General features: G+C 40.9%; 5 protein-coding genes across 19 annotated transcripts; 4 read left to right on the top strand and 1 right to left on the bottom strand.

Moving 5' to 3' along the window:
- Positions 1–8,776: 8,776 nt before the first annotated feature.
- SETD4 (SET domain containing 4) lies at positions 8,777–19,181 on the bottom strand. Of its 6 annotated transcripts, XR_012661670.1 has the most exons (12): positions 19,069–19,181; positions 18,420–18,522; positions 17,354–17,449; positions 16,377–16,414; positions 15,358–15,446; positions 14,289–14,718; positions 13,322–13,496; positions 12,558–12,639; positions 12,113–12,193; positions 10,997–11,120; positions 10,352–10,486; positions 10,000–10,087 (listed from the first exon to the last, which is right to left on the bottom strand). XR_012661670.1 is itself a non-coding variant. In XM_075100114.1 (11 exons), the coding sequence occupies exons 2-11, from the start codon at positions 18,487–18,489 to the stop codon at positions 9,953–9,955; spliced, it is 1,320 nt and encodes a 439-aa protein (XP_074956215.1). In that variant the 5' UTR covers positions 18,490–18,522; positions 18,832–19,181; the 3' UTR covers positions 8,777–9,952. The 6 variants fall into 6 exon arrangements, 5 of the variants coding, with proteins under 5 accessions (XP_074956215.1, XP_074956224.1, XP_074956205.1 ...); XM_075100114.1 differs by lacking the exon at positions 10,352–10,486 and having other exon boundaries at positions 8,777–10,087; positions 18,832–19,181; XM_075100123.1 differs by lacking the exon at positions 10,352–10,486 and having other exon boundaries at positions 8,777–10,087; positions 18,859–19,181.
- Positions 19,114–27,412, top strand: LOC142060248 (carbonyl reductase [NADPH] 1-like). 5 transcript variants are annotated; one of them, XM_075100159.1, is made up of 4 exons: positions 19,114–19,282; positions 20,361–20,680; positions 24,245–24,352; positions 26,140–27,412. In XM_075100159.1, the coding sequence occupies exons 2-4, from the start codon at positions 20,395–20,397 to the stop codon at positions 26,574–26,576; spliced, it is 831 nt and encodes a 276-aa protein (XP_074956260.1). In that variant the 5' UTR covers positions 19,114–19,282; positions 20,361–20,394; the 3' UTR covers positions 26,577–27,412. The 5 variants fall into 5 exon arrangements, with proteins under 5 accessions (XP_074956260.1, XP_074956301.1, XP_074956281.1 ...); XM_075100200.1 differs by having other exon boundaries at positions 19,211–19,557; XM_075100180.1 differs by having other exon boundaries at positions 19,271–19,477.
- A 6,493-nt stretch (positions 27,413–33,905) lies between these two features.
- Positions 33,906–87,164, top strand: DOP1B (DOP1 leucine zipper like protein B). 3 transcript variants are annotated; one of them, XM_075100070.1, is made up of 37 exons: positions 33,906–33,995; positions 36,654–36,828; positions 46,030–46,211; positions 46,307–46,477; positions 48,958–49,147; positions 49,989–50,087; positions 50,796–50,919; positions 51,626–51,723; positions 51,960–52,074; positions 54,601–54,721; positions 55,227–55,346; positions 55,939–56,044; positions 56,532–56,723; positions 57,574–58,267; positions 59,797–60,065; positions 60,816–60,968; positions 62,002–62,102; positions 62,785–62,975; positions 64,687–66,298; positions 67,201–67,312; positions 67,935–68,123; positions 68,806–68,931; positions 69,537–69,671; positions 70,342–70,397; positions 71,227–71,331; positions 71,418–71,484; positions 72,823–72,964; positions 73,369–73,451; positions 73,681–73,790; positions 78,087–78,233; positions 78,651–78,712; positions 79,644–79,772; positions 80,311–80,447; positions 80,786–80,841; positions 82,415–82,564; positions 83,049–83,178; positions 83,855–87,164. In XM_075100070.1, exons 2-37 carry the CDS (start codon positions 36,691–36,693, stop codon positions 84,110–84,112), a joined length of 6,870 nt encoding a protein of 2,289 aa, XP_074956171.1. In that variant the 5' UTR covers positions 33,906–33,995; positions 36,654–36,690; the 3' UTR covers positions 84,113–87,164. The 3 variants fall into 3 exon arrangements, with proteins under 3 accessions (XP_074956171.1, XP_074956182.1, XP_074956193.1); XM_075100081.1 differs by lacking the exon at positions 55,227–55,346; XM_075100092.1 differs by lacking the exons at positions 33,906–33,995; positions 36,654–36,828; positions 46,030–46,211 and having other exon boundaries at positions 46,338–46,477; positions 48,963–49,147.
- Positions 87,165–89,579: 2,415 nt separating this feature from the next.
- On the top strand, positions 89,580–121,056 carry MORC3 (MORC family CW-type zinc finger 3). Of its 2 annotated transcripts, XM_075100048.1 has the most exons (17): positions 89,650–89,802; positions 94,981–95,053; positions 98,752–98,884; positions 99,984–100,198; positions 101,213–101,360; positions 103,249–103,396; positions 104,626–104,757; positions 105,016–105,135; positions 105,556–105,653; positions 110,450–110,554; positions 110,665–110,787; positions 110,913–110,987; positions 111,820–111,862; positions 113,144–113,331; positions 113,923–114,754; positions 115,221–115,384; positions 118,562–121,056. In XM_075100048.1, the coding sequence occupies exons 1-17, from the start codon at positions 89,764–89,766 to the stop codon at positions 118,713–118,715; spliced, it is 2,790 nt and encodes a 929-aa protein (XP_074956149.1). In that variant the 5' UTR covers positions 89,650–89,763; the 3' UTR covers positions 118,716–121,056. The 2 variants fall into 2 exon arrangements, with proteins under 2 accessions (XP_074956155.1, XP_074956149.1); XM_075100054.1 differs by lacking the exon at positions 94,981–95,053 and having other exon boundaries at positions 89,580–89,802.
- A 1,534-nt stretch (positions 121,057–122,590) lies between these two features.
- Positions 122,591–140,652, top strand: CHAF1B (chromatin assembly factor 1 subunit B). Of its 3 annotated transcripts, none has more exons than XM_075100033.1 (14): positions 122,591–122,693; positions 123,512–123,642; positions 125,809–125,941; positions 126,688–126,805; positions 127,715–127,818; positions 130,048–130,144; positions 131,858–131,942; positions 132,944–133,037; positions 133,660–133,729; positions 133,829–133,920; positions 135,398–135,560; positions 136,709–137,131; positions 138,475–138,566; positions 139,686–140,652. In XM_075100033.1, exons 2-14 carry the CDS (start codon positions 123,517–123,519, stop codon positions 139,805–139,807), a joined length of 1,719 nt encoding a protein of 572 aa, XP_074956134.1. In that variant the 5' UTR covers positions 122,591–122,693; positions 123,512–123,516; the 3' UTR covers positions 139,808–140,652. The 3 variants fall into 3 exon arrangements, with proteins under 3 accessions (XP_074956134.1, XP_074956123.1, XP_074956114.1); XM_075100022.1 differs by lacking the exon at positions 122,591–122,693 and adding an exon at positions 122,700–122,837 and having other exon boundaries at positions 126,742–126,805; XM_075100013.1 differs by lacking the exon at positions 122,591–122,693 and adding an exon at positions 122,700–122,837.
- Positions 140,653–141,554: the final 902 nt, after the last annotated feature.

The following is a 141,554-nucleotide window of genomic DNA, read 5'->3' as shown; positions in this document are numbered from 1 at the left end:
TGCAGACATACATCATGTCTGCAAGAATCATAAAAAGATCAAATGTAATATTTTCTTTCAGTGCAGACAACTGCTTTGAGATTTTCCATTCAGACAGCCTTGAAAACCGCCTCCAGCATTTGCCAATTACTACTGACAAATACCATTTGGTAGTGAGTGATGTTTTAAGTGAAATAAAACAGTGAAGAAAACTGAACATGATGAAAGGATTTTTTTTCTCCCTCTGAAGTGACTGTAAGTTATATATTCACAAGGTAGGGTTTACGCTTCCTGCCAGTGACAAATTCCATGTGATGTTGAGCGCAGAGGTGAAGTTTGTTTGAAAGTAATAGGAAAGGAAGACAAAACTCATTTTCATGTTCTTTTAAGCAGTCAGATATTTTCTAGCTATCAACAAAGGAGGAGTTGCTAGTGCCTCTGTTCCACATTATTCTTCATAATATAAGTGCACTAATAGAGAGAATGATTCTTGAACACTGAAGTGGTCAGAGTGCAAAGAGGGCAAACAGTGGAGCTTTCTGCCAGTGGCACTGGATTTACATATAAGCCGCAACCTGCAACGAGTAACAACCAGCGTATACCATATTTTTTTCAGATATTTATCAGTCATGCAGAGCTTCAAGACAGATAAAAATAGCTCGCACTATATGACTAGAAGAGGTGTTTTAAGAATTATTTAAATAACCAACTATTAGTCCTGTCTTGACCTTTTCTCTTTTTAAACACAGGATTGTCGTCCATTTAGCTCTGCATTTATTACCTAAGACTGTCAGGAGTATTTGTCTCAGGTCCTTGTATCATGGTATCTGCTCAGCTTACTGTCTCTAACCGTACAGCCCACAAGAGGCAGGCAGGTGTCTAGGAGGAAGAAAGTGTGGCGCAGAGACCCCAAAGCCCAAACCCTCAGAGGTACCCCCACTTTGATGTCTGCCTGGCCTGGGCTCACACAGCATCGCCACCGTGTTGCCTGTTTCCCCTAGGACACCAAGTTACCAGAAATTTGTCTCTTCCTCCCAAGGGGAGTAGCATCTTTTTCTAACTAGTACAACGCTGAGTAGCTGCAGCAGCTGTTTTCTGAATTATCCAAGTAATGCTCACATTTTTCCCCCCTACTTGACATTCAACAGTTGCATCTTGTTATTGACTTAGATTCAAATCTTACTTTCATCTTGAACCAGTGGGGAAGGCGGGGGGAAACTCCAGAGAATGTGGGTACATTAAGAACATTTTTCATGCTGTTTCATTTTGCAGTGGTCTGGGTTTTCTTTGTTTAACAATTCTCTGCACGTTTTCTTTAACAAAAACATCTTATTTTGAAATTAGGAATGCTTAACCCATTGTTTTTCCAATGCAGCTTTTCCTTTTTTTTTTTTTTTTTTTTTTTTTAAGGTGTTTATCCTCAAAAAGTGTGTCTCCCAAGAATTTTGAAAAGTATGCTGTCATATGAGTTTCCACCTACTTTTGATTATACAGCTCAAAACTTCAGCAGGAATATTCCTTCAGACTTCAGGAAAGGACTCCTGCCTCAGGCTCCCTGATTATTCTCAGGGAGGCAAAAACCAAGACTCACTTGACAGCAAGTCCCTCAGGCATGAATGTGGTGGCTTTACTGCGCACATGTGGCTTTATTTATAAGGCCCAGGTGGCCAGAGTGTGTTCAGGTAACACGTATCGGATTGTGCACAGGAGCAGATCAATTGCTTGGCACACACCTATTAAGACCAGCATGTGCGGGCCTCATTGGACGTGAAAGGCCCTTGCTACACTGCTCGACTGCATAGATGTGGCTGGTCAGTCACACTGCAGACACTGCCGCACCAAAGGAACCCTCTGCCTTCTGTTCTGGTAGTCCCAGAGTAAGAAACCAATTCTGCTTTTTCCACCTGAGCAACACTCCTTTCACTAAGATGTCAGGCATATGGCAGCCTAACCATGGCACTTCAGCTGTGCCAGGTGCTGTTCCTCTGTGGCTTTGCCTCTGTGCTCACACTGGAGGAGATTAAGAGCTACTTCAAGAGTGAGTAGATTGAAGTGGTGCAAACCCTGCGACCATGAGATTCCATCCACTCTGCAGGATGTTATTCCAGTCACGACTCAAGTGTAACGCACTTCAAGAGAGCCAAGGCTGGGGTATATGTCTGCTGACAGACCAAGCGGTACCACACCTGGCCACCTCTTACCCTGTCCAGACACACTGCACAGAGGGGGATTTCAGTGAGCACATGCACGCGCGCACACGCTCTCTCAGCTTTCCCCAGGTGCAAGAGTTCAGCCTACACCCCGGTGCTTCCAGTTGGAAGAGGAGCCATGATCTCTGATCCTCCCACCAGGCTGTAGTAACTCCCCTGTAATTGCAATGCATTTTGTTCTTTTCTTGGAAAAAAAATAATAAAATAAAGCTTGAACCCACACAAACCGATTTCTGTCAGCAAGCTTTGGACTACAACTATGCCTAATGAAGCCCTGAGGCCAGATATCAAAGGCAAGGTGTAACTCTGTTCGAGCCAAGTGGAATTACATCAGCATAAAACAGACATGGGATGAACAGATCTTTCACAGCTTTTGCTGGAAGCAGCCAGGGACAGGGAAAATGTTAAGTCTCCTGAGGTTCAGACCACACTGATCTGCTGTGCTTATCAGGGCCTGTGCCAAGCATATATGGCTCTCTACCTGCACCTAAAAAGGGAATGTCCATTCCCATAGGCAGGGACTTCTTTGGAGGACTAAAAGCACCCATCATTGCCATTGTCTCCAACATAGTTAATATCAAAGTTGGGTTCAAAATTTCTGACATCTATTGTGATTTTAGTCTGGATGCATGAGAAAACAAATCCCTGTATATCTCACTATGCTACTCTCCCCTTCCACTCTCACGTCTTTTCTGAACACAATAGCCAATTTCTATCGTATGTGACGTAAAAAAGCAGTCTCAAATGCCACACCTACACTGTCTTTGTGAATGCCGTTGGCTGTATGCTCAAAGCTCTCTGATCATCCACACCATCTTAGCCTTGGAGCATATTCAAAGGGGTGATCACGAGATCATCCCATTTGAAATGCCAAAGGAAATCTGGGCGCTGCTCATTGCTTTCTGTTTCCTCCAATACACACTCCCTACCTCACCAGACAGCTCCACACCCAAGAGCATCCCAGCCAGAGCAGTTCACATCCTCCAACTCCAATTCAATACAGCAGGGCAACCCCACCAGTGAGTGACACTGGGAGGTATTACATGTCTCTCCAGGACAGAGGCTGACTACGCTGCTGTACCAGAAGCCTGACATGAGAGATTTCCCCACCTGGCAACACTGAGGGATTTACACCCATTTCCATCAGTGCATGACAGCAGGGAGCAGCGAGACACCTATATGGACAAGCACAACCAAAAGGCTCCCTCTACCACTGCAGCTCTGGCACAAACAGCATTATTTCTCTCCTGTCCTTCAGCCTAAGGCCCCTGCTCTAATACCGCTGAAAAAATGCCAGAATAGGGCTACGCATCCAAGTAAACCAAACAGCCCTGCTCCCATGAAGCTAGGATAGCACTGGCTAGCCATGGCATACCGCACACAGACACACATGTACGTACTTGCCTGACACTACATGATTTTCTAAGGGTTACTGTCCAGATTGTATGTTCACCCCTCTCACCTTTCCACCTCTTCCCAAAAAGGCACAGAAATGGCCACCCTTGCCACCACACCATTTCTGATGGAGCAGCAGGACTGTCCAGTTATCTACATGAACTTATAGGCAGCGAAAAGCCAAACAGGAGTGTGTGCTCTTATTAGTGTACAAAACGTCGCCTCTCCAGTAGACCACCCTTCCCCTGCCACCACAACAACCCAGTCCACACTGCACTCCTAGCAGGCCTTTACGAGTCTTCCATGTCCTACAGTGCTTTCCCACTCCTGAGCCAGGGACTGGCTAGCCCAGCATCTAAGTACTCATCAGAAACAGTTCAGAGCAGCATGAGTCATCTTGGGATGGCATGGTCCCTTCTGGTCTCTCGCCAACATGCTCTGCAGGCCAGTCCACCCCACACCAAAGCATCTCTGCTGATGCAAAGTTCATCTCATGGGAAGGACACACAAATTCACTGGCACTTACTTGCTGCAAAGAGGGCTGGCTCCTTATGGACAGAGATACAGGCTCTGGATGCTGGCCCAGGCAGGGTGGTACAGACAGGCATGGCACCAGCCTCATGCTGAGAATGTCCCTCTGTCCTCTCCATAGTCATTATTTCCTGCCAAGGGTCAAAAGAGCCAAACTGCCACTGTCAGCTCTTCCCAGAGCAGCCCCAGCAGGAGGGAGCTTCTAAAATAGCACATCCAGTGCCCATTGGATGTATCTGCCAGGGATACAGTGCTCATCTAACAATTTCTCCAGCCCAACTCTGGCACCCTGGTGGAAAGGTAAAGCACTGGACACAGCTGGCCCTGCCAGACTTGGAACAAGCACAGGTGTATATAAAGAGAAAAAACATTCTTACATTACAAGTGCACTGCAAATACCTGCCTCCTGCCATGCACAGAGTGGTACTAGAGCCCAAACCACTTCAGTGCTCTCAAGACTGGCATGTCGCAGTATGGTCCAGCACTGGAGGCAGGGGGAAAGAGCTAAGGAACAGAAGACAGGGCTTCAGGAGAAAACAGTAGATCCCTCCTCTCCTCTTTTTAGCTGTGGGGCAACTGGGACAATCTGAAAACAGTAGATCCCTCCACTCCTCCTCTTTTTAGCTGTGGGGCAACTGGGACAAGCTGAAGGGGCTCTAAGGATATGCAGAGTAGACACACACTGGCTGTTTCAGAAGCCCCTAGGAAACAGCAAGACAACAAGCGTGCATCAAAAGTAATAAGCTGACACAAGTGACGAAAACAGGCAGTGAAGAAATCCGCAGCAAACGAAAAGGTCAAACATCAGCTTATTACTATTAGACACTGGAGAACTCACATAAGGGAGAGTCCACAAAATTGCCCTAAACAGAGGAAATGTTTCAAACAGAGCTCAGTCAGCCACATCAAAGGATATTATTGAAAGAGATCTGTGCAAAAGATGAATCTGGCCCCTAATCTCTGAAGAAAAAACACATGAGCAGACGGTTCTTCATTGCAACCCCACTACCTGAACCATTAAGGTCAAGTTAATGTAACAAGGGTGATTGGAACAATTAGTTATGTCTCGGGTGATAGTTTCAGGGGAGAATGACATGATTCAACTTGAGAGAGGAGCAACTCCAACAAAGTTAAAATACAGTAAAACTGAGAAAAGATAAAAGATTGCAAAGCAACAAGTTTCACTTGAAACCAGCAGAAAGAAAACTACATTTTCAACTACTTCTTTAATACCAACCACGGTGTATCACTGAAGACAACACTTTTTACAACTGAATACTGTAATCTCTAATTTCTCTGTAGTACAGCTGCATCATCTAGTGGACAACACAGAGATTGCATTAGTTTTACACGATTTACTTTGGGCTTCATTGAGGATCTTTGCTCTTCCACTGAATATAGCTCATTGCCGTGCTTTCTGAAACTCAGTTCTGGAATTACAGGTATCCACTACAACATTCAGTGGAATGAACTGGAAATGTATGGTTTTTTCTTTCCACTCCAACCTGCAGCAGACTGATGCCACCTAAGCTTTGTTAGCTAGGGATAAAATCAAGTTCTAGCTGAATTCAGCCACTGAGCTGTGATTTCCCTGCTTTTCTACTGAAATGATAAAAATCACGTATTTCACATGGTTCAGATCCAACTGCTGGTCCAAACCGAGGAAAAATTTGTAAATCTTTTAACAACTTCAGTTCACATTTATTGTGTAAAGAAACCCATAAAGTTCTGTTGGGACAATTTCTGTCTGTCCTAGAGTTCATTATCTTTATCACTGTAGTCATAGATGCACTGAGTGCAAACAAACACTTCAAATTATGCCAAAGCGTGGCACTTCTAAATGGGTATTCTTCACCTTCTAGGTAGGGGGGGGCTACATACCCTGGGAGACATCGTTTTAGAAAGCCCTTTCTTTGGGAATGTCATCTTTGAAATGTTTTCATAGTGTACCTAAAAGCTTTAATTATCAGGGTATGAGAGTTGATACTCCTTTATCTTGTCCTGAAACAGACAGGTCTAAAAGCACTTAGCAATGATGGACGATCTCCCCACATTACAGCTGGAGAAAACTGTAAACTAGAAGCCACTCTCTGCAGAAGATCAAAGAAAATCCATGCCATATTTACATAAATTGACACAGGAAAGATACTGTCATGAGGTTTCATGTTTATCATTTTTCAGTGACTTCAGACTGCACTAAATTAACTCCCTCCTCAAAAAAAAAAAAAAAACCATCAAAAAAAACTACCACCAAAATAAAACAAGAAAAACAAACCAAAATCATGTGTGCTATTTCTGTCTCTTATCACAAAAAATAAAGCTTCCCTCATTACACCTACACAAACCCGGTGTTTTCACTGCAGTCACAGAACGCATTCCTACTTTTACTAACACCGCACAAGCTGGAAGAGAATCTAGCCCACTGCCATGGTCTATACCAGGTTTGTATTGCTAATGGTAGAAAGTTGGGGTTTATTCCTACTATTGCTGAGATTTGCAGACACAATCTGAAAGGAAATTTATACAAAGAGGGAAATAAAGTATCTCTTTCCACATTAAGATCACAGCTAAATCTCTTCTTAGACTAACAGAGAGCCGGAGCCAAATGTTAACAACACATCACTAAAGCTAAATGATTAAGATGTTTGCAGCTCAAAGGGGCTCTAGTTAAAGTAAAGGCTGACAGCAAGCATCTTCACTTTTTAAAAACTTGATTTAGTGTTCTGTAAGACAGCTGGAGAGCACTTCCAGCGCAGTTACTTCCTCAGTAGCTCTTAGCCCAGCTTAGGGTGCGCCATCTTGCACATAGTTTAGGTTTGATTCAAAAGAGAATTTAAGCTTTTGCTGACTAGGCATATATATACACATAAATGCCAAATCATGACCTGGTTTATTCCTGTTAAAAATCCATTGCTGCCTATGTCTGTTACCAAAGCTCTAGTTCCAATTCCATAGTTTATTCAGGCAGGATTTTGCCTTTGACATTAAACACACGCGGCTCTATTCAGAACACTTGTTACAGTGCTTAAGGTAAAGCTGAGGGCTTACCGCTGTGCTTACATGCAAGAGACAGACAATCTGTTTATACTGCCTACCCTCCTGCACCGCCTGGAGGGTGTGTAGGAGTTACAGAAGTAGAGCCCATATTCAAACCACCTGGTATAAATGTGTAGTCTATAGTGCATGTGTAGTCTATAGTACAACACTGAAGCAAATAAACTTCTGTCAAACTAGTATCCATCTTGCAAGCCACATTGTACAGAAGTTGTTCTTAAAATAGCCATCTCCAGAAAAAAGAAGAAAAAAAAACCCCGAAACTAACCAAACATCTTTATCTTCTTTAACTTTGGTACCATCTCATTATAAAATTATAAAATGAGAAACACATCTGTTCTTAGAGAATGAAAAAGTTTTTATGAAAAGAAAGTAAAAGATGTCAGATAGTTCTACTGTAGGTCACGTTCAAAGCAAGGGCCCCTCCAGCCCAGCACCCTGCTTCCCACAGTATCCACCAACACACAAGCAGAGGTCGAGCACATGCAATACTTACCTCCCCACCTTCAAGCATTTTGAGATCAGGGAACTACATAACACCAAAGCTGTCTGGCTAGCTGGTGGCGACCAGCATCTCTGTCTTCCATGTTTATGCGCCCTGCACCCATGTCAACTTTTGTATCCACATTCCTTATTAACCTCAGCAGATTTGTTATCCCATTGTTAGTTTCAAACCTGACTTCTTCAAGCTTCCTTTGAAAGCCCTTACTTCTTGCACTGTGATTGCTCAGTCACCATCCACCCACTCCATGTCATCCATGATTTTCTAGACCTTTTTGCAGACCTAATCAAAATGAACGGGCAGCAATCGCAGGGTCAGGGTTTTAGCCCTGCTGCCTCTGCTGTAGCCAAGTTCAGTGGTATGGAAGGACCCTTATGCAAGCTGATGATAATTGCCCTCGGTGAGATTGGTAAAGATTGCATTCCCAAAGCCAGCCAGTCATCTCGTCCCAGGAGGTACTTCAGAATGGGACTGACTAGAGTTTAAAATATGGTGCCAAGTGACTTGCAGGGGTTAAAACCACAGTTTAGGCAAATATGAAAGTAAGTTGACCCAAGGAATGTAATAAATGTACTTCTGGCTCTAGAAAGCACTTCAGTTGCTCTCCCAACCCATTCATGCTGCCCTCTGCTCTGAAATGTAAAGTAACCACACACTGTCAGCATCTCCATATGAACAATACAGAAAGCCTGCATAAAAGTCTTAGTGCATTAGGATAAACAAGGCAGAAAATAGCTTATTTTCAGAATTTCCTAATCCTAGGAAGACGTTATGAAGATGGCACCTCAAAACCAAGAACTTTTGTTTTTGGAAACTGAGTAACAGCAAACAGTTACACTTCTCTGATCCCCGCATCTTTTAAACCTAAACCAACACGTTCTTCCAAGTAAGGAAAGGCCCTTCTTAGAGCTCTGGGTATTAAGTTGTTTCCTTTCCCAAACAGACCAACAAAGAAGAAAAAGCAGGGAAACACCCTGGAATCCTCAAATCCAAGCAAGCTTACACAGCAACGCTCTTGTTCACAAGGCACCAAAGACAGTCTGAAAGTGCATTTCAGCTTGAACACTTAACACTTTTCACTTGTTGCATTTTTTTCCTTAAATGATACCATTAGCTAGAATGCCTTTACTACTGTATACATTTTCATTTATTTCAAAAACAGAGACGTCTTGTAGAAAATGAAGCAATATATTTACAAAAAACCCCACTCTTTAAAAACACAGTTCTTAAAAAATGCTATAAATAGTAACAAAAAATTCTACGAAATGTGATTCCCCACAAAATGGAAAATAATCACAACACATTCATGATTATAAATGAAGTTTATACAGCTTAAATAAGGGTCCTGCCTTGAAATGGCCTTTGAAGAAGTCTCTCTCTTCTCTAAACAATGTAGGGAGCTCAAGCTCCCTACTTAAACAGAACTAATACTGAAAGGCAGCTCATGAGATTACCCCTTTGTAGACAGGATAGGAACATTTCTCAGTACGATCACCAGAACTGAACGGAAACAGAATAATTCACCTGGGTGGTCTTCCAAACAAGAGAGTTCAAAGTGATACATCCTTTCAGTTCTCATTCCCAGCAGGAGGAGTCATAACGCGAACTAGTGAGTCTGGAGGGAGCTTTGAGAGTACAGGGAAATTCACACTTCCTTACATTCAAGAAACATTTGGGCTGGAACTGTCAAGGGAATGGTTTGGAGCTGGTCACAACAGGGCTGATCTGTGCTCTCCTCCGCCTCTGTTACCCCAGTGATGAACAGGCACTACATGAACTGCCAAGTCTTGGGAACACATACAGACCTCAGGGAAAAAGCCAAGGATCAGTACGGGGCAAATATAAGTGGGTTTGTCCTCTTCCTGCCTGTCAAGTGCCAGAGCTCAAATAGACGCTGAGGAGTATCTGCTTGACTGTGTGTGTGATCCATGCTTTAGACACAGAGGCAGCTGTAAAGACTCGGACTGCTGGAGCCTGCAATCCCAGGGCTGCTCAAATTACCCCAGAAGCTGTTTTGCTCGCAGCAGCATGATTTGGATCAGATCTGATGAAAGCCACCTGCGCTCCCCGCTAGCGTTTGGACTAACCTTTTGTATTTCTGAAGAAGGTCAGCAAAGAACAAAATAAGACTCTGGGTCCTGTGTGACCCTGTGAACAAAACTAGTCATATTCTGATGACTTTTTATATTATTTGCTGCTCAGGTCCATTAAAACAGTCGAGCAAGGCACGTCCTCAGCAAATGGGATCCAACCAGCCACAGCTATCACAGCTCCAGATGGGTCAAGCGGTTGCCACATTCAAGTTGCAAAGAATCTCAGCTGATTTTTGTAGTATGTTCAGATCTTCCAGGTGTAGTGCTTCTACCAAAGCCAGGTGGTTTTTGAGGTTCTCTTTCTTCCTTTTCAACTGGGAAATCTGAAGTTTATACAAATGGGACAAAATTACATGATCTGTATTTTTAGTAATAGAGGGCATGAACATAAAATTTGTGGAAAGCTCATCTGTGGGAGGGATTCCATGAACTATGTCAAAATACAGTAATTTTTTTAATCTTCCACAAGAGAAACTGTAATAGTAAAAAAAAAAAAAAAAAAAGAAAAATAAAAAAGGGGAAAAAAATCATCACATGGATAGGAAGCAGATCAAAAACAAGGAGAGAAAGGGAAGGGAAATATTCACCTGATATGAGGCTCCTAAGTCCATACTATCCTCACAATGTTGCTCAAGACCAGATTCACCTCATACTTTGTGCATATATGTGTTTCCTTTGCAGAACTGTGGTTTTAAAAACCCTCTTCCATGATAGCTATCCAACTTGACATTAGGTACACATGTTTGCAAAATTCAGAAAGCAAAGAGAGATTGTTTTTCTAAGAGTACAAACCTCCCTCACAGGAGACTGGCTGACACAGGTAGCTCATTTGGCTTGACTGCCTTTAACGAATGCAGCCTTCACCTTCTGCAACAAGGCACTTGTAGCAGGTCTGCAACATTTATGTGCCCACCTCACACAATCCTGCATTTTCTTTGAAGAGGTAACCTCAACAAATACATTGACACCGTAGGCAGAGCAAGGATAAACACTTTTCACTTGTTTATAGGGCTTCATGTATAAGCTTTGTAACATGGTTCCTCTCTTTGCAGCAGCCACAAATTCTGCTGAGCAACTTAGTGCTGTCAGTCACCCTGGAAACAAATCCTACACCACCCCAGTGTAGTCAATTCCCTCTATCACTATGTTCTCACCCCAGAAAATTACACTGCTGTACATTTACCTTAGGAGAGAAAGGAACCTGAGCTACCTTGTTCTTCCAGTCAAATTACCTGAAGAAGGACATGCTGTGTCTCCTCTATTAAAAAATGGCATATTTTTGCTGTTATATTCAAAGTCTGCAGTTCATTTCTGACTGAAATGACATCACCACGCAGTGTTCTTTTCCAGCAAGTACTAAAACAAAAATGTTTGAACAATACACAATCATTTACTGTATTCCCCAACTGAATGATAAACATATGGTCATGTTAAGGCAAGTAGGGTCAGCATACACGAGAAAGGTACACAGCAAAGGCAAGCAAAAGAGAAGAGAGATTTAATGGTTTAATGGTCTTGAGCAGCAGTTCCAGTCCTCCACCCCTACCCTTTCAGCCAACGCCACAGCCTGCACTTAGACCAATGGTTCTGGTCTTTACTGCTCTGCCGTGCTGCCACCAACTTCAGCAGCACCAGTGAGGAGTAAGAGCTGTTCACTCAGGACCTCTTAGCATGGCTTCTGCTAAACTTCACCTTATATACTGATGCATTTCATGGGCTTGAAACCAGTACCACAGGGATTTACTTCAGTTCATATAATCAACCTATTCCACTCAGCAATGAATCTTCAAAGCATAAACAGCTTTAAACAAGAGAAAATTTTTTTTTTTTATTTACCATTACAAGCAAAGCTCAGGTAACCATTTTCTATTAATGCTGTTTAAGGCAAATTGGCCATTTAGGACAAGTGATCAAAACTGCACTGACAGTCACTGGAGATGGATTTCAGCCATTTGTTTGGCACTAGAATTTCAGACGCAGCCTGTGGAACACATGCTTTAAAGAAATCAAGCAAGGTCAATAGCATTAAAGTCTCATCAAACCAACAGGAAAAAGGTCTGGAGTCTGAACTTTAAATACCTGGTTCTCAAAATAGAAAGGGAAAACAATGGGGTGTGTCTACTGTTTAATACAAGAAATCAAAAGACCAAAGCAGCAAATACACAATGACTTTACATTATGTAGTGTTCTCTGCCTTTCCTCTTTCAATTCACACCTGGAGTCAATGAGATAAAACACAGGAGATCTGAAACAACTGTCCCAGTATCTCACACACAGCCAGCAAAGAGCAAATAACGCAAAAAGGCGCATGCACATTGTCTAAATATTCAAAAAGCACTAAAACTTACAATTCATCTGCTCCAAGACTTAATAACTTGAGGGCTGTGAGGAGTCTCCAAGATGGTCCATCCCATCCAAAAGTCAGGTTTCTAAAAAGTCAGAAGTGATGAGATGCAGAAAGTGTAGGTGATCTTTTACAGCATGATAGCTTTCTTCCTGACAACTGTCAACAAGGGAAGATCTGCTCTTCGGAACTAGAGGACTCCTTGACTCCCCTTACTCTGATGCTATCCACAGCTAGAAGACAGCCTGGTCCTTGAAACCTAAGCCTGAGAAGCTTCAATATTGGTGGTTACCACTTCTACATTCTTTCACAAACAGCAAGCAAATCAATTTGTTAAAAAAAAACCAAATAATTATTTTATGCTGGACTTTGATACTAGAAGCAAAATTTGACTCCAAGAAAAACTGAGAAGAAAGCCCACAGGGAAACAAAAAATTCCTGATACCTACTCTAAGAAATCATGATCCTTTAGAATGGAAATTTTTGCATTTCTCTGCTTGTCCTGTGGTGGAAAATATCTGAGGAGAGTATCTGCATAAGAACACATTTTAGATATTTGATTAAATAGAAGAAACAACAAACCTCGATTCTGAAATGATATTTCAACCATATTTTTCAAGTAGCTACAGGACAAAGACGAAAACCTGTTACATTTTCGTGAATTTTAACATAATGAAAAATGTATCTACTTGTCAAAAGGTATCAGTAATCTCCAGGATTCTATCCTTATAATGGAAATCCTGACTCAAACTGATGTTATGAACCACTCTCAGCAACTTCACTTTGTGGGGATCAGGATTTAAATCCTGAAGTCAATGGTACAGTCTAAGACATCCCTTTGGAAGCTCTACATACATGCTGGTAAGAATTGCAATTTTACAAAAGAAAAAGTTACCAAAGAACACTTTTGATTTTAAAACTCCAATCCTTAAATTCTATGCAGTTCAAAGTGGTATCAAACTCTGCTCCACTTCCTGGAAATACACACAAATATTTTGATGGCACTAAAAAAAAAATCATAATGCCTTAATAAGCATTGTGCATATCATGCACCACACATATATATATATGCAAATGCCTGAACTTCTTCACTATTCTTTAATTACCCCTTTTCACCCATATCTCCTGTGGAAGGCAGATACCATTAATGTGCTCAGACACTCTGCTCTCTACTATTGTACTTTTCAATGTCAAGACACTCTATAAAACCAACCTGATGAAACATAAACACTGCTGTGAGGGTTATTAATGGCAACAAAACCATATTCTAGTAGTAGTCGCTGATTATCATGAGGCCCATAGCAGATAAATACTTCTTCATATTTTTTGCACTGTGAATTTGTCCAAATTTCATAGCTTCTTGTCTGCTCATTAAATGCAGCCTTTACCTTTGAGAAGTTAAAAATAAAAGGTTTTACTCTTGACAGGAAGACAGGGTGAAAAAGATATCAGACCTTGAATATTAAAACCCAAGATTATTGAACATTTCTCTAACACTGGAACAAAACAGATAGTGTTAGAGATGTCTGAAAAGGCAACCCATTTGGACAATTCTATACCAGGATTACTCTATAAATACTAGCAGGAAGAAGGAGACAGCAAAACCTTAGTCTGCAGGATGTGCCACCCACTGTGTAGACTTACTACAGAGGCTCCAAATCCGTAAATAAAGATGGTTTCATGCAGAGTTGGCTGCTTCTGTCCTATCCCAGCTCTTTGTTGGCACCTAGTCCCTGACATAAGGTGGAACTGCTCTATACGCTTTTCTAAGGCTGCCCAGAAGCTTCAGCTAGAGGTGAAGTAAGAAAAGGACCACGTAACTAGAGATTTGTCTCAGGAGCTGAGTCTTTTGGGAGAGCAGAGTAGGGTTACATTTGCAAGTGGCTCTTGCCAGTAGCTACCCCAGACACAAATTTCACCCACTGTGGGCTGTCACTTTGCTTTGCTACATAAAGTGAAACATTTGAATCACCTTTATTCAACTGCTTTGTGCTGAGTAACAAACTCCAGGGCAGATACGGACTGCAAGCACTCAGCCTGTGCATGTCCTCAACAGACAATTTTCCCACTATGAGATCGCTCACTGATCTCCAGACACTCCTAATCCATCACACAAATGCATACTGTTTTGAGATAGTGCATTTACAAAGAAATTAAGTGATCTATTTTTACTTTCTTACCTGAACATTTGGACTGTGGTTTAGCAAATCTAAATATGGTGCCAATGCATAAACATCTGGCTCAAGAGAAAAACATTCCCTCTGTGAATGTTTCATGTATATTGTCCTGGTATTAACAGTGCACCAAGCCCACTCTAGAGCACTGTAGTTAAAAATAGTTCCTATGTTCTCAGCAAACAATGGCTGCAGGGAAGAGAAAAAAGCCTTGGAAGACATATACAACTCATGGACCGTCGTTCTCTGCTCCTGAGCCTTCTTTCTTAAAGGTTCAGGAAGAAGGCTTACTACATCATGCTCCAAACAAACAGGGCAAGTGTATGTCTTGGGTAAAACATCAAGATACGGCTTCCACAGCGACTTCTCACCAGCATGCTTCTCTGCTATTAAAAATGTGCACAGTGCTATCAAAGGAGATACAGGAGGCTTCCATCTATTAGAAAATAAAATAAAAATACCAACACAGCAGATGCACAGAAGTGAAATACGAAATGGATGCAGCAGTATTTTATCTCTCTTCTAGTTCTTTTAAATGTTATAAATAGCTTCTATTTTAAACTTCTTTGTAGTTCACCTCCAAGTCCTTTTGATTATTTCAAAGGGGCTATAAAAGCTGGCTCACCTCTTGGGTTGTTTTTTTCTGGGGTGCTGGGGTTTTTTAGGATACATAACACATACTCAATGTCCAGCACAAGTCTTTGTTCTGAATTTTCTAAAAGGCCACGTTCATGCGACTGCTTTGCATCCCCATTTTATCCCCCTTCTCCTACTGAAGCATTCTTACAAATTCCCAAGAAAACATTAATAACTGGCATTTAGGTCCAGGCTGCCTCTAGAGGCAGGTCAAATTCAAGCCTGTACTATCCCTCTAGCTCTGCCTAGATAAAAGAGGATACTCTGTGCCCAAACCTTACTTATCAGAGCTTTCCACATGCATGAAAGTCCACAAGAAATACTCGTACAAGTTAAAGTATGCAGTTTAAAGCCCTACCACTACTTAATATGATTAATCTACTAACAAGCAACCCACAGGGAAGGCCAGCTTACCCATAAAGTGTCACTTTTCACTTACTTCATAATATATTCTCCCAAGCAGCTACTAAGGACAGTGCCCGTGGTGAGTAAGCATTTCTCAGGCAATGAAATAATCAGATCCCCTGCCTTTGAGGGAGAAAAAAAAAAACCACAACACACACAAAGAATATTAAAGGTCAAGAGCAAATGACTCATCTACTACATGAGAAACATCCCTCAGAGAACACTAACGTCAGGAAGCAGAGAGATCCAAACTTGGTGGAAACTGGCATGGTTTTAAGACAGCCACAGTCCAGGGAAGGAGGACAACTGCAGTCAGTAGGAACCGTCACCTGTAGAATGTTAGCTGTTCACAGCAAGTTTGGTGCCTGGCTACTCACTTTCTATGTACCAAGACATATTTTAGATTAGATCTCACAAATACCTGAACTTCTATCAATACAGCAGCATGTGGTAGGTTTATTTTAGGTCATGTTTATCCTGACCTTGCTTGCCAAACTGCTGTGTATGTAAATTAGCTTTCATGCCTGGCTTGAGCCAAATGTGTCCATGCCTGTAGCGAGAGGACACGAATCAGGTCAATACTCTCCCCTTCCCATTCCTCTCCTGAGTTTCCCTATTTTGGACAAGCCCGGTTGAGTCCAGCTCTCACTTTACTCACTGCAGACTCCCAGCATTGTGGATAACCTGAGCCTCTGGCCTCAGCTGCTGGCTCTAACCCTGAGCCAGCATGAGAACATACACTGTTCTCCACACACCATTTCTCCAATGAGAAAAGGAGAAGGGCTTGCTCCTTCTGGTTTCAGTTAGCCACTGATTGCCTTAAACTGAAACACAAGACTACATACTAAATCTCTGTAAATGAGTACAGGAATGCCTTCATCCTACAAGTCATCAGGGTACAAATGATACCATCTTACAGGTATTAGGCTAGAAATTACATTCACAACAGGGACCATGAAGACCTTGTCTGGAATTTGGAGCTTTGCTTGTTGCAAAAGTCATTGCATCTCAAAGAACCTGAGAAGCTCTTGCATTAGAATCAACCTTACTAACCTGAAGAGCTTTAGTTGTCATCAGTCCTCTTCCTGTATCTGAAGCAAGAACAAAGAGAATGCTTGTAGTAAAATGCAGGAGACTATGCTAAACTGCAATAAATTAACAGGCCAGCAAGGAAAAGCTCTAAAAGTACGTACATTATCTCTTACAAATCATAAAAGCCAATTATGGATTGTTCCAGATATATAAGTCATTTCTTTGTTCTCTGACTCTCTTTTTACTTTTCAGGACCCAGTGAAAGCCCTTCCCCTGCATTCTCTGCAACACTTGCCATCCAGCTCTAGCAATTACTCAATTTCTTTTCCCCAATTTTTTCTTTAAACACATCTTTCATCACTGGCTGCTGTTCTTGGTTTCAGAGTTTTAATTAAAACTTTACCATTTGTAGTCACAATATTTTTTATCTGATTCATACTCTCTCTTTAATATTACAAAAGTTTTTGAAACATAATCTGCTTAAAGATTAAAAGTAAAAGTAAATGCCTTTACTGTAAACAGTACTAAGTGAATCCCAGCTCTAAAATTATTTACTTTGCTGTGTCGCTAGATCTGCTGAGCTTGCATGGAAAAAAAGGTGAAGAAATTATTACAAGGTTAGGTTCTGATACTGGAAGCACTTAAAAGCTATTACTTTCTTCTTTAAAACTGTGCTACTAACACTTAAAATCTTGACTGCTGCAAGGAATTCGACATAGGTGTGCATGTTTTATAGCACACTACAGTATTCTTATCCTACAGTTTTATACAATACCATCTTTATATATGAAACAGTTTATGGTACTTCGGGCCACCACACCTACTTGTTTATGTTAAATGACATTCACATGCATATACTAGAAGTCCTTAACGGACTAACAGTAACTGTTTTTTTGTTTTCTTGATGCCAAGCATGTGTGTGATTCAAAATGAAAGCAGGAATCTAACATTCTTAGAAAAACCAAGTATGTACCACCAATAAATAATTAAAACATTACCACAGAATTCTGCTGGCCTTAAATTACTGCCTTCAAATCCTCTGTCTTTCAGCCACTTCTTAAGTTTAATGCATTCCAGCTTGTAACTGCAGTTGACTAAAAATAAAAAAGAGGGGGTTGATGCTATAAAATAGCACTATATTGGAAAATAAAGGAAATTGAAATATTTTATGGTATGGTCAGAAAAACTGTATTTTGGGCATTTTAGTATAGCATAACAGAATAGCAAGAAAGGCTCCCCTTGAACTAGCTTAATAAGTTCTGGGTCTCTGCGCACTGGGAGCTCTCAGAACTGTAGGAGTTATTCAGCACAGTCAAGGGTCAAAGAATTTAAGAATTATATAGAGAGCTCTATTTGGGACTGTAAACTAATGCTAGAATATTTGCATAGAAAAAGCTAACATTTACGAATGTTATTTTCAAAGCACAAAGGTGTTTGACAAATATGCACCACAATATGACACCGTGACAAAAAAAACTGGTTGTTCTACTCTTTAGCAGTAGAATCATAGAGTCATAGAACGTCCTGAATTGGAAGGGACCCACAAGGATCATTGAGTCCAACTCCTGTCCCTGCATAGGACAACGCCAAAATTCACACCATGTCTCCAAGGCTGTTGTCCAAATGCTTCTTGAATATTGTCAGGTTTGGTGCCGTGACTGCCTCCCTGGGGAGCCTGTTCCAGTGCTCCACCATCCTCTGGGGGAAGAACCTTTTCCTAATACCCAACCTAAACCTCCCCTGGCACATCTTCCTGCCATTTCCTCGGGTCCTGTCGTTGGTCACCAGAGAGAAGAGATCAGCGCCCGCCCCTCCTCCTCCCCTTGTGAGGAAGCTGCAGACCGTGATGAGGTCTGCCCTCAGCCTCCTCTTCTCCAGGCTGAATAAACCAAGAGACTTTAGCTGCTCCTCATATGGCTTCCCCTCTAAACCCTTCACCAACTTCGTGGCCCTCCTCTGGACACTCTCCAGTAGCCTTATATCCTTAATGTACTGTGGCACCCAAGCTTGCACCCAGTACTCAAGGTGAGGCCGCACCAGCACTAGTACTTCCAGGGACAGTACCTCCGTCCAGAGAACTCTGCAAGTGTTTTCTTCTTCTCTTTCGACCTGTCCGGCCTTTGCTTTTCTTCATATTAAGAAACAGATTTCACCTTATTTAGACAAGCTGAATAAAAACAATTAAAAAAAGATTATTTAAAAATATTGAAAGTCCCTTTCAAATACTGCATGTTTCTTTTGTCTCAATAAATCGGAGCAGTGCCTGTTTTATAAGCTGCCTCTTTTAAGGTTTAGAAAACATACGACTAGCAAACCCCTACACGAGGGTGGGTGATGGGGTTGAGGGAAGAGGGGAAGCCCTCATCTCCAAACATCTTCTTGGCCACGGCACAGGCCATACCCCTCCGAAGCCCCGGTGCTTCCCCGCCACCTGACTCGGCCTCTCCCCCCCCTCTCCTGGTCTGACAGACAAAACCTCGAATCGCCCAAGCGAAGCGAGCACCGCTTAGGGCCGTCCGTTCCCTCTCGCATTTTAAGGCCGTGGAGACTGAAGAGTGTGACGAGGAAACCCGTTTCCCCTCGGCAGCCCAAGAGCGGCTCCAGCTCCTGATTCCCTCCAGGGCTGAATGTGAGACGGGTCAGAGGGCAGAGATGGGGACGCTGCCCAGTGCCCCCGCGCCGCCTCACGGCCGCCCACCCGCCGTCGGCCCACCTCCCGGAGAGGACGCAAGGCTCGCCGCCACCGCCGCAGCCTGCCGCCACCGCCGCCAGCCACCCGCACCGCCCCTGCCCGCCGCCGGAGGCGGGGCTCCCCCGCCGCCATCTTAAGCGCGCTCCCCTCCCCTGCGCGGTGTGTAAGCGTGTGTGGCCAGCGGCTGGCTCGTCGTTCTCTCACCGCCGCGCAGAGCTGAGGAGCGAGGGGGAAGGTACGCGGTGCCGGCGCTAGGTGGGCGGGGGAGAGCGGGCCGGCTGACCCTCCGGCCCTGCCGCCCCTCCGGGCCCGCCTCGCAGCTCCTCGCCGCCTTCGGCTCCTTTGCAGGGCGCGTAACGGCAGCCCGTCAGCGGCCGGGATCGTCCCGCGGGGAGTCCTGTGAGGAGTCGGGCTTCATCGGAGCTCCCGGGTTTGCTTTGCCTTCCTGTTAGAGAGAAAAACCGGTCTTGAGGAGGTGGTAGTGAGTGAAACTGGCTGGTTTGCAGCGAGGTGCGACCTTGATGGTGAATCGGGAGGGTGGCTCCTGGCCCTGGTGAAGCCAGTCAGTAGCTGGGCAGGCTTTTTACGAGCTGGTTAAGATTTCATTCTCGCTAGATGTCTGCTCGTGGTTAATTAGAAGGTGATTTGGAAGGCAGCTGGCAATTAAGTCAGAAGTGAACAAAAACAGCAGTTTAAACTTGCTTTTATGGGGGAAATACATCTTTAAGTGTGCTATGCCTGTGAAAAAAGCAGGCTTTGTATCTAGAGCTAACTGGTGTGTTAAACAGAAGAAACTTTGTCTGTAGTGAATCTCTTCACTCTTAAAAATGCTAGAATTGGTTCTCCTGCCTGACACTTGAAGATCAAGCTGCTCCTCCCCTTTTTTTGAGCCTGAGTTTTTCAGCTTTGACTGCATCAGTGCTTGAACTGAACAAGTTGAATATCCTCAAAAGAAGGAAATGGTATTACTGTAAGGTGTATGTGCAGAAGAGCTTAATCCTTTCAGAAGTTAATTTAGTACTAAAGATTAGGCATTGACTTAGTTTTTTGGGTTGGTTTGTTTGCTTGGGGTTTTTTACCCAATCACTTGTTGGCCTTTCTGCAAAACATTAACACCAAATGTGTATTTCTCTGCACATACCTCTTGCTACTTTATTAAGTTACAGTTAGTGTGCACTCTAATGTAATTTTACATAATTCAAAGTGGAATTCTAAATAGGACTTTAAAGAAAAAAAAAAAGCCACTTTAATCCCCTTTCAAATAGCCAGCTTTGTCCATCTGAGTGTGCAGTTTTCTTCTTTGCTGTTTTCAGTTACTGTCACTTCGGCATACATTCAGAGAGGACAATGTCCAATGTGCCAGTGGCTGTGGTGACCGGGGCCAACAAGGGGATCGGATTCGCTATTGTGCGGGCTCTCTGCAAGCAGTTCCCAGGGGATGTGTACCTGACAGCCCGAGACCCCGGCCGTGGCCAGGAAGCAGTGGCAAAGCTCCAGGAGGAAGGGCTGCGTGCACACTTCCATCAGCTGGATATTGATGATCTCCAGAGCATCAGAGCTCTCCGTGACTTCCTAATGGGGAAATATGGAGGGCTGAATGTGCTGGTTAACAATGCAGGGATTGCTTTCAAAGGTAGGAAATCTGGGATAGTCCTATGTGCCATAAAGCTATGTGGAGAAGGATAGTAGATGCATCAAGGATTTTACAAAGCTACTTGGGTTTTATAAAGTTACTTATGTGGGACTTCTGTGCCAGTGGCATTCTGCTTTTTTGGCTGACCAAGCTGCCTACCTTCTTAAGCATGATGAGAGGGCAACGTGAAATGCTCTACCATTAGTTGGGCTAGCTGTGCATGTAAAGGTGCTTCCCTTGAGTATTGTATTTGCATCACATACAGAGCATGAAAATACGTTAGTCACATAGAGCACTTGAGTAGAGTTGGGTTTATTGCCCCTGTGCCCGTGAGTTTCACCAGGCCCATTGGAGCCCATCATCAGTGTGAATATTGGCCGTGTTCCTTGGGGATCTGTTTTTTTCTCTCTTCTGCAAGCCTTATACTTTGTTCTAGGCATTACCTGCTCAAGGATTCCAGTTGATTAAAAAGAACCTTTGGCCCTGGGTGATTTTGTCATCTTTACTGATGTTTAACTTTCTCAGGCCATTCAGTTACCTATAGAACAGTTAACCTAAGTCTTGCTGTGCTGAGCAAGAATTTAAGCCTTTCATCTTCTAGTGAAAAAGAATGCAGGGAAAGTGAGGAAGACACGGCTGTTGTAAAGTAGAAGAGTGCATTCTCTTTGTGGGCATTTATAAAAAGTTGAGAATCATGTTAGCTCCAGGTAGAGCAAGTCACAAGCATGGCTACTAGTTCACTTTCCTGCCAGTACAGACTTGTTCTTTCCATATGTTCTGGGTTTTTAGTTGGTTGGTTGTTTTTGGGGGGGTGTTTGGTGTTGGTTTTTTTTCTTTGTTTTTTAATCTCTGCCTGATCTCCAGTTAGGACATGTAATTGTTCAAGCACAGCATTGTGCTCACTCCTCTGCTCACAGCATGAGTTAAGGAGGCCTGTCAGGTAGTGTGGATCAAACCTCACCTACTGCTGAAGATGGAGCTTGTCGTGTAGTAGGAGCGCGGTAATAGAGTTCTGAAGTCCAGTTGCTGTATCTTTCGCATGGTACTTTGCAGGAAGATTGCTTGTGTTCAAGGTCAGCTTAATAGGAGGCAACTCTTAATATGACTGTCTGAGTTTCAGGATGTGCTCAAGATAGAGAGGTGTTAAAACCTTGCAGTACAGTTGAAAGATTGTGTCTCTGTCCATGCTTACCACTTATAAATCCTGCAGGTGCTCAGATCAGTATTTCTTCAATTCATAATCAGGGCCTTAGCACAACCTGTTAGTGACAGTGAGTTTGAGCAAGGCTGAGCTGCAACTACAGCAACTGAAGCATAGTGTTGCTGACTTTGCAGCAGCTGTAGCCTCCATCAGGGTGGGTATCTGGACAGGTGAAATGAAAGCTCCTCAGATTTCTGCAGCAAGATTTGCTAAAGCTCATCTGTGAGAGGCAGTTTGTTATTGTGGAGCCACTGAACAAATAAATAGGTAAAATAGCATGACCAGTGGAGTTCCTGTTACTTCCTTTACTTCCAGATGTTTAACCTAGACTTTCTTCAAGCTGACAACTTTCTATGAGTCAGCAGTAGGTCATAAAATTAAGAAATGTGATAGAGGAGCCAGTTGTAACTTTTTCTATAAGTATCTAGCATAGAGGCTAGAGGGTTTAACACCTCTAGTGTGTAAGAACTTGCTGTGATGCTTATCTCATATTTTGGCTCTAATTCTTGCTTCTGCGACTGCCATTTCTACCCCAGCTTGCTTCTTGCCTCGCCAGGTTTCTGCTACCATCCCAAAATTTATGCTTTCCTTTCTTTATTGTAGTACTAAGCATCATTGCTGCCTGCCAAAGATTAGACTTAACTTTAAATTTAATTTATTGTTCAGTTTTTGTGCTGTACTACAGGTAGTCAAGGAAAGTCCTCCATCCAGCAAAAACTGTTCATGTATGAAATGATTGTGTCTATGGGTTGCCTTCTGGGTGAGCTGTGAGAACAGTCGTTCTGGTAATGCTTGTTAAATCAAGGGAGAATGTATCTATCAGATGTTGCAAGTAATATATCTTGCTAGACAAATGAGTGGTTTTTGGAGTGTAGGGAAGCTTCTCTATTATGAGGTGGGTATGGAAGCAGGATTTTGGAGTTATGTAGGTTTTTACTTTTCTTTTCTTTTCCTGCTATCACAACTCTTGCAATAGGTCATGGTCTGGCTTTGTGTCTCTGATTTGAATGCAAGCGATTTCCAAAACTTGATGCAATTGGTGCCCATGGGTTGATAGTAAAAATAAGTCAGCCATTAAAGCTTGAAATAAAAACACAACTACAATAAGTATTAATGACCTGTTACTGCTTCTCTGTTGAGTGTACATAGGTCTGGGCTATGGAGACAAGTGAAGACCTGCCTAATCTATGTAGGTGGCTTTCATCACTGCAGAGATAGAGCCTGTAGCAGAAGAATGCTGTTACTTTAATTCTTACTTCCCTCTCAGACTGGAGGATGCATAGCATATGGTTTTATTGCTGAGCCAAATTGTCAGCTGATAGCACATCCTACCCCACTTCTGGTAGTGGCAAGCTGTTAGGGTATGATTTCAGACAGAATTCACAACACAGGTCTATGGTCTGCGTATGCTTACCTAAATCCGCTCCCTTTCCTAGTGGCCAATTCCCATTCTTTTGCTTGTGTAGCACAGATCTGTGAGTTCAGGGGGTGATTTACGATGCAAGTGTTTATCAGTTTTGGGGCTTGGGGGCTTTGGTTGTTTTTTTGTTTGTTTGGGGTTTTTGTTTTGTTTTTGTTTTAGACTGCACCAAATCTTAGCTCTGCATTCTTTATTGAGGCTTTTACAGTGTGTGTTGCAGTTTGGCAGTGCTCTGACTTCAAGTCCTAGCTAAGAACCCATGACATGACAGCATAAGAATCAGGATGTAGAAACGGTAGTCTGCCCTGGTGTTCCGTGTTAGTGCCGGGGTGGCAGTCTAACTTTTGCATCTTCAGTGGCAGCATCCTAGATTCAGGATCTTCCCTTTTGATTTCTCCTCTGCCCCATCCCCTCCCCTGGTACGTTAGGATGGCGGCGAAGCGCTGTGCTATGCGTTTAAAGGGAGAGGGCACCTCAGAGTTTACTTGCATGTGGTTGTGGCAGCCCAGACTGAGTGCTGGGTGTGAGTAAGTACAGGCAGGTCAGTGGGCAGGTTGGGCAGCACACCTTGCAAGAGAAGTCTTTCCTCGTCTCTTCCATATAAAAGGCAGAAAGACAGACGGTCTGCGGGTTGGCAAATGACTCTGCAGAGTGATAAAACTGACTCTCCTGGGGCAAAGCTAAAGCCTTCAGCTAAGAAGAGGTGAAAACATAATTAGTTCATTATTAATATAATATTGCAAAGCTGCATTTTTTTTGTTAGTAAGAATGTGTTAGTGATGTTGCTTTTTTTTCTTATGTATTTTAATTGATTTCTTAATTACCAAAAAAAAAGAACTAAGATAAACTTTGGGTTTTAGTAGTTTGATAACTTTCTTTCAAACAGTAGCACAATTCTAATTTTATTTATTTTTCCTCCCTTGCTACCACCTCTTATGAAAAGTTCATGACACAGCTCCATTTGCGGTCCAAGCAGAGGTTACACTGAAGACAAACTTTTTTGGAACCAGGAATGTTTGCACAGAATTGTTGCCTCTTGTGAAGCCTTACGGTAAGTGTAACATAACAAGTAGAGAAATAGTTTTATATGAGTTTTGGTCCTCATTAAATGGGAGTGTTTAATGTCCTGTCTCAAAAGCACACTGCCCCATAGCAAGAGGAGCGTACCTTGCTGTACTGTAGGTAAGAGAACAGATGGCCTTTATGACACCCAAAACAATTCTGCTGTGTGTATTTGCGTGCACTTTCAAGACGGTCACATTATTCTGTTGTGGATTGAAGTGGAATTCTCATCGTTCCCTCAAAACATGAAGAACTTACCCACGTTCTTTCCATGGTATCTGCCTACCTAAATTCTTATTGCTTCAGAAAGGACCTTCTGATGATCCAACTAGGATAAAGAAGTACCTAAAAAAGTGTTTCAGCTGAGTTTGTGACATGCCTGTTCTTACTACTGCTGAAGAAACCTTTTCATTAGGCTGTTGCTCTGTCTCTATCTAGATCCCAGCCTTTGCTATATTTACAAGTATCTAGTGATGTAGCTATAAATGGCACTTGAAGATGTACATTAAGTTACTGTGATTGTGTTGATGTTAGGAGGAATGGGACGAAAGCACTTTACCAAAAATGGTAAATACAATGGACCAGGGTTAAAGAAGATGGATGCGTCATTAAGAAAGAGGCGTTAGCAACATGCAAGTAATCTGTACCCGTTGGATGACTGTCCTGCACAGAACACTCCTGCTCTTGAAACCTAGGAGCACTGGAGGTGCCCTGGAATGCTGCTGACACAGCATGGCTGATTTGAAAGAAGGGTATTTGGATCCAATACCCACACCAAACCTAAGGGGTTTTTTTAGTACAATTCTTATCAAGACTTGTGATCACTAAATATTTTCATGGATATTTGAATAAGCTTGCTGCTGTGAATGAAATGTTGTCTATACCAACATTTAAATACATCTGGGTTTTTTAAGAGCAAAGAAGTCGAGTAGGAGAGGCAACTGTTATTCCCTGGGGAGGAAGGAAAAGATAGAGTAAATGAATTTTGGGGGCTGGTAGGGGAGAGAGTAAACAGTGCCAAAATTGCAATTTAGTCTTCTTGTACTAAGTGTGAAGGACAAATGCATTGTTAAAGTCATTAACAGAAATGATTAATTTCTGCAGCTTTTAAGATCTAAACTCTCATGTTCATTCCCTAGTTCATAGCCTGAATGGCTTTGAATTAGCAAGAAAGAGTGAAATGGTATAACATAATTTTGGGGCAGACAAGTGAATTATTGATTCAGCTGACTCATTCCTCTGTACCAGAGTGCTGGAAGATAAATAGCTTACTGCAGTTTTGCATGCTGGGATTTGTAAATCTTCAGGTATTCTGTAAACAAGCTGATGGTCTCACTGCATTAAGAGGCAGATTGCTTTTGTTGAATTCTGTATTATTCTAGCTCTTGAGGTATATTCTCACAGTACTTCACCTGAGCTGTTGTGGAAGTGAGAACTTTTGACCATAAATTCTGGCTGCCATTACTGAGAAAGCCACTTAATACTCTGAATATGCCTACAGATTGTGATAGGCTATTTCCTGGAAGAATATCTGAAGTTCAACAGAGAGCTTTTGAAGTTTCACACCTTAAATTACTCTCTGTAATGGAATCCACTAGAAACACTTGATATTGAGTGAACTGGGATTTTCCAGAAGCTCTGCAAAATAGCCCACCCAAAATACTTTACAGGTATTCACCAAAGTAGTGAATACGTAACTGTAGGGCAAGCACACTTCAGTGTCTAGGCTTGTTTAATGTGTATAAAAGTAATCAGTCTTTATTCTTTTTTTACCAGGTAGAGTGGTGAATGTCTCTAGTATGGTAAGTAGCTCAGCTCTGGGAGGCTGCAGCCAAGAACTACAGCAAAAGTTTCGCAGCGACACAATAACTGAGGATGAGTTAGTGGAACTCATGACCAAATTTGTGGAAGATACCAAGAAAAGTGTGCATGAGAAGGAGGGTTGGCCAAATACTGCCTATGGGGTATCCAAAATTGGTGTCACAGTCTTGTCCAGGATTCAAGCCCGGATGTTAAATGAGAAAAGAAAAGGTGACCACATCCTTCTCAACGCCTGCTGTCCTGGATGGGTGAGAACGGACATGGCAGGTCCTAAAGCCCCTAAAACACCAGATGAAGGGGCTGAGACCCCAGTTTATTTGGCTCTTTTGCCTTCTGATGCTGATGGTCCTCATGGCCAGTTTGTTAGTAACAAAACTGTTCGAACCTGGTGAGCTTACGTATGTGGACCCATACAAATGCTTAATGACTGTGGATTAGCCTGTGCCCCAATAGAGTGTTTACCCAGAGCAGTCTCATCCTGTCTGCAGCAGCAGCGGGGTCCTTTATCATTAGGATCAGGGTTACAGTTACAGTAGTCCTCTGGGATTAAGTCTACACTAGGATACGCTTCCCAACAGTCTCCATTAGCCTGCTCACAACATTGACTGTGTAGCCCAAAATCTGATTTGTGGGTGTCCAGCCCAGACGATACAGGCTAATTTGGTGTTGCACTAATGTAGACGTGCCTGACCTTGTTTACCTGAATTTACTCTTAATTAAATTATTGCTAGCTGTTCTCCCACTTCCCTGAGACAGATCTCTGACATGGAGTTGGGATGAAGAAGCAGATGCCTTATGCTTTCTCAACTTTCCTAGAAAGTAGATCTTTCTAGGAACCATAGTTGCTTCTTGAGGTTGTGCAGGGCTTCGTAAGGGGGGAGGGGATTGATCTGAATCCTACAGTCTGACCAGTTTAGGGGGAGGTTAATAAGACCAGAACAGAATCACTGCTGTATAGACATTCCTTATTAGTACAAAATAGAATTAGGTGAAAATAAAAATAGCAATAACATACCATTAATAGAACTTAATCAGTTGGCTTTATTAATATGTATGTCAAGAAATGATTACTTACTGATTTGTATTCATCCAACTGGCTAATTCTGATATTAAAAATTTATAGTGTTTGAAAATTCACTTTGATTTTTCTGCAGTTAAGTTTGTAGCTGGGATGTGTGATGTTTGGACTATATAAAGAGAAAATAAACTATAGAACTGATATAGCAAACTCTTCCTCAGGACTTCCAGTTCATTTATTGCACAGCCACAAGTTTCCGTACTAGAAACCTAGATTAAGTGCTCTCCATGTAGTAATTGAACTGTAAATGTTACAACACTATTTCAGTCCTACCCTGTAATACATAAACTTGTTTTGGTTACCATGATGATATCGGAGCAAAATCCCAAGTAGAGGAAGCAGTGACATGGAGAGGACCAAATTTGTTTTCTCATTTTAAATATTGGTTGTTGCATTTCAAATGCTAAATCTTGAAATGTTTCCATGGCACCTCGAGCTGTAGAGGTGGAGCCATGTGGCAGCAGAGGCATGGCACCTGGGACAGCCCCAGGTTGGGGGGGGCTGGAGTGAGGTGGGGTTTGGTCACACCCAGGCTGTAACCGTGCAGCGCTTTCTCCACCATGTCCTGCCAGCCAGCACAAAAGCCACGGCAGGGGCTCCAGGCCCTGGCCCATCTTCCCCGCAAGGCAAAGCGCACACTGTGCCGTGCTCTGCTGCTCCCCTCTTCCCCTTGCTGTGAGAAGCTGAAGGAGCTGGAAACAATTGCCTATAAATCTGTCATTAATAATGACAAATCAGTAATGGACATGTTAATTCTTAATCAGGAGTCAGCAGGGCAATGCCAAAGTGGCTTAGCTGGCTGGGTTTTACATTGGCTTCCCTGGTACAGTTTGTGTTTGGGAAAGCCTTGGATCAAAAGAAGTTAGACAGAAATATGTGTGGTTTTGGTAATCGCTTATCAGCACAGAACAAAGGTGTGATTATTAGTTGGTCTTTTAAGGATACAGTAGCTATTGTTTTTATAACGATGGAAGTCTTGCCAAATGAGTCATGCCCCAGAGCTCAGTGAAGAGCAGGATGAGGGCTGCCCCAAAAGTTCTCATATTAATCTATTGTCAGTGAAGGAAAAAAATCTTAGGCTTTAGTTTAAGGGCAACAGATCAGTTACAAAATCCCTGTATGAAGTTTTTTAATGCATTTTTTTTACTACTGCCAGACTGCCTACAGTATGATCGCTCCAAACCCATCTAGTTAATACAGCAACTTGACCATCGTTCGGATGCACAACAGGAAGAACCACAGTTTGTGTATGCTCTTCTAATTGTGTTAATGGTATCTCAGCAAAATAAAACATGGCTGTTCTGATTTAGTAATAGATTGTGCACAACTTCAGGAGATGTAGTCCAACAGCGGAGAATTGTACCTAGTTCTTCACACCTGAAATGCTGCTTGAGTCATTAAGTTTCAAAAGTTGCATGCCCGTCTGAGTGGCGTGTACAAACTTTCCAAACAAACCTTGACCCAGCTTTCATGTGGTTTGTGCAAAGACCGGCCTGTAAGAGTCCCAGGTTCGTTTACTGTAGCTGGATGGTATCCATTGTTAAATACAATTTAGTTTCTAAATATCCCCTGTGGTCTCTAAAGCTCTATAAAGTTGAACTTCCTAAATCTAATTCAGGAGCTGGGTTGGGTTTTTTTACGTTCACGCCAAATAAATTGTAAGCTTGAAAGTTTGACAAAATATGTATTTCAAAGTCTTATATTAAGCCTTTTCACAGTGCTTGTTCTTTGTTAAACCTACTTACCCTGTTTCAGGGTAAGGAAGCAAAGTGGGAGATGATGGTTAGGCAGTCATCTCCAGAAATGTCATTTCTCATGGTGAAATTGATAGTAATATAGACAGTTTCTTCTGGTATGAGCAGAAAGAAGAACAGAGGACAGATCTTTTCACAATCTTTGCCGCTGTGGTGTGGTACTTGAGGAAGGAGAATCAGCTGTGTGGATACAACTTCAGCTGCAGGAGGTAGAAACAAGAGGCAGAAAATATTGGCCGTTCACGGGACCATTCGGAGTCAGGAAGGAGCTTATGCAGGAGAAGCTCATCCAGTGGCAATGGCAGGGGGCCTGGGAGGAGAGCTGGGGCTGCGCGGGGCAGGCTGCCGGGGAGGGCTCTTTGCTGAGAGCAGGATCAGAGGACAGGCTGTACAGCGTGCGTGGCAGGCTGGGTCTTTGGACAGGGCTTGCATTGTTCAACAAAAACGTCTTTTTTTTTTTTTTTTCCTTCTTAAGCTGCCTCACTGCTTCTCTCCCATGTCTGTTGTGTCTTAAGTATTTTGTTGCTTTCAGATTCTGGCATGCTTGCTGAGTGGTTATTGTGTAAAGTTTAAGGGTTAGGAAGGGGATGAAATAATAATATGTTGTACTGTATAAAACTTGTATGCGTGATTTACTGTTTTTACGGCATGTCACTACCATTTTTACTTCAGAATTTATTAGCCAAAGAAAATGCCTGGCAATACAGTAGCTGTGGTGACACGAGACAATAAAGGAATTGGATTTACAATTGTGAGAGCTCAGTGGAGGCAGTTTCTTCGGGAGGCCGTAGCTTGTGCAGGATGCAGTCAGGCAGCAGCGGCAAAACTTTGGGAGCGGAAGCTGAACCTGCTGCCGCATCGGCTGGATATAAATAGTGTGTGAGGCCTCTGGGACATTCTGAAGGAGAAGCTACAGACATCCCAGTGGGCTGGTTAACAACGAAGCCATCATTTTCAAAGGCTGTAGTAGGACAGCTGTTCAGCAGAGCTTTGCTTTGGAAAGCCAGTGATCTGAAGGTGTGGGGGCAGTCAGTAAGGAGGCTGGTCTGCTCTAAACCTTTTTGAATGTAAAGGGGATTACAACCAGGTCATTTCTGCCTGGATCCTCTGCAACGCTGATGACTGTAGCGTGGCCCATGCTTTTATATCCATTACGGTCCCCGTGCTGTGCAGTGCGGTGCATTTGGTTTTCAAAACTGACCGTAGACATGCCTAGAGAGTTTGAGGTCAATTTACCTAAAAAGTTCATGAGAATATACCTAGCTTAACATGTTGTTTCCTTAAATTTTCCGTTTAAGTGTTTTCCTATATAAATAATGAAGATGACAAGAACTCTTGAGAATTCATTTATGTCCATAGGTAATTTTAATTGAACCCGTCTCTTACAGTAGTATAACCCAACACATCCTGACTTTGCTGTGGCGTTCCTCTCATCCTAAAAATCTGCCAAGAAAATTTAGATTATATATGCCACCCAGTATTACTTAAAACACTTAAATGTAGAATAGAATTCAAACTCCAGTCTCTATTAGTATAGGAAAGTTTTTTGCTTTTTAATCTCAGATAGTGAAAAAAGAAAAGGAACAATAACGATGTTTTACAGTGGAAATTCTTCAGTTTTTGTGTTTGTTCTGCAAATAATTCATTTTGGAGCTGACAATAAAGGAAACTGTCAGCTGGACAAAGTTCTGGTCTTGGAGGCCAGTTTTCATCGTCTGTAGATCTCTTCACAAGGTTAGCTGTTCATAGCACTTATATCTGAATGAACAACAACTTCACGCTTCCTAGTTTGGATTGTGGTCTTGTCTTTGCACCCTGCTCACTGATCTAAAGTTGTGGTTACTCGGCGCTCTTAAAATCCTACCCTGTCTCTCCTCAGGTACATCCCCACATACTTGAACACCCTGATCTGATGGGCATTCTCTGTTTTGTTTGATTGGAGTTATACAGTATTCAGAGGACATCTGACAGTAGTGGCTCCAGTGGTGGTTTATTTGTGAATGTATTGTTTTAGACTCTGCTAGGGAGATAAAATCCTGAAAGCAAGCAACTTGTTAAACTTCCCTCAGTAAATAATAGAAATACTGTATCATTTCCTAGCAGAAATTTCATATTTTAAATTGCGAGGGATATTTCTAAAAAAACTGAACAAAAAGAATCTGGCAAGTGATATACAACTGGAGTAGGTTGTACTTTTCCAGTACAAACTGAACAGATTTATGTCAACGTGAGGTGGAAGTTAATGTGAACGTTCATTAGATTGAAATGCAGCCTGGCTGTCTCCAGAATTGATTACATCAGTAAATCTACTACTTGATCCCATTCCAAGGGCCAGGATTTAGCATGGGCAGTGCTGCCATGGTGCATATAACAAACTGATTTATAGCCTTTCCTGAAGAGAAGTCTTGAATAGTTGGTATGATAGTCATGCTTTGAGTTAGCATAACCTCTGATACAAAAAACAGCATTCAGAGTTATTTTTCAGATGATTTACCAACCAGCAGATTTGTAAGCACAAGAGCAGAGGAAGTGGATTAGTCTGGAGGTTGGTTGTTTTTGGTGCATGTTCTGATCAAAGCTTCTCAGCAGGCTGAGTGCTTCCGTGGCCTCTCCGTCAGGCGTCCTGGTTTGGGCTGGGATAGAGTTAATTTTCTTCCCAGTAACTGGTAGCTAAACCAGGACATTAGGAGACACTTGGGTGCCTGACAGCAGCTGACCTGATACTGCGGCCGTTCCCTCAGCAGGACCCCAGGAGGATCTCTCTTCTCCACCTGACTGCCTGGTTCTTTGACATTCTAGACAACCTCTGTCTTGTGGTAGAAATGGCAAATGGATTCAAAAGTTAGGTGGAAATGGGAACAAAATGAGTATAGTTAGGCAGCCACATACAACTGGTGCAGTTAAAGAACACAAACTGGCGAGAAAAAGAACGTCTAAAGACATAGCAAACCCTCAGAAACTAATTTTAAAATATCCTAAGTAACATGTTATGTTTTAGGACATGAATGTCATGAGTTAAGGACATAATCAAAAATACAAGTTCTTTGCTCAGTCGGGCAGATATTCAGAAGCAGTGACCTTCATTTCCAAGAACTAAGCAACGCTGCCTTGAAAGTTACAAAACCCTAAAATTTAGAAATGAAAACATAAATGGATGGCATTGCAGTTTAGAAAGATAAGCAATGTTGATGCCCATGGTACTGAGTATATCTGCTGCGTGCACACCGAAGGAAAAATGTGATATTCAAATGATCAAATCAGTTTGTCGCATTAGGAGGGAACCCCATCTGAATTTAGAACCTGATTGACTGTGTGCTCTAATACCACCCCACTTCTGAAGATTTGTCTTTGAAAATGATGAGGGATCTATAATAAAGCTGTAAACCACTGGAAAACGTTTTAATATTTTGTCACACAGATTTCCCACATGTGTTACACGTTTCTTTGAGGTTACCCAGCCTTTGAGGCGCCCACGCCGACCTCCGCCGCGGCGGGCAGACGCTGGCTTCCCAAACGGATGGAGTGTGCAATAGCTGTTCCGCGTGGGCCATATGAAAGCTTGTGAACAACTGCTAAAATTTTATAGTGAGATAGCACATGCTGAAGCTGGGCCAGCAGTGCTTTTTGGTACCCGGTCTGGCTTTTGGAGGCGTGCACAACAGGGGAGGGAAAGCACAAGTGGAAGCGCTCCTGCCTTCCCAACTTGCATCCACCCTTTCAGCAGGGGAATAAAGCAGCCTCATTAGCTGCCAGTAACCGTAGCTTTTAGTTGCCTGAAGAACATGTGAAATTATATCACTAAAATCTAGCTAGGAAGGGGAAAGGCAGGTGGTTTCAAGAAAATAAGTGTAAAACTTACTGGAGATCACTGCTGAAACAATATCCATCATAACCTTAAAAGTCATGGTTTCTATTCTTTAATCTATAACAGAACAGGTCATTTTTCCTTGACTTTTTCAGCTACTTTGAACTACAAGGATTATGTTCTGTCTGCATGTAGAAAAAAAAATAAACCAACTGAGGTTAAATGTTTCTACAGTATATAAATCCTTGTCTGGCAAGATCATGTATTTTACTTTTTGTAAAGAACAGAGGGCTTCTCATATTGGACTTGAGCCTTTTATAAATATAACAACTGAATCCCCGTGGAAGCCGCACCTACAAAATTTGTCAAAATCGCTTCATGCCTGAAACCAGCCGGAACAGAAGCAAAGCTGTCAAACGTGCCTTTACTGGCTTCAGTGTAATGGAGATGCTGCAGCTAACTTTGCCTGGCTCCGCGCAGGGACGCGCATACTTGCGGCGGGCGGTGCGAAGCCCTAGCGTGGGGAGGGGACACGCGAGGTTGCGGCTCCGCCCAGCCGCCGCCTTGTTTCCAGACGGGCCGAGGCTGATGTACCAAGCAGAGGCGGCGGCCCGGGCGAGACCCGCCGGCGGGGCGCCGCCCCGACGCTTCTCCTGCAGCCTGGCGGCCGCGGGGACCCCCCGCGGGGTTCGCGGGGCGTATGTGTAGGGGGGCGGGGAAGCGCGGAACCGCCCGGCCCTGTTCCCGGCCCACGCCGCCAGGGGGCGCTCGGCGCCCGGGCCCGGCCGCGGGTGTGTACCATTTCTTCGCGGGCGGGGGGAGGGGGTGGTCGCGGATGACCCGTTCCGGGCTGTGGCGCCCACCGACACTGTCAGCCCCCCCTCGCGGCTTGGCGGCGGGTAAAGAGCAACGCCACCGCCGCTGGGCGGGGACACCCGGAGTCTTCCTGCACCGGTGTACCGGCTTGCCCCTCCCCCGCGCTGTATGCGGTGGTACCGCCCCGGCTGCGGCGCGGCCCGGGCGGAGCGGCTGGGGTTGGGTTGGGGTTTTTTTTTCCGCTCCCTCCTGTTGCCATAGAGACTGCGGGGCGCCGCCCCCCGCCCCGCGCCCGGCTGGGACACGTCGCGACGCCGACGCGGCCGGTGGCCCGGGACGTCTGCGGGGCCCTTCCCAGGTACGGGGGCGGCGGGGAGGGGGCGCCGCCGCCGCCGCCGCCGCCGCCGGGCTCGGTGCGTTCGGGGAGGGGCGGAGGGGATACGCGCCCGCACTGGGGGTGACCCGCGGGGAGAGGGTGTCCTTGGCGGGGGACACCCCCGTCCCGTCCCCGCAGGGCGGACCCCGAGGGGGGCCACGGTCCGAGCCGCGGCCCCCCCGGGGCGGGGCTGGGTGACCCCCGTGGGGTCGCCGAGCCGCGGCCGGGCTGTGGGGATCGGGGATCCCTCGGGATCGGGGGCTGAGCGCCCGCCTCGTTAACCTGTCTTGAGGCGATGCTGGGAGTGGATGGGTGACTGTTAACGTCTGCATTTACTGAGGAAGTTCGTGACCCGGGATTTGGAAGACGTGCCTGAAGGTCACTGGCGAGTGGCTTTTGGTTTGGTTTGGTGGGGTTTTTTTGAATCTTTCTGCCTTTGTATATAAGCACAAGTAGGATCTAGTGGCCATTTTTAGATTATTGGATTTGTTCAAACCTTGCCGACATGTAGCAACATAGGTACGTCAGCATCGATGCACAGTACATCATTAAGTCCATCACTGCTTCACTGGGTGGGAATACACTATTCACCTGTCTTTTCACAGCAAAGTCCAAAGACAGCGTCTTAAGAACTGAAAAAGACAATTTTATCCCTAGTGAATTTTTATTAGTTGTGGTTTGTTTTTTTTTTCTTGAGTAGGTACGTTCTGTTTTACCCTCAGAATCTAACTAGATTTTACTTAAATAGGCTAGGGTCTAATGCTATGAGGATGCTTTAAGGGCATGATTTTCATATAGTATTTAGAACCCCTTTAAGTGCTATTGATAATTTGATTGATTCCTGTGCTCTAAGTGGATTTATGCAGGTGTATTGCATTTACAAATTAAGACTTTTCATGTGTTCTGTCAGCAAAAATGGCTAGCTGATTCTAAATTATCTAGACAAATGTCTTATTTATGAAAGTGGCACCACTCTTGACTGGGCAGAGAGCTGCTAGAATACTTCCTAGCTCATGCTTTTTTCTAAGGAGCATGAATACAACCCAGCAGTCCAATGATTAAGGTACTTACATGAGATGACGGAAATAGGGTTCAATTTCTTGCCCTGCCAGCGGCTCAGATTACTCATAATTTTTGCTGACCGTATATTGCAAGTTTGCCACTTTGTTAGGTTTTAATGGAGGGTTGACTGTTTTTGGAGCAAGGATAGCTGTGTCCCAGATAAATGTTATACCCTGCAAGGCACTGGGGTTTTTTTACTCTCTCTGCTGTGAGAAGCACTGCATACATCCTGGTGAAAACAGAAAATTAAACCTTTACTGTAGCAAAACAAACAGACAAAACCAACCAAACCAACCAACCATGGCACTGATAACAGTTCATAATACTTTTAGTTTTTTTTTTATGGAGGTGGATGTAGGTTGGATGACATAGAGTGGTTGTATTGTCAATAGCTGAATCCTGCTATTGGAGGAGTGCAAAGATGGCTTGAACCTGCCTTTAAAATCCTTTCTCTTTTTGGGTGCATCCAGCATTTTTCTGTTTCTGAGAGTTTGCTACCAAAAATCTTATACTGATATAGTTATTTTTGTTTGTTAAAGTTAATGGACAATATACAATTGTTGATTTTAAATTTTTTTTATGGTGTGAGAGATTACCTGCCTTAAAAGAATATAGAGGGCTACTTTGATTTATTTTTGTGTCCTAACAGTAGGAAACTGAATCTGGATGCCTTTCAGAAACACTATAATATGTTTTGTTATAGGACTGTGCTTTCTGTTCTGTATCAGTGATGTAGCACAGACTGACCTAAACCTGGCATTCCTAGACTAAGCATCTCTCTAGAATAATATTTTTTTATATTAGCTAACAGGAGACCCAGTGTCATAGCTAGCGTAGGAACGAAGGTGTGATTTTTCAGTACATAGAATCCAACCATGCTTGTTACCCTTTGTTCTAAAACATGTGTGTTTTGGTTTTCTAAATCAAAAGCATTGCAGAGTATGAGAAAATCAGGTCTGGGTAACTTATTTCTCCTCCATAAAAATATAGGGATACTTTTTGGTGAAATAAAGGAAGGTTAGAATGCATGCTTGATGCTTTGGCACAACACCTTAATCCTGTACTTCAGCATCTGCTGCTGACAAGTTGAGATGCAGAGTTCTGAGAGCTACTTCTGCTGTGGGCTGAGAGGCCCTTTAACAGGATTCCTCTGGAAAGCTGTATTTTGATATGAAGTGTTTCACATTCCACTGTGACAGGTAACCTTTCAAAACACTGCAGACATGATGAGTTATTAAAACTATTCACTTCTTCCTGACTCCATGTCAGTGCTTTGCCTGTTTGTAGTGAGATTTTATATTCCTTTCCTTTGTTATTGTGTGAGAAATCCATGTGGATGGACGGAAAAAACATGTTTTATAAATAGGAAAATGTGACTGCAAAACTTCCAAAAACAGGCAGTGGGGAGCTGGAGTCATGCCTGTTAAATTATTTTTAACTTTGTGTTGAAACTTGATCAGATGACGTGTTTATTGTGATCCATCAGTGCTTCTACATATTTATTGTTAGCTTACATTACTTCATGTTTGCCAGGACTTAAATGCAGGTTACCTTTTTGTAACTGTGTACATGTCTTAGTTTACCAGGAAATTTCACCTTACTATGAGAACCAAAGATGGATCCAGAAGAGCAGGAGTTACTTGGTGACTACAGATACAGAAATTATTCTTCAGCGATTGAGAAAGCTTTGCGAAACTTTGAATCATCAAGTGAATGGGCGGATCTTATATCTTCCCTTGGCAAACTTAATAAGGTACAGTGTCACAGGAATATTTTTTCATTAGTTTATTATCTTTGTATTGTTATTAACTTTTCTGTAATTCATGGAACTTAGCAAAATTGAAAATTCACTCAAGAAAAATATTATTTCATAAAGGAAAGGTATTTAAAGCAGCTAAGTCAGTATATTTTATATAAATGTGAGAAATTCTGGTAAAACCAACAGAGGTTTCCTTCAAATGGTATTTGTTTTCTTTATACAGCTAAGTTAATTTAGTTTTTGCATCAAAGAAACCCTTGGGATGCTAGTTACTCGCTCAATACTGAGTAACTTAAGTCAGTAACTGTAGCTGTCTAAAGTTACTTAAGCTTTCTTTAAGTCTTTTTAGACTCTAGCTAAAAACTAAGCTAAAGAAGTCTTTATATGGAACAGGAGGTCACAAGTTTTAGTACATATTCTGAGTCAAAGTTTATATTTAAAGACCATGTTTACTTGACCATGCCCTTCCTTTGTATTTGGGGGAATAATCCATTTGCTGCTGGTGGTGTCTTTTGTATGACCGTGAAAAATATAACTGAATATAGGAAGAAAGAAAAAGACTTTTACAGGAAAAAAAACTAGGAATTGTCCTCTCCTCCTGCCCCAGAAACAAGTTGTACGTTGTTTGTGTCCCACTTGGTCGCTTTTAACATAAAGCTTTTCCTGAGTGTACACGGGGCAAGAGTAGTTACAGTCATTGAGGATAATAGGGGGTGTGAGGAGGCAACTCCTGCATCTATCGGGTAACAACAGATGTTTCCTTATGAATTCTGCATCACATGACTTTGCTGTCGTTGCTAAACCTTAATTCTGCGGAGTTTTCAAAGGGGAGGAGAATCCATAGAATTATAGAATCATAGAATATCTCAAGTTGGAAGGGACCCGTGACGATCACGGAGTCCAACTCCCTGCTGCTCGAGGGACTACCTAAAACTAAGACCTCTCACTGTAAGACCTCGCTACCTTAGCCCACAGCTCCTCCTCATTTAGTATCATTGGCAAGCTTACTTAATGTGCACTTGATTCCTTCATCCAGATTATTTATAAAAACATTAAAGAGCACCAGCCTGCAGTTGAGCCCTGGGGAACCCCACTAGTCACTGGCCGCCAGCCCAATGTAACCCCATTTACTATAACCCTTTGAGCCAGACCCATCAGCCAGTCACTCAGCCAACATAATATGGACTTGTCTAGCTGTGTGCTGGACAGTTTATCCAGAAGGATGCTAAAGCAAACAAGAGCTTTGCTAAATCTGAAAAACACACGTCTACTGGCTTCCCTTGGTCAACTAGATGGGTGTCATAAAAGGAAATTAAGTCAGTTAAGCGGGACTTTCCCCTTGTGAATCCGTGCTGGCTGTGACCAATGACTATGTTGTCTCTTAAGTGTTTTCTCAATAACTCCCAGAATATCCTCCATAATTTTACCAGTGCTGAAGTGAGACTGACAGGCCTGTAATGATCAGGGTCTTCCTTCTTACCCTTCTTCAAAACTGGGACAATACTTGCCAAATTGAGGTGGTTTTTTTTTTTAAGGACAGCCATGTTCTTTCCTCTTCAGAGGAGAGAAGCTGAATATTGCTCTGGCAAAAGGAGTTACACATTTCTGCCATCACTGTTTGACCATGATTCCTGTTGAGTCAATAAGGAGAGCTAGAGGCCTTCAGAATGCTTTTCTCAAAAGGGAAAATAAGAAATAATTAGAGTGGGAGATTTCTTACCTGTGGCAAGAGGTAGGCTTTGATCTTTTATCTTGACCTAGATGAACATCCTGAACTGATTAACACCTGTCTGAAATATTCAGGTACAGAATTGCCAAAACATATAGCAGCATAGTAGAAACAAAGCAAAAAAGCTTTTAGCTGTTCCATCGGTCTACCTGCTGTTGTATTCTGTGGACTTAATCTTTTTAGGAGCTTAAGAATTGGCAGAGCAAATCATCCCCAGTGTTCATCTGCTTGTGTCATCTGAAAATAAGGATATGTCAGGGGAATGTGCTGCCAAAAGAAAGATTGTGAAATAAAATGTCAATAGCTATTCTCTTAACCCCTATAATTACTTGGTCTCTTACATCCTAAAACATAAATATTGTTGTTGAGTTCTGTTAGTGCTGGGGGGAGGGGAAGGTGTTTCTAACGTAAGAGCCTATTTTCTTGTACAGTCAGTTCTGAGGGTGAATGAATGAGCAGGGAGAGGATGGGTAGGAGGGAGGAGATCAACAGTATGTCAATGATAAAATGGTCATAGTCAGGAACCTGCGGGCCAGTAACTGGTTTGCAGTGATGCCTGTTAAGCAAATATGAAAATGCTGAGAAAGGGGATGAGTAAGTCGAGGAGTTTCGGAAGTACTTTTCATGCTTCTGTAGTAGCATGGAAGATCTCTCTTATGCACGTTTCTTAATGATCTCTGTATTGTTGACTTTAATTGTGGGTGGTTTTGCTTATATAGATGTAATATTTTCTGAGGCTTTTTCTCCTGTAGGCAGGGTTCAACAATACTTTGCGCTATTGAGTCCCACAAGTTATACACATGCACATGCACACGCACTTCTATAGAAGCCCAGTGCCATTAGCCTTTCAGTACAAGGTCTGGAGGAAGCAGCACAGGCTTTTGCTACTTAAAGATGAGGGGAAAAAGGATGGAGGGAGCTGATCCAGATCCCTTTGGCCTTGGCTGAAACAAGTGGTCTTGGAGCTCTTGTTGCTGTTACTCCTGGTGGAGAGAGACATCTCTGCTACTGCTTTCTTTTACTACTTAGCTACCAAGGTTAAACTGAAGGTGGTTTTTCAATTTCTCTGTTGCTTCTGTGGTTCTAACTGATGTTTCACAGTGACATGCAGAACCAGGCAAGCAACAGAGCAACTGGTTGACTTTAATCTGAATGGTCAGCCAGTTGGGTTGGTTTGTAGATCTAGAAAGATTATTTTCTGTCACTTAGGGAAAATGAGCCTTCACATGACTTCAGTGGGGACAGCTTTGCCTTGAATCACTTTTAAACAGGGAGAGGAGTAAGGGTGGTTTTTTTGGTTGGTTGTTTTTGTGTTTTGTTTTGTTTGGGGTTGGTTGGTTTTTAATTATTGTGTTCTGACTCATCTCTTGCTGCTTAAAGTAGGCCAGATGAACCCTGCCCCAAAATTGCATTTGTTCCTCATTGGTTTTGTAGGGAGCCTGAGGTGAGTTACTGCAGTTTTGCCCATGTTTTCTAGCTGTCTTAGGCTCCTAAGATTAGGTAAGATGAATCTCCCCTACAGTCTTCTGAACAGAACTGCAGATACCAAGTGTGAGCATGGGTGAAGGATGGAGAGTTGGCAGAATTTGCTACACCTTTGCTACAACTTATGCTACACCCCAGGCTTGTAAGGGAAAGATTTTTGGGGTTTTAGTTTGTATAGTGTAGGTATTCTGCATCATCATGGTGCAGGAGAAACAGTAGAAATTGGTGTTTATAAATGCTTATAGAAGAATATAAATGGACAGGTGCAAACAGGTGGATTAAACAGGCAGTAAATATGTATGTTAATGTTTTAAAAAGGGTCTTCAGCTTTGCCCTGAAACTTTGTCATATTCCACTTGTAAATATCTCTTGCTCTGTGCTTTGCTTCTGTTCAAGCTCTAGTTACTATAAAGCAGTCATTTAGTAGTTGCAGCCTAGGATGCTCCATGCTTCAAGAAATAGGATTTTTCTCCTGTCAGTACTGTTCTTGGATCAGCTTTTAAACATGTTTTTATTGTTTTTTGCAAATCTGCGTATGTTCACTGTTTGGAAAGCACAATTTTGTGACTAGGGTTTTCAGATGCTCAGTACAGATTGTTGCATCCAGAATACAGTAATCCTTCTCAATTGTCTTAGTGCTAAATGTGATTGTGCTGTTGCAGATTTTGCCAGCTTGTTCCAATGTTGTAAAAGGGTACAACTCTGAGAAATCACTTTGACAGAAAAAAATCCTGGGGGGAGGGATGTTGTCTTTTTAAACGACAAATAGGTGGTGGTTCAGCATATGTGGGTTTATCCATGAAATAAGTATTTTAAACTTTGCTTTCATATCCAAAATGCATGTCCCTGTCTATTCAGACTGTAAGCAGATATGTATATAATATAAAATATGTATAAAAGTATTCATGTAGGGGGAACTTCAGGCAATTAAGAGGCTAAAAATGTTATGAGGTTAGGAAAATCCAAGTGCATAGTTTGCATTAGGGTTTTTAATCCAGATTATAGGCATATTTTTTCCAGAAATTTTAACTCTGGGTGCAGGCAAATAGTAGATAAGTGACACAGTTTGCAAAATGAAGAATGGAACAGTAGTAAATATTGGATTCCACAGCCTGCTTTTGTAAGGAAACTATGATAGGAGGTTTTCAGAAAAGGCCCTGAAATTTACTGATTCACAGAGAGCACAAAATCTCACTGGGTTTTTGGCAAGTGAATGTTTAAACTCCTCTGTTCATTTCATCTATATATATTAAAACCGGCAACAACAAAAAACCTAAACAAAAAAGCCAACCAACCTTCCAAAAAAACCAACCTGCATCTGTTTGACAAGGATAATGGATGGATTTTGCCATGCATATTGGCAGAAATACATAGTTCAACAATTTTTTAACAGTTTTTGGATATCAGTGGTATGGAACTTGTACGTAGGCTTCATTAGTGACTGTTGCCTCTGAGCCTGACTGGCAGGCCAGTGTCCCTTTTCTGAGCAAGATGTTCATTTATGGTTATTGTTCACCATGAAAACAAAATCTTATAATGTGAAAAATCAGTTGTTCTAGAGGGATTTATTTTATGTTTGCAGCATGGTTGACTTGCTCAGTAATGGTAATAATATTTGCCTTAAAGGAGCACTTTCAAACTGCTTTTTATCCTTGGACATAAGTGTGTAAATGCACAGATTATAAATTCTAACAATACTAAATTTTAGTCTTTAGTCTGCAATTTCAAAGTAATTTTTTTAGTTAGACTTTTGGTAGACAGTATGTTACTTTTTGTTTCTACAATACAAAAGCTTTCTTGGTTCAAAAACTTCAAGGTGAATATGTTTTCAGACTTGATCTATTTGGAGGGGAAGGGGAAAGCACAAAAATCATTGCAGCTGCACAACTATTGTTTGTTTCAGTAGTACACGTGATTTTATAATATGTCTGTTCTTGAGGGGAGAGAAGGATTCTTCTGAAATACAGCTTTAATGAGCATAGCTGTTAATTCCACCAGTTACTTCATATGAGAACTCTGACTGCCACGGCTTTGTAACAACTGTTGGCCAAATTACGAATACAAACACCACTTGCCTTCTGTTGAAGGCAAGCCTTGTATCTTTGAAAAAAAGGGAGGCTTTGCCTCCTAGTTGCTTTATGGAGCTTCACCACACCCATTGCACAAACGCAATGTGCAGGACTAGGTATATTTTATACACGCTTTTTTTTTTGCCCTTTTTTAATATAACTCTAGCTCCTAGTTTACAGTTTCCTCACAACCATCTTTGAACTTCCTGCTGCTATTTTTATGGAAGCTGGAGCTCTGTTTAGAATTTTTTTTGCTTAATTGGAAGATGAATCAGTGGAAAATATAATCACAGGCTCTCCTTCTCCCCCTCTCCTCCCAACCACTGTTGTCTAAAACAAGAACTATAGTATCTCCTAGTTGAAGATAATCTTACAAATTGATGTACATGCTGCCTTTTTCTGTAATTATATATAAATAAAAATATTTACTTGATTTCCTTGGGTTCTTTATGTCTAGGCAAGTTGATCTAACTGGTCTCTAGCAGCGCTATAAAGCAGTGCAGAATTACTTAAACCAGTAACTGTCGAAATGCGAATATTCCTCTGTGTACCTGTGTCTGTGTTTATTTTGCTTTAGGCACATGCATATCCTGCTGCAAAGAATAGATAGCCTTCCCTTTCTACCCTTTATAGCACACATTCAAAGAAATTCCAAGTATGCTTATGCATTAGAAAATGTTTAGTTTGTATAATATATTCTCTAATCAGTCATAAAGAAAAAGAACCTGTAGAAAGTTGAAAACTGGACATACACATGAACAACAGTCATTACTTTGCAAGTCTCATTTTTTTCCTGACTTACTGCTTAAAGTCTTTATTTTAAAAGCCAGTGGTAGGTCAAATACTTCCTGGTTTTCTGGGATTGTTGATTGCTTACTGATCTGTGAAAAACAAACCCTGGGATGATATATTAAGCGTGGAGCGCTTGCTGGCAGTTCAGGCTTCTCAAGCCAACCCTTATGTGCGGTTCTGGTGACATTTAACACTTCTGCCACCATAACTGGTCATGTGGAAAGCAGCTGGAGAAAAGGAGAAAAGTAGATCACAGGTGGGCTTTAGCCCATATGTAAATAAAGACAGTCAAATTAAGACAAGAAACAAAAGAATGGGTGAATAATAGATGTGGAAACCTGTGAGCAGAGTTGTCCATCTACAGTCATTAGTGTTGGATTCTGAATGTAGAAGCAATAGTTTGGGACAGAATATTCATCTGCATACAGTGCCAATGATACCAGGCTTGCTACCACAACATTTAAGTACCTGTAACTGCTGAAATTATAATGGCATTTCAGCAGTCCTAGGTCACACAGACAACTGATTCTTTTTTTCAGTTTTGGGAGCTCAGGATATTTCAAAATCAAGCTTCTGAGATTTGCCTGTTGGCTCACAGAGACTGATTAGCATTTGGAAATATGTATACTATCATGTCACTCTTATTTCAATTAACAGTTTTAGATCCGTCCGCTAATTAATGTCTTTCAACCTTTTTAAAATTGTTTGAGCCCTACAATTCTGGGGAAGCTGTTAAGAATCTGAACCTTTCAGCAAAATAGCAGCCAGCCCACCTCTCTGCTGGAATGGCTCTTGGTGCGACCACAGTCTTCTAATATATTGCGGTGTGCAGGTTTAAAATCCCTTGCATCTGCTGGAAGATCAGAGACAACTGTTAACCAGGAACACCCACTCTTGAGAAGAATTGTAGTTCATGTCCAGCTGTGTATTTCTTCAACCCAAGTCAGAAAAAAAAGATAATGTACTTTTGAGAAGGGATTTTCATCTCAGAATCATTCTAATGTGATGGGCAGAAGCTTTCCTCAGCTTATGTATGAGGATCACAATAAACGGCTTTAAATCTTGCTTCCTGTACAGAGATGTCTTCTGATTCTTCAGATGAAGCAGTACAGTTGGCACATGTACGTGAATGAGTCTTCTAAGTTAGTCTCACCTGCTGGAATTTGGACATAGGAAGGTTTCAGAGTTATCCAGGAGAAATACTTAAGACTGAGTTATCCCTGAATATCCACTCTTCAACTCTTAATATACCTGGAGTATTTTTTCCTCTTCTAAGTAAATGTTTGGGTGTTCAGGGAATGAGAGTTCTTATTTGCTGGTAGAGATTTACTTCACATCCTTAGGAAGTGAAATAAACCAAACAAGCAGTTTTTAATGAGGTAGTATTATTTCTGTAATGGGTGAGATTCTCCATGTAATAAATAGTGAATGTTTTAATTTCTACCTAGCTGATATCTAAATTTTAACTGATAGAATATTAAGATGGTATTTGTTCAGTCCTAGGATTGAGAAGGAGAATATCATTGGCACGTTTTTTTTGTAATTACCTTCTTTTATATATACACAGGGTGTGGGCAAATACATACCAACCAATATAAACAGAATGATTCAAAGTCCAGCTTTCAAGCAGTCTCCAAAGTTCTTTCAAGTATTAAAGTTTTCAATCTTTAATATTGAAATAATATCACTCATGGAATATATGAGTAAATCTCTCAGTTATAAAAGACAACTCCACAAATATAACCTGCTTTAGTTTCATATGTGAAATATTGCTGTATTCTTGGGTTCTGGTTTTGAGTACCTGCTAAAGTGCAGATCTCATGCTCATAGTGGGGCAGGGAAGGAAGGAAATTAATTGACTCTAAATGGCATCTGTACTGCATGTATTTCACAATGGTGTGACATTTCTATTTACTTTGGTTACAAACTCAGCCTTTTTCTTCTTGAGTAAATTTTATTTACTAGAATTTCTTTACTAACAACTGGTCTCTCAGTTTAGGCAGAGCAGCAAATGGGAGAAATAACACAATAGTAGTCTCACAGATTCTAGCTTCTCAAGCCCACCAACTGCAAAGTCTCAAAAGAGAAGTTGCACACACCTTTGAAAGATGATTGGATTTATCTCTTCTTCTTACTGCTGATGAGAGTATTCAGCGTTCAAGCGAATGCCGTGATCATTGCTGAACTGTTTTGGTTCTTGTCTTGGAAATGAGCAAGGAAGGGCTAGTTCAGTTGTCTGCTGCATTTTCAAAACCCTTTTTAAAAACAATTACGTAGAATAAGACCATGACTTAACCTTTGGGAGAGCCAAGAATTTGCCTAATCCTGAAAACAGCCCAAATGTCAATCTGCAGTGAAACATTTGTTTGCATTAGCAGACAGTGATCAAAGGCTAAAGTGCCATTTACTTACAACTTCTTTTTTTTTAAATTGTCTCTGAATTGAAGAGACATACTTCCATTCTGCTTTCATACATGCTGAAAGGCATGCATGGTTCAAGGAAAAGAGTAATCTTTCCAAAGAAAGGTGCTACAGTTCGGTTTTTTCCAGAGACCTGGCCTGTCTGCAATACTTAGTTAACTATTGCCTGTTCTGAAGACCTTTTATGTCAACACAGCAGGTATAGTTAATAAAGCTTGCTGAATGTAGCCACACAGAATTACAAATAACTCCTAAGACGTTATTGTCCCATTTAATCATGCCTGCTTTGGTTGGAGGGGTTTTTGTTTATATTTCAGCTATAAGTGAAATGAATATTTATGAGGAAAGATAGTTATTTAATTCTTTCTTTATTCCCTGTCCCTAAAAGCTCGGATGCTCTTCTTGCTACTTCCCTACATCCCCCAGGAGATAGGATAAGGGTGCTCTGTCCCTCTCCTGTGACTTCCTTTTCCAGCCAGTAAGCAAAGACCAGACTTTTCTAGATAGTTCATGACTGAATCCATATTAAAACTCACTTGCAGAATTCTACTGTTTCAGTGTGACAAAATGCATTTATGAGATAAACCTCTTGAAGGCATTTAGTTCTTCTCAATGTGTGAGTAGGAAACCTTTGGCATGCGGTCATCCCATACATAATCTTTTACATTATAGCACTTTATTCTCTTCTTTCTTCCACAGGCTCTGCAGAGTAACCTGAAGTATTCTCTATTACCAAGACGACTGATCATCAGTAAAAGATTATCTCAGTGTTTGCATCCAGCACTACCTAGTGGAGTACATTTAAAGGCACTAGAGACCTATGAAATAATCTTTAAAATTATTGGGACAAAATGGCTTGCCAAGGATTTATTCTTGTACAGGTAAACTTTTCTTTAAAAGCATATGCATTTCACAGTCTATTTTAATTTACTGTATTTTTTCTTACCTTTTTTTCCTATTTTTTCTTTTTAAAAAGCTCTGGTTTGTTTCCTCTGCTGGCAAATGCAGCAATGTCAGTGAGGCCTGTTCTTCTTGGTTTGTATGAGAAATATTTTCTTCCTCTCCAAAAGTCCCTCCTGCCTGGTCTTCAAGCCTTTCTAATTGGATTGCTGCCTGGATTGGAAGAAGGATCAGAAATTTATGACAGGTAAGAACTAATATTAATTTAAAAGCAATATACAGTATTTTGCTTTCCTAGGGAATTCTTAGGAAATTTTTATCAGCTCTCTAAATAGAAGGCTTGGTAAAAGACCTTCAAAGAGCGGAAGAATGGTGAGTCCCTGAAAGATGCAACAAATAGTGCTAAAGTAGAAAACCCCTTTCCCCTTCTATTTTCATCTCAGGAGAAGAGGAGAGAAGAGGAAAAGGAGGGTTAAAAAGAGGTGTGCTGAGAGAAAGTAATGAAAACTATATAGTAAAGCTCCTCTGAACTCTTAAATAATTAACCTGACTCCACAAATGACTGCTCTGACAGCAAATTCTGTTTAGATATTGTAACACGAGAGAGCAGCTGAATTCTTTCCAGTCTTTCTATACCAGATACTTTCCCTCAGATTCTGAAAACAAAAGCAAGAAGCAACTTACAAAATCTGTGGCGGAAAAAATTCTCTCTCTCACTCTTGGGTGCCCCTGGCAGTAATGACAATGGCATTCAGTATGATAAAGTCAGGATCAGGAAGTGTGATGAGAAAAGCAGCTCAGCACCCATTTGTGTAGTGGTTTTACTTCAGTTACCAGACTATTTTGTAACATCTTAAAAGAACTCAACCACTGTAGGTTTCACCCAAATGTTTCTTCGCTTAAAGAGTCAGTAAACGTTGCATTGGTAATGTACTTCCTTCTGTGTTACCAGTCTGGATGTGTTGGCTGTTCTCTCTGCCCTTTCTGAATCCTAAATAGCTGTGTGTACACTTACTTAAAAAAAGAAAAAAAAAAAAAAAAAGGCGACATGTGCTAGGCTCTGTAGATTGCAGTTGATAAGCAAAATACTGGTACATCTAATGCATTTTCTTTAAAAACAAGTATTAAATTGCAGGCACATTTCAGTTGCTGGGCTAGCTAAGGGTAGATTGCATGTGTTCCCAACTTGGTGAGTAGCATTCAGTTGCCAATTGCAGAACATTGGGTCTATGGACAACTATATACCTCTTATACATCTGCTGTAGAAACATGAATTTCAGTCTGTGCTTTTTGTCAGGCAGGCTTATAAGTGATGGTTTTCTCTTTCCTACAGCCCTAGTTGCTGGGGACTTGGGGGAGAAAGGCGATCCCTTGGAAATAAATCTCCTGTCTATCTGAAGCCTCTTTAGGGAGACTGACCTTATTTTGAAACTGACTAAATTTTAAATAGTGAGTTAATGGGAACCAGAGACTGGAGAGTAACTTCCAAGATCCGACTTCTGGTTTTATACCTTTTTTCCCCATTCTTGATGGCATTGTTTTCCTTTTTGCCTTGAACAAACAGGATCACAGATAGGAACTGACCGTATATTTCACTGTGAGAGATTTATGCTAAAATTAAATTAATGTTATTTTGTGAAATATAAAAATTACATGAGAAATTCTTTAGTTTACTCATAATGATTCTGGTGCAAGAAATTTAGATCAAAGTATCTTGTCAGAGGATGTGTTAGATTAATTTTAAATTCAGCTTCATGAGAGACTCTCCACTGAACATTTTCAGAATCTTCAATGTTGAGGACTAACACTAATACATCCCCTGCTGTTCCTGAAAGTGGCAGAAGTACTAGCTCAGGTTGTGCTTCACCCTAGAAATTACTTCCTTCTTAAGCACACATATATGCATGAGTCTGTGTGCACACACACAAAACAGAAAAGAAAAAATGGTTTGAGGGCTACTTTATAAAAAAATAGGAAAGAACATCAGATTATGGGGGGGGGGCTGTCCCTCTTCTATGCTGGACTTCTTCCTCTTTTCTCACTTCTACATTTCTCACATGAGGTTTTAATTCCTGTGTTATAGTAAAATACCAGAGTACTGACAGCATTGCCAAAGCAGAGGATGTGCCTTCAGTCACAAGGACCTCCAGTGTGATTGTCTTTAAATTAATTTCAGCGAACCCATCCATAACTGACGTTGTGGACGTGCATAACTGACGTCAGTGCAATAACTGACAGCGTGTCATTTTATCTCTTGGTTTTTTCATTCAGTGACTTACAAATTGAGCCCATTGATATATAAGTACAAATATGTAGGACATCTTCCAGTTTTCAGACTGATAACATTGGATATCAGAGTCCATCATCAGCTTAAATTATTTCCAATTCAGCATTGCACACCTCTGGCTGTAAATATTTTGCAGTCAGAGCTCGTGTAGTAATTTGGTCAGAGTTTAATGTTTGCGAATACTTCAGAAGCTTCTCCAGTAATTACACACAGAAACTTTGTTTCAATGAGCGCGCACAGTGACAAAAGATTGAGTGTTTTTTGATCGTTTTTGTACAATCAGATGCTGGCCATCATGTGAAAAAGGCAATACTGATAATAAAAAGATAAGGAAAATAAATAATGTCAACTACAATACTAATTCTGTGCATAATTGCCTATGGTATAAAACTGAACTAACAAAAATCTATTTTTCTCATGTCAAATATATTTCTGTACAGAACAGATGCTCTTCTTGTGAAGCTGTCCTTACTGATGGGCCAAGAAACGTTCTATGGAGCACTCTGGGGAAGTGTCCTGGTCAGCCCATCTGTCAGGCTGCCTGCTTCTCTTTTTGTTGTCAGTCACATTAACAGAGAGCTGTCTGGAAAACAGCAGAAGTACATGCTCGGCACCGATTATAAGCTCACAGTAAGTTCATTACACTCCTGGTAGAATGGTCTTATCTACCATAACACCTGCATACTAGCAGATTGTGCCTTTCCTGTGTTGTTAGAATGACATGCTCTTAAAAATATTTTGGAGAGAGAGAAAGAGAGGCTGATGGAATTGCTTAATACGGTTACTTCATGGGAGCATCTTACCTGAAATACAGCATACTGATTTCGGTTAGCCTGCAGAATGCAAGTCTTCTGAAGCTTCTGCAGTTTTTGGTAATCAGTACTGCATACAGCCTTAGAAGACTGACTCTGTTTCAAAGCAGAAGATAAACCTGACATCTTTTCTGTCCTTGTTCTGAATTTGCATTTAAGGTTGAAGACCAGCTTTTCTATAATACAGTATATACAATGTTTAATATGGATTTCTCAAAGTGCTTGCTGTCCTGGAAGACAATTCTGAAATTTAATATCTTTTTACAGTGAAAAGGAAATTTTCAGTAGGTAGTAATTTATGTTAAACTTGAATGAGGGAATAACTGTAACGCTAGTTAGAGTAATCTCATACCTGCATGTTGTGAGGCTTCACATTCTGTCTGATAGCTGGTGATGTCACACTGTGACATTCTGTGTTGTTACGTAACAGAGTATTTCACAAATATTAACGATTCTTTTAACAGTATTCCACAAAACATTTTTTTTAACTCATTTTGGGGGCAGGAGTTAAATGGCTGAGTAGTTATCCTCTTATTTAAAAAGATATTGTTCACATGCAACCAAATTTGCTTTCTTTCATTCTTGTGACTATTAACAGTGATTGTAGTTTAAATGTTATCATGATGTAAAACACCATTGTGCTTTTTTTCCTTTTACAGATAAAGTCTTTGGGTGTATCAGTATTAGATTCAAATGTCCTTGTGCAAAGAAACACTCTAGAAGTGATTCTTTTCTTCTTCCCATTTTATACAGCTTTGGTAAGAGGACTATTTTGGTATTGTCGCATGCGCGCTTTGTGCAGGAAGGTGTCTTCTGTGAAACCAGTCCAGCTCCCACCTCTGTTCTTGCCAAATGTCTGAATTTTGTACCTTCAAAATCAATGAACAGATTTTGCAGTTTCGTGTTCCCCCGTCAATTTTAACAGTAGAGGAGACTCTGCTGCTTCTCAGACTCCTTACAGCTTCAAATGAAGATGTGCTTTCAGAGTGAATGTTGCGTGATATTTGTAACGTGCTTGAAGTATTCAGGCCTGAGAAACTGCATACGGAAAAAATATTGAGCTCCTTTATCAAGTAGGATTTCAGTATTTGAAATTGTTTGCACTGAACTAAGATACTTCTCTTAAAGACTAGGAAAGAAAATATTGCTTGAAACATAATTTCCTAACTTACCTAGTAGCATAGTCAGTATTTTGAAAGTATCAAGTAATTTTAAGTCTTAAGGCATAACATAATGAAGTACTTAGTATTTTTAGCTTAACTGTAGCTCTATACCTTAAATACAAAAATGATCACAATTGTCAGATTCCCTTTCCTGAGATTTCTACTATACAAAATATTTTGTTAGTGATGGATTGCCCTGTTTTTTCAAAACATTCATATTATCAGTTAAAAAAAACCCTCATTATCAATTTGGTTTGTTTCAGTGTTCATAAACAGCTGAAGTATCTTTGTTTTTCATTCTAGGACTCCAGTGAAAGCACTATTCTATTGCGCAGGTCTGATTTAGTCTATATTCTGTCAGCAGCTACACAGACATTGTTGAGGAGAGACATGTCACTCAATAGAAGATTATACGCATGGTTGCTAGGTACTGTACAACATACAGTGATATTCATGTTCTGAATGTCTAAGAAGAAAAAAAAATCAGTGGTTAAAAATGTAATACACTTTTCAGCAGTAATGAATGATGATAAAGTGTTGTTTAGTTGCCGTTTATTAAGCACCTGTTTAATTAAGTATTCATTTGGCAAACAGGTCTTCTCTTCAGAGATTAATTCATTTCACTGTCCTGAATCACAGGGTATCTGATGAGTTATTTCTGGTCTGATCCACAGTTCATTCTGAAGTGGTTCAGTGTACTGAAAGGAGTGGGGCACTATTTTAACCTTGCTCTTCTGAGAGTAATAGTCTGTTAATTCCCATGTAGGTTTACTTGTCAAGGAGGGGCTATAAAAGAGCTATAGCTTCTCCCCATCTGCCTCCTTTTGACAGTGTAAGAGGAGACTAAAAGTGATAGGACAAGAGCTGCAGCCATGTAGTTGCATGAAGGCTGCCCTTGCTGACCCCATGTCCGGATCTGGCCTTGGTTTTGATTTATGTTCAGTACAGCACATCTGGATGCCTCAAACTGATATGCGGGCCGTCCTTGGGCAGTACATGAGCTAGTTTCAAATCACTGGAATGACAAAGGTTAAAAATGCAGTGTAATGTCAATATTTGTATAAATGATGTGTGTGTAGTGCTCCGTACTGTAGTGTTTCTCTGTACTCCTGATGCCTCTCTTTATCTTGTAGGCTCTGATATTAAAGGTGGTACTTTTGCTCCAGACTCAACTTCTGAAGACCATGCTATTTATTTCTTTGGAAAATATTCTAAAGATCTTTTGGTTGAGGTTGGTGTTCATTGTATACAGATGCATTTATGATCCTTTTAAATGGTAGCACAAACTGTGTCTGGAAGTGTTTACTGCACCACTTTATTTGTCCTTTGCTTTCTGTTTGCTTTCTGAAGTTCTGTTGTATTCGGTACTAAACAAAATTTAGAAACACTTCAGGTGCTAATAAAACAGCAATCTCTCTTCTACAGATAATATTTTGATGTTGGTTTTGGTTTTTTTTTTTTTACTAGAGTTTGATTGAAATTTTACATCAGAAATTCCCAGAGTCTGATACAGAGGAACAGCATCAAGCTTATTTGAAACCCTTCCGCATCCTAATCAGTCTCCTTGACAAACCTGAAATAGGTAATGTTGCTTGTCGCTTCTGTTATGACTGCTGACAACTGTAGCAACTTGATGTTCATCGCCTTTGACAGCAGGACTCAAGACAACACCCTGCACAATTCTTCCTAATTCTGAATATGTGTGCATTGTGTATTAGTGTGCAGGGTGCTGTTTTGCTTGCCTTGGACCTGGTTCAGAATGGTGCTGTGGAGCAAGTACCCATTCCAGGTTATCTCTGGCCCTCCTGCAGAGCTATCTACTCTGTAGCATCCTAGTGAGGATAAAGTTCTTCCACACCCAGAACTGCAGTCTGAGGGGCCAGTTAAAAAGAACCACTTCTGCCCTAGTCTCAGTATTCTGCTCAATTCATTGTCTAAAATACTGTCAGGCCTCTTTTTGATCTGTCTTGTAAAGCAGCTTCTTTGTGGAAAACCACTGTTACTACTCTTGTCTGGGTTTGTTTTCAGTGCTTGGATGTGCTTGAAGGCCTTCCTATACACTTGCACCAGACTCCTGTGACTGTGTTGCATTTCCAGACACTGTAGTCCCAGAGGCAGCTAGCCTATGGTGGTACTGCTGCCAAGATGGGCAGTACCACTTACCTGCAGGTGCTCCAGCTGGAAGTAACCTGTTCTGGGTGTGGGAGGTAGGGGTGCCTCTGTCAGTGGTGCTGCCAGCTTGTGCTGGCCTGACGCTGCTGTAGGAGCACTTCATGACTGAGCTGTGAAGAGTTTCTTCCTTTTCGCCATCACATGTCTATTCTGTAGTGGTCATAAAGTTCCCAGCACCAGAAGCTTGAGGCTCTGCCAGCCCTTATTTTAAAGGGCAAGCTCTCCTTTCTGCATCAAAAAATTAAGCCAAAGTAACTTGACAGATTTTTAGGATTTAGCAGTATTATGTAAGAACCACATTCAGATAAATCTTTGAAATTATATTCTGTTATCTGACAGGTATGAGAAGCCTACAGGCTGATTAACTGGAATTTGTTAGAAGCTAATAGAGTCTTAATGACTGACTGTATCCCAAAGTGGTGCTCTAGGTATTATCCTGGGGGTGGGGCGTGGTGTTAACATTGACCAAGCCTGTAGACTTAGAATAAAACTCATGTACTGAGACTAAACAGTCAAGTGGCAGTTGGTTTTGCAGGCTTCTGTATTCTGATAAGCTAATCATCTTTCATGGGTCAGGAAAGTCCTTTAAAGGACATTTCCTATTAAACAATTATCAAAGCACTGTCAGGAAAAATGAGGATTCAGTACTACTTGTCTAACAAATTAATGTTACCGTAGTAGAAGCAGTTGTTATTCTGTTTATAAGACAGTGGTGCTGATGTTTCCTTCCACTGGTTTTAGCTGGTTTTTCTGTTTTTTAAAAAATCTATCCCAATTAAAGCTTCTTTTATAAAGAATTTTTATTTCCTAGCAAAAATGCTGGAGAAGGGACAGTTGACTGAAGTTGTTACATTATAAGTTTCTTGATTAATCTAATTTAGAAAGTAGATGACAGATACTACCCTATTGCATGTTTTATTTGGCTGACAGTCAGTGTTAATCTGAACCACAGTAAGGATTATTTAGCTGAACTGCATTATTCAGTTTAATTGTTCTGTTTCAGTCAGCACACAAAATATAACTTCTTAAGCCTTAAGCCAGTATGACTTTCACTTCCTTTTGAAACGGATTTAGCAATGCAACTTTTTTTTTAAACATAGCAAACTAAAACATAACAAGAATCTTTAACCTTTTCTGCTGCTCTTAGTCACTTTAACTATTTTTTTTCCTTTTTAGACGTCTTTGGAATGCTTTATACACTACTTTTTTTAATGGTTCCACGTTTAGGGTATTGTACTTATTTGTTTACCTCCACTATAGACAGTTTCAGGTAAAACAGAGAAGTGCTGACCCTTGAAAACTGGATGTAATTGTCAGCACACACCTAACATACTTTCTTCTTAAAACTGTTTGTAAATCTGCTTTTATATATATATTTATTTATTTAGGCATTTGAACTTTTCAGTTTGCTGCCTTTTCCAGCTTCTCTCTCTCAAAATTTAATCAAGACTACTATGTTAAATGTGTATTGGGAAATCTGCTTGTTTTCCTTATAGGTACAGACATGGTGATTATTTCTGGCATGTGAACTGCAGGTTTATGGTTATGATTATGCCCACTTATAAATGCTTGCAGTGTAGGTGCCTTATGGAAGTGACTTAAGTGTAATGTAGAACCAGTACTATGACTTTCCAAGTGTTACTTTAAAAAGTTCCTAGAATGAACAGCAGGTGGTATTTAATTAGAATTTATTAAAAAAAAACAAAACACAACGAAACAAAAAAAACACAGCCAACAAACAAATATTTAACTACATATTTAGTTTTATTTTAACTGGAAATTCTGACATTTTAAAGAGCCATGTAAGCGTTTACTTCCTACTTGGGTGATCATGTGCTTTTTTTTAGTCTAGCTATCTCTAATTTAAGTCTATACAGGTTTGAGCTGCCTAGCAATCACTTTACAACTACTGGATTCTTTTCTTCTTCAATTGTAGGGCCGCAGGTTGTTGGGGATCTGTTCCTTGAAGTTATTAGAGCCTTTTATTCCTACTGCAAAGATGCACTTGGTTCTGATCTCAAACTTAGCTACAATCAAAGTGGCACCATACTTGCAAGGTATAACTACAAGTTTTCAACCATGAACTGAAACAGGATCATTTATATTGAGCTAACTTACTAAAATCTAACCAATTTAAGGAAGGTTAGGTTTTTAACAAAGCATCCTTCTGTATAGAAGACAAGATTTTTCTATGACTTTCCTTTTTCCCCACACACGCCTAATTTCTATTTGATTAGCAGAGAAGAAAATGAAGTACACTGCATATGATTGGTGTCGAATAAATCCAGTTGTATTGGCCAAGAATCAGTCTGGTGAGGGAACTCTTAGCCCGTTGATTTTCAAAGTTGGAGGCTCGGTTTCTTTCATCTGGGAGAAAGATGCTCAAACTCTAGCTATTCTAGAATGACCCAGTCCTTGATTTAAAGCAGTAAATGTCTTTAGGTTGTAGAGAAAGGGCAGGGAAAGATTTTAGAATGCATCAGCTAATACTGTGATATGCATGCTCTTATAATCTTCACTGACATCCATGTCTGTCTTTTCCTTTTTTTCCCTTTCACACAGTGCAATCAAAGAGAACAAAAATGCTTCGGAAATTGTCAAAACAGTCAATCTGTTGATCACATCCTTAAACACGGATTTTCTTTGGGATTACATGACCAAATGTTTTGAAGATTGTTTCAGGTGTTTGTTGTCAAACAATAGTGCTCCTCTTAAAAATACCACTTCAGAGCTATCTGTGTAAGATAATAAATTTTACTGAAGCATTTAAGTTCTGGAAGGGATGTAGTACATGTTAGAGTCAGACAGATGTGTAAGTTGCATCGTAAAATAATTCAAGAATGCAAACAGGTAAACAATTAGACAGAAACTAGCAATCAGAGAACAAAAGAAATTACTTTCAGAATGACAGCTGGAGGAGGAAAAGGTTTGGGAGGGGAAGTGGAGAGGTCTTCCTTGGAAGAACAAGTGGGTTTGGAATAAAAATAAAGATCTCTGTCTTTTTCTAAGTATAAGACAGAAGATTATACTTTAACTAGTAAGATTGTGTATAGAGATTCAATCTGAAAATTAGAAGCACTTTAGCATCCCACATGCTACAGTGTAGGTGGTTTCGACAGAATGTTTTATCCTGCTGTATTAGAAGTCCCATTTTACTTTGCTTCAGAAAGCCTAGCTGTTCAGTATTTCACACTGGTTTTGATGAAACTTTTTTATTGTAACAAGAATTTTGACAGGGAAAAAAGCTTACAAAATAATGTTTCTCTCAATCCAGAAACAAATCCACACAGATGAGATATCCTCTTGAAAATAGTAGCACTCCTCCTACCATTTCAGAGCTCTGCACACTTTTGGTGTTCCTTCTTGATGTGATTCCTTTGGTAAGGCAACCTGAAGTTAACTGCTTCAAAGTCTTTAGAAACTTAACATCAAATAATTCATATTGTGCTTACCTAAAATGCAAATAGGCAAATTGACATATATGTGCAGATGCATGCTATGTCCTTCAAAGTATAGTTTTCTGTGCTGACTTATATATGGCTACCTGTGCTATTGCCTAGCAAAATAAAAATTGTTGCATTTTAAAATATGGCGATTCTGCAAAAGGAATGAAAAGTGTACTTTTTGCTTCTTGGGTAAATAATTTCCGGGACTTTTTGGTCTCTTCGTAGCTGGCTGATTATCATAAGATTTTTAGGCTTTGATTCAGTGTTCATTATGTAGAATGAGGGAAGAAGGAATAGCACTGAAGCAAGTTTGTACAGCTTAACCATTCATGAACTGACTTTATCAATCATTAATCAGTGTTGCTAGACAGCTGAAAAATAATATGTGATAACTATTTTAAACAATGCTTATTTATTTTAGGAACTCTACTCTGAAGTGCAGACTCAGTACCTTCCACAGATGCTCAGTTATATGGTGCAGTCTCTCCTGGAAAATATGGAAGTATTATGTTTACCAGAACTCACTCATGCATTAAAGACATGTTTTAAGGTGCTTAGCAAAGTGCAAATGCCCCCTTCCTATTTGGACATTGAGACAGGAAGTGGAAAAGGGGTAGGTGGTGTTCAACTACTCATAGATGTTTAAAATTGTTAGTGACATAACTTATTTTAAAATGCTAATTCTCCTAATTTAAACCTAGATGATAACTGCAGTAATAAAGATTTTTGAAATTTATCTTCTTTGGCCCCTTCCAGAGCTACCTGATGCCTTGTTATTCTTACTGGGTATCCGGTTCTGGCTTGTTTGAATTATTTGTGACAGTGAAGGACTATAGTCTTGTCTGAAACTGGGGCTATAATCCTACCTCTTGAGAAGAATGTGATCTTAATGATTTTGAGAAGGCACTTGGGAGCATGCAGTTGCTAAAGATTTGAGTTGCCAAATCAAGCCCAGCTTTACAGCTGGTTAGGTCTGCAAGGCTTTCAATATTTTAATTTAACACAATGTGGTATTATTTGTGTGTAAGAGACCATGATAGGGAATGAGGAATAGATGGCATAAAGCAGTCACACAAGCACAGCCTGCCAAAGTTTTGCAGTAGAACAAATATATGCTTTTGACCAGAAATAATCCAGCATGAGTAATACCATTCTAGTGGTGAATTGATTTTAAGGAAACATTTACATTTGCTATAGACCCATATCTGTAGCTACAGATCTGTTGGTGTTAAGAGTCAAAGTGTGAGGATGATACAAACATTTATTAGGTTTTAAATGCAATTGAATGGAACTGCTTACAAATAACTATGTCTCATCATTTTGTAGAAGTAATCTGTATCTGAAAATTGCAACTACTAGGGTTTTTTTCTGCCATTACTGTTTCACAGACCCTGCCACAGTTCTACATAGTTTAAAATTATCTACGCAGTGCCACATTAGCCACATTAACATTTCTGTTTTAGAGCCCAGTGAAAAAGGAAAATGTGGACATAACCTTGGAGACTAAGTCTGTGCTGCAGGAGGAGGATGAGACTCCGTTCCCTCCCCTGAAGTCAGAAGACAGTGGCATTGGTCTGAGTGCTTCCTCCCCAGAGCTTTCTCACCACTTGGGGGTGCCAACTGTGACCCTTGAGAGAGATGGTGTCTGGAAGAAAGGGGGGAGTATTCAGAAGACTTTGTATTGCATCCAAGAACTGGTTGCCAAGTTTTCCAGTAAATACATTTTTGGGGTGCAATTTCAAGAAACAAGTAACGAAAGCATCTCAACAATGAATCTGAGTGGAAAAGAGAAAAAAGAGAATGGCTACAGATTACCTGAAAGTGCTAGCAAGAAGAAGAGCCCATGGGATGCAAAGCAAATCACTGTACCTCAGTTTAAACAAATGCTTTCAGACTTATTCTCAGTTCGAGGGTCACCATTCAAGAACAAGAGTTCTAATCCTCTTCCTTCTGACCACAACTCTGGTAATAAAAAGGAAAAGGAGGAAGAAGAGTGGGACTTAGAACAAGTGATGCTTGTCTTGGAACCCCTTAGAGGTGACTGCAAGGAAGCTTTTGCTGCAGCTTGTCACCTTTTGTTGGATTGTACCACATTCCCAGTCTATCTATCGGAGGAGGAGACGGAACAGTTGTATCTCTCTCTGTTTCAGGTTCCTGGTAAGAAAAGTTTCCTTTATTGGACAGCTTGAGCATTTGAGGATGCAAATAGCAGTGTGAGCTTGGCTATTTGCAAGATGTGACCAGGGCCAGTAGTAATGCCTTTTGACAGGGCTGAAGGCAAGTTGCATGTGAATTAAAGACATGCATGTCAGTATGTGTTTTGTGTTTTGAAGCTGAGGGTCAGTTTTTACCAAGCTTTTTAAATTCACATTCTTTTGAAAGCTTTCACTACAAAACTGTTAGCTGAAGGGATGAAAAGACTTTCTGGCCTGTAGAGCCTTGTGGTTCAGGATTCTCATGAAATCTGCCCCCCTCCCCATCTGTGTGTGTCTGTGTCCCCCCTGAAAAAAAAAAAAAAAAAAAAAAAGAGATAGAGGAAGATGGGTGTAGGTGGAAAACTGGAGCTCTAAACCATAACAGAAGCAAAACCAGCTCTTCCCCTAACCCTCAGAATTCAAAGGATTCTGATGTAAGCTAACATACAAGAATAGCCTTGTATAATTGGACAGCCTGTTTGTTCTTGGAATTCAAATACATTAGCTTTAGCAGGAGCAGTTATTGGCCTGAAGGCTAGTTGACAAGATGGGTTTGTAATGAGCGAAGAGGTGGGAAACTGGAAAATTGGGTACCCTTCCTCACCTCAGTACAAATTTCTGCTCTCTTCCTTGGCGAAGTGATGATATGCCCATCATCCTCATGGGTGAGCTGTCTGCCTGACATGGATACTTTTGCATATTTGCGGTGCCTTCCATGTGGTCAGCCATGTAGGTGAACTTAGAGGCTTGCTTTCATAATTGTGTTTGTTTGGAGTGTCATCCTAGGATTATAGAAGTTTATTTTCAAAATTCTTTTCAACCGCACAGCCTGGAAAATACAGTAAGGGTTAAAGCCAAAAGCAGAGAACCTCTAATAATGAAGGTCTGGGTTGAATGTGATACAGAAGTTGTCTGATGTGGAGAAGGAAGAATGGCCATTTTGTTATGGTAGTAAAGCAGTTACAACATTTGGTTTTGAAGCCAGACGTGTGAACTAATACTTCAGACAGTCTCTAGTCAAGCCTTAATAAGACTTTACCTGATTATTCACTCAGGAGAGGCAAAGATGGCTTGACTTGATGTTAGCTGTATCAGTTTTTTGTGTTCTTCATGATTTCTGAAATTATACACCTTAATGCTACCTGAAAGAGCACCCTTGGATCAGCAGACCTCTGTGGTTGTTTTTGACAATGACAGCTGGAAAACAGCAGCTGTAAAAACTAGTTGTGAATAAACATAAACTGGAAAGCAGAAATCCACTAGTTACTGGGGTCCTGCAAGAGCTTTTTGCTGGGAGAAAAAGAGAAAAGAATATAGCTTGCTTTGAAGCAAGTCCCTTCTGAAGTGAGGGACTTGAAGATAGCATGACAGTCGGATTTGGGCAGTCATTTTTGTCTCTTTGTCCTGTGAGCTTGATTGAAGAAATCTTGAAAATATGACCCTAACCTTGAGATTATTCAAAAACTTTTTTCTCCCTTATCTTCTGAAAAGGTTGTGATGCCAGCTTCCCTCTGTGGCTGAAGTCCTTAATGACGATATGCTGTTGTGTGAATGACTGCTATGTTCAGAATGTGTCCATCTTCACGCTGCTGGAGGTGATCAACCATTCCCAGTCGCTGGCACTTGTGATAGAAGACAGAATGAAGCGGTACAAAGTGTCTGGTCACAACCCCTTCTTTGGAAAGCTACAGATGGTCACCCTTCCTCCCATTGCTCCTGGAGTACTAAAGATCATCTCAGAGAAAACAGATTTCTACCAGGTGTCAATTTTCTTTTTCTCTTTTACTGCCCAACTACACTGAACCTCTAAGGATGGGATGGGAAAGCAACTGTTACTCGCATGGTTGTTTGGGGGCAGCATGTTTGTGTTGCAATGACACACTGCTGTTTTTTCCTTCCGTAAGCATTTGAAAGCAATTACATTCTTCTTTGTGTGCTTCCCAATGGGACATTCAAAAGTGGCAAGTTATTTTCATATTGCTAGTTGGGTTTGTGCCCAAATCCTTGGGGCGTAGGTATAGCTGATTTCTGACTTGAAGAGTTGGTTTATTAGCTTTGATACCACTCTTAAGTTTTCAGATAAGAGAAAATGTTAATGGGTGAATAATAATGAAAATGTTCCATCCTCTTTGTTTTGAGTATACATATTGCCAAGATGCTTTCCTTCTCCTGACTTTGTTGATATGAGGGTTGGTTCAGAGATCTTTTTCCTAATTATTCTTTCCAATTTCTGTGCCTGACACATGTAAAATCTGTTAAGTTTTGACTCAGAAAGTAGAAGCAGAAATGCTTTTCTTAACTTCTGGTGCCTGTACATTTTAATTACCTGTCCTACTAGGGTAGAAAGGTTGCATTCCTTTAGGTCGGAGTGTATGACCTGAATTCTTGCTCTTTGCTAAACTGAGACAATTTAGAAATCCCTTTTGGTAATAGAGGGCATTTGTGCAAAGGCTTTTAAGTCAGAGAAGAAATGGCACTTATTATTAGTTGTTGTTATTATTTTTCCCTAGAGAGTAGCCTGTGTGCTCTGGAATCAGCTGAACAAAGAGACTCGGGAGCATCATATTGCCTGTGTGGAACTGTTCTACAGGCTGCACTGCTTGGCACCATCAGCAAATATCTGCGAAGACATTATCTGCCACGCGCTTTTGGACCGTGATAAAGTAAGTCATGTATTCACTGAAGCCCCTTCACCACTGTAGAGTTGTTCCAGTGCTTCCCAGACTGCCTCCAGTTCCCTCCCACCCCACGTCTTCACTCCCATGGTCCGCCTGCCTTCCAAGAGTCCAACAGACTGTCCACACCTTTCCAGTTCCCTGGGATCTATTCATCATGCTAAACTTAATCCCTGGATACAAGCCCTATCAGTCAGTGCTGGAGTTATTTTAGTTTCAGCCCAAATCATGTAGTATCTAAAAACTTGCAGTTTTTGTCAGTATTTCCAAACTGACCCAGCTCCACCAGTAACTCTAAAATAATTTTATTTTATGTTGATTTTGTAAATTTCATATTCAACAAAAGACTTCATTACTTTGTAAGTGTATGTCATCATAATGTTGACCATGTGTCCGCCTTAATACTTAGTTCTCATAAGTAAGCTGTATTTCAAGTGAGCCAGTTATTAATTATTTTACTTGCCTAGTTTAATTACAGAACAGTTCTTTAATAACTTACAGTATATTTGTGAGAAGTGCCTTGCACAATAAAACTTAAAACAGCCACCTTCAGTCTTCGGTGTTGTTTTTGTATCTTTGCTCTTACAATTTTGAAACTTAAAAGTTTGGAAATCTTTTAAAAGCTTTCAAACAAAATTACAATAACAAACACTACATAATAAACCAATGTCTTACCATTTGTCATCCAACTTTTAAACTTCCCTAACACCAAACCGAGACTAAAATGTTTACACACAAGAGTCCTGAAATCCAGTTTTGGTTTATTGGCATGTCTTTTTCTTGTTTTTTTTCTTTTAACTCCAACAGACACTGTGGCTGTTAAGTTTTGATTGTGCGTTCATGGACACATGGCATTTTAGTTTAGTCTATTGCAAAATAGAGAAGTGCTCTCAGACCACGTAAGAAGGATTAGCAGCCATCTGCACAACTGTTGTTCTGCTAGAGGTTTAAAAAATCACTAAAACTTCACTGGGAGAGAAATACTGCAAAAATTATGTATCTGTCTTGTTTCCTTGCAAAGGGGACAAGGCTGGAAGCACTGTTCAGATTCTCTGTCATGTGGCATCTGACCAGAGAGATCCAAGGCAGCAGAGTGACTTCTCACAATCGGTCCTTTGATAGGTATTTTCCATTTCCACTGGATTAGACTTACATTTATATATTTAACTATATTATGCATTGTTCTGTTCTTTTTTCTGAAGTGGGGAAAATGTTCTCTGTAGAGAGAATAAAAAATGAGCAAAAGGAAGATCGTCAACTTTCTTGCACTATTACCTTTGCAAAGCACACTGTGTGCATGGTGCACTTTATTGTGTGAAGGAAGTTTCTGTAAAAATAGAAAGAGCTTCATATATGAAGAATAGCTTGCAGACAAGTTTCTGCACAGCAGACATTTTTTATCTTGAAGTGGGTTAAATTTTTTTCCAAAGAAAATAGAATGAGCTACTTGCGGGGGAAAAAAAAAAGGTTATTTTAGATTTACTTCCTGTTTATGAGACCATAACCTTTGTATAAAATGAGACAAAAGCATTAAGGGTCTTTCTAAATAAATATGTGAAAGAACTTTAAAATATGCTGCTTTTCTAGAGCGTGAGGATATGTATGGCCCTGCTTCTACAAACGCATGTTTGTACTTGAGCTCAGCTCAGGAAAATGTGCATGATCGAGCTGTCATTAGACATGAGCCATTGGCTGGTGCTTACTTGAACATGCACTGTGTCTGTTCCCTGCCACTATTTTGTTGTTTGCATTAACTTTTTTAGGGATTTCAATTGTACTTCTTTGTTCTGATTTCTTCACTCAGGTCTCTGTTTGTGGTACTGGACAGTCTCAATTGTTCAGATGGCGCAATTGGTGCTGCAGCACAGGGCTGGCTGATCCGTGCTCTTTCACTTAATGATGTTGCACGGATTCTTGAACCAGTCCTGCTGCTGCTGCTTCATCCAAAGACACAGCGCACGTCCATCCACTACATCAAACAGAAAAATTCAGCAGGTAAAACTGTTCTTGGACTGAAACTGTAAGTGCTAACATAGCATTGCATACTCCTGAACACCTACTGAAGGTAGTCTTTGAAGTGCAATGGCACCCTATTACCCTGAGTTGCCTTGTATCAGTTCTATAGATTCCTCCTCATCCAAGTACCTCTAGTGATGCCTAAAACGGAGTTCAGGAGTAAGTCATGCTAGTTGAAGGCATAATGAACTTTTCTGTTACAGTGGCTGCACCTACACTGTTGGTTTGGATTGCTCCCTGCTTTGCTCTGGGATCTTGTCCCACACTTCTCATTGCCATTCCCAGGTGATCCACACTGCATGTGTGTTCACTGTTCACAGGATCCCTTCTTGAGTGAAACTAGGCCTGCAACCAATGAAATCCAGGAGCAGTTTGGTGACTATGTCAGTCCAGGAACTGTTCCAGTAGGCAGGACGGACAGGCAAATCTCACTCTCTCCACCCATTCTTGCCCGAGCACACCATGCACCCTCATACCAGGCTTCTTTATTCAGAATATTTTTTGTTAATGGTTCCCTCAGCACCATGTTAAAATAATCAGACAGGCTGTAAGGAACATCTTGCTGTTCAGGGCAAACCATGCACACACAAAATTTTTGCTAACTTCTGAAAATTAAAATGTCTTTGTCCAAAGAAGTTCCATCTTGATTCAAGAGAAGAGCTGAGCCCTTGTGGCATGTCTTGAGGTGTTCCAGGACTAGGACATAGAAGCAAGAGATGTGTGGTGTCTGGATAACCTCCGGCCACCCAAATTTAGGAATGTGGCAGGGCGTCTTTACCTTGACAGGCTAAATCTGACAGCTGGAAGATGTCCATTTTAAGACCTGTAATGAGAACCATTGTGAACTACATGTGATCTATGTGTCAAATGAGGAATAGAGGAGTGTGACAGAGACCTGTGGGGAGCTGCTGAGGAAGACTGAGACAGGTACAGAGTCAGGGTTTGCTCCCAGTTTGGAGTCCTCCGAAGGCTGTCCGTCTGTTCAGGTTTGGAATTACTGGGAGTGGTATGGGTGCAAGACACTCTGCACCATTTGGCCCAAGTAGCCGCGGTTGTTTCCCAGAGCAGGGTAGGAAGACAATGGAGAAGTGTCTGGTAGTTTTGTGTAAAGAAACTTCCTTGTCACCTGTCTGTCTTGTTACTGTTAACATAGCTGTCAGCTTGTATAATTGTTTTTCTGTCCTGACTGGCAAACAGTTAGATGGCAGACATTTAAAGCATCCAAAGGGACATGTTTATTAGATGCTATACAAACACAGAGCTAATATATTCCTTCCTTGTTCCACAGCACGTAATCAAGCAAAATGTTAGCTCTTTTAAAAAAAAAAAAAAATTCTGTTGCTCTCCTCCTCATTTACCTCCTGATCTCAACAAACATTTTATGCTCAGGAAGCATAAAAAAACCCTGTCACATCTAGGGAGTCATAGCATAAGAGAAACAGCATGTGCTTTATGTTTTGGTCCTATTCTCTTGTGCTTACTGTAGGTTAAGACTGCTCTACAACTTAAAAAAAAAAAGATAATTCTTGCTTTAACCCGGTTTTTTCTTTTGCTCCACTTGTTACAATTAATAGTAGACTAGAACAGAGTAACTTTTTTACCCTTTTTTCTTAACAATGATATATTCAGTATAAAGCATGTTGTGTTTAATAGGCTATTATACACTCTTTTTGAACAATTTTTTTTTCAGATGTATGTGATTGGCTTTGCAAAAAAAAGGCCTCTTTGAAAGAGTCTGGCATCTCTGAGAGCAATTCGGAGGAAAACCTTCCATTGAGCCAGTTTACTGCCGTGGATAGAGAAGCAATTTGGGCAGAAGTGGAAAAAGATCCAGAGAAGCCAGAGCTAAAAACTGAACAGTCTGAAAACAATGGCTTTTGTAATCCAGTAACCTCACATGAAGCAGATGGTGACCAAGATAATAGTGAGCACACAGAATCAGCAGACACCAGCACAGGCCATGACAGTGAAAATACATCCTCTTTTTCTCCTTCTCTGGAGCTGCAAGAAGTGAGCAATGAGGACAATGACAGTGCTGCAACTGATGGCAGAGAGACCACAAACCATGTGAGTTCTCTCAATGCATTCCTTCCTGAAAGCTCCAAATCAAGTATAGCGTTAAACCTTGTGCGTGCTGACTCTGAGAGGACTCAAGCGTCAGAGTCTCTGTCAAGTGATGAAGAGGTGGACTTGGAGCTCCAAGAAATTACCCATTCTAGGTTGCTCAAGCAACAGAAGGAAAAACAGGAGATGATTGAGTCTCTGTTCAAACATATGTTGCTCTATTTGCAGCCTTACGATTCTAAGCGGGTATTGTATGCTTTTTCTGTTCTGGAGGCAGTGCTTAAAACAAACCCTAAAGAATTTATTGAAGCTGTAGCTAGTACAAGCATGGATACGAGCTCCACAGCACATTTAAATCTTATTTACAATCTCTTAGCTCGCCATCAGGAAGCTCTTGTAGGGCAGAGTTTTTATGGAAAGCTTCAGACTCAGTCCCCAACCATGTGTCCCCATTCTCTTCTAATAGAATTGCTCACTTACCTCTGTCTCAGTTTTCTGCGCTCATATTATCCATGCTACCTGAAGGTCACACACAGAGATGTGCTGGGCAACAGAGATGTTCAGGTAAAAAGTGTGGAAGTCCTGATTAGAGTGATGACCCAGCTAGCTACCATGGCAAAAGCAGCAGAGAATAAGAACATAGAGTTAATACGCAACTTGCTAGGAAGATGCAAAATTCAAGAGTTTGTTCTCCTTTCTTTGTCTGCATCGATGTATACAAGTCAGAAACGGTATGAACTGCTTATGGCAAATGGAGTTAATAAAGTTCCTGAAGAAGAACTCTTTGAAGAGACCCTAATCAACTTTGGGCATGATCAAATATGGAGTGAACATCCACTTCAGATTGAGTTGCTGAAACTCTTGCAGGTATTGATTGTCTTGGAGCACCATCTTGGACAGACTCAAGAGGAGCAGGAGAATCAGCCAGACCTCTCTAAGGAGTGGCAGCAGGCTCTTAATTTCCAGCAGGCTATTGGTGCAATGCAATATGTCTATCCGCACCCAATAACTTCACAGGGATTATTCGTCTCTGCTGTGGTTAGAGGTTTGCAACCAGAGTATGGCTATGGGATGCATCCCACTTGGGTAGGCTTAGTCACATGTTCCCTGCCCTATTTTGGGAAGTCTTTAGGCTGGACTGTGGCACCATTTGTGGTACAGATATGTAAAAACCTGGATGAGCTTGTCAAACAGTATGAAAATGAAGCTGTGAAGACATCTGCAAAAACATCTGCAAGGTAAGAAGAGTCTGCAGTGTGGGATTTGTTATGCTGAAACTCTTTTTTAAGTTCCTCTTGCTAGAGTGTAGCACATAGTAATTTACTCTTTTAGCATTGTGGCTCCCAGAGTCTGATTCTCAAACCCTGCAGCACATGGAAGCATCTGTCCCTTAAGCCCACATGTGGAGGCAGTATCTTTGCAGCAGGGCTCACTGCGGTTGCAAAAACGACCAGCAGCTGCGGTACTTCCTGTTCCCCTGTGCCTGCCATCCAAGTAAAAAGTTCCCAGTTTTGAAAAAAAGATTTTGGAGAACTGACTGGGGAGAGACAGCCTGGAGAAGAAAAATAGAGTGATCCTGTTCAGAACAGTCAATAAGTGAAAGGACTAGGGAAAAATAATTAGACATGAAAGATTTATGGTCAGGTGGGGAATAATATTCTAAAAGATCTAGACAAGGAAACAGGGTTGTCTAAGCATAGTTTGTGAATCCTTTGATTTGATATTCCTGTCTGGTCATTCCAGCATTCTTTTGACCATTGAATAGAAACAGATTTCTACTGGAATTTTCAATAAAGACCACTTGACCTGTTAACCTTTTCTTTTGTTCTCTCTCTCTCTCTTTCTCTCTCTCTCTTTCTCTCTCTCTCTTTCTCTCTCTCTCTTTCTCTCTCTCTTTCTCTCTCTCTTCTCTCTCTCTCTTTCTCTCTTCTCTCTCTTTCTCTCTTTCTCTCTTTCTCTCTTTCTCTCTTTCTCTCTTTCTCTCTTTCTCTCTTTCTCTCTTTCTCTCTTTCTCTCTTTCTCTCTCTCTCTCTTTCTCTCTCTCTCTCTTTCTCTCTCTCTCTCTTCTCTCTCTCTCTCTCTCTTTCTCTCTCTCTCTCTCTCTTTCTCTCTCTTTCTTTCTTTTTTTCCCTCTACAAAGTTTAACTTCTAAAAGAGAAAATGTTACACCTGATTACCCACTAACCCTTTTGGAAGGTCTGACAACCATCAGTCACTTCTGCCTTCTGGATCACCCTAACCAAACTAAAAAGGTAAGTGCTTAATGCCTAACACTCACTTCATGCCTTGGTACCAGTTCATCAAAGCATGCATCCCTTTTTCATTGAGATGAATATAAGTAGTAAAGCAGCACTTGTATGAGAAGATAGCCTTAGAGAAGCCTCATAGCACACCAAAATAAGTGAACTAAGTAATAGTGTAAGGGAGGGGGACTGAACTTAATTTTTTTATTTGAAGACAGGAAAGTTAATTGTAAGTAGATGATGTTCATTATGATCTTGGTCAGGCAAATATTAGTCCTGTGTAGCTTGTCTAGAGTTGCTCTGTCATTAACAGTGTCTTCTATTTTCCTTTGAGTTGATAACATGCTGATGTGTTTTCTACAATTTTTATTGCTATATATATCATTTGTCAGAAGAAGATATTATCCTAACAATTTCCTAGACAAATCAATTCTTTCAGTGCCAAAATAGTGAACAGCAAATACAGTAGGCTCTAATAGCAGCAGTATATTTCAGGAATAGAATGGTTGAATTATTTTTAAAGTTGTCATTACAGAAGTTGACTATAATTCTCCTAATTATAGAATAAGAGCAGTCACTCTGGTGCGTAATATAATGTATTTTAATATTCATATTTTTGTTTTTTTTCTAGTTGTCATCTTTATCTGAACCGGCACACCTGAGAAACGCTAGGAATGCCATTTTGGAAGAATTGCCTCGCATTATTAATACCATGTCCCTTCTTTGGAGTGTTATAAAAAGGGAAGACTCTCAGAAAAGACCAACTGACTTCTTTGGAACAGCTAAAGGCTCTTCTTCAGTCTACTTTAAAGCAACCAAAGTAGGAGTTCTTTTAAACTGTTGTGTATCTCATCCTCCTTATCATCCCCTCCCTCACCAGTGCATTTTAGAGTTCATAGGAATAGTTTTGTCATTCCCAGAATGATACTGGGCCACAAAGAATTTCTGAGGAACTCTCATGAGCTACAGGCTCGCACAGTACCCACCTATAAAAGTAGATTTTTCCCTGTATTTTCCCCTCTGCACCCCTGCCTGATCTGTTTAATGTTTTGCTTTTTCTTTGAGCTTCGCTTAATAGCTGCTGTAAAGCCGACTGCCTCTGAATTGTCTGCACCTTCTGCAGGCAGTAGAACATGTACCTGAAGGAATAAAAATACTAGGCTTTTCCCTTCTTCCATAGATATTGGTAAATCGTGGTAGTGAAAAATATCTGTAGGATAAGAGAGAACATAACAGAAGAAGTTATTTTTTCTATTTTGCAATCTGTTTTTCAATAAATGTGCCTTCCATCTGTAAGGAGGTGTTATTTAGGAGAGTACTTATGAGGGTAACTCATAAATAATCAAAACTAGCCTGACTGCCAAGTATATGAAGAGATTCTTTTGTTGTATATTTTCTGAACATCTTGGGAAAAGGAAGAATGTTTTACAGACTATGTTTTACAAGCCTTTGCCTTGCAAGGTTCAGCATTGACAGGTTTTTTTTTTTCCCCCCTTCTATAGACATTAAGAACTAAAATACTGGACTTCATTAATCCATTGACAGCACAACTTGGAATCCAGCTGATGGCAGCAATTGCAGCAGTATGGAACAGCAAGAAACCTCATAGGAATCAAAGTAAAATCAAGGTGAAACTAAAGAAAGGCACCCTTAGTTTTCCAACATAAAGGCAAACGTTACATTTATATGACCAGTTCTGAACTCTGGGTTTGTTCATAGATTCTTTGGGGTTTTTTACATGTGACAATGTCAAGCCACTGAAAAATGTGTAATGGTCTTATTTTACATAATTCCACAAAGCATCAGGACAACAATTAAATGTAAATAAGTAATGAAATAAAAAGGACAGTGTGGCAGTTTAAGTCTCATAGTAATAGCCATTTTTTATTCAATACTGGATTGTAATGTTGGGATTGCAACTTGCCAATTATATTTTAAAGACCTTGGTTCAGCTCCATTTCCAGAGAAAGGCTAGAGTTTATGTAATATGTCTATATTCTGCAACTGTTTATTTCTTTTCTGCTTTAATTTCAGCGTGATGAAGCTGTTTTCATTAAAGTGTTGGGAGAAGATCTGTATATGACAAATTGTTGCATGCTTGATTTAACGTGTCTAATTTATGTTTTGTATAAGTATTGGTATTTGAATAATGGCACAAAAAGCTTTTTTCCCCTTCACGTTTTGCCTGGTACAGTGATCTGAGGGGTGTGTGGTTTTTGTTTTGTTTTTTCAGATCCTTCCAGTGGCTAGTGCATCTCAGCTTATTCTTGTGGACTTAATATGTGCACTTAACACACTGAAAATTGACACTATATTACATCTAGTCAAAGAGGTAGTCAAGAAACCATCACAAATCAAAGGCGAAGAGGTAATTATGAAGATAATTCCATTTTCTTAATACATTCTATTCTGGATCTATTCCAGTGTGCCTTCTAAATATTGTTAGAAGGAAATTTGGGTCTGGTGGGTTTTGTTTGTTTGTTTTTTTAAAATGTTTGATTCTCTTTTGCCCCTGAATAAGTTACGTTTCTAGCATGTGGGTTTCTGTGTTTTGATCCATCAACGTAAGTTGGTTCTTCAGAATATTTTGCTAGAGAATTTGCAGGTAGTGAAAGGTGCAGGGTCCTCTAGTACCGAAGATGGTGACAACTTTTATAAAGCTGCTGCTGATACACAACTCAATAACAGATTTCTATGTCTCTACCCTTCCGTGAACAGTTAGAAATACTTCACATAGAGTCTGCTATCTTCCAACTGACTTTCAAGGCAACAATTTTACTACCATGCATGCCGTCATAGGAACTCTTACAGCTCTGAATAAACTGTAGCAGATATTCCAAAGTAACGTGACTGCTTCTGAACTAGGGTCATCTATTAAATCTCTGAATTCTCTCCTAGTGTTGTATAGATAGTTTTATCATAGTTGGTCGCCTGTTGGAGTACAAGTGGCTTCTAAACATTGAAAACAAGTATTCAACAGCTTGGACCTTCTTTTTCTTCTGATGGCAAATAATTGCAATTTTGCTTTTATTTTTCAGAAATCTTCTCTTGTAGATATTCCAATGCTGCAGTTCAGTTATGCTTTCATTCAGAGGTAATTCAGTCATTATAAAAGAGAATTTTGTGTTTGGCTCTAGTTAAGATAACAGCCAGCATCGCTATTTTTGCTTTACTTTCATCTTCGTGTCACAATGTCACAGAACAACTTTATGTAGGAAATGGTTACTGCCACTTCATTGTTAAGTTAACGGACAGGCACAAAATAACTGGGCTATGACATTATGTGCCACTAGTCTGCTGATAATGCCACCCTGAAAGCCTTATTTCATACTAATAGAGCAACATGCCTCAGCATTCTCATTAGCAAGATACTTGTGTAATTTCTTACGGTCTTTCTCCTTACGTGTTCTGTGTTGCCAGATGAATGGATAGGGAACTCCTAAATTCAGTAGAACTGCTATGGCTGCAGTCTGTGCTGGACATGTAGCATGTCAGTCAGTTGATTGGAAATACTCCTTTGATCAAAACTCTTCTTCACATACTTGGCTTTTCTTGTATGGAAGCCTTGGGATATATCAGACTGTGCAATATACTGTATGCAATAAGCTATGGAGATAAAGTAAGCTGGCATGCAGGGGAATGGTTAGCTAAACTTTATTCCTTTTATTGCCTCTGAAGACACAGCCCTCTTACAGTGCTGGCTGGCATACTGCATGTGCTGCTAGCATTTACTGCTGTATGCATATTGTCTGTGCTGGTGGATATTTATATCATGTTGTTGGAAGTTAGGAAGGGGCAGGACATAAAGGGTTGATCTTGACGGAAGCTTTTAAGCCACTAAGTTACCCATGTATGTTAGTTGTTTGTGGTTTTCCATAATACTAACTTCAGCCTTGTGTGGGTTTGGTATTGTTTTTTGGCAGACTGCCTGTCTCAGCCTTGCAGGAGAACTTCCAGTCCATATTAGGACTTCTCAAAGAGTCTGTGCAGTTGAACTTGGCTCCTCCTGGACACTTTCTTCTTCTCAGGTACTGTGTAAGGGAGAAGACAGTTTATAGATGCATTGAGTAGACATGTCCAATTACTAACTCAAAGTGAATTGATTTTCCCACAGTGCTCTGAATGACTTTGTGACTAGGACACCTACTCTAGAAAACAAAAAAGACCAAAAAGACTTGCAGGTACAGTGTATACGTGTATACCCTTCAGTTCATAAATCTGGCACCGTACATCTAAGTAAAAGTGGAGATGGCCTGATCTGTACTTTGTATCTGAATTCACCTGTGCTTTTACAACGTGTGAATGTGCATCCACACATTGTGGCTTAGGCCTTGTAAATATGGGAAGCTCAAATATGAGAGACATGATGAGCAGAATGTCTCTAACAAAATTTTTACAAAAATGCATGAAATTGCAGTGGTAACTATGGGCTTTCAAAGCTGTTTTCCCTGGGTAATTTTATGATTTTTCTCAGAATTTAAATCATAACACAACTGTGATGTTACAAGTTCATATCATATGTGTAAGTATTGAAAACTCAAAAACTATCTAGGAAAATTAGTAGTGTAATTATCCTTGAAGCTCATAACTGCATGTGGCAATGTAAATGACTGTCAGCTCACCTTTTAGGTAAAGAAGGGGTGGAGTGGAGCAGGATTCTCTTCTTATACTGATCACGATTTCACCTGGACAGTTTAAGTACTACCCATGTGGGTGATTTTGGCTCTGAGCCAATGTAATGCTACCTATGAGGTGAGACGGCATTACGGTTACTTTAGTGTGCCAACAGAGAAATTAAGTCTCCACTTCTGCTTCAGAGACTGGCCAGCAAAATGACAATGATGATAAAAAGACAGTTTTGCCATCTTACTATCTTATAGCCTCTTCACAAGGGACCTGTGCTTTGCTTTGGAGACTTGGGATTTGGTTTCCTTAGAGTGACCAGCTTTTCTTTTCACTGGGAATTAAATATGCTGAAGTGTGACTCTGTACATAGTTTGATGCTATGTCTTGCTTACCCCTAATAGAAAAGACTGAAATATGAACAGATGGATTGCCATAAAATAAAACCCTGCCTCACTTAATGTTTTCCAAATATAGAAGGAATAAAAAGGAACAGTGTTCAAAACAATAAAGGCATTGGTACGCCATTTCTGAGGGTCTGAACAACACAGATCGTGTCTTTGAAGCTAATGTGTAAAGTGTGGTAGAACTGATGCCAAACTGATACTATGTTAATGGTAATGGCTTGCACGGAAAATCATGACTAAAACCTCCATGATAAGCAAACTTAAAAGTTTCTTCTGCTTCTTTTTTTTTCTTGCCCATTCTTATTTGAAGTGAGCAGTAGTTAGTTATCTTGAACGCACAGAGAGTTAAATCAGAGAAGTATTTATGTTTCTGAGATAAAAGTGCCTACTCCTGATCCTCCTGACATGTTCCATGTAAAGAGGACTTTGCTGGATTGGCCAAGTGATGATAGCTTTCATCTGATGCCACATTGTCTGGTGATGTTACAGGAGGTGACCCAAAGAATCTTGGAGGCTGTAGGGACTGTTGCTGGTTCTTCTCTGGAACAGACGAGCTGGCTGAGCCGGAACTTAGAAGTGAAAGCTCAGCCTCAGATTTTACCAGATGACTTCAACATTGAAGATGTGAACGGTAACATGGTTCTGTCTGACCTTCTGCTGCTTTTTCTCTTCTGCTTAAGCCAGTGAAGAGTACAAGGTGTTAGACAGTGTGTAGCTCGCATGGGAAGGGAGTAATACAGACAAAAAGTAAAACCAAAAGTATGCATTATCCTCCAATAACAATGTCAACCTAAGCAGGTTTAGTCAGTATCTGCAGATTGTGTATAATATAGAAGAAAACTTAAGGCAGGTGCAGGCAATACATGCAACAGAACAGCACGGGGCATGAGGTATGTCATTGTGGCAACATGCCCAGAAGCTGTAATACCAATAGGCAAATAATAACAGATCTCTGATTGGGAAGAAAATTAGCAAACAGCAAAACTGAAACATGTCTTGTCTCAAAGGAAAACTAAATGTTTTTGCCTCTTTTAGATACATCAATGGCACCATCTTCAATGGTTTCTGCCTCTGCTCCTTCGATATACAGTGTCCAAGCTCTTTCTCTCCTCGCAGAAGTAAGTAGGAACAGTTTTGTAGTTGCTGCTCTCATCTGTGGAGTGGTTGTTTATTGATATTATTGAGCAGAGGAATACATTGGGTTTTACTGGTAGATCAAATGGGAGGTTAAATCTTTATTGAGGCATCCCGTGTGCACACATATTCTAGCCTGAAATATGGCATGCTTTCCCCTTTTGTCAGAAATACCAACTAAAGGTTTAAAGAGACATTCTTTTCATTTTTAAGGTTCTTGCTTCTCTTTTGGACATGGTTTACCGGAGCGACGAGAAGGAGAAAGCTGTGCCATTGATTTCACGTTTGCTTTACTATGTATTTCCTTATCTACGCAACCACAGGTGACTTCTCTTTCTGCACATGTGATTTTTCTTACATCTCTTTTTTTTTGACCACACTGTAAGACTTTTGCTTTTTCTTCTTCTCGGGAGTGCTTAATAGTCAAGGGGAATTGTAAGAGTTGGAGACCTGAGATAAAAAATCTCATATAAATAATTCTCTAATGTAGCCACCAACTGTACAGGACGGAGAATTAGGTTTTCCCCTTCCCACACTATACAGTTGATCTTTTGCTCTAGAAAAAAAGTCTCATTATTCTCAATAACAAGTGAAATTTTCCTCAAGGAAGGGTAACTTCCTTTCCAAGCCTTAGCCCTGTGAAGCTCCTGTGCTCAGACACTGCTGTCCTGAATCACATCCTGGAAGAGCTGCTCTCTCTACTCAGTGTGGAAGACCTCGGGAGTGAGAGACAGATAGTTAAAATAAACCTCTAGGAATACTTTTCACCACCCTCTTTCTGCTGTTCACACACACGCCTCCCAACTGGAAGAGCACAGATAATGAGCATAATTAATTGGCATTTGGGCCAGTAAGATTTTGTAACAATTATTTTGCAAAGTTGTCAGCTGTAGAGTGACTGAACCTGTCAGCTGTTCTAAGTTCTCTGTGCCTTAGTCTTCTGGTGATCTTACTGCTTGAGTGATAGGCCGTCTTCCACAGTACTTCCCTTTTGGGAGGATTATTTTACATATCCAGTAAGTTTATGTTAATAATGCTAAATCCCTTCTCAGTGTAGAAATCTAAGAGTAGACTGTCAACCTCACCGTACCAAACAATTGCAGCATTAGGGACATTACCATGTTTTGCATTAAACTGTGGTTTTGTGCTTTTAGAGTGTTTTTCCTCACCATTCTTTTTCCTGTAATGAATGATTAGAATTCAGGGTAATAATTGGTGGCTATGTTTACATTAGCAATTTGATTAGAGCAGTAGTGTAGTTTTGAAGTGAATCTCTTGATTTGCCTCTATTTATGAAAAGCTGATTCAGTACTCCAAGCAGTTTTAGTGCATGAAATAAATTCCTTGAGGAAACTCTTAGAAGCTCCTACACAAAAGTGACCCAAGAGGGCTCACTAATTCCTGACTGCACTGCCGTGAGGAGATCTAGCACATACATATCAGATATGCCAGTAGAGGGCTGTCAAACTTGGGACATCCTGAAGCTGTTCTTGTGTGCCAAGTTACTGTGCCCTACTACTTTCTGTCCACTGTGGGCCCTCAGCTCTTCACTGCAACTGATACCCGTCTTTCTGCTGCTTCTTCCTTATCCTTCTGTTTCTTCTGACATGCCACCCCTTCCTACTTCATCCATCCTGTTGCTTTTCTCCCGCTGAACACTGTTGCTTTTATTGTCCTTTACTATCATTGCTTTTCAATTTTTGCCAATCTGACACTTACCTTTTCTGCCTGTTGGGGAAGAAGGGCAACAAGGAAACAATGCCACTGCTGAGTGGTGGTTGCTGGGCACTTGCTGGAAGAAGCAGCCCTGCCTGCTGCCAACCCTGTTGTGGCTGATGCCTGGGTGGACAGCAGAGCCCCCATCCATGTGTGCAAGTCAGGTTAGAAGGGTGAGGTTTGGTAAGAGGCATGGAGATTATAAGGTCCTCCTCCTGTCCTCTCCATTCCCACTGGCATTGTGCTAGTTAAGCCTTGTTGGCCAAATTCTGTTGACTTTTGTCTCTGTATAGACCCTGTTGGCCCACAGGGGAATGTACAAGGTTGTGTTTGTCCTCTCCTCTCTTTCTATTCTAATAAGGTATGAGCTGTATTTCCCCCAGGAACTGAAACCTTTTGTTGTTTGAGCTTTGTGACAGCTGTTTCTGTTCAGCAGTAGGTGTTCCTCCCATCTGCATTTTTGGCCTTTACTTAAATATCCACTTTCTGCATATGTCAGGTAATGGAAAGAGGCTGTGAGATGGGGCAGCAGAGCGCTGGGCAGGTCACAGGACCTATCATGAAGTAGGAACTGTGCAATATCTCCCTATACTCTGAGCCTAGTTTTTTCAGCCAGAAGCATAGGTGTGGGAGAGGTAGATGATATCCTTTGTCAGCTGAACAGTATAACCTTTTTCCCATAGGGGCAGGAGGAGGGAGAGGAGAGCACTTCCTTGCTGTGTGGGTGTCCTATCTCTCAGGGCCTCATCAGCTGGTCCTGCTTCCTCAGCCTTCCCTGCCTTTCTCCCAGTGCTATTCACAGATCTCTTAGAAAGCAAATTCTCTTTTTTTCTAGCAGCTCTCTGCTAAGGAAGCAACCATCTCCTATCCTTCCCTTCCCTTTCCTGCTTGCCCCAAGTTCCATTTTTCTGAGTTGCAGCTGTTCCTGCTGTAGCAGGTATCAAGCTTCCTCTCCTCCTGGCTACTACCTTCTGGCTGCTACATTTTTCTGAGCAGACCAGTCTACACTGAGGTGTGGGATAGCATCAGCTGCAGCTTGTGGGTTGGGGAGGACAGTGGGGATTGTCTTGAGTGTTATTTAGGTCACAGTCAGAACCACTAGCCAGTATACAGTAAAGAGCAAAAAAGGGTATAGAGGGTCAGGGAATATATAACCAGGCATGCCTAAAAGGGATGATGGGTTGAATGTCACTGGGAAGTGAGCATTAAAGCCAGCAAGCCTCAGGGTGCAGCAGGGTTTGAAGACATTTCCATGCTCCCTTTCAAGGGGGGTGGATTAAAAACGATGCAGAGAAATTTTGGGAAACTGTTCTTTTCAATGCATTCTATTTGTGCATTTTCCATTGTATCTATTACAATGTCTTCTGCCTACTTCACCCCTAACCACGTCAGTCAAGTTCTTGACGTATGGCATGTATGTCACTCTTGTTGACCAGGGCATATACCATCATGCACATGCATCTGGTGCCCTCACCATTTGCAGCAGATATGGAAAACCCTGCCTACAGCCACCTCTGAAACTGTTCCTGGGAATGCTGGCATCATGCTGCCATGCTTGGCCTGCTGTGAGCCAGCGGCTGCAAGCCAATCATTCCATCTCTGCCCCGTGTGTGGAGACAGCACAGTTAAAATTCGCATGGACACCACTGCTGTCAGGATGTCCTCGTGAACTGGTTCAGGGGATAAATTATGACTTCTGCAATGCAAATGCAGATCCGAACACCAGAAGCCAGCTAGCTTTTTTTCTTGCAAAGAAGATACTGCCATACCCTTTGGTCTGAGACTGATGGTTCAAAAGACGTGGGCATCAGAGTCCTGTTGAAGTTGCTGAGATGCCTGGAGATTTCCCTTGATGGTTCTCACCCTGGCAAGGCCAGCAGTCCTTGTGATCTGTGTAGCCACAACCATAACAAGATGGTTACTGACTGAGAATGTGGAGCCCCCATCAGGCCCATAGATGGGCTGTATGATTTTCATGTCACTCATACATGCTGCTTAGCAGTTGGACTATAACCTCCAAGACTGTCTTCATGTCTCTGTCCTCCCTAGATTGGCAGGATTTTGGTTGCAGGGCTCCATAAAAAGGACGTAGCCTTCCCGCTCCAACCAACCTTGAAAACAAAGGGGCTACTGAAGCATTCTGTGAAGGTGTGGTTCCAGCTCACAACGAAGACCTTGACAGCATCTCTTCTCAACCAAAAGTCATGTTCCTCTCAGTCTGAGCACCACCTCCCCAACCTGAAAACTTTGTTCAGCCATGGGCAAACCAGTTACCGTAGCAAGGATTCATAGCAGAATGCTGCTCGGCATCCGTGTCCTCAGTGAAACTGAGGTGCCAGAGAAGCATCAGTTCATGCAGGGTCCCTTAACCTTGTTCCTACCAGTTCTGACTTGAGGTCCATGCTTCTTCCCTACTGTGCCTTGTAGACAATGGTGTCCAAATTTGGAGTGGGATGGTGCATAGGGCAGCACAAGGAGAAAAAGGCTTGCGTGTGAGATTTTTATACAGGTGATGGTGGCATAAGTGTTATCTGGGTGACAGATTAAGCCTATTATGGTACCTTCTAAAGGGGTCTGCTGACAAGGATACAAAGCTTATTGGAAGCCTTTTTTCGGGGAAGTTTCGAACCACACCTGTAGCAGAGACAGGCAGTACTGTGCTGTAATATATCTAATCTGAAAATATCTCCCCAAACCAGGTACACTGGAAATGTGAGGAGCTTCAGCACAAACTGGTTTGATCTACTGACCTCCTGCTGCTCCAAGTTATGAGCTAATGTAGACATAGCCTATTCCTGAGAGAATTTGGTTAAAAGTTCTGGGGAACGCTGGAGTTTATTTTCTGGTTAAATAAACTTAACTTTAAAAAATATATATATATCATTATTGTTCTCTTCCCCCAGTGCCTACAACATTCCTAGTTTTCGTGCTGGTGCTCAGTTGCTCAGCTCATTGAGTGGATATGCCTATACCAAGCGAGCCTGGAAAAAAGAAGTTGTCGAGTTGTATATGGATCCAGCTTTTTTCCAGATGGACACTTCATGCACTCAGTAAGATATGGGATTGTAGCACTCCAAGATTCTATTCTGAACTTGCAAAGAAAGGCTTTAAAGGGGAATGGCTAATACTGGAAAGAAAATTCTGTTTAGTACTTTCTTACAGAATACTGTTAAAAATGGGTCTCAATAACTAAATCTACTAAATGCCTTATAAGCACGGAAATTTTCATTATACTGTAGTAGAATAAACTTGTCTCATGCTGATACTCCCCTTAGTGATTAGGGAACTGCATACAGTACACTTGGAGAACCTAGAATGCAGTATGTGTTAAACCAGGTAAGAGTCTGCATATTAAATTTCATTTGGAAGCTGTTTCCTTGTACGAAATGTTTGACCAAAATCTTTTCTGAGGTGAAAACATACAAAAGCTTTCTCTGGTTATCTAATTCCTTCTTTATCTTATTCAGCTGGAGATCCATTATTGATCATCTTCTAACACATGAGAAAACTATGTTTAAAGATTTGATGAGTAAGTATCAGCTACTGATAACTTATATCTACATTAATTTGAAATCTGTTTGCATTCAGACTATTGGTTACATTTTTAATATACTAATAATGTCAATAAAATGCAGACAATGCATCTGCATAATTGAGTATGTTGCCAACTTTATTCACAACTAAAAGCTGTGCTAAATTAATTCTGTATTTTGGTCATGTCTAAAACACCCCATAAGTATTTTTGTTCTAGAAATGCTAATGTTGGACTCCTGTGTTTATCTTTTGTCATAATTTTAAGTTGCTGAATTGTGACCTTTTGCAGCTGTTCCCTGTTAGAAAGCAAAGAGACTTCTGCTAACTTTGCAGGTGTCTGTACACTGGCATCGAGTTTAGGAATGTGGTGCACCAGTACAGCAAACCTTTGAGCGACGTGCTTTGACCTCTAATTCAGGCTTGTGGAGTGTGTAGAAGAAAGTGGGGGAAGGGGTGGGATAGAACCCCGTAAATTTGCATAAAGCATCAACAGAAAAAGCAGCTTTAGTCTCTTTTTCAGATCTTTTTGAAGAATACTTGAAGGGTTACAGTGCGAGACTAACTCATAATGCACTTTTTTTTTACAATATGTATTTTTAAACTTATCTGGTTTTTTTCTCAGTAAGTCTTAAACCTCTGAGACCACACATCTATGGATTTAGGAGACTGAAAAGAGGGGAAGAGCCATGGACGTAAAGGCAGAGGCAGGGATTTAAAATACTGGACAACCACATTGGAGCAGCAGTGCTTATTTCATATAATTTTCCTACTAGTGTGAGCAGATCTGGATCAATACCAATGTATTGTTCCAATTAGTAGGCCTAAAGAGGGTTTTTCTTTTTAATGTATTTCCAGACATAGGAATTATTTTCAGCCCAAAGCACAGGAAATCTTTATGTGGTAGATAATTCTTATCTCTGTTATAGATATGCAGAGCAGCGCCTTAAAACTGTACCCAAGTTTTGAGCAAAAAGCAATGTTGTTAAAGAGGCAAGCTTTTGCTGTCTTTAGTGGAGAGGTTGATCAGTATCATCTCTATCTTCCCTTAATACAAGGTAAGATTTGCAATTTCATCTGCCTCTTTTTTTTAGCTGTAACACACATATAAATTGTGTAAGGAAGGAATGTCACCTATTTTCCAATACGTACTTCCTTTTTTTTTTTAAAGAAGTTTTTAACAAAAATTATAAAAATTATGAAACTCTGAATCTCTGAATTCTAACAATAAATAATTCTAACAATAAATAATCTCATTAAGAGGGAGACAGGAATGTGGGATCCAAAGCCTTTGGTCTAGAAATATAACTGGAAACATTATTATTTTGTGGCAATATTCCAGCCACTCTTGGGCTATCGTTGTTCTCCTTAAATGGCAGTTTTGACAAAATTTTGTCCAACATAAAATCACCATGTCTTCAGACTTTTTCTGAATCACAGTTTTGTTAATAGAGTGCAAGGGACTCTACTGCTGATGATAAAGCACAAATTTTGTTTTGTTCCTACATTTTTTTTATTTCCCAAAACAACACATGTTCAGGAAGATACTACTTTTTGTTGTTGTTGTTGTTTTTACTTTTTTTATGTTTATTTCAGAACGACTGACTGAGAACCTTCGTGTTGGGCAGACTTCTATAGTTGCCGCACAGATGTTTCTCTTCTTCAGAGTTCTTCTGTTAAGGATTTCTCCTCAGCATCTAACCTCATTGTGGCCAATTATGGTAACTGAATTGGTAAGGAATCAGTAGTAATTTGAAACTAATTAACGTGGGGGTTTTTTCCCATTTCACCTTTTTCTTCCTCCCTAGTACACCCCCTCTTTAAAAAAGGAAATGTTTTCATAGTTTTACATTAGCCTGACAATTTGGGAAAAGAATTAACATTCTCATTAGGAAATACCTTTCTGATGAATTTTGTTGTTGCTAATGTAATCTCTTGTATGCTTTGTTAATTTGTTGCAAGTCACAAGAGTAAACTAAGAGTCTGTGGTTCCTTATACTATGTGAAGCATATCTTTTTTGTCATGAAGTTGGATGAATGTTTAAGCATTCCCATGATTATTTCTTTAAAGATTCAGACTTTTCTACAACTGGAAGAAGATTTAACTGAGGAAGATGAACCATCAAAGTAAGAATTACCATTTGTCTGATAGAGAACTTGTGAAAGCTGGTAACAATTGTGCTTATGATACCGTAAAAGCCGGTTAAAAGAACTCTCTAAGACTCAATTTTGGAGTTTTATAAAGCAGGCATTCTTTTATTACAGCGCTGGATGCACGGGGGATAATTCCTCCTAGCGTGCATACCTACTGGAGCTCATTTTTGACATTTATACATGGAAGTTAACACACCACACCTATCTAATAAATAATCATTGACCTGACTGCGCATCCTCTTCTTCCATTGGTCTGTATCTTCTTCGCTTAAATTTAAAGTTACAGTGTGATTTTAATTCACTGTGCATGCCCAAGAGGAGTAGGGGGGTAGTCCTTTTGTCCCTCAATTGAGTCGGTGGTCGCAATCTCCCCCTGCCAGAATTACCTTTCCCCCAATTTCCGTGCTTCGGTGCCTTCTGGGTCAAAATATTTACGTTTATCACTGCCAACTGATTTGTGGCCTTCCCTGATTATTCACAACCTTCTTTGTAGCAGGATATTTCAACAGTTAGTCCTTGAAGTTCTACTGATCTGTATCCTCTTAGGAGGATCTTGTCAACGAGGCATTTATTGCTAATACTCTCTTATCTGGCCCAAGCATTGTTAAAATTCTCAGGTTAAGTTTCCACTCCTATCTGTGATCCTTTCTTAATTACTAATAACTCCTGAGCTATTCCATTTGATCCAAGAAGAAAATATATATACATTTGAGACAGCAATTCTGGTGCATTGGCCAGGCATAAATTTAGGACATCCTGTCCACCACAAAAGGCACAGTGGAACCTTCCATCTTTTAGCTTTTGTTCAAGGTATCACTTGTTCTGTATCTGCAAAATTTTATTTATTTATTTCCTTATTTCTCTGTGATAGGAAGAGGACAACAGGATTTTTTTGTTATTGCACTTGCGTATTTCTGGTACTGATGCATCATAGTTTAGGATTGGTCTCTTCTCCCAAGTTACTAGCGATAGAACAAGAGGAAGAGGCTTCAATCTGCATCAGGCGAGGTTTAGATTGGATATTAGGAAAAATTTCTTCACTGAAAGAGTGGTCAGGCATTGGCACAGGCTGCCCAGAGAGGTGGTGGAGTCACCATCCTCGGAGGTATTTAAAAGATGCGTAGAAGCGGTACTTCAGGGCATGGTTTAGGAGACATGGTAGTGTTGGGTTGATGGTTGGGCTTGATGATCCTAGAGGTCTTTTCCAACCTTAATGATTCTATGATTCTATGATATTTTTTCAGCAGCTGAAATAGTGATATGTTCAGAAAACATAAGTAGCACTTATTAGCGGCATACAAAAATAAGAGATGCTAAGTCAGCATTTGAATATTTTAACACACATTTTTTTTCTGAATATTTTAGATTACTTTTGCTTCTAACAGCCTTTTATATTTATCACAGTGCCTATACAGAATAAAATAGCTTTTATCATGTACAGGTGCAAGTGCTCATTTCTGTAAATGTGTACATTTCTCTTGCCAAATGAAAAACACTTTGTGGATTTATGTTTTCATGGTTCATTTCTTAATTGCAACTAACACAGGAGCAACAGCAAAATAACCAAACAGAAGGTCTCAGGTGATGGGAGTGGATCTGACATACAGCAAAATGAGCTGTCCTTGTACTTATCAGCTTGTAAGTTTTTGGACACAGCACTTTCTTTTCCACCTGACAGGATGCAGTTGTTTCAAATGTAAGTCCTCCAATTATTTACCTGTTCTCCAGGTTGTTGCCATTCTTATCATTTAAAGTGATTCCAGGTCTATCTTCTTCTAGACTTAATTTGGCCATCAGTTCTTTTTACAAGTGCACATGTTGATACTGAGACCAATGTAATTCAGGGTATTTGGAAAAACAATTTGGTCTTGCAGTGTAGGAGGATTTCACTATCCGTATTAGGAGGTTCTCTAACTTGGAAGAACTGGGAGAAGAGAAAGACGGAGACTGTTTTGTTTTCCCTTTGCACGTTTTTGCATTTTTTGGAGCCAGTTACATTTAAATACTGACACGATAGTAACGTCTTTGTTCATTAAGTTTGGCTCTGGTATTAGCATAAAATTATAATTATGACAGCTCTTTCTGTAAACAAACCAGTGCTCTACTAAACTATATATGATCCAGACAAGGATCTTTTTTTTTCTGCCTGTCATCTTAATCAAGTAATCCATTTGTTTCAGGTACAAATGGGCATTTGTCCCAGAGGTGGACACAGAGTTATCTACTGTGACCTCTCATCTGGTAGAAAATCATCAGGAATGCAGACCACACATTATAAGAATCATGGATCTGCTGAAGACGAAATATGGGGTAAAGAAAGAATGCGTCATGTGACTCTTTTTCTTTTCTCTTTTTTTAATCCATCAACTTACTTTTCTAAACAAGTGACAAGATTTTAAGTTAGGCAAGAGGTTTTTAGATATTGTAATAAAATTCATGTGCATTTAAAAATGATCTGCCTGCTTTCACATATATATCCTGAAGGTGTCAGATTTCTTTTGAGTGTGAGGGAACAACAGGCAGTTGTCTTATGGTTCCCTTAAATCTGCCCACAGTCACCCAGGGAAAACAATTTGTCTCAAACAGGATGGGTATTTATAAAAAAAAGAATGCTGTACTTTGTCAAAAAAGTTTGTCATAATAGCCTTTTAAATTACCATTAAGGTTTCATATTAATTCTTCCAGAAAAGTAAATAGGGGCATTAGTACTTCTCAGAAATATCTCTGTATTCTGTTGTTTCATAGCAGATTCTAAAGGTTAGTCCAAATTTGCAGTTTCCTGAACTTGAGACTTCCACTTAATGGAACCTCAAATCAAAATAAAGTAGCAATGCGGCATACCTCTAAACAATTTATAGTGTGATACAGCTGTAGGCTGTGGATCTCTTAGTATGAAAAAAGTGTATAGCACAGGGTCCAGACAAGCTATAACAACATTGTCTCTTAATGCAAAACCTTTAGTAAATCTCGGTTTGTTTCCTTACAGGAAACAAACAACACTGAGGGAATTTCCAAGAAGCCCAGATTTCCTCTTTTGAACTTCCACTCTATATCTAGCATCACCCAGCTTATGCCCTTCTTCAAGACTCTGTGTTGCGCATTTACAAAAAATGGGAGCGAGTCCCAGAATTCACTTACTTCTGCATCTCTCTCTGTGGACTGTGTTGGCAGTAATGGCATGAAGATCTTGCAACAGCTTGAAGAGAGTGTTGAACGTGACTTCCTTGAAAACATGGAAAGTTAAGCTGCACGTCGGACACTTGGCTCGTAGTGAATAAACAGCAAAAAAAAGGGAAAACTTTACTGCAATTCTTCTTTCTTCACCAGTTTTGAAACTACATTTTGGGTTGGGTTTTCTTCCTGCTGTTGTGGAGTGCTCTTCGGTAATCCAGGCTTCTGAGTTGGTGTTAAAAAGCAGGATTCTTCAGTTCCGGGGGGGAAGTTTAGTAGTAATTTATCATCGTTACTGCATTCTTTTATTTGTTTTCAATATGAAGGATTAAAGAGATTTTGTAAATGAAGAATATTTTTGACTGAAAGTACCAATTGTACCATTTATCCAGTAATTTTTCAAGTAAGTTTTTTGGAACTGCTTTTGGAACAGCGTTCTGAAGGTAAATTTAAGAAAAAGCTAATATTCCATGTCACTGTACAATCAGTTTGTAGATAAGCCATTTCCTGAGGTTAAAGTCTGCTTCTACTTCTCCTTTCGTTAACTTGTCCTAAAACTTACCAAGTTCTAAACAAATCACCTAAATTTCAAGCAGATGTATTTTATAAGTCTTGGCATTGTACAAATAACTGCGGACTTACCATGTCTGTAATTTCAACTCTGTACTATAATAGCATTCTTCAGAACTAGTGATTCCTAAATAAAAGACAAACACAGGCATAGAAGACAAAGCTATGCAGTAACATTTTGTAATTTACATTACTTGAGGGTTTTTTATTTTGATTAATTGACTAACAATATTCTAATGCAGTTTTTTAAATTAAAAAACTTTGTTCTTTCAGTGACTAAGGTCACTTTGCAACTTCTGAACTGCAACTAAAGGAAGACAATTCTGTAAAAATACAATTTGCTGTATACCAACAGCCTAATTAAAATGAAAATTCTTTTTTCTAAAGAACACTTTTTATACAGAAGAATGTATTTGGCTGTTCCTAGGTGTTAAAAGAGGTTGGGGAGATAGTCACAGTGCCACGGCTACAGTAATATTCAAGATGCAGCTTATTTCGGAACTGCACTGCTACCGCTGCCGGGGACCTGGGAGAGAGCAATTAGTTCTACCACCAAACAGTGCAGCTGCACGTCTGAAGGACACTTCTGACAGCCAGCGCATAAGCACCATTGCAGCAACACATACAACAAAAGGCTTAGTTGAATTTTCATATTTAGTGGATTATCTGACTGAATTTGCAATGCTGATCTGTTTGGGAGGGGAAAAGCTTTGTCTGGTCTTTTTTTGGTTTTGTTTTTTTTTCTTTTAAACACATTTTCCTCCAGAGAAATTGGTTTTGTAAGATAGATCTGCAGACTGGACATGTTACTTGAGTTACTTAGAAGAACAAAACTGAGGTAAATGTGCTGGGTATTGGACTTCCCTCTGGGGTTTGCTAATTAAAAAAGGACATGGAAAATGTATGGTTTAACGTCACTAGGTTGTGAAGTCAGGGATTTATTTTTTTGAAAACTCGCAAAGAAACATGGAAGGCTATTCTGCAGTGTTTTTCACCTACAGATATGTGAAGTTTTCATCTTTGGATTATAAACTAAAATAAACCCTGAACAACATGCTTTACTATGATAATACGGTAATGCCCTATGAAGATAACGCTATAATAGGGTTATGCTAAACTTCAGGATCTTACGTACATTTTTACAGTTAAGGAGGGTGATAGACTGAAGTGTAATATTGTGTAGTCAGTAAGAATGTGAATTATTTGTATTAATATAATTTATTAATGATCTCTAATGCTATTGGAATGAGTACAAGTGAAAAGTTATCCTGTTAAAGCATTACTTGAAAATTGGAGCAGAATATTTTTTAAATGTTTGTGTTCATTACTTAAATATCTTCAATAATTTTTAGAGAGACTATTGTTAATACTCAGGATTATTTGGTAGTTTTACTTCCAGCTTCCTGGTGGTTGCATTCCATACTTGGGTATTTCCCTTAAAATCCTGATGAAATGCTGTCAAATGGGCTATTAAAATCTAAGACAACTTTTTGCCATCAAACCTTTTGTTTTATGTTCTCCAATAAGCTATAAACCTGGGTCTTCACGTAGTTTTCTCACTAACTGGAGGTGGTGAACCAGTAACTTAGATTGAGGGTTTTGTCATCTTTCCCCTTGAAAGGAATGTCCCCCTCTGGCTGCCTGTACTTCAGATGTGCAGGGGAACGGACAGCAGTCACTTCCCCCCCGAGCTGTGGTGGTGAACTTGAAAAACAGAATCTGTGACCTAGGTCTGTATAACTCTCTGACTGCTAAGACGATCTTACCTTCTACAAAAATACCGCTTGCTTCTAACCCCTGCCTTCCTACATGCATTTACCTTTGTACTGTGGTTCTGCAGATGGCTGCTTTAAATGGCCTCAGGTACTTGTAACCTGCAGAATCCTTTCACTGAAGCAGAATCTAATTCTTAAGAGAAAGTCCTTTAGAAATAAGTACATAAGCAGATCTTGTATCATCATAAATAGGGTGTGAATAAGGAGGAAAGGGCTCTAACTGAAAAAAGTCCTGCTTGGGTGGTGGAGTGGCACAGTTACATAGGCCTAAAGGTATTTCTACCAGTGTAACTTTATTCATTTATTCCTACAGGACTAACTGTAGTAATTTTAATTCTTACACTACTGCTGTTAAATCCACATGAAGGAGTAGGGTTGTACGGCTCTAACACTGGTACTGGCAAAGCAGTATAACTTCACTGTAGAAGAATGCGAAAAACTTCAGCCTGGAACTCAGTATCAAGAACAGGAGAGAAAACGCTTTTGCTTCACTGTGTAGTTCTTTGCTTGTTTTCAGAATAACCAAGCTTGGCTTTCTCTTTTGGATACTTCAGCTTTGAGATAGCATAGCCACAGTGCATGATACACAGAGGGAGAAGTATTTAAACATTCAAAAGGGTTTCATTTTCCCGAAGGAAAAAAACAGTAGGTGCAACCAAGGTAACTACCAAAGAACAGCAGAACTTAAAATATAAGGAGCATTAAGTAATGGTTAAGTGTATTCGATACTATATTTGAATGTAATTATTCTAAAAATATTAAATGTTAATTTGAAATACATTTTCAAATGTACTCCTCGTTTTTCAGTCTACCTTTACTGGTCACTTACAAAGTTTTAATTTTTATCTGATTCTGTAAAAGCTCTCAAGTTCAGTTTCAACGGATGAGGGCTCTGTACAGAACTCCACAAAACTCAGCTTTCGGATCCCAGCAGCAGGGGTTCTGTGCTAGCCCCTACGCTTGCCTAGGGAAAGACTGAACCACTGCCTCCCTCATCCTCTCATCAACAGCCCCTACTGATCCAGCGTATACATCCCTATCTTTTGCATTCCAGAACCTTCCACCCTGCAATCCCAGTCCTGTGGTTTTGGGATAAGTTTTCTGGATTTGTGTGCCTGGAAGAACTGCATAGAGCAGATGGAAGAAGCTGCTGCTGCAGCATCAAGGGAACATTGACCGACAGGCACTGACCCCCTATATGGAGGGAGCATCTCTTCCCAGGAAATCAGGGACTGCTGGCAGAGCTTTCCAAACCTCAGTCTGTACACTTCCATATCTTCAGGGCAAATGCCCTGGAAGTACAGTACTGCCTTTTCATTTGGAAGGAAGAAAATCCTTCCATACAACTGAGCTTGAAAATCTAAGGCCAGATAAGTATGGTTTCGATGACTGTGAAAGCTGCTTTTCAGAGTTCATCCTTTCCACTGTAGTCTCTACATCTTCTGTAATGTTGTGTGATGTAATTTACACCTCAGAAGCTGCTAATCATAGAATCATTTAGTTTTATGTTTGATTACACTGCATATGTTGAAAGTCATGGATACGTGTGGTATGTATGCTGGGAAATACTGTAGCATAACAGCTAGTACTACTAAAGACTGGTCTTGAGTGTATGCTTCAAGAACAGCAGGGCTGGGCATTTAGGTTTGGCAGTAACAGCAGACCTCCATTTTTTTGCAATTACTGTCCCAGTGCAGCTCCCCTACTTAAAATACTTCGTCTCCTGGTGATCAGAGAGGCCAAGGGCAGTGGTGACCACCCAGTGGATTGGGTCATTAGTTCCCATTTCTGCAAACAGACCAAAGGAATGGAGAGAGCAGGCAGGTGGAGGAAAACGATCAATCAAAACTGATGATGCTTCCAGATAGAGACTGAGGTATGTTTTCCATTATAATTCCCTGAGTGGAGGCATCCATGCAGGCATGATGCATTCCTTGCAACCCCAATGCTGTCATTAATCTCACTGATGTTGGTGGGCAGGGTTGTGAGGCCCACCAGTGGGGAGGCATGGGGGAAGAAAAATAAAAGGTTTTTGCTGAAGGCAGCAGGGGAAAGCATTTCTCCCAACATTTGTCAAAGGCTGCTCCTCAACTAAAGGGTAAGTGGCCTGTAAGGTTTCAGTCACCATGAATTATCTCAGGCTTTTCTTCTTAGTTTCTCTTGCAATGTGTACCTACGTCTCTGAGTGTTTTGTTGTTTGTTTTGATTTGTCGCCGTCTTTTTTTTTTTCTGTCGGTCCACCACCCAACCACAGCTCCCCTTCAGCTGTAGAAATCTGATATTACGGGATGTACAGAACTACAAGAGGAGTTGAAGAGTAGCACGTACCCAGTTTGTAATAGGCACCAGGGAGTTTCCCAGCTGTAAATGCAGTGTAAAACAGTTGGGCTTTTAGAAGTCCTCCAGGATGAAAATCGGAAATCTGGACTTAAGTAAGCATGCACAGCTCAAAATACGCCATGCAGAGCTCAAAGTATGTGCCAATAGCGGAACCATAGTAATTTTAATGAGACACCTGAGGAATTTAGTTCTGGGAGTAAACAGCACGAATGAAACGTGAATTCTGTCCTCCGCTTGCAGAAGAACAGCGGTTCCTTGTACGCAGCTCTCCAGAATACTCTATAGAAATACAGAATTCCTATAGAATAGCTCTACAGAAACAGGTAGCGCTGAAGCCTCCCGCGCGGACTCCTGCTCCCCGTACGAGGTAGGCTCCGTCTCACGTTCCGAACTGCGGGACGCTTCTGCGGTGAAACCGGCTGCCTCCGAGGAGCCGGGAGGGCGGGCGGCCGCGGGGGTCGAGGGCGGCTGACCACCTCGGGCCGAGCCCGCAGTCCACGCCCCGGGGCCGGTATCGGCGCTCTCCCACCTCGCTCCGTGTCCATTACTCATTTAAACGGGTGCTGCCGCCGGGAAAGCGGCGTTACAGCCCCGACGCCGCCGGCAGAGGAGCAGCAGCGGCGCCGGCGGGCCAACCCCTCCACCGGCGGCGAGAGCACGGCGCGGCAGCCGCCGCCCCGCCTGACGGGAGAGCTGCCTACAGGGCCGGCCGCAGCGATCACCCGCCCCGCCCCGCCCCGCCCCGGGCTGCTCCCCGCCGCTCTGAGGGAAGCGGGATCGCGGTGCGCTGCACCAAAAAAGGGCACGCCCGCCTGGCGGCGCCGCGCAGCAACTGCCGCCTTCCCGAAACAGCCGCACACCCTCCCACCCCCGCCGGTCGCCGGGAGCGGGCGCGGCCTCGACGGCAAGGCCCCGCCTCGCCCCGGGAGCGGGCGGGCCGGGCGGCGGAAGCCTGGCGAGGAGGAAGTGCGGGTCCTCGGGCGCTCCCCAGCGCCTCCCCCTGCCGCTTCCCGCCCCGGCTCTTGCTGCGGCACAAAAGATGGCGGCGAAAACACAGGGCGGCATCCGCCTCAGCGCGGTGGGTGGCGCGGATCCCCCGCGGGGCCAGCGGGGCTCGGGCGGGGACGGGACGGGACGACGCGTTCCTGAGGGGACGGTCTCTGTCCTCCCCCGGTGGCCCCCGCCGCGGGGGGCGGCGCGGGGCCGGGGCCGCCCGACAGCCGGGGGGGAGCGGGGGTGCCTGTGCGAGGCCCATGGGGCAGGGCGCTGGGGCGGGAACGGGAGCTGCCGGGCCGCCGCTTCAACAGCTTCGTCCCTTTTCCTCAGTAAAAGCGGGGAGCGGAGCCTGCCCGGGCCGGGGGCGACGTCTCGCCTCTCCGGGGGTGAAAAGTTGTCGGCCAAGTGTTGGGAAGGGCTGGCTCCGGAGCGCGTCGCCTCACATACACCGGCGCCCCCCTCCTCGCCTCGGACTTCCCTCGTCTTCGCCGAGGGGAAGAGCGGCGGGTGCCGGGCACCGGGGCGGGGGAGGCCCGCGGGGGGCCTGTCACCCACCTCGGCCCCCAGCCGGGCGGCTGGCTCCGGCGGGGCGGGAGGGGAAGGTGGATGCAGTCCGTGGGTGGGCTCCTGGGGGCACGGGGGCGTTGCGCAGCCGGTCGTCGGCTCTGAACCTGCGTTCGCGTAGCTACACGGGTGTAGTTAGTGGTGAACGCGGTGACCTCTAGTTGGAAGCTCGTAGCTTAAAACCTTAACCTCTTTTTGCACGAGGCCTAATTGCATTTTAACAAGGGTGATGAATGTGCGTGCAATTAAATCCGCGACTGTATTCTGCTTTTCAGTCACGGTGTTGCTCTTTGCTGTCCTTTCGTGACACCTGGTCATTTCCTTATTTGTGCTGATACAAATTAAGTTAAACCTATTTTTTCAGTTGTTTGATACATCGTTGACACAACGGGGCTTTTTAAAGCCTTTCTGACTTCTGCTATCTATGCCTATAAGTCACACTTAAAGTTACAAACGCCTGGTTCATAGCCTTACTTATAGAGTAGTGGAAAGAAGCTGGATCGTTACAGTTAAATAACTTGTCGAGCATTTGAGTGAAAAAACAAACGTTAATATATGCTCAGCACTGCTTAAATTACCTTAATATAAATTGCTATGCTCGTAGGGGTTAGCTATAAATGTCATCTACTTGAAGTTCAAGAATTACACTTCCATTTCAGGTCTATAATTCTTGTAAGTGTTTGAAGCCCACAGTTTGATATATTTTATTAGAGGAGTGTTCTCCTTCTACTTTAGCTAACACAGTGTTTAGGAACTAAAAAAGAGGAGGGAAGCCTCCCTTTGATTTTTAATACATTGTTAGTCTTCTCGAGGGGAGAAAATACATCAGCGTGAATAATCAGCCTTTGCAAAAAAACTACCTATCACAAGTTAGACTGCAGACTTCAAAATTGTTCTCAAGTTGAAATCGCTTCGGCAAGCTGAACTCTTACAGATACAGATGAGAAATCTAAGCTAAAGTTGGTGCAACTGGTAACTTTCTGAATTATTTTTAGGGTGCTGTTTGGTTTTGTTTGTCAGTAGTCATAACTGAAAGTTCCCATTCAGTCTATTGCCAGTGAAAGCTGTGATTTTCGTAGGGTTTCGCTAAAGAACTGAAGCAGCTGATAAGTTTTTTAACAGGTTGTGTCTTACAGTGTAAAAGGTTCTATTTTCTAGACAGCAATAGAGAGCTGATGTTCACAGCCTCTTCTGTCAGCAGCTGTTTGGAAATATGTTGGATTTCACAAAAATATTTCCACTAGTTTCAGAAGCATATATAGACAAAACAAGCAGCGTGAGCAGGCCTGGTAATTCGTTCCCATACTGGCATTTATCTCCTCCTATTGCTCTGGTAAATTTTTTGCTCAGTTGCATGATGAGACAGATCAGGGAAGTGATCCAAATTAAAAATATGATTTAAAAATTATTTTTGTTTTGGATCTGCTACCCGATGGGGTTCATTACACGGCCATGTAAGCGGACTAGCATAACTGGGGGGAAGAAAGGAGAACATATCAGGAAGGAAACAAGCAGCTGGGTGGGATAAAAGCAAGAGGGGGAAAATGGCAGTGGGCTTGTTCCCCAAAAAGCTGCAAAACATTTTAATACAGGACAGATTGTTCAGTGGTAATTTGATTTGTGCATGCATTATGTTCTGCAAGGGATGGAAGAGTTCCAGTTTTCTTGGAGAATTAAACTTCCCAGAGCTGTCTGTCATTTTTGAGAGATAAGCTGCTTTGTTCTTAAATATTTGCTGGTCATAATTGTAGGAGATGCTCCTCTTTAGTGCAGCTGAGCCTTTTTATAACGTGATCTGTATATGCACTCTGAAGGAGGGGGAGGTTTAGTTCTATCTCCAAAAGGAATTTGGCTGCACTGATCACAGGAGGAAAAGTGAAACTAACCAAACCCCACTTAGCAACAAAACGTATTGGGCCCAGTGAACAAAGCCAGTGAATCGTCTCAGCTACTGTTATGCTAACATAGCTAAAAGTGAGTGTTTAACAGGGGACTAACTCTTTCTTACTGTATCTAGCTTCAAGTATTCATTAGCTAATTAGAGTGGTGGTTTGATGAAATGAAGTGTTAGGGGACAAAATGGGCTTAAATACTTCCTGATGAGTTGCTGCTCACAGCTGGGTATGCCCTGAAGCACACTATCAAGGTGCTGCAAGCCTTAAACCACTGTTCTCTGGGTTTTCTAATCTGGTTTTGTCGTGTGCCCTTGTTTCAGTGCCTCACGTAAGCAAATGGTGCTGTTTGCTCCGAGGTAGACTTTTCTGTGAAATACATTGTGGGATATTCGTTTGCCTTTTGCTGGGGGAGATACCAGAGCCAAGAATCGGTTTCTTACAGTTCCCATGTTCCAACCCATATCTTCTCATTTCCTGTACCTCTCCACAAGTTCCTAGTTCTGTGTACCACCTTCCAGCCTTTCTCAAAGCCTTACCACTTGAAACAACGGTCCAGAGAAGATCAGCACAATTCTTGTGTATGTTTGTAGACGATGCTGTTTCTTTAAAAGGCTGTTCTTTTCAAAGTTGATCACTAGTATGCAGCAGTGAAATGAGGGTTGGAGAAGCGTTGTGTTACATGGGCAATGTGCAAAGAGATTTTCTTGCCGTGTACATGTACACTTCACTTGCTTCACAGAAAAAAAGGACGCTTACTGTGATTATGTCAGTGTTGATGATGCTGAGGCTCCTTCCTTCATCACCCTTGTCCAGTGACCAGGGGAGGTTCACAACTGTGAATTCATGCCTTTATCAAAACTACAGTCAGGACTTTTTGTCAAGTCCATATTGCTGAGGTTACAATGCCAGTAGTAACTCCCAGTCTACCTGGGTTGTATGGTTGAAGTTTCTCACTGCTAGCAGCAGAGAAATATTTCAGCAGCGAGTTGAGCAGATGCTGAATTCTTTAATGTACATCTGTGCGGTGGGTTGTTTTTGGTTTGGGTTTGGTTTTTTTTTAATGTTAGTGTTTATGTTTTGACAAGGAGGGATTTCAGACAGGACAAAACCCCCAGTTGTTTCTTGTATATTTTTACCATGAAACTTAGAAAGCGAAGGAACAAATGCTGCCAGCACTGTGAAAGGCTGAAGTGAAGAGAATGATACAGAGGTCTTAAGATCCACTGAGTTACTGTATGGCAGAGGAAGAAATCAAAAGATCCTTTTAACCATTTACGATGGAATACGTGAGATTACTATTAATAGGTTTTATGTAATTTTCTTCTTGGATTATAAATTATTTATAAGTATCTGTTAGGAATTTGAAAGGGGCGCAGTGATTTAGCCTGACTCAACTTACCAGATTTTATAAAACTCGAGTTTTAAAGCACAGATGGCAATGAAGAACATGATGTCTATTCATACTTATACTCTAGCTCAATGGAGAAATGCAGGGGTTAAGTTGCAGTCTGAAAGTGTGTCCTGTGATCTTGTGACCTTAGAATCAAGGTGAGGTTTCTTGGCACTTTAAGTTGATCTGAACTAGGGCTGCAGGTGCCTGGCTTACAGCACTAGAACTTCCTTGTAGCATTATTACTTTTCACTGATAAATGAAGTTGGAAACTTGAAGTGGTCACTTGCCATTATTTAGACTTAGTACTAACTATATAAACGTGCCTGTCAGTGTAGTACTGTAACATTTATGAAGTATTGATATGTACACGCTATTTAAATACTTTTCTGATTTTATATATATTGAGGGTTATATTATTTTTTTAATGTAACTGCACTATACAAGGATTATTTCCAGTGTTATGTATTCCTAGATACTGCTTTTTGTGCCATCAGTATAACTATGCCAGCAAGGCTTAAGCCTGTATGTGTAGTGGGTTTGTGTTAAAGGCCTTGTAGAAGTATAATTGCAGATATTCTCACTGGTAATGCAAATACAACTGTATCAGTTTCAGCAGTTAGATTTCTCCGAACATTGCATTGGCAAATCCTTAAGTTATATGGATATTTAGTTCTGTTTTTTCTAGTACTTTGATCTAGGTGGATATATATGAACCCAGGCTTTCATAAATTACTTGAGAGTACTTTTGTCTCTGACATCTGTAAGATAAATCCCATAAATAGGTACTTTATTTGCATATTCTCATCTAATAGCTATGTTCCTCTGGTTACATCTTATCAAAAGCGAGGATAAAATGTATGAGAACAAATTGCTAAAAGCACAAACCACTAGTTGAGAGAATCTGACAGGTGATTTTGATCAATATGGGCAAAAGGAGTAATGACATCAGACAGGAAGCCACTGAGTATATTAGGTACTGCTCACTTTTCAGATTCAGTTTAATAATCATGTTTTAAGATGTACATTTTTAACACTTGAGAGCATGTGCTTCTGTTACTAGATGTGGACTGAGGCTTTTGATGTTTTCTGTAACCTCTAGCATCAATATATAGCAATAGTTCCTTATATTTTTATAAAAATAGAGTTTGATATGATGACAATATAAGCCATGCTCAGAATATGGTATGATACTTGGAGTTCTGTATTGCTCTTTTGTCTTTAATAGTTCTATTAATGTTCTCTTTAAAAGGTGTTCGTATGCCAATATCTAAAAGTAAATTAAATAACAGCCTTTTGGTAGTGTTGTACAAAACTGCTTCATTTAATGTTACTTTTTTTAGCGTACTGTTTTCTGGCTTGGTTTTATTGAAGAGCGCAAACTAATGCCGTTGTTTGTGGTTTATTTCAGCTTTGTCCAAAGTTCTTGCATACCAACTCTACCAGTCACACCTGGCCTTTCAGTGCAATTGCAGAACTTATAGGTATGTGGATCGATAGTTTGCCTGAGTACTTGATTGTAATAACTTTTTCTTGTTGTAAAATCTTTTTCCCTTCAGGTAGGGGAAGGAGTTGATCCTATTGTTACCATTCAGAATATTACAACATCCGGGTTTTTTTGTACATTCCAATTGACTTTTTTCTTTCTTAACAGCATAAGTACTACCTGAGATCTGTTGCCAGGGCCTTGTAGGATTTGCCAGTTTCTTCTTACTGAATTTATTAAGGTTTGCCAAATATAGAAGGCTGTGGGACCGAGAGACTTTGTTCTCTTCTAGCCCACCACATGCAAGCCTACAGCTTTTTGCTGTTCCCAGGCCCAAAGAGTAGTAAGCCTGAGTGCACATTCCAAAGATGTGTGTGCACACTTGCATCCTGTACAGAAACAGCTGGCCACGGCCAGATTAGCACAGACAAGAGGACAGTAATTTTGCAAGAATCCATGTAAACACAAGCGATGCTTGAAATGTGAACAGCACACATGGCTTTATCCTCTCCTGCTTCCTGGCTAACCAGGTTTAAAGTTCACTAGGGGCACACATGAGTACTCTCACTCACTTATCACTCATGCTTACCCAGGTTTCTGGGTGTTTTGCCAAGACCTGGCAGTCCTTCCAGTACCTGTGACCTGGGCTTTTTACCAGTTGCTGGCTTAGACCTTGGGTCTCAACGATTGCTGGCTTGTCTACCTTGAAGCTTGCTAGCAGAACAAATGTATACAAGCACACATTGAGAATAGAGAGCACGCTCACACAGGAAGTCATTAGAAATAGTGTTTAGTAAGAATGTACAACAGAGTGGCACAGGGTCCAACCACACAAGCATACTGACCAGCAGCCAACTTGCACACAATCAGCCTGTATTGTTTCCTGTCCCCCACCATTATACCATTCTCCCATCCACTTTGACTTTTTCTTTTCCTTTTCTTCAATGCTTCCTCAAAACATCCAATAATAATTTATGCACATGGTCACAATACCCCTCAAACATCGTAATTTTCTTCTTTTGGGTTAACCAAGTTTCTGGCTGAATATCTTCAGGGTGCTGGTTGGGTAGTTCCATCTAACAGTCCATCTGTCAGTGTTCTAAGAGTTCTGCTCTTTATTATTGTCTCTGTCATCCGCTGTTAGCTGGGGGTTGTGTATCTGGTTAATTTATTAGCTCCTGTTGATTGCCTTGCCTTTGATTTTGAATAGCTGTTAACTGCATATCTTGAGTTGCGTGTTTCCCAGGTTAGGGAATGGTTAGCAGACTTTCTTTAACTGGTTCCTCAATGTAAAGGTGTGGCTTGGAAAGGCTTGCCAAGCTTATCTAGCAGTTTGCAGCTGCCAGAGGGAGCAACTCTTCTGGTCACACATTCCTTTGCTTCCTGTGCACTGAGTTTCCCTGTTGCTAATTCAGAAAATTAACCTAACAAAAGAAAATAGGAATTTTTCAGCTAGGTAAGGCCAGAGCTGTCTCAAAGCAGGAAGCCAGAACAACCGGAACCACATGACTGCAGGAAGGGCTGACTGTTTGGGGGGGGTAACAATACATCAAGTCATTTCAGCTGTTTTATCACCCTATACCTGGCTGGAATGAAGGTACATGTGCTGCAGAAGGCGTGCAAACTTTTCTTCCTTTGCCTCTGATTTGTCATATGTGTTGCTTTAACAAAGCTTCAAAAGCATAGTAGCAACATATTGGTTGTAAAGGCTTCAAGTTAGTCATGTTGTTTTAAATAAGTTTTTTAATCTCTCTTTCATGTATTATGTAAGGCTCTACCATATGCCAAATATCAAATATATAAATAGGGTTACATTATGGAGGCCTGAATTTTAGTTTATGCAAACTTGCCTAGGACATTAATGGTCTGTATGCTAAAATTTGCCTTTTAAGCTTTAGTGTCTCCTGTCAACTTTTTGATGGTTATATTGCTGCCTTCTCCTATTAGTCCTCAATCAGATTAAATTTAGATGAACTAATGGTGATACTTGGAAGAGGGTAAATGGGAGAGAGTTGGTGAGCCAGCAAATCAGAAGATCTGTACAAATTATGTTCTTAGAGGAGTACTTTCAGTTGTACTTGAAACGTTCTCTTTTGTTGATGCTGAAATATATTTTATGAACTTTTTCACTGTGGATGCAGTTTGTGCTGTATGCTTATAGAAAGCAAGCTACCAAGCTGTGAGGATTTTTTATAGGCCACAATGTTGGCTTGAGCTGTTTATGACCCTCAGCTGAACTTGCAAAACAGGCAGTGATGCAGGGGCACTGCCTTTGCTGCCATCACATCTCGCCCCTCTTCTTCCCTGTGCTTTTCCCCCCTCGCAAATCCCATGAGTAGCACATTGCTGGGGGAAGGGAGGAAAAGAGATGCAAGAAAGTGGTATTACGGCAGATGATATTTAAACTAGTTTTACTTCCAATAATTGTTTGTGGAGCCATGGTTTATCTTTCACTGCAGTAGCAATGCTGTAAGCTCTTTCAAATTCTGTAAATAAAAAGCTTAGTCTAAAATATATTGTATTTCCCTTCTTAGACTTGAACAATTTGCACTAGCAAAATACATATTTGTGACACTTGTCTCCGTTAATACGGAAGTGATTTGGTAGCAGAGCAGCAATAATTTTTTCACCTAAATCTCCTGCACCTGTGGAGTTAAAAGTTTAGCTGGGATAGAATACTGTTTCCCACAGAATTCTGGGATGCAGGGAGTTGGGCTTCAGGTTTTTTGCTTGCCTTATTTTTTTTTTAGTGTCTCAAATTGGATTATCTGAAGTTGTGATAGTATTTCAAATCTGATTTCCCAATTTAAAAGCCCGCAGGCCCACAGCAGGTAGGATGTTCTTGCAGCCATGTACATTAGTGATGTGCCACTGTCTGCATTGTGGACAGTAACCTAGCACCCTGAGAGCCAGGCAGAAGACGTGTTTGCATGACTAGGAGAAAGTACATATTGCAACAGCTGCCAGCAGGACGGGAAACGAAAGTAGAAACGTGTCTTGGTTTCGTTTTCTATTCTCATGTTTGGGCCACCCGTCTCCACCTAAATTTTTGCCTATATATTACTGTCATCAGTACTAGCTGGAAAATTGTGTGTTGTTTTCAGGCAAGGTTTGCCAGGTTTTGATGCAACTGTTTCATTGTAATGTTTTTATTTAGTGTTGTCATTTATAAAGAAGATAGTGTTTTAGGAGACTTAGATTTATATGTAATTTCTACTTTATTAAAAGCTATGGCTTTTTGCTTCTGTGCAAAAGTTGACTAATACTCTGTGACTTAGCTGAGAAATTTATATCTGTGCCAGCACAAAATCTCTGCAACTGTATTACATACCTAACTGCAGACCTGAAAAATGGCTGCAATTTTAGAGCACCATTAATTTAGCATGTGACTTCTCAGGGTTGTAGGCCCACAGTTGGGGAACTACCTTAAACATATGTGCAAGCATAGCACCATAATAAAGTTAGGGACAGCTACTCTATGTAGCTGTTTGGCAGTGTTGCAAGACTAACATTCAGATTGATTATATATGTATTCCTGCTAGATAAGCCTCTGTTGTGTGCTATGTATGAATTTAAATAACTTTGGAAGAGTTACTGACATCTTCAATGGAATTAAACATTTCAAAATATGTTCACACAAACTGTTTAATTTTTGCTTTTTACTATCCCACCCTTGTTTGCTTTCTTTCTCTTCAGATAATGCTTATGACCCAGATGTGAGTGCTAAACAGATATGGATAGACAAAACGGTGATAAACGACAACATATGCTTGACATTCACTGATAATGGAAATGGCATGAACTCAGAGAAGCTGCACAAAATGCTAAGGTGGATAACCTCTTCTGCAATTTTTTTCTTGAAAAAATTTCAACTTCTAGTTCTGTTATTGCTCAGCTTATTGCTTTTTATCATACATAATCAACTAATTTTGTTCATAAGCTTAACATCTCTGAAGGTGAGCAATTATCCAAGTGAGACTCTAGAATATATGGATGATAGTAAAACTCTGACACAACTTTGTCAGTGTCTTTTTATCTAATAATTTCCTTTTATCCTTTCTGTCAACCTTCCCATTTAACCTTCTATGCAGTGGTTGTGCTGTGTAAACTCTCTGTTGTGCCCTTTAGTGGTGCTAAGGAGAATTTAAATTTCTTTATTCAAGATCGCTTTAGTTTAAGTTAGCAAGAGAAAAGGGGAGATTCAGTTCAACATTGGAGTACTGAAAATAGAAGGTGTTGTGGAAAACTTAAGGGGATTATAGTTATACTGATGTGATCTATTTGTCTTTAAATATTCTCTAGGGTTTGAACTGATCTTTCCGCACCTTCTGTTTCTACAGTTAGCAAAGAGGTGGCTGTTCAATTGCTCTTTTAGTATGAAAGACTGCTTTGCCTGCAGATAAATCTCTGGGTTTAAACTTGAGGAAGCTTGAATTCAAACTGTTATTTTTCTTTCTGTTAGATAGCAAGAAAGCTCTTAATTAATAGTAACATCCATGTTCCATATACAGTTACCTGTTTTACTTTAAACGTAATGTGTAGTTACTAATGGAAAATTTGTAGATCATGGATTTTCAAGCAAGTGGAGGGGGTGGGAAAAAAGCTTTAGGGGCCACAGGGTAACTACTAGAATTCCATAAGGATGCTTGTTGCATGATTCCAGACAGGTGGTATTTCTTTTTCATATTTAAAGAATAAAGTACACTTTCCTGAACTCCTGCAGTGTGGCTTTAGCAATGTTATATGGGTAACTTTCAAGATTTGCTTTAGTGTGCATTGTTTAATTGTTCAGTAGTCCCACATCTCTAAAACAAGAGATTAACTCCTGTTTAAGTCTTAATTTGGCAAGTCTTGCATGCACTTTTGGGTTTTCAAGTTTTACAGGGTTGGTTTTTTTTACACTCTTCTAATGTTTTTGTATGTTTCAGCTTTGGCTTCAGTGAGAAATCTGTGATGAATGGCCGTGTTCCAGTGGGACTGTATGGAAATGGGTTTAAATCAGGGTCTATGCGCCTGGGAAAAGATGCAATAGTCTTCACCAAGAATGGAGAAACCATGAGTGTGGGTCTGTTATCTCAGACTTTCCTTGAAGTCACAAAAGCAGAACATGTCATGGTTCCTATAGTGACGTTCAACAACCAACATATCCTTTCAACAATTTCCGAATGAAAAGTTATGAGTACACACAAAATTGGGTGATAATATCAGCACAGGAAATCTCCTTGTCTAATCTTACAGATACCCTAAATAAATTGTAAGATGCAAGGAAGGCTACAATTTGATAAAGCCTTTAAATTTGTAGGAACTCTGAGATGTGGAATGAGGACCTGTGAAGTGAGTACAGGATACTGTTGCCGGGTCCTGCACTTGGGTCACAACAACCCCACGCAATGCTACAGGGTTGGGGAGGAGTGGCTGGAGAGCTGCCTGGAGGAAAAGGACCTGGGGGTGTTGGTTGACACCTGGCTGAACGTGAGCTGGCAGTGTGCTCAGGCGGCCAAGAAGGCCAACAGCACCCTGGCTTGTATCAGGAATAGTGTGGCCAGCAGGAGCAGGGAGGTGATCGTGCCCCTGTACTCGGCACTGGTGAGGCCCCACCTTGAGTTCTGTGTTCAGTTTTGGGCCCCTCACTGCAAGAAGGACATCGAGGTCCAAAGAAGGGCAGTGAAGTTGGTGAAGGGTCTAGAGCACAAGTCTTATGAGGAGTGGCTGAGGGATCTGGGGTTGTTTAGCTTGGAGAAAAGGAGGCTGAGGGGAGACCTTATTGGTCTCTACAACTACCTGAAAGGAGGTTGTAGCGAGGTGGGGGTCGGTCTATTCTCCCTAGTAACAAGTGATAGGACAAGAGGAAACGGCCTCAAGCTGCGCCAGGGGAAGTTTAGGTTGGATATTAGGAAAAACTTCTTCACCAAAAGGGTTGTCAAACATTGGAACAGGCTGCCCAGGGAGGTGGTTGAGTCTCCATCCCTGGAGGTATTTAAAAGAAGGGTAGATGTGATGCTTGAGGATATGGTTTAGTGGTGAACTTGACAGTGATAGGTTAGCCGTTGGACTCGATGATCTTAGGGGTCTTTTCCAACCTTACCGATTCTATAGGTTTCCTCATCTTCTGAAAGCTTACTTAATTCAGAGTTACTCTCTTTAACATAATGCTTACGACAGATAAGTGATCCAACAGAATCCAAGAACAGCCTGAAGGCCATCTTAACACATTCTTTGTTCCCTACTGAGGAGAAGTTACTGGCCGAGCTAGATGCTATAATAGGGAAAAAAGGAACAAGAATTATCATTTGGAATCTTAGAAGGTAAGATGAAGTCCACCTCTTATCTCTCAGTTTGTTATCTTTCAGTGTATGCAAACATACAAGGTTTTTTTGTGGAATAATTCCAAAAGACTGTGGGCAGTTAGCTGTAACCGGGAAACTAGATTCAAACTTGCATGACTGAAGGGCCATAATGTTGCATGGGAGCTGCTGCTAATATCTCAGGTAACAAAGCAGAAGGAAGGAGAACATAAAGGACTTCATATTTTGCTTTGATAAGATACTGTTGCTTTTGCCAGAAGGAAGACTGAAATAGATAAATTATCTGTTCTTTCAGAGCTATGAAATTATGAATGCAAAAATTGAAACAAAAAATATTTGCATGTACAGGCAAGTATTACTGGGTTTTTAATTTTGAGTTGGCATTATCCGTCTAGAGGGTTCTAGACCTTTCTAAACTTAACTGTTTATCATAAATAGAAATCCAAGTAAACAATTAGTTGTGTGTATTTCTTATTTATCTACTGGCATCTGTGGGATTGATCACAGCAGTATAGATTTCCAGACTTTTCTGGCTTTAACTTGCTTGTTGCCTCTTTTTGTTTTTTTCAAACAGCTGTTGCTGTAGCAGATGGGTGTCATCACTTCCCATCTTATTTCCCTTTCCTTCACATCTTTGCTGCTGCCTACTAGCAGGGAACCTGTCTGATGGTCTGTCCAGAAAAGCTTTAGCATGCCTTTAAGCATGGCACTAACTGGTTGGGAAGCACTGTCTTGTGCTATGTTCTTAAGTGTTTAGCTTGTTGTAGTTTTAAATACCTGAAATAAGGTATCCATAGGAAGCAATTCTGAACTCTTTTGGTCCTGTGGATTTGGCACAAAACTAGCTTGTTTTCAGTTTCATATCTTTGTTGTTGCCCCTCACAAAAAGGGCAGGAAACCACACCTGGGTAAGTAGAGATTAAATGTTACAGGACAAAAAAAGATCTCAGTCAGTTACATAGCAGGTGAAAAATTTGGGGTTTTTATTTCATTAATTTCTTGAGAGTATTACAGCTCTGCATCACTTTTAGCTTAGGATATTTTAATATAAGAAAACTGGAGGTAACAAATTATTGATAGATGTATATATTTAAAAATAAATAAAATCTATTTATATAATATATAAAAGCATTTATATCAAATATAGACTATTACTAATTCTGGTTGTTTCCCCTTGCTACCTGTGCAATAAGAAAAACCTCGTCTCCTTTACACTTCATAAACTAACTTGCATTGCTCGGGTAGACTTTAATTTCTTTTTAAGTATGAAGATTTTTGAGGAATATGCATCACTTCGTTGCTTGAGCAAAAAAAAAAAGCCATCTCAGTATTAAAAAGACTTTATTTCTGGAATATTTGTGCCAACTATGATATATCTCAATGTGTGCAAAGGTACTGCCAGTATACTGCAGTGTATACATCTGCAACTAGATCTAGCGTATACATCTGGTGAGTGGTGCAATAAGAAATTGTGATAATTATTGAGTTGTAAATGAGTGCCATTTTTGCAGTATTAAAAACTTAAGAGGGTAATTTGTAGTGTTCAGAAATGTTGCATTTAGAAGGAATGCATGTGTGTCAGTCCATCCAGAATTTAAAGCTGATACTGACCTCTTTTATTTCTGCAGTGTGTCTTGTTTAGAATTAAGTTAGAATTTATTAATGTCTCACTTGCTATCACTTCTCTTGTATTCCTTGGATCTGACAAAGGAACTGGTGAACCTTGTTTATGTGAATTTTAGCAAATCTGTGAGGAAAACCACAATGGCTCAAAGGAATTCCCTTTCTCTTGTATTTTTGTGATACCTGCTCTGTCCACCACAGTATCTTATCCTGTGTTGGCTTTTTCTTCTTTCCCCATAGTTAGGTTTTTTTTTTTAAATCTTAGAGATAAAAATGAAAAAACGGAGTTTGACTTTGACAAGGATAAATATGACATCAGAATTCCAGAAGACTTAGATGAAGCAGGCAAAAGAGGATATAAAAAACAAGAGAGACTGGACCAGATTGTTCCAGAAAGTGACTACTCACTGCGAGTATGTATAACTATTTGTTTGTTTTTATTTTTGGAAGCTGGAGGGTGTATGTTTTTGTTTTACTGTAATGTACTATACTACAGAAATGTTGACTGGTGGGGAGGATGAATGTCAGAATTCAAATGTTAGGGCAATATGTCCACATTAATTTTGAAAATTGAAGGCGGAATGTATTTGTGAACTTGTGTAAACACTTGCTGTTTACATAAAACCCAGTAATTTTCTTCTAAATAATCTTGCAAATAACATTTGCCGTTAAATGTACCTATCATTGTCCACTAAGGAGCAAGAAGTAAGTGCAATCAGTAGCTTCGGAAATTAAATAGGGGGGTGTGTGTGGTTGTCAGCAGAGTAAACATTCTATTATAGTGCAGGTATACATATCGATGCTATGCCAATGTGGATTTGTAAAAACAGATAGGTTTTGGTTGGCAAAGTGTCATGCCTAGGTTTCAAAAAGAGGCAAAGGAATTGGGAAGCAGCTCCGTTGTTTGAGTACGTGCATGCAGGCAGGGCCAAGGCTTTTCTGTAGGCTAACTGGTAAGCCCGTTGCCTCCACTATTGATTCATAAGCTTTCAAGGCTGCTTCTTGTAAGAAAGTGCATCTGGAATCACTAGGTGTTCTGGGTACTGTTTGTGGATAATACTCAGAAGTATTATTCCAGTTGAACTAAAACTTGTAATTATTCGAAGACTTGCTGAAGTCCTGTATCCACTTAAATTATTAGATGTTGTAAATATAATGATAAATTAAATGCAAATTAAAATTCATAGATCTGCACATTTATAAGAAGATTGCATAGCTGCTATCAAGCTATGATAATATGCATTCATTTGGAACAAAGTTAACACACTTGCTTTTCTCTGGTGTTTTAAAATTTTTAGTAGAATTTTTAAACACTCAGTAGGGGATAAGAAGAGAGGCTTGTGTGTTTGAGAGCTTTTAGTGCTAAAGCTGCATCCTCAGATACCTGATTAACTTGTGATATTCATAAAAGTTGTCCTTCATTGCTATTCATTTGTTGCTATTCATTTAATTTGTGATACAGGTACGCTGCTTATGCACACTTGCATTTCCTATTTTTCTGCATTGAATTTGGAAAAAACCACATTTCATAAAATTTTCCTTAAAACTTGAGTTGGTGGTCTTAAACATAATGTGTATTGTAAAATAATATCCTGAGATTTGGGGGTTTTTTTAATAACAGGAGTTACTGTATGTTTTGTAGGCTTATTGCAGTATTTTGTATCTGAAGCCAACAATGCAGATCATTCTGCGAGGACAAAAAGTGAAAACACAGCTGGTTTCCAAAAGCCTTGCCTTCATTGAACGTGACATATACAGGCCAAAATTTTTGAATGTATCCTTTGCTAATATTTACATCATTGCACACAGGATTTAATGATGTGGCTTTTTATGTAAGCTGTCTGGATTCTGCTGGGTATGTTGCAGTTATGTGGGGTTTTTTCTTTTATTTTTTATAAAGACATACTGAAGGAACTGTCTCAATATTTAAAAAAAAAATAAGTTGCAGGACCTATTTTAGAATGAACACTCAGTAACTATATTTTTGTGTTATATGAGATTAACCAGACTTTTCCTTAATATCTGGTAAAAGGCTAAAACAGTGAGAATTACTTTTGGATTTAACTGCAGAAACAAAGATCATTATGGAATAATGATGTACCACAAAAACAGACTCATCAAAGCTTATGAAAGGGTTGGCTGTCAGTTAAAGGTAAGAAATTAAAGTGCAAAAATATTTTAACATCTTTAGAAATTTTTACTCAAATGCTGATTTTAAAAAAGAATACAGGTGGAAACTAGGCTGTTGATGTATCCTTTATAAACCCACCTTTCCTAGTTTGTGCAGCAGTTAAAAATTATATTAAATTGTATGCTGTAGTTTTAACGTTTGTTTGAAACTAAGCTTGATTCACAAATATGGGCCTGAACATATCTTCAGGACAAAAAGAGGGGTGGAACAGAGGCTTTTTTTTTAGGGGGTTTGCAATTGAGAGTCTTCTTGCAGAGGATTCATAAGACAAAGTTGTTTTTCATGTAGTGTGTATTTAGCTTATAATTACCTCTGACAAACTCTTGCCATATTAGCATAGAATATATGTTGGTTTTCCTGATAGATCTTAATTTCTTACAGGCAAACAACATGGGTGTTGGTGTAGTTGGGATTATTGAATGCAACTTCCTGAAACCAACTCATAACAAACAAGATTTTGACTACACAAACGAATACAGGTAAATGTGTGTTTTTATGTATATCTTCTATTGACTAGTGTTGTTCACTGTGAAATACTATGTGATACAGGCTGCTGCTTTTCTAAGTAGTAAGAATAAAATCTTATGTCCCATCATTAAACTGCACGACTGTTCTGAACAGTAGGGGTGGGATGTAAACAGTCTACATTGGTCATACTGTATTCATTGTTTAGTCAGTGAAGCCTAGAGTATCATACACATCATTTCAAAGCAAGTGCCCTAGAAGTGGTTGGTTGCAGTTCTGCCCCTTGCTGGTTGTAAAACAATCACAGAACAACTCGCCAGGCTGTGAATAATTGTGTGGCACGTGGCGAAAACTGTGATACATGAATCCCACACTATTAACTTTTTAATAACATTTTTTTTGTTTGGTCTTTTGAAAAAGATTTGTTGGATATTTTTGAGGCCGCCTTTTCAATTTCTTTCCTAAGAGTGGACTTCAGTGCCCTCAAATCCTCTGCTACCTGATAGAGCATTTAAAATACCTAACATCCTGAAGGCAGCAATGATTTGGGACATAGATTTGTTTCAGTTTTTATTTCTAACTCAGGGTTCCCACTTTTTCAGGTATCTGCATCCATCCCATCAGTCAGTATCTAGTATGGTATTTCCTATTGTTAAACTGTGAACCAGATTGGGAATGTAGTGTGACTTAAAATTTTCAGAAATTATAATTGTTTAGAAGCAAGGTGAATTTCCTAGTCTGTTTACATTGCTCTGCTGTGAATCAGTTTTGCTGGCTTGTGGGGGAGGAAAGGCTAGAGGGGATGAGTTACCCAGGCAGTTTTCAGGCTGAGGTGTAAACACTGTCCAGGGAAAAATTGCCTGACTACAAACTTGGAAAATTGTTCTATTGTATTACTTTATTTCTTTCCTTTCATGATGTCAAGGCTATTTTCTGTTTCCTATGCTGCTTCATGTGAAGGGGCATTAGGACCAGCCACCTCCTCCAGCAGCTCTGTCCTAGGACTCCCTCATGCCCAGCCATGGGAGCCCAGCCTGGGGACCCAGGGTCTCTTCCCAGGCTGAGGCTCACAACTGCCACTTTTCTGTTTCCAGACTCAACCAGTAGGAAAACTGAGCTTGTGTACCAGAGATAGACGCATAGAGGGCATGGATGTGGCTGGTTACACAGACTACCACAAACAAGGTCCACCTATGTATAGTACTCAAAATATTAACAGCCAAGTCCCTTACCTCCTCTCCGACTGGTAGAGATAGAAGCTCACTAGTGAAGGCACACACGTGACACTCTAGGTTCACAAGCATATGTACGTTTGTGGATCCCCTGAGTACTGGCATAGCCCCTCTGTCTTCCTGGTACCCTTGCCTGGATTGCAGGCCCTTTTACCTGCTTCACAGGTCCCCTACACACTGGCAAGCGTAGTTTGATGTTCACTAGCAAATGTGCGCACTCACACCACATTCATACCACAGAGGCCCCATATTTGCAAGCCTCCCTAGGTATACCAGCATGAACCTTTGCCTGCCTGATACCCCTGCCCAGACCTGGGGCCTCCTGTTCACTACTGAGTCCAGTTTGGAGTTTGCTAGCAGATACACATGCACACCAGGACATTGGGAGTGGGGAAGATGCAGACATTCATCCTCCCACCAGCAGCCAGCACCAGATGCATGGGCTGTGACCCAGTCCTGCTCCAGCTGCCAACGCTGAGCCCCTCACTCATGCTAGTCTACCCCAAGAGCTGGTTTTTGGCGAGGGGGGACACCATTCCTGCTTCAGTGGGTGGCAGCTGAGTCCCCCACTTGCTCTAGTAGGTAACACGAGACACCCAGTCTTGACTCCAGTAGCTGGCACTTAGTCCTTGCTGTACATGTGGGATAGAGAATGAGATTATGTACAAAGTTAAGAAAATATTAAATAAGATACAAGAAGATAGGACAGACAGCCATGATCAGGTACAGGGCTTAGCCAGACAACTGTACTGACTGGACCTGTTTTAGATGCAACCAGCTCCTTTTATACCTTTTTCTCTCTATGTCCCCTCTTCGTTCCTTCTTGCTCTCCCCCTTCCTATGCACACTGCCTCATCAGTTGGCTTAGTTCCACTGACTCTCTCCAAGCATCCTGGATGCTCAGGTTTGCATCCTTATCAGTTGCAAAATCCCAGTTTGCCTGTGGTTTCTTGATAGCCCATCAATTAGTGTGAATGATCAGGTTTGTTTCTGGTTATTGTCTTTGCCAATGCTGATTGGTCGGATGTGTTTGTTTCCTTCACTTTCCTTATCCTCCCAACTGAAAAAAATAAACATTTGCACACTCCACATATCCTTACCAGTTAGTGTGACTGACCAGGTTTGTTCTTATCACTACCTCCCTTGTCAATCAGGTTTGTCTCGATGCGTTTGTTTATGGCTCCTTTGACCATATGGTGGTAAAGGAGCAGGCACTTTCCTTTTCTGTGCCCTAACACTTGTTTTCAACGTGGGGTTAGAAACTCAGGGTATTGGCTTGCAAACATAGGTGGGGTAAACTTTGGCAGGAGAAGTCATTACTTTTTCAAGCTGCATGTTTGCCCTTCAGCGAGTTGTGGTTCAGCTTCCACTGACAACCTGAACTGTCCACAATGCCTTTCCTGACTTGCCAATTTATATGCAGCTCTGCATATAAAGATAACCTTGAAACCGTACCAGAGGGCTGTAATAAACAAGCTGTTCTCAGCAGCTGAGAGGCTATAGCAAGATAAATCTGGTCGTTTCTGCTGTTGAAACAGCAGCCCTCTGAAGGAGGAGTGGCAATCCTGATAGCTGCTACAGCCACTACAGTTCAATCTGCCTATATCTTTAAATGGTACCCACAGTTTGTGCTGCTCTTTGCAGTGATATTGTTACCAAAACTGCGGTATAGTAAAAAATAACTCTTTAACACCAATTTAGTATTAAAGAGTAGGCATTCTTTATTGCAGCGCTGGATGCACGGGGGTCTCTCCTCCAAGCGTGCATACCTTACACAGTCTTCTCATCTGATTTATATAGATCAAAAATATATATTCATTTTATCCATACATATTCAGTATTATTCTTTTTGGTGATTGGTACAAACTTGCTCGCTTCGTATGTAAATTATTTTGCAGGCTTAGTTGTCCTTTCCCATTGTTCTCTTCTGAGTAGGTGGTATTGCTTGGGTAGGTGGTCCCTGAGTCAGTGGTTGCAATCTCCCCCTGCTGGAATTACCTTCTACCTACTTGGCTCTTAATCTTGGCAGTCCTCGCCAGTTTTCTCAGTCCACTGCACGAAGCCACATTTTGTCATCCTCTACTGACAGAAACACATTGTCTATTGTTTTGTTCACATGAATGATTACCTAGATACTAAAATGCAGATCAACAGATACACGGATTTGTACACTCCATGTTCCCATAATATAGCAACAATATGTCCAGCTTCAAGCAGTTCCCGTGTTTCTACCACCATTGTGCTAGCAGGGCTGTTACTGAGAACACATGGTAAAGCAGATGAGGGAATTGGTCAAATGAAAATAGGTCTTTTAGATTTTTTTTTTTCTCAAAACGGATGTTCCCTGAACCATTTCCTGTGCAGTGGTAGGACTGCCAACAGTTCCCTTGGCAGAGGGGAAGGAATTAGGAACGCCATAGGATAGTAATTTCTGTTGACCAAGGTTTGCACTATGTTCCCACACGCTGGCACAGCAAGCATTGAATGCTTTTTACTTGTTTCTTTTTAAAAACAGTTGTAATGTGGGCATAGAGATACTACGCTTGAAAGATCTTTTATAAAGGTTTTTCTGCGAAGAGTGCTACAGGTTTCCAAACAGTAACTCCAGCCCAAAACAGAAACATAAAACTCATGCTTTAATTTCATGATCAGTGTAAGCTAACCTGCTCTTCTCTCTCCAGGAGAGATATGTGAACCCATCCATGCATTTCTGCTCATTTCTGCCCTTGTGGTACTTCTTTTTTTTGGCATAGAAATTCATGACTAGGGTTCAGAGGTGATCTAGATTAAAACTCTTTAGGTCAGACTAATTCACTGCACAAACATTTGTGTTAGCTCAAAGGGCAGGGTGGTGTAGGTGTTGGAATAAGCCAGGCAGAGAGGGATGGACGTTCAGGCTCTGCTTACCCAGCCACTTTACTGTGATGTAAATTCAGCATGCTGAGAGGAGGCAGTCTTGCCTCTACCTCACCACCTCACCTGTAAGGCTGCTTGTTGTTCTTCTGCACCACTTCCTCCTGCGTGTGCCAGCTGTAGTAGTCATTGAGCTGCACAATGGGCCCTGATCAGGAAATGGATCCGGCTAAAAATGAACCTAGGGTAAGACTGGCCTGCTCCTTTTAGCAGCATGTAGACTTTAAACTACATTAAAGCAATCATACGTTTGCAATCTCCATGTAGTACGACAGCTTAGAGCAGTCATGAACCTGCAGTAATGGATGTACAGAAACATCAGCCAAATACACAGCTAGGTACTGAGTTAATAGAGGTGTTTGTGTCTATGATTGAGGTTGAACGGGTGAGGTAGCTTCAGGGTTTGCAATATGCACTCACAGCGCTTCTGAGTTGAACACTCTTGGTTCCGGTCTTTGTGCTCCAACTCCTATTTCCAGTAATATCTTTTCTAACAAACATGACTTCTCATAGTTCCTGATTTCCAGGGTTTTCTAAAAGCAAAAAGCTGACTGTTGCACAAATAGAAATATTAGTGATTCATATGTTTACTCTTTTACTGTAGTTTATAAAGGGTCTTTGTGCACTAGCATTGAATTATTTAAGGTGGTCTCTTCTCTTTTTAGACTTACAATAGCAGCATTAGGAGAAAAGCTTAATGATTACTGGAATGAAATGAAAACGAAGAAAAATGAAGAATATCCACTAGCTTTGCCAGTTGAGGAGATACAGTGAGTATCACTTCTAAAGAGAAGACTTTTACATACTGCTATTACTGTTTTACACTCAGTCATGAAAATGAACTTTTAATGTGGAAGTTCTGATATTTTTTCCATCACAGAAAACAGCCCGATCAGACGTGGGTACAATGTGATGCGTGTTTGAAATGGCGGAAGCTGCCAGATGGAATAGAGCACTTGCCAGAAAAGTGGTACTGCTCACTGAACCCTGACCCACAATTCCGGTAAAATTAGATTTCTGTGAATATCTGAATACTGCTTTTGGTTCTTATTTTACCACCTGTTACAAGCATGGATGTTAAGCTCTTTCTGTTGCGGTTTTTTCACCCCCTCCCGCCCCATAACTCAGGAGTTGTGAAGTGCCAGAAGAACCAGAAGATGACGATTTAATACATCCTACGTATGAGAAAACTTACAAGAAAAAGTGAGTACTAGAGACTTTCTTAGAAGTGTCTCAACACTAGAAAAGGAACATGAACACTAAATGCCCTTTTCTCTCATCTGTGGTATAATTGCAACTCTTCTGAGAACATATCCAGCCAGAAAACAGTGCCCTGAAATAAAGACTTGATCGTAGCAGTGCATAGATGAATAGCACTGTTCTTCACTCTGTTATTAGCGTGTTGGCATTACATTCAAATGTCTCTCTGACTCAACACCTGTTTGCCCTCCTAAATCAAAATTAGGAAAGCCATAACGAAAGGGGCCTCTCTCATTTAATAACTACTAAGGAGAGCGATGCAGCAATTGCTGTTAAAGTACAGCTCTCGGAGGGTCGTTCTTTTGTAGTAGTAAGCTTTAGGAGGATAGTTCAGGATGTTAGAGAAGCAAGCTACTAGGGCTGTTAGGAGGCATTGCCTAGACAACTGTTTTCAAGGTCCACATTGAAGCAGCTGAATACCTCAACACATTTATTTAAGAAAAAGAGGCTTCTTAGCTAAGATGTATGGGAAAAAAACTGACTTGGGTAATTTTAACTAATGTTGGCTACCATTCTAGAAGTGGGAGTTTTGGATTTTTTCAATTTCTTAAAATAAATTTTAATCTTAGAGTTGTTTGAAGTTAAGCTATACTAGCTTCTAAGTTAATGCAGAAAATTTTCATTCAATAAATCATATGTTCATTAGAACTTTATTGAATCTTGCTGGGATAGAGTGTATTGTGTTTGCGTTTAGATTTTGAGGTTGGTTTGGTTTTATAATGAATTAACATTTTGAATCTAAGCTTTTCCCCCCCCTCTCCTTGCTGCTGTGCAGAGACAAGGAAAAACTGAAGAAGCGACTAGAGTACAGCCACCAGGTAACTCTTGAAGTTGATGGGAAACTGACTTTGCTAGCAGAGTTGTTCTTGCTGGCAAAATACTATGTAGTTGGATCGAATAGGCCGGGCTTTGAGTTAGTTTGCTTTAGGTAGTGGCCAACTGATGGTTTAACATCCTGTTTTGTTCTGATGGCTGTACTGGTTATGCTCACTATTAGTAGACCAGAAATCCCCCATCTTTGCTGTCAGTGATGGAAAATAACACCATTACTTTCTATATAGTACTAAGAAAGTTTGAGGGGGACAAAGTCGTCTCACAAAATAGTACTAGAAAAGATGTCAGTCACTCATACCTGTTTTTAGAGCATGGCATCTAGTGACTGAAAGTAGATTTATTGTAGGGAGATGTGATGAGGATATGAAAGTAAATATGCCCTTAAAATTGGGGCGGGGGGTTGGGGATGGACAGACTTGTAATAGCTGTGCTTTTGTAAGGAAGCACTCAAAATTAAATGCAGACGTAAATCAACATGGTTGAGTGATGAGATGTGTAGAATGAAACTCAGAATCAAATTTCCTAAGTGTGATTGCTTTCAAAGTACTACCCTAAGAATACTCCATTTCTGGAGAGGAGGTTTTGCATGTGCTGTTTTAACACATATTCTTCATTGTATTAATCTTTCTGCCATTACTTTGGTGCAAGTACAAAAGTAATTTCTAAAGGTAAGATATTGTTCATTTTAGACATAAGGAATTATGAGCAGCTCTGACAGAGGTGGCTGTCCCATACTTTGCGTATGATGGTCAGACTTCAGACAGAGGTACAGCCTGGGAAAAGCTCTTGCCTGAGATTCTATGGGGTACTTTAAAATAGCTCTATCTAGAGAAAGACTTGTAAGATCAGAAAGCTGCTTTCTGACAACAATAAGTTTGTGCATGGAGAGGAGTGTGTGGCTGGTGTACAGCATTCAAAGTCCTCTGAGAAATCTGCCAGAAGCCTGTAATTATGATATAGAACATGCTGCGCTCTAATATGTTGTATGTCTCAAACCAACATGAAGGAAATACTTCACACGCATCAGTGGAGTTTGGGGGAAGGAGTTGTGCAATCATTAAGAAATCTAGGGTTTGGAACATGGAGTCTAGTTAGCCTTTCTCATTGCAAAATACTGAGCCTGGGTTCAAGCAGATCCTTGTAGTATACATAAGAAATGTCGCTCAGAATTTTAGGTGTTGGCAGTAATCAGAACTGCTTAAACCTATTCTGAAGAATCTACTAATGTCGGTTTCTCTTCATTCGTAACTAATATTACCTTATAGATCAACAACGAAATGTTTTTAAAAACACCTGTTTCTTCAAGTAAAGACTTCAAAACATTCTCAGCTGTGAGTGGAAAGGAAGCTGTTCCAAGATCAATTTTACCAGAAACATCAAATGCTTCTGTCAAAAGACCCCTGCTTATTTTAAATAGATCGGTATCTTCACCTCATTCTGATACTGATAACAGGTTAGTGTACAGAGCAGATTCCTATTTCTTTCTAAAATAATAATTGTTAATGAAAAGGATGGTGTTGGATGTAGTCCCATCTTCAGGTGAAAGCTGCCAAAATTAATATGTCACTTTTGGGAGTACAGGAAGCAACAGGTTGATAAAAGGTACCTAGAAACCTTGTGAAGTACAAAAGTGAATGCAGAAAAAAATACCATGCACTGGCAAGGAAAACTGCTTAGTGGTTTGTCTGTTTAGGGAAAGAGTTTGTTGTGTTAACAACACTCTGCAGTATATTTTCCTTAACCTCCATTGGTTAAGGAACAGGTGCGGGGGGGTCATTTGTTCCCACAAATACGGAGTCTGAGTCTGCTTCAAAATAATGTATGAAGGTAATAATTTAGCGTGTGGATGGCAGCCACTTGTTTTTACAGGAAAGGTATTTACTCTAGCTTCACAGCTTAAAATACTATGCGGGGAGACATCCCTTTCTAGGTATTGAGTGGTATTTTTTAATAGTGCTTATAGAAACACTAAACATAGTTTGAAATAAGTGACTCTGCCGTATTTGAGCAAGACAATAATCAGTTTAATATTTTGCTTCTCAAGTCTTAAACGGAAGACACCTAGTTGTGTGACACCAGTGTCTTTAAAGATGCCACGATTAAATGACAGAACATTCAACAATCGTGATGATGATGATGATGAAGATGTCATTATTCTAGAGGAGAGCAGTACTCCAAAGCCTTCAGCAGATTCTGATGTTCCCATAGTAAAAACTGAATGTATTAATTTGGATCAAGAGGAGAAGCAGAAAGAAAACTGTGATGTCGGAGAACCTGGCAGTGCAGCTACTTCAGAATCAAGAACTGAACAGTTGACCTCAGCGACACAGACAGAGCTCCCAAACTTAGTTGTTAAAAAGGAAGAGGTAGAGGAGGACACCAGTATTCAAGTTCCCAGGGCGGAGATGGAAACTGAACAGCCCTATGTTAATGATGTTTCCGAGACATCTGTAGATCTTGGAAATGAACTGAAAAATCAGCTGCATTTATTAAACAAAGAAAAAGAAATGTACCAAAACAAATGTGAAGTATTAACCAAACAAGTAGAAGCACTGGAACAGAGGATTTTAGAAATTAATAATAAGTATGTAAAAAAAGAAATGTGCCATCAGTCAACTGAGACAATTTCTTTATTTGAAGAAGAAAATGTTCATAAAAGAAGTTTGGCAGAAGTGACCACTCTCTATGAACAGGCCTTAGAAGAAATAGCAAAACTAAAGGAACAATGCAGTACCCTGCAGAACTTAAAAACTGAATGCAGCAAGTGTGCTGATGGTGAAAATAAGAGCGAGGTAGAGGAAATTGCTGTGCAGCTTGACGATGTTTTCAGGCAACTGGACAAATGCAGCATTGAGAGAGACAGATATAAAAGTGAGGTAAGTTTGTTAAAACAGTAATATCCTTCAAATTAACAATCAAATTATTTTTGTTTTGCCTTTTTAAATGGGTGTTTCATAGCAGTTCCAGTACACAGTGTGTTGTATAGTTCAGTCCACTAACTAATCAAGCCATGTAAAATGGGGAAGAAATACTAAAATAGCCTAGGAGCTTCTGGATTTTCGCTTCCATAGGTAGGAATAAGCAAACTTGAGAGAGACTGCAAGGCTCTGAGTGGCTCTGACTGCAAGACGAGAGACTGAGCAGGCTTAGAGGGAGCACACATACAGTGGTTTGGCTGACAGCTGGTCATTTTAAAGCAGTTTGTCTAGGTTGTCATATATTAAAATTGCACTGGAAAGGTAACTTTACTTAAATTTGTATAAATTTAACTTTATATGATATATAAAATTATTGATATATTTTTATATAAATATTTGATATGTAAAATTATTTACTTGCCAGAGTGAACTACTAGAAGTGGAAAAAAATCAAATTGCCTGTCAGTGTGAAGAACTCAAAGCAGAAATTGCACAGTTAAAAGCTTCAATTCCACAAGCAGTAGCACGTGCAAATGATTCTACCACCAGTAATGTAGAAGACTCTGTAAACTTTTCTGATGGAGAAAGGTATCAATTTTGTTCTTTCTAGACTATATTTCAAGCAAGATTTTGGCTTGCTGATTGTATCTGGAACATCTTGATGAAGGTTATGTCTATAATCATAAAATAAAAAGTGATGCTTGGAATTCTGTTCTACTGCCTCTTGTGACTCCTAACTCAGTAACATTTTTTTACCAAGTAATTTATTTAATCTTATGATTTAGGTATTTTTGTGAGCAGGGTTGGCCATTGCACTATAGAATGCTGTACCGATGCTTCTTAAAATACCAAAAATATTATATAATTTCTAGGCACAACTTACAGAACAAGGAGAGAGAAAGGAGGCAGGAAAGAGGGTGATCATTAGTTAATGCTGAGTAGATTAATTTGAATTTTATACTCTATTTTTCTTTCTTGGATCAATAGTACTCTACTGAAAAGAGTTTGGGTTTGGTTTTGAAACTTACCTTTCCTGTATGGACTTCTTGCTGCAGACCAATCCTGTGGAGCTAGGTTGTGTCCAGAGTGTATCTTTGAACTAAACAAGGGTTTAAACTTGCAGCTCTTGGTTAATAGAAATAGCAAACACACAAAAGCAGTACACATACCAGATGGATGAAGGGGTGAGCACTCCAGCAGGAGTACAGGCACACTGCCTGGGAACACAGGATGGGATTGAAAGCCAGAGCTCGGCTGGACTTAAAACTGGCAAGGCCTGTGAAGGGCAACCAGAAGGGCTTCTGTAAGCACAGGAGCAGCAACAGGAGAACTAAGAAAAATATGGGCCTGCAGCTCAGTGGGGCAGGTGCTTAGTAGCAAAGGACATGAGGTGTGCGAGGCACAAATTAATGAGGTACCCAGTATCTAGATGAGATGCATCAGAGGGAGCTGGCCAATTGATGGCAAGTTGGCTTTGCAATGATATCTCCAAAAGGTTGTGCAGTCAATGTTCCTGATGCCTGTAAGAAGGCAGTCTTCATACCCATATTTAGGACAGGCAGAACTACAGGCTGGTCAGTGTAGCCTCAGTCCCTGGGAAGACTATGGAGCAAATCCACCTGGAAGTCACCTGCAGTTTCATGGTAGTCAAGGTGATTAGAAACAACCAGCATGGATTTACTGAAGGCAAATCATGCCTTTTCAGCCTCGTTGCCTTTTACAATGAGATGACCAGCTCTGTGGACCTTCATTTTAGCAAAGCTTTCATCGTGGGCTGCCATAATACCATGATAGCAAAGTTTGTGAGGTATGTTTTGGATAGGTAGACTAGGAGGTGGGTCATAAAATTGGCCAAACTACTGAGCTCATGGATTAATATCGAGGTCAGTAATGGTTAATGCCTTCATTAATGGCCTAGATGATGGAGCAAAATTAACTCAGTAAATTCACGATGACATCAAATTGAAGGGAACCATTGATACTCTGGAGGGTAGGGCTGCTGCTGAGGGCCCTTGACAAATTGGAAAAATGGGCTGAAAGAAATCTCCTGGAAATTCAGCAAAGGCAACTGCAAAGTTCTGCACCTGTGTTGGAAATACCCCATGCAGTTGAACAAGCTGGAGACTACTCATAGGAAAGCAGCTTGGAAGAAGATGGCCTGTGATTCTGGTGGACTAAAAGTTGAATGTGAGTCAGCAGCGCACTCTTGTGGTGGGATAACCCAGTGCTTACTGGGCTATATTGGCAACAGTTCAGCCAGCAGTTTGAGGGAAGTGATTCTTCCCTAGTATTGGGCACTGTGAGACCAAATATGGGGTATTGTGTCCAGTTTTGGGCTTCCTGGTATAGAATGACGCTGTCATATTGGAGCAAATCTTCTGAAGGGCCACCAAGATGGGTAGGGGCCTGGAGCAGCTGATACAGAGGGGGAAGCTGAGGGAAATAGCCTTACAAAGCGTGGGTTACCTTGAAATCCGATTGCTCTCTTCTGCTGCCTAATGAGAGAGTGTAGAGAAGATGAAGCCAGCCTCTTCCTATGAACACAGTAATAGGATGAGAGGCAATAGACACAAGCTGCAACAAGGGAAATTCTGTTTAAATGTTAGAGGAAAAAAGTGTTCACAGCGAGGGTAGTCAAACCCTGAAAAGGGACCCAGGGAGATTGTGGAATCTTCATCTTTGGAGATTTTCAAAACACAGGAAGGACCTAAGCAACCTGATCTGAGTTATCCCTGCTTTGAATGTGTGGTGCTGGGGTGGGAGGAGGGGGGGGGAGAATGGTCTGGATGATTTTCAGAGACCCCTTTCAATCTAATTTTTCTCCTGTGGTTAAATCCCCCCTTCATCTGCCAGCATTTCATTTTCTTATAGCATCTGACTTGTGCTGCCTAAAAGAATTTGCAAATATATGCAGGACTTGTAAGTTGCACCACAAGTCCTGTTGGGATATGATGGCGCTGTGGAGGCTGGCTGCTGGAGGTGATAAAGGAACTGATGGTAGACGGAAATGCTCAAGAGAAGGGATGGGTGATGTGGAAGCGATTTGATCAGGAAGAGGACAGAACAAGGAGATCCAGGAAATAAAGCAAAAAGAGGAGGTGTAGCGTTTTCCCAGTGCTATAACTCTTCCCTGTTTTCTCTTTATATTTTAACGCCATGTGGAAGCGATTTGATCAGGAAGAGGACAGAACAAGGAGATCCAGGAAATAAAGCAAAAAGAGGAGGTGTAGCGTTTTCCCAGTGCTATAACTCTTCCCTGTTTTCTCTTTATATTTTAACGCCTTTGGACAAACTACTTTCTTGCCTTCTCTCTTCTTTTTCTCTTGTTCCCATAGGTGGTAGTAGTTTGCTGTATATGTATATGTAAATGTATAAAAACACTAAGGTTTAATATTGTTTTGAGAGAAAGGTGTTGTGGGATAAAGAATTGGGCCAGTGCTTATTTGCTACCTTAAAACCATTCAGAAACATTTCTGATCTGTTTTGGGAAAGGCAGAATTCACTTTAGCCCTTAGGATTTGTTCGAAGCTAAGGGAACATACACCTTCAAAATTAAAACTCAAGAGGCTCAGCCTTGAGAAACTGGTAGATTTTGAAATTATCTTGACACAGCTTTGACTGCATCAGGTTTTTTGTTGGCTTATGGAAGTCACGTACAGAGCCTTTCCAGTATAGAGTAGCAGTCCAGCTTTGTTAAATGAAGTACTGTGTATTCGAACATAAAATTTAATTTACATCTAATCATATCTAATTATTTCTTCACAGCCTGAAACTACGCTCTCTTCGAGTGAATGTTGGACAACTTCTGGCTACAATCATGCCTGATCTAGACTTGCAGCAAGTAAATTATGATATCGATGTAGTAGATGAAATTTTAGGACAAGTTGTAGAGCAAATGCATGAAATCAGTAGTACTTAAGATCTTAGCAGGCGCTTATTTGATCTTCCATTATAACCTTTGTGTAGGTTCAAAATTGTGTATACTGCTTCTTGACTTTATATATTTGACATAGTTGGATCAATAAGTGTATATACTTTACACGCTTAGATGTTCCCAGAGATGCAGTGGGTGTTATCTTCACTTCCTCTTAAAGGAACACTGTCAATATTGACCAACCCTGATGTACTTAATTAAGGAGTTTGCTTTTAAAATGTATTTGTAATTAAATTTGCAAATATTTTTATGGTTAGGAATCTTAATACTTTTCTACAAAAGCTTTTTTGTTGACTTTTGACCTTATGTAAGCATTAATACTTGCAATTCTTTCCTCTTCTAAAATCTAAGTAGTGGAATATTTTAAAAACACAAAAAAAGAACCTTCCTTGGTTTCCTTCTCAGAACAAACCTTAGTAGTGTTGTTGTATACTACACTATTGTTTCATTGCTATCATCAATGTTGTATGTTGCATTAATGGGGTGGAAATGTAACTAATAGATGAAAATTTTGGCCATAAGGGTAATATATGTTTTACCACCAAAAGAATAAAAATTCCTTAAGGGTTTTATTCTGAAAACTGATGATCTTCGACTCCCTTTTGGATTTTTTGATGTCATTGAAGGGCAGTATCTGTACATAGTTTTGCAGCATAGACAACTCCAATATGGCTAGGATATTTCAGCCTTTTCAGTGATGGAAACCACATGCCTGTTTGTATCCTGCCCTTGCTACTTGATCGTTGTTTCCTACATCCAAGAACCTGTCTGTATTTGAGAGCAGTCAGAGGGGTCTTCCCACTTGAACCCAGCAGTGCTGGTGCACAAGCCCAGGTATGTACCAGTACACGGCTTCAATGGTTACATTTCACACACAGCTCTTGCCTATTTTTTTCCAAGTCAAGGGCAGTTGGTGGAATGGGAAGCATCCTGGTGGACCGTTGGAGAGAACAAGCCAGGGTGGCATATCCAAAGCTAGGGTAGGATTCCTGGGCAACCTCTACTCTGCATCGAACGCTGCCTCTTGAGATGTGAAGGCCTGTTCTCAGGGAAGCCCAGTGCTGAACAGGATTGACATAGAGGTTGGTTCTGTCGTGTGTGTATATAGATGCTTATGTATATTATCTCAAAAACCAACTTGTTGCCGTATTAAACATACAGTCTGCCTTAGAGTCTGTCAGGCTGAGGGTGCTGACAATTTGTTTCTGAAACTTACCGTCCTAACAGAATGTACCACGCTGAGTACGAACGGGTCAGATGACTAAATCCTTGGTTAAAACTAGCTGAATTGGAAGTACTTTGAAAATGAGGCATGTTTCCCTATCTGTAGTGTTAACTACAGAGTGAGCTAAAGCTGAAAATGTTCAAATATAACTTGTTTATGCTATATTAAAGTTTAGACATCATTTATTACAGGTGGGGTAGGGGATTCCCCCCGCCCCTTTTATTTCTTTTAAATGTTTTACAGTGACTCTTAAGCCTCTAGTTCTATGCCCTAATGCTCATGCAAAAACCTCTTGGAAGAAATGGTATCAAGAGAAATCGCTGTTACAATGGTGACAGAGTTTTCAGCCATTTGCATGTTTTTCTTTTGAAGTCATCAGGAATGAGAAGAAAAGTGGCAAAGATAGCAAGTCCACCTTCTACTCTGTGGTGGTATTTGTCATCCAAACAGTGATCAAGAAAAATGGTTCTTGCTTTTAAAAAAATTGAAAAAAAAAAATTAAAAAAAAAAAATCATGAAATGGCATTCAATATGTTCATTCCTATTAAGTGTCTGTGTTTTTCTATAAAGCCAACATTTTTGGCTTTTGCACTGCTACTGTCCTGATTTAATGAGATGATGTTCCTTTTACGTCAGTCAGTTTCTTTCGATGGACAGTATTTCCATTTTAAGACACTATCTAACCTAATATGCCAATAAGAGTTATGCAGTACTGTTGTACTTGATAAGGGATAAATCGAGTGTTTGATTTTTGAAGAGGTGGCTGTAATATAACTATGACTTTTTAAAAGTTTATATTTTCCATTTGTTGTGTAGTTTTCCATTTCTTAATCATTATTTATTATGTTTCATCAGACTTTGTAGTTGAATTTCCTATAGATAACTGGCAAAATATAGCATATGTCAATACTAGAAATGGCAAATTTACACTGTATGTTTACACTTTGGAGAACAGTGGACTAATGGAAAGGGGTTTTATTTGTTAAAATGTATTTTTTTTGTAAAAAATAAAAAACTATATAAATCTGAGTTTGCAGGATCAAAACTTGTATGTGATCAAATGCAATGTTTTTCTTTATAAATAAACTGCAGAATGGCTGATGTTTCTGGCTTATTGTAAGTTTTAGGTCTTAACGATAAAGCTGGCTCAGCCTGGTTCCGAGTGGAAGACTCGGGCACACCACGCATGCCCTCAGACTGGGGAGCATCCCAACTGGGCTGCAAACCAGCTGCCCGGCTGGGCTTCCTCAGGCAGCCTGTTTTGTACAGGGAATTCTGTTACCCAGTTACAGGACTTACTGTAACAGGATTTGGGACAGAACTGTTTCTCAAGGCCTTGTTAGAGTTGTCTTCGCGGTACTAAGGCAGAAGTGACAGGAATGCGAAGGTAAGGGCAGCGAGGTGGGACCACCTACCTCTTGGGGTGACAGCAAGCTCTTGGAGCGGGCCTGATCCGCTCTCCTTGTGACTCTTTACCCTTAGGCAAGTTGATCAGTTCCCCACCGTGACAGGCTCAAGGTCTTTCAAATATCTTTGTGCCTTTTGTGTGCTCTGAGGCAGAGCGTTCTTCCCTGACCAGTACTGGATTGTCTGATACAGGCAACTAATGAAGAGACTGCAGCCTGCAAGGTATTGTTGTGGAAAGGGTCACTCCGGTATGGAAGCGTTCTGCCTATAGGAAAAGTAGTACGGTTACAGTCCAGGGTATGTGTTAACTGAATTTCAGGGAGGTTCCTGGGTTTAACACATGGGTGTACTTCCATGCTTTCTGCTGTGCAAGTGATATTTCAAGGCAAGCACCAGGACTTGCGCTGTCCTGGCTTGCTGGGCCTAGTCCGACTTGTATGGAAATCCTCATTGCCCCCTAGTTAGAAGTTCTCTTCCTTTAAAAATAATAATAAAAATCTAACACATATAAGTGAATCTTCATTTGTTCTTTTCAGCTTTCGCAGCTGTTGTGTTTGGCAGTGTAGTAACTGGTGAGGCCTTCGGAGTACAAGTTTTGGCTTTAATTGTAAGGCCAGTAATGGTTCTTTTCTCTGCTGGTATTGGGAAGAAGGTGGGAAGCAGCAGAGCCATGGGTGGTGCAGGGAGAAGGAAAAGTGGTTGCCAGTTTCTAAGGGTGTTAATTTTTTATTATTTCAAAGGGAAAGGTTTGCATTTGAAAGAAGGGGGGTTGTGGGGGATTGGTTGGCCTTTGATAGGTCTAAATATAAAGGGATCTCAAAAACAGCAATGCCATTTTCCTCTTGGGGAGCAGGAGCGCTTTTGGCCTTTTTTAGTTTTGTTTCGGTGTTTTTGTGGGGTGTGGTTTTTTTTTAATTGGAAGCAGAGCGAGGCAAATACATTCTAGGCAGAAGAAAATGCAGGCAAAAATCCTAGCTAAAACGGCCACGCTGCAGACATAATTCCTGTATCTGCCCCAACGGCCCCCCGCTCCCGCCACCCTTTTTGCTTTTCCAGCGGGGGCGGGCAGGGCTTCCGCGTGCTGCCCCAAGCACCTGCCTGCAGCAGCCCCGGAGGCGGCGGGGGCGAGTCCGCGGGAGCTCGGGCCGGCGGGGGGGGGAGGTGGGGCGGTGATGCTGGAAGCAGGCGGTGCCTACCGGGACACCGGCCATTCGCCGCTCCCGCCTTCGGCAGGGGGCGCTGCCGCGGCGGCGGTCAAGGCCGCGCGCAGGCGCGGGGCGGGAAAGGCGCGCCCGCGCGCTGGAGCTCGGCCAGGCCGCGCGGCGCCGCAGGTAGGGGCTGGGGCCGCGCCCGCCCGCCCGCCCGCCCCGCGCGCGGGCTCCCACCCCGCCGGCCGTTAATGTCGGTTGGGGCCCCTTTGCGCTGCGGGGAGAGGAGCCGCAGCGGGAGCTTGGCTCTCTGGGCGGGAAGCCGCGGTACGAAGTGGCGGGGGGAGTTAGGGGGAGTCAGCCTCGGCGCTCGCAAGGCTGAAACCCCTGCGAGCGCGGTGGGTGTCGCGTAGCTGGTCCCCTCCGGGCGTGAGGCGCCGCCGGTTCCCCGCGGCGGGGGTGCGGGGCCCCCGGGGCTCTGGGGTCGGTCCCTGCTAGCGGTCCCGGGGCGCCTCTGCCTTCCTCCTGCCCCCGCCGGGGCCTTCGCGCCTTTCCTTTGTTTTGGTTTCCCCGGGCTGCGCCGCTGGGACGGAGGTAGCTGCTCCCCCGAGGGCTGGACGGATGCGCATCGTGCCCGTCCGGCGCTGCTCGGCGGAGCTGCGGTAGGGCGGGCACGCTCCGGGGGCCGAAAGGGAAGAGCTGCCGTGCCTGCCCTTGGGATTTTCTGTTCATTGTAACCCTGCCCTCCCCTTCTGTTGCAACGTTTAATTCCACTGAGAAACGTGGCTTTATTACCCTTCTCATGCGGTGCCCAGGCGGTAACTTTAGTCGTAATAAATCCTAGTCCTTAAAAACGGGCTTCCTTAAACCATGTTTCTGTCAGTTTCAGAGGTGAAACTGTTATGGGACCTGTCAGCGGCGCTTGGAAAATCTGCACTAACTTTGATCGCCTTAGTCATAAGAAACAAGAATTTATCCAGTATTCGCTCTGTTTTCTTTAGCAAATATGAAGGTCATCACTTGTGAAATAGCATGGCATAATAAGGAGCCTGTGTACAGCTTAGACTTCCAACACGGAGCTGATGGGAAGATCAATCGACTGGCGTCAGCAGGTGTGGACACAGCTGTTCGTGTAAGTTTCAAACCTGTTTGTTTCAGTTTTGTAGCGTGTGCATAGCATGAAATTGCTTGTTGTCCAAGGTATGAGGTTATCATCCAGTCCATGACACTGTTGGTGGATGGTTTAGGGAGTGCGGGATTGTACAGCTATATGTAGAATGGCAGTTCCCCTTGCATGCCGCCCTTGAGTTCTGCTGCTGAGTGTTGAACTGTTACTTTTAAAAAATTACCTGCGTTGACTGCTGGGTGATATTCCGGACCAGTAACTGCTAATTTAGGGCGCTGTCTTGCAGATTAGTGAGAAACCACTGGGTGTGATGTCTTTGCGTTGATCAAAGTTGAATTTTACATGCCATTTTATAAATAGTCGCTCAGCAGTATGACATTTTTCTACAGCCCTTTTCACTCATGTTCACTTGCATCTCTCCCAAGTAATTTTGTGTTGGTGTTGGCAAACTTTGTTAATCAGTTGTTCATCCTTTTGAGAATCACTTCTGAAAATGACGAATAGCACAAGCCCTAAAAGATGTGGCAATAAGATTGACCTTTGCAAAATCAGGCAATTGTTTACTGTCTTCCAGATTCTTAGTGCACATGAGGATTGTCCCCATCATTCAGTGATCTCTTGGTTTCTTTAAAAGCCTTAGCCTTAGTTGGAAAGCTTTGGAAAACTGAGTACACTCGGTAAACCACGTTCTTTTTATCTGCATGCTAGTTGGCTGTTTAAATAAAGTTGTTGGACAAGTCAGGCACAATTTCCTTTGCAGAGAAATATATTGACTCATTTTAAAAATTTAATTCTCTTTTAACAGCTTCTCTGTATGGAAGGTAGACTTAGTAGTCAGAGTTTTTTGGGTCACCGTTAGAGTGCTTCTGAAAAAAATGACACATTTGCATCCCTGTTTTTTGGAGCTGAGAATGAAATGAAGTAGGTTACCCATCACTGCTGGTCATGTCATGTTTGAGTTCCTGTAGGTCAATTTGGTAACTGGGCGTGGTGATTTCCTGTAAAAAAATGGGTTTGTTTATTTACTAAAATCTCTTGCTAAGCTTTTGATTTGAGGCAGTTCCTCAAACTCATCCTGCAGTAAAGAAAGGTTCCAACCTGGGACCTTCTCTGTGCTCCTTAGTAAATGAGCTCCAATGCAAAAAAAACGATGTAGCATTTCTGCTATGCGTGCTATGTGTGTATGTGTGTAACACCTTCCCCCACCCCACCTCCTGGGCTCAACTTCACTCCCAATTTCTTGACGTCCTCCCTACCGGCAGCACAGGGGGACTGGGAATGGGGGCTGTGGCCAGTTCATCACACATCTCTGCCACTCCTTCTTCCTCACACTCTTACTCTGCTGCAGCATGGGGTCCCTCCTGCAAGACACAGTCCTCTACAAACTCCCGCAGCATGGGTCCTTCCCACGGGCCTTCTTCACAAACTGCTGCAGCGTGGGCCCTTTCCACAGGGCGCAGGCCTTCAGGAATGGAGCACTCCAGCCTGGGTCCCCCTCAGGGTCACAGTTCCTACTAGAAAACCTGCTCCTGCGTGGGCTCCTCTTCACGGGCCACAGCTTCTTCGAGGAGCCTGTTCCAGTGCAGGCTCTCCACAGGCTGCAGCTTCCTTTAGGGCACATGCACCTGATTCAGTGTGGGGCCCTCCACAGGCTGCAGGTGGATATCTGCTCCACCGTGGACCTTCATGGGCTGCAGGGGGACAGCCTGCCTCACCATGATCTTCTCCAAGGGCTGCAGGGTAATCTTGGCTCTGGCACCAGGAGCGCCTCCTCCCCTCCTTTGTCACTGACCTTGGTGTCTGCAGGGCCATTTCTCACATTTTTTTCTTACTCTTCTGTCACAGCTGCTATGCTGTGTTATCACAGAGGCGCCAGCGGCGGGACAGCTGGAACTGGATCTGTCCAACATGGGGCAGCTTTTGGTATCTTCTCACAGAAGCCACCCCTGAAGACTTTCCCCTGTCCCAGCTACCAAAAGCTTGCCACGTAAGCCCTGTACACAGCTGTGGCTCATAGAGGGAATATTTGTGGTGCCACTGCAGATTTAGCTCTGAAAGTTTCAGATAGTAAGTTCAGAATGTCGGACCAAGGAGTAGATTGTGCATTACTGACGTGGTGTATATGTATTACATCTTCTTCCTAAAAGCTGCCTGTTATGCTTTTGTAACTAGATATGGAAAGTGGAGAAAGGACCAGATGGAAAAGCAATTGTGGAATTCTTGTCCAACCTCGCCCGCCATACCAAAGCAGTAAATGTAGTGCGCTTCTCTCCAAGTGGCGAGGTCCTAGCATCTGGAGGAGATGGTGAGTAATAATGCATAATGAAGCTAATATAAAGAAGCTATGTTTATGCATCTGGAGAGTGAAGGAGGGGAAAAAACCTAAACCCGGTACAGGAACTTGTTCGTACCCCTCTGACATTTGCAGCTTTAGACTCACATATGTCCTCCAATTATAATTAGTTAATGCATGTCATGCAGTTCCTATGTAACTTCTCACCGGCTGTGTTTCTGAGAGGCTCTGTTTTCCAGATATAAAGTAATTACTATCCCCACTTCCCAGATGGGGAGGTTGAATGGATTACCTAGTGTCATACTGGAAGCTGTGGCAGAATTTGTAAATTTAGGCTTGTCTGTCCAGGGCCACGTGAGTTCTTCAGTCACAGTAAGGACAGCATTGGGTAGGTGCATGCTTTCTGAGACTAAGCCAACTGTTACCTGTCTTAGTGGAAGATTTTTCAAAAGCGCAAAGGGCAGAACTGTAGTCAACCCTAATCAAAAGCAGATTGAAAGCTAAGCACTCTCATCTTACACCTGGAAATCTTAATCTTTTTTTCGATTTAGATAATTAAGTAATAATTTTTTAAAAATTATTAAAATCAGTAGCTCACACTGGAAGCCAAAGCAGTCTGGCACCTACTTTTCCCCATCACAAAATAAGAACTGCTTCCACGTGTCTTATAGGAGATAATGATAATGTTGAACTAAATGTAATGCATTCACAAAACAGTGAGTGAGAAAGAAAGAAGCTTCATATGATTTCTTCCACAGATGCTGTTATTTTATTGTGGAAGCTGAATGATAGTAAAGAATCGGAACCACTAGTTTTTCAGGATGAAGACGAAGCTCACCTCAACAAGGAGAACTGGACAGTTGTTAAAACTTTAAGGTAGCTTGATATTTTATGACTGTGTTTTCTGTTCAGTGTTTCTGATTCACCAATGACTTCTATAATCTGGTACAGTCTTCTGTTCAGTGTATGTTGAACTTCGATGCTGTGTAAAATTCGCTCTAATATTCATCCTTTTGTTGTACATTAAGATTTTTTTTTTTATATATATATAGTTCCAACCTACGTGTTCTTTTCAGGCAGAAGATTTGGCACTTATGTGACATAACTGACATGCTCTGAAATTGGTTCCTGAGATTTGCAGTCACTTAAAGCTGAGCACAGCGCTATATAAAGTAAATGTGAAGTTTTACTTACTAGCTTTATAGTGGAAATTTTGACCATTATTAAAGCAAAAATCATCAGTATATTAAATGATTCATGCAATTTTGCCAGATGATAGCTGTGAGGCATGACCAATATTTTATAACTGGTTTGTTTTAATAGTTGAAAATCTAATGTATTATACAACATTTGTTTCAGGTGTTTGTTTACTGCTTTTATGAAACCCATAAATATGCAGGGAAGTTTTCTTGACTAGTGACACTTCCTAGTTACTTTGGTGTAGTGTTTTATCTTCTGTTTGTATAAATCCTAAAACTTTCACTTGCAGAACTCTAGGTACAAATCCATAAATTACTTCAAATACAGTGTTTTCAATGTCTATGAAAAAACTGTTGAAAAGGCCTATTTTGAGTAGAAGTAGGATGTGCTTTTCTAAAATGTTCTGCCTTCTTAATATGGAAGTCTTTTGTAAAAGTTGAAAGTCATGTTGTTCATTTGATTTCAATGATACATTATTTGCCCTTTTTTCTTTTTTTTTTTAGTTTAAAAATGTACAAAACTTATTCTTACTTGTTGCTGTTAATTTAAAAATTAGTAATTGGTTTCTTCTCCTCTGGATTCTAGAGGCCACTTAGAAGACGTATATGATATTTGTTGGACCTCGGATGGAAATTACATGGCATCTGCTTCTGTAGATAACACAGCTATAATGTGGGATGTCATTAAAGGTAAATGCTACACTTGCTGCTCCAGTCTTGTCTCATGGTATTTACCAAAAAAGTTGAAAGCATCTTTTTTTGTGAGAGAACAGTCCACTTAATTGCTAGACTTCTGGGGTTGTGAGGCAGATAACCCAGCATATAAAGATACCCTAAGGCCAGCAAAATTTGCGTATAAGTAATCTCTTCACCTTGGAGTATTCATGAAGTAAGCTTTATCCAATGTTGTTTGTTTGTTTGTTTGTTTGTTTTTTTCCCGTCCCCACAAATTCCTATACAGGCAGCTTGTATGTTACTTGCGCCACCCCACAGCCCAACAAACAAACAAAACTTGACCGGTATCAGGTAACTGACTACTTAGGTACAAAATGGGAAGTGAGTATAAGATGCAGACTCTGTTTTGCAAGATGTTACTGGTTGGGGTTTTTTTGGAGGGAGGGGGGCTTCATTCAGCAACACACTTCTGTATTCTCCAAGAAAGACCCATCTATAGAGGTTCTGGTAGTAACCAGCTAGATTAGGTTGCTTTACAGTGCCTTAATGTTTCCTTATTAGCAGAGTAATCATTACTTTCACTTTTAAATTAATGTGGAAATACTTGACTTTCTCTGAAGTTAATCTTTTATCTCACATTTCTAATATTTAGTGTCTAATTAAGAAAAATAAAGGAGAATCCAGATTAATTTTTCAGCGCACACACATGAAAATACAGATGTTCTGCTGCTGACATATTTTGTGTTCGTGGTTTGGGTGCTTAATGTGTCTCCCACCCGAACTGTCACATACACTCCTTTCAAAAAGTCTTTGCCATAAATACATGAATGTTCAGTAAAGAGTTTGTGTGCATAAGTATGTGGGGGCATTGTGACCAAATGTCTCTTGCATATTGGACTGCTTGTAACAGCTTTAAAGGGACATATCTATTAGACTTATTACTTTAAAAAGCTGGATGGCCTCTGAAGGCTGAATCATTACTTTCATGTAACGTCTTCCGTTCTCACTGCTTTCTTTTAGCATGCAGTTAATGCCACGGAGGGCATTTTGTGTCTCTTAGGCAGAGACACAACTAGTAAGTTGGAAGTAAGAAGCCATTACTGGAAAACATAGGCTTTGTGATTGAAGCTGTAGGTACATTGAAGGAAAAGAGTTTCAAGGATAGCTTCCAGTAATACCCAGGTTAAAATATTGCATGGTTTAAAAAAAAATGGCTGGAAGAAAATCAATAGTAAAAATCCATCAGGCTGTTTAGTACAAAGAGAAAGTCACTGGCTTAAGAAGTCCTTGAGGTACAAACTGTTGGCAACTTACAGGGTATCATGTAGAAATATTATTACATGTTTGTTCTATTCTTGTACTCTGGCATCTGTTGTCGGCCACTGTCTGAGACAGAATACTGCAACAGACGGGCTTCTGGTATTACGCAGCATGGCCTCAACCCTGTTAGTGTAATCCTTTTGAAGAGCTATTGTCTTTGAAACTTGTCAGCTTATAGTATCTCTGCAACAAAGCAACACTGTACAAATAGAAGAAATACCTCTGTTCCTAGTATTCAAAACAAAGTATTTAATGAAATTATCTGTAGCTTTACCTCATCACACTGGTTTGGATCTGAGACATTCAGCTGTAGAACATCAGTAAGGTCAGGGAGCTGATGTTTTTGAGAGATCTTCATGACAGAGTAAGCTGTGGAAGAATGTGAGTTAGCACTGCTGTAGAATTGTTGCTGAAAGCTGCCCATGTGTAAGTGTCAGTCAGTACGTGTGTAGTATATTTTTTTCACTGCCTGCTCAGCAGAGTGGGTGAGTTTATACAGCCCTAGATAGGAGAGCCTGGCTGTCTAGCCTCAGCTGAAAGTTATGTTTTAACACTGGAATTTCTGGCTTGACATTCAGCCAAATTCAGTTAGCTGTTGAACACCTAGGCTTGCCTGAAAAAAGTTTTTAAAATTACAAAGGTTTTGAAATATACTCATCTTGCGTGTTTAATGCTTAGGCCAAGCTGCTTAGCTGAGATAGTTTGTAAGGAACAAGCCTTAAACTGGCATGTCACAATTTACTGTACTTGTAGGTTCTAGAAATAAAGCAACTATTTCTGATATTCTTATCAAGTACCATCAAGTTAACAGTTTGTGTATTTAAAAAATGGTTTTGAAACGTTTTGTCTTGTTTTATTTCTGAAATGAAGAAATGTTTTAAAACACATTTGAATTTAGAATCTGGAAACTGTTTGTAATTTCAGGACAGAAGGTTTCAATATTAAATGAACACAAGAGTTATGTCCAAGGAATAACCTGGGATCCTCTAGGCCAGTACATTGCAACTCTGAGTTGTGATAGGTGAGCTGTTGGTCTAAGTGTTTTGCCTTAGTGTTCTTTCTTACTTGAGGATGAACTAAAAGCAAGTGTATGGGATAAATGTGACTTTTCAATTTTATTCAGATTGTTCTGCAAGCAGGTTGATGTGAAATTAAAATGATACTTTAGTTAATCTTTTGCTTGTGGTAATTGATTCCTGAAGCCTGAGTGTGCTCTCTAAGCAGCAAGTAACCTTATATAAACTTGTGTAGAAATTTTTCTTCAGGAAATAAGTTTTCATGGTATTGGTTATTAAAGATAGCAAATACATCTTGAGTACAGTGAATACTTACTTGAGTGCTGCATTCTCTGGTTGTTAATGAGCTAATAAGTTTATCCTTGTTGTCCAGAAAGATGTAAACAGGTTAAGAAATAAGTTAAAATGTTTTCCCACTCTGTATCTTTATTTTGCCCTCTTGCTCCCTCCATCACCAACAGTTTTGTAAGTGACGTCATTGGGAAAGCAAAACACACACTTCATAAACTTGGCCCTTGTCAGAACTTCGAGCTGAGCTTAAACTGTTCAGGGCATGTGTGCTGCTCTGAAGGTTCGCAGCTGGCTAATAAATGCATGTCATCTGGCACCCGCTGCAAAGAAAATTGCTGTAATAGTGGAAAAGTAGTTTTGATTTAAGATTTGCAATAGGCTCAGAAAAATGGTAAGTTAATGGCGACTAGGTCATTATGAGCCTCTGCCTTCTGATAATCAGTTATGTGAGATTTGTGTGCCTTTATTAAAATGAACAGCAGTGAAACACAAGTAATGGAATGCTGCCCAAGTTTTTCTTGGAGTGAATTCACAAGCGAGGGCATGAACTAATCTGAAGAGGGGAAATCTCCTACCCCCTCAGGTTTCAGACACTTTTCTGCAAGGTTAGTGAATAGTGTTGGCTCTGTGCGCAGGTCTAACAGGCCCAGGCCAGTTGTCACGACTTGGGAACTCACCAGACCAGGGTGGTGAGTCCTCTTCCCTGTTTTGGCAGACCAGCTTAGCTATATGACATCCAGAGCCAGTAGTTCCACAGCTATCTCAAGCTGTCTGCCACAACCTCGCCTTCTATTTTCTCTTTACTAGTTCTGTCTAGGCCTCTTTGTGGAGCTGTTTCAGCACATTAAATCAGCAGAAAGATGGTTTTTTTGTGTTATGTTGCTTTTCTGTCAGCCTAACAAGCCAATGCAACTCAGTAAAGGTCAGAGCTGGTAGAAGGGAGGGGATGGTGGGACAAGCAGTTGGGTTTGCTTAGGCTACCTGCTGTTTTAGTGAGATGAAGTCTCACTTCCAACATTCCAATGTTCTGTATAGAGATGTACTCCAGTTTTCATTTATTCCCAAGGAAACTGAAGCACAGAAATGTAGCTAATTGTCTTTGAGGTGAGTCCCACTCCACAGGAACATAAGGGCTACTACAGCACAGGTAGGAGTGGCTTGGCCCTTTGCTGTCTGCTAATCCCCTCATTCCTCCACGAATGCATATGCTGGTAGTTCACAAACCTTATTAAGTCAAATAACTGTCAGTGATTCATTGGTTATTTAGCCGTCAAAACATGTCTTCCCAGTGGTGTCTCGTGAACAGAGTTATAATTAATGTGTGATCGTCATTTATATTTGGCAACCCTGACTGAGAAGTGAGGTACTATGTGGAACTTGGGGTGAAAGGAAGCGGTTTGTAGCTAACTGTGCTCTCCACCATGTAGGATCCTGCGGGTATACAACACACAAACCAAGCGTGTAGCATTCAATGTTACCAAGATGCCATCCGGATCAGGTGCTGAAGGAGAGGTACTTTGTTATGCTACCAATGGTACTGGAGAATGTGCTGGGTACTATTTTATATGAGTTGTTCTGTTCTATGAAACCAAAGGGGCAAATATTTTCCACTCAGGTAATCCATATGTCAGATATTTTTGCCTCTATTTCACCTTTGCATTTTGTAAATAGAGACTGCTTCAGGTTTCGTCAAACATTACAGAAATGACAAAGAACACTTGCAAGATCAGCTAATGAAAGTAGTAACACAATGTCTTTAGATGTAAATGTTAAAAATAGTGTGGAAAAAACAGTATGCATAGTGAATTCTTAATAGGAAAAACTTCAAACATGTCTGTCAGTAGCTGTAACTTTATCAATGGATAATACCTAGCAATAATGTTTTAAAGTCAGAAGCCTGAAATTTTCAAAAAGATAGTCAGATTTTTAGGAAAAATATGAATTGGTGAAAATTTAGGAAATTCTCTTTAACCCTAAGAGGGAAAACAAAGAGCTTTTGTCTCCAAAACAGTTCTAAGTGATAGTAAAATAACACCTCCAAGCTGGCTATAATCTTTTTAATTCCTTCTATTCCTTTTCTTTTTTTGGTGAAAACATTTGTAAGTTTTGTAGAGGCTAAAGAACAGGCCCAAGAGAGAGCAATTTGCCATTATAGCAGTTCTCTTTAAACCTCTAATACTAGAGTTAAAACTAAATGCCTAAGGAACAGGCTCTTACGTTGACTGTTAAGTAATGTTGTTCTCCAGGTTATTACTATTTTTTGTTTACTGGTCTAATGTGATTGCTCTAGGAGTGTTTTGATTAGTAACTGAAGAGGGATCAAGGACTTCTTTTTCTGTGAAGAATTTATAGCACAGCAGAAAGGGAATTTGAAGGAGACTTTTTTTTTAGACGTTGATCTTCTATTTTAAAAGTTCCATCAGTTTGGGTTGTACAACTGGAGGTTTTTTCTCACTTGAATTCTAGCTGACATGGTTATGGCACTTCAGACAATCATATTTTCAATGTTCTAGGCTAGGAGCTATCGGATGTTTCATGATGACAGCATGAAGTCATTTTTCCGCAGGCTCAGTTTTACTCCTGATGGCTCTTATTTACTCACTCCAGGTATGTGAGAACATGTACTAAAACTTACATTGTGTCTCATGCTCTGGTTGGAATGTGCATCAAGATTGTTTTCAGACTGCTAGGGGATGCTTATTTATCTCATTTATGCCATTTCTCATTCTTCCTATTGAAGAAAATAGAGACTTCACAATACGCTTCCATTAACAGTCCAGAACATCAACTTTCTCCTGTGACAAAAATTGTAATTACGGCATTTTTCTGAACTGAAACATGTAAATTACAACAATACAGCTCTATTAAAACAGGAGTGAAGAATAAGTGGTTTCTCTTGACTGGTCTCTCTTTGTTCTTATCCTTTCTCAACATCCTGTGGTCACAGTGAAAATAACATTGCAAGGACAGGATCAATTTGCCTATATAGGCGCTGCTTTTATAGATGTCTGGCAACATCAAAAAGAAGCTTTGAAGGGGAAGTATATAAGAGGAAAAAAACCCAGCACTAAATAATATTTGAGGTGCCTTTTTAAGTTGTGTTCAGGTTGCACAGCTCTTGCCCAACTGACAAGCTTAATTCCTGAGAAGTAGAATGTTTATGGACATAAAGTATGTACTCAGTACCTTTTTGACTTGGTGAGTAATGTTTTCACCTTTATTTTTGCAGCTGGCTGTGTTGAATCAGGCGAAAATGTAACAAACACCACGTATGTCTTCTCCAGAAACAATCTTAAAAGGTAGAGTTTAATAAGATCAAAATATCTTTTTATTAAAAAAAAAAAAAAAGCGAGAGAGAGAGAAATACTGTTTTCTGAAATACTGATTCTTTACAAAAGGCCCGTGGGTCACCTGCCATGTCCTGGAAAGGCAACGCTTGCTGTTCGCTGCTGCCCAGTCTACTTTGAATTGAGACGAGCATTTAATAAAGGTACTGTAAATCCTTCAGGGAGTATGATTTTACAGAAAATATGTGAAAAGGCCAACGTGGCTGTTTACTGTTTTATGCCCTAGCCTTTAACATTCCATTAAGATAGTGTTGTACCACATCTTAGAAGCTGTTTCCTGATTCTAAGACCCTGAATTCACCTGAAGTGCCTTGTGAGTAGCATTTGATAAAGTGGATAAATGTTCTTACTTGGCCACTTGGGCTACAGAAACACTGTTTAATATTTTTCTTTAACTTTTAACCATTTTGTGTCAGTAAAAGTAAATAACTTGGCTTAGCACTAGAGCAACCCAGTGAAATATTTTCTGTTACTCTCAACTAATCACATAAGCACCAGTGAGTTGATGTAGTTTGCAACAACCATGGCTATTTGTTCAAGGAAGCCAAACCTGAAGCAGTGCTGGTGTTACTGGCCAGAACAGGAGTTCTGAGGTGGGGAAAGGGTTGTATGAAGTTACATGAAAACTTACCTGGAGATTGAAATCCAGCCTTCTTGTGAACCCAGCGGGTCCAGGAGTGTTTATATTTTAACAAGACTGGTCTTACTCTGGTGAAGTGGCAGAGCTTTGCTCCTTTCTTTAGAGGGTTAATTTGTAGTATTCCTTAGAGGATTTGGAGATTATGATGAAAATACAGAACACAACAACGGGTAATCTTTAGATCCATTGTAATGGTGTGTTGCAAAGTGAGGAGATGAGTGTCTGCTGTTGGTCTCTGTAGCTCCTCTAAATGGAGTGTTTAGTTTCTGCAACATACACCCAGAAACATGAAAAATCTATAGTAGTCTTGAAATCTATAGATGTGAGTACCTTATATTATGTTAATGGCCTGTCTGTTTCAGTGCATAGCTTCCATAATCATTGTAGAGCTCATTGGGAGCTCTGTATACTAGGAATTCCTCAAAGCAGCTGGCTAGCACTCGGCTTCCAGTGGAAGTTGGAATAATCTACCCTTACAAAGAAAGAATGTTGCAATGATAATACTAGCTAGGAGGTGAACCCAAGACAACATAAATAGAGCTAAATCCATTATTTTGACTGAGTCATACAGAATATAATGTAATCTATAAATTTGTCCTGACCTTGATTTACACTATATCCTAAGCTGTGTTTGTTTGGACTTTGATACTGAAGTGCATATAAATATGCTGAAAAATTTCAGCTGGCAAATGTATGGCAAACTTTACAAAACAAAATAATAGCAGTCCAGATGGACAAAACTTAACTTCTGCCGATCTCTCTATCAAGCTAAGACAATAGAGGACAAACTTCAGGCAACAGAAATATTAGCGCTTAACATTAAAATTTATGTTTTATAGAAGTGCTGTCTTCTCAGCCATTATCTTGATACTGATTAATAATGAAATCTTTATTTAGATTCGTGACTAAGCTAGTGCAGTTACAACCTTGCCATGAATACAAGAGAGAATTCTCAGTGTGTTTATTTCTTTGCATTGTAGATGAGATCAGTCAGAAATCAGCTCCTGCTCTATTTAATCTGCCCTATCGATTGGTGTTTGCTGTTGCTTCAGAAGATTCTGTGCTTTTTTATGATACTGAGCAGTCCTTCCCCTTTGGTTATGTTTCTAACATACATTATCACACCCTGAGTGACATTTCATGGTAAGTAATTACTGTATTGTTAAGATTTGTTGTGATGGAAACGTCGTTTTTACATGTTGAAGTGATGCACATCTTGTGTCTTGCTTTATTTTTATGTTTCATTTATGACACACGTGGCACTCATCACAGTGTCTGAACAGCAAGCAGCTTCTTTTTTGCCCTGTAAACTGGAGAGTTATGGTTCTCTTATCAGTGGGCAAACAAGGTGCAAGCACCCTGAGGACAAGCAGATGAAGGTTTTTGTGAAAGCTAATGTACTGGGTGCCCATCAAAGGTACTCTTTGTTCAGGCAGTGTAACTAGTAATAATGAAGTTACTCTGAGGTTTTGAAAATCATCTGAGTTCAGGTATTTGTATCCTGGACAAATTCTGCTTTATCTGCATGATTCTGCTTAGTGATCCTTCATGTATGGGGTAAAGTAATTTATCTGACTTGACGTGGGGAGTCAGAACTGGACCTGCAAATTGAACCCAAGTCTTGACAACAGGATACACCCCTCTGCTGGACAAGGCTTCTTCTCTCATGCCTTTCTAGCCAGTATACCTAAGCTGAGGACCACGTAGAGGCCTCTTTTTCAAAAGTTATAATTGATGCTCAGACACTCTGAAAACCATTGTGTGCCAGGAGGAGGGGAGTGGAGAGGGTAGAAAATCAAGTGGTTTTAATCAGTGATAGACATTACTTGGTGAAATGAGCACTGAGGTCCTATTCAGGTGAGCACCGTAGTGATTCTGAGCATTGGCTCTACACAGCACAAGGCGCACAGCCAAGGAGCTTGAACTGCTCTGCTGGTCTGAATGAGGAGAGTTCAGCAATATTTCAGAGACTGTGGCTGAAGATTTTTTTACCTGAAATTGAACCATACTTTGGTCGTACTCAAGTGCATGCAGGTGCTGGAGCAGCATATTACAGGTGATCACAGACAACACCAGAGACATTAAAGCAGATGCAAAGGCCAGAACTGAAGGTTTTTTGTTCATTTGGATTGGGTGTCTTTCACTTGACTGCAGTTTTGTTTAAATGTATACATGTACTTGGGGGAGGGAGGAGGAAAAGACAGGTACAGCATGTGTTATAGACAAGGGAGTGAGGGTTGAAGAAAAGTTCTGATCTTTCCTCTTAATGGCAAAATCTAAATCACAAATAGGTCCAGCGATGGAGCCTTTCTTGCTATTTCTTCCACGGATGGATACTGTTCATTTGTTACGTTTGAGAAGGACGAACTGGGAATACCTTTGAAGGAGAAGCCACAGATAAATGTCAGGACTTCTGGTGCAACAGAGAAGAAAGTGAAGAAGAGCCAATCACACAAAGTCATTTCCCCAGGCTCTAGGCTGACAGAGGGGACTCCTCACAGCAGGGCCACCGATCCCAGCACTCCCACCCTCCAAGCCAGAACACCCACAGCTGCCGGTAAGGACTTGTCTTCCACACCTGTTGGCATAAAAAATGTTCCAGTCTCATCCTCAGATGAGAGGAAAATCAGCCAGCCAGCCAGCCAGAGCACTAAAGTAAACCAGCCCAGGAGGATTACTCTCAACACTTTACAAGCATGGAGCAGAACACCAAGGTGAGATTCATATTGCCTTTTCCAGTCATAACTATGAAGGCCTGGGCAAGCTGTGCTTCTGCTACATTTAAAGGATTGGGATTTAGACATAAATTCCCAGCCCTGTGTCTTGGTTTTAGCTGTCTTGATGTGGAACTTTTTGTTCTAGCTGTACTGCAACTGAAAGGTCAAAATGTCTCCTGAATCCTAAATGTACAGCTTTTATATTTCTGTCTGAAATGTGAGCAGTAGCAAAGTTAACCTGATGGTTTCATCTTGTCCATATGGCGTCTGTCTTCTGGTCCCGTTTTCTATACAAAGATGGTACCTGAAACATTCAGCAGACAAGAGCTATGTAAAGACTCTTCTGACAAGGAATATTTTAGGAAGTAAAGAGTACAAGTCTGGACAAGCTCTCAGTGTGCACAGTCATGGGTGTGGGGCTTAATGCATTGATGGAGGAGGTTGCCCCCTAAGGTGGACATCTAGGTTTATAGAAGTTGCCTGTAGTCCATATAGATTGTCAGAAGCCTGCAATATGAGATCCTGAGCTGGTGTGCAACAGTAAGGAGACAGCCATGCAATTACAGATTTAGACCTTGTCAGCAAAACAAGGCTATTTTATAATTAGAGGAGATTATTGTAACCTCTCATAGGAATGTTTCAGTTAGTAGGTGACTAAGGAGAAAGTGGTGACCAACAAAGCAGGATAGTGGATTTAATCAAAAACCGCAAAGAAAAATCTTGGACATGATAGCCCTCTACACACCAATGTTCATCTGTACTGGAACTAACAAGTCAAAGGGTTATAGGTGGTTGAAACTGACTTTTGCCTGGAGGGTGAGGTGACTGATGGAGTTAATTTATCTTTTTATTTTTTGTGAGAGAGAGAAACTGTGTTTAATCATATCAACTGATGATGCCATGACAGTCATCTTGTAGTAGCATGAGATTTAGCAGACCTCAGTGGGCAAAAGAATTCCCTAGAGTTTTATGAATCTAAACTGTTAATATGGACAGGGCTAGGGAGCCTTACCAAGTGCCAAGAAACAGGTTAAAATCCTTGCCTTTACAGCCAGTCTTAATTTTAAAATTTTTGACCAGGGTACTGTGCTCTGAAGGTGAATATCAAGCATTGTGCCATATATATGCAAAAGTACTTTCTGGTAGAAAAGATCACTACTGGTCTTTAAAGTACTTCTAAAAATGCTCTGTTCAACATATGACGAGAAGTAAAAAATCATAGTAAAATATTTTTAAACTACATTTAAATTTAACTGCTTCTATCTGAAGTAAATCTTTAAATAAAACATTTGTGGAAATGATGTCCTTAAAGCAGTTGAACTGTTTGTGCTCTTTTAAAGGAGAGTAAACTTGATTCCACTGAAGCCAGATATGCCAGCCTCTGCAAATACAGATACAGTTCCTTTACCTCCTTCCTCAGAACAGGAACATGGTAAGCTTTTGTGGCTACTAATATCTAGCAAAGTCTTTTGCCAGTCAGTTCTTTCCATGATAGGCTCCTGTTATAAGCTTAACACAAGCGCAATCAGGCACAAACCTAAGCCTAGTTGCAGATTCTAAAGTTTCTTCATTGTCAGGGTGTGTTTGTGTCATGGTTTTAGCTGGGATAGAGTTAATTTTCTTCACTCTAGCTGGTATAGTGCTGTGCTTTGAAATTAGCATGGGGAAAAAAAAAAAACCTGTTGAGATAACACACAGATGTTTAGGCTGTTGCTGGGTAGCGCTTATACTAGTCAAGGACATGTCTAGCCTCCCATGCTTTGCTGGGTGCACAAGAAGCTGGGAGGGGAGGGGGCACAGCTAAGAGAGCGGATTCAAACTGACCAAAGGGATATTCCATATCATGTAACGTCATGCCCAGTATGCTACCTGGGAGGGGCTGGCCGGGGGAGGGGAGAGCAATCGCGGCTCGGGGACGGGCAGCGTCGGTCGGCGGGTGGTGAGCGGTTGTATCGTTTGTGTTTCCGTGTTTTTTTTCCTGTTTTCCCTTTCCCTTCCTTTTCCCTTTTATTGTATTAACATTATTGTCATTATTATCATAATAATTTATCATTATCATTTTATTGTAATCATTAAACTGTGCTTATCTCAACCCACAAGTTCTTTTGCTCGTCCGATTCTCTTCCCCATCCCACAGGGGTGGGGGGGTGAGCGAGCGGCTGCGTGGTGTTCAGTTGCCAGCTGAGGCTGAACCACGACAGTTTGAAAGGTGCTTTTGACAATATGAAATGTGTTCTTGCTGCCATTGTTCTTGGGCAGCTGCTTATGTGACAGTACATCACTACAGTTTTTATAGTAATGGATGCATTAGCTGACACTGAAACCAAGAAGAGTAAATTCACTTGGATGTAATGTCCTCCGGGTCCTACAGCTGAGTTTTAAAGACCCTTGTGCTTTCAGCACATCATTGTTTCAAGATGCTGGACTCTGAAACCAGGGTTGGTTTAGGTTTTTTGGTGAGTGCTGAATTGTTTGTGAATTCAGCAAACCAGTTTACTTTCTTAATCTGGATTTACTTAGCCTAAATTATTTTCCTGTCTGCCTGTTTCAGAGAGGCCATTAGCATCTGATGAGAGTCTTCAAAATCCCCCAGCATCGAAACGTCCTAGGACTGAGGAAATGTCTCTTTCTACATCTGCTGAAGATCAGATCAGCTGCGATTCAAACAAATAAAGGCTAAGCTTTTAGTAGACTCTTCACAGTCTGAAGGCAATGCAGCCATATCTGAGAGTGCATTTCTATTTGCAAATGTTAAAGTCTCAATTCATGATTAAAGTACCATATGCATATTTGATGTAGTGCTGTGGAGAAAGAAGCTGGCAGTAGAAGATGCAGATTTCAGGAATGTAGCTTTGCAGGAGAAGAAATAGTTGGGAAGTGACTTTTAAGTGCGCTTCTACTTCTTGAAGACAGCATTCTTCCAGAAGTGCCACAGCTTAAGGAAATCAGGGAAATATGGGTATTGAAAAGCCATACAGTAACTTAAGAGTCTCCATCAAAGTCCCGAAGTTGATGCTTATGAAAGTATTACGTCTTCCAGCAACCTGTTGGCAAAAGAATAGAATTTCTAAGGACTTAATCATAATGTTTTAATGTGGTTTAAGATGAAAGAAAAACCAAAACAAACAAAAAACACCCCCAACAATTTCATTCAAGCATCTTGGCTTATATGCTTAGCAGTGTGCCAAATAATTCATGCTCTCCTGTACATGTGGAATGGGAGCTGATGTTCACATGCCCTGAGTGCAGCAACATATAATATGACTGATTGGATTGAAACAAATCAGAACTTGTAACTGCAAGAAACAAGAAAGCAAAAGGAAGAGACCCTCTGAAGACCTGTTACAAGCATTAAACAGTGGAAGAAAGTTTTTAATAGTTTAGTTTCTGAGTTTTAGAAAAATGCGGACATGACATTTTCTGAGGTAGCAGGATTTGAGCATATACATTCGAAGTTTCCCCCGTTTAATTTTTCCAAATCTTAAAACCCTCAGCCAATAAAACATAAATCCACTGTATATTAAGCTTCTAAAAGTTCACTTCTTTTTAGCATTTAATACTTGCGATATAATTGAACTAAGACATGCAGTTTGAAAGCAATGAGACCAAAATATTTGAAAATCACTACACTTGAACTTGATTTTCTATGGTGGGCAGACACAGCCTCTAGAAGTAGAATGCTCAGATACAGTATTTGGAGCTTGTCCACTTCGTTTTCTTTAACATCATGTACTTGTTTTTAAAAAGTAAGTAATTCTTAAAATGTCATTCTAGCTGATAATAGCACGTAGAAGTTTTAAACAGATTTTTTTCTTGTGATTTAGCCTATTCATCTATCATTTGAAGTTCCATAGCACACAGGAGGGGAAAGCTGCAATTCAGATTAAAGCTCTTTGACTTTCATTCTTCCCTGGATTTGGTTGGATTTGAGGTGTGTAATTTGCTTAGTATTTGTTTTCTCTCAGTTCCTAAGAAAGTGAACTAATACTTTAGAGAACCAGAAATACACGGGTTTCAGAAGTGATTCATAAAAATATAAGGAGGAAATATTAACAAGTAGCTATGGCAGAGTGTTTCAAGCAAATGGTGTATGTTTCCTACAGTTCAATTTCAACAGAAATTAATAAGAAAAGGGTTGTAGGAAGCTAACTGTATCTTTGCTTTCAACCACTGAGGTGAGAATGAAGCTTCATTAGACCTACCCAAACCTGGGTTTTCTTCTAGTGAGGAGTATGAAGACTTAATTATGAAGCAAAGCTGCATCTAAAACTGCTTTTCCCCCAGAATTTTATAGAGATACCTGAATTAAAGTTTGTAGATCTATCTGAATTAATAGCTAAAGCAGATATTTGTAACTGACATGCATTGCTGGACTTGCTACTTTGTTTTGTCCAGTTTGAGTTATAAGGATACTGGTATT

This window comes from Phalacrocorax aristotelis, chromosome 1 (assembly GCF_949628215.1).
Source record: "Phalacrocorax aristotelis chromosome 1, bGulAri2.1, whole genome shotgun sequence".
Lineage (NCBI taxonomy): Eukaryota > Metazoa > Chordata > Aves > Suliformes > Phalacrocoracidae > Phalacrocorax > Phalacrocorax aristotelis.
Note: the sequence above shows the minus strand (reverse complement) of the source record. Positions and strands in the feature narration are given on the sequence as shown.

What these genes read in the sequence shown, in the direction of transcription:
- LOC142060248 (XM_075100159.1), top strand. Translation starts at nt 20,395, where the DNA reads ATGTCCAATGTGCCAGTGGCTGTGGTGACCGGGGCCAACAAGGGGATC. An exon ending in TGCAGGGATTGCTTTCAAAG is followed by an intron (nt 20,681 to 24,244) that starts GTAGGAAATCTG and finishes TCTTATGAAAAG; the next exon opens with TTCATGACACAGCTCCATTT. An exon ending in GCCTCTTGTGAAGCCTTACG is followed by an intron (nt 24,353 to 26,139) that starts GTAAGTGTAACA and finishes TTTTTTTACCAG; the next exon opens with GTAGAGTGGTGAATGTCTCT.
- MORC3 (XM_075100048.1), top strand. Translation starts at nt 89,764, where the DNA reads ATGGCGGCGAAAACACAGGGCGGCATCCGCCTCAGCGCG. An exon ending in GGGTTGGCTGTCAGTTAAAG is followed by an intron (nt 105,136 to 105,555) that starts GTAAGAAATTAA and finishes AATTTCTTACAG; the next exon opens with GCAAACAACATGGGTGTTGG. An exon ending in GAGAAAACTTACAAGAAAAA is followed by an intron (nt 110,988 to 111,819) that starts GTGAGTACTAGA and finishes GCTGCTGTGCAG; the next exon opens with AGACAAGGAAAAACTGAAGA.
- CHAF1B (XM_075100013.1), top strand. Translation starts at nt 122,762, where the DNA reads ATGTCGGTTGGGGCCCCTTTGCGCTGCGGGGAGAGGAGCCGCAGCGGG. An exon ending in TCTCTGGGCGGGAAGCCGCG is followed by an intron (nt 122,838 to 123,511) that starts GTACGAAGTGGC and finishes TGTTTTCTTTAG; the next exon opens with CAAATATGAAGGTCATCACT. An exon ending in CCTAGCATCTGGAGGAGATG is followed by an intron (nt 125,942 to 126,687) that starts GTGAGTAATAAT and finishes TTTCTTCCACAG; the next exon opens with ATGCTGTTATTTTATTGTGG.
- DOP1B (XM_075100070.1), top strand. Translation starts at nt 36,691, where the DNA reads ATGGATCCAGAAGAGCAGGAGTTACTTGGTGACTACAGATACAGAAAT. An exon ending in CTAAAGATCTTTTGGTTGAG is followed by an intron (nt 51,724 to 51,959) that starts GTTGGTGTTCAT and finishes TTTTTTTACTAG; the next exon opens with AGTTTGATTGAAATTTTACA. An exon ending in TCTACTTTAAAGCAACCAAA is followed by an intron (nt 68,124 to 68,805) that starts GTAGGAGTTCTT and finishes CCCCTTCTATAG; the next exon opens with ACATTAAGAACTAAAATACT.
- SETD4 (XM_075100114.1), bottom strand. Translation starts at nt 18,489, where the DNA reads ATGAAGAAAAGCAAAGGCCGGACAGGTCGAAAGAGAAGAAGAAAACAC. An exon ending in AAGGATCATGATTTCTTAGA is followed by an intron (nt 12,194 to 12,557) that starts GTAGGTATCAGG and finishes CTGACTTTTTAG; the next exon opens with AAACCTGACTTTTGGATGGG. An exon ending in CACAGCATGTCCTTCTTCAG is followed by an intron (nt 10,088 to 10,996) that starts GTAATTTGACTG and finishes TATAAACTTCAG; the next exon opens with ATTTCCCAGTTGAAAAGGAA.